The sequence below is a fragment of the Neopsephotus bourkii genome, unplaced genomic scaffold (genome assembly GCF_033783945.1).
Source record: "Neopsephotus bourkii isolate Nb327-2 ecotype Australia unplaced genomic scaffold, CSIRO-AGI_Nbou_v1 NB_567, whole genome shotgun sequence".
NCBI lineage: Eukaryota > Metazoa > Chordata > Aves > Psittaciformes > Psittacidae > Neopsephotus > Neopsephotus bourkii.
Genome location: NW_026901068.1, coordinates 1,802,922 through 1,919,163, shown reverse-complemented (window position 1 = coordinate 1,919,163; position 116,242 = coordinate 1,802,922). Strand labels below are relative to the sequence as shown.

The 116,242-nt window shown below is 40.7% G+C and overlaps 1 protein-coding gene and 1 long non-coding RNA gene across 6 annotated transcripts; both read right to left on the bottom strand.

The window, feature by feature from the left end:
• Positions 1 to 1,215: 1,215 nt before the first annotated feature.
• On the bottom strand, positions 1,216 to 76,445 carry EEA1 (early endosome antigen 1). Of its 4 annotated transcripts, XM_061351295.1 has the most exons (30): positions 76,261 to 76,445; positions 67,792 to 67,884; positions 64,773 to 64,895; positions 56,070 to 56,197; positions 51,417 to 51,471; positions 51,223 to 51,288; positions 50,344 to 50,383; positions 49,415 to 49,522; positions 49,207 to 49,328; positions 47,473 to 47,628; positions 42,172 to 42,288; positions 37,913 to 38,251; positions 33,934 to 34,083; positions 32,815 to 32,934; positions 32,381 to 32,584; positions 31,568 to 31,768; positions 30,016 to 30,129; positions 28,192 to 28,347; positions 26,061 to 26,200; positions 25,124 to 25,454; positions 23,556 to 23,657; positions 22,987 to 23,175; positions 21,394 to 21,576; positions 14,274 to 14,459; positions 13,704 to 13,835; positions 11,678 to 11,863; positions 11,135 to 11,373; positions 9,551 to 9,671; positions 9,113 to 9,211; positions 1,216 to 7,974 (listed from the first exon to the last, which is right to left on the bottom strand). In XM_061351295.1, the coding sequence occupies exons 1-30, from the start codon at positions 76,282 to 76,284 to the stop codon at positions 7,852 to 7,854; spliced, it is 4,347 nt and encodes a 1,448-aa protein (XP_061207279.1). In that variant the 5' UTR covers positions 76,285 to 76,445; the 3' UTR covers positions 1,216 to 7,851. The 4 variants fall into 4 exon arrangements, with proteins under 4 accessions (XP_061207279.1, XP_061207281.1, XP_061207283.1 ...); XM_061351297.1 differs by lacking the exon at positions 64,773 to 64,895; XM_061351299.1 differs by lacking the exons at positions 51,417 to 51,471; positions 64,773 to 64,895; positions 67,792 to 67,884; positions 76,261 to 76,445 and having other exon boundaries at positions 51,150 to 51,288; positions 56,070 to 56,199.
• A 20,184-nt stretch (positions 76,446 to 96,629) lies between these two features.
• LOC133211143 (uncharacterized) lies at positions 96,630 to 115,354 on the bottom strand. Of its 2 annotated transcripts, XR_009725133.1 has the most exons (4): positions 115,198 to 115,354; positions 112,993 to 113,069; positions 96,823 to 97,003; positions 96,640 to 96,720 (listed from the first exon to the last, which is right to left on the bottom strand). It is a non-coding gene; the product is annotated as an uncharacterized LOC133211143 (long non-coding RNA). The 2 variants fall into 2 exon arrangements; XR_009725132.1 differs by having other exon boundaries at positions 96,630 to 97,003.
• Positions 115,355 to 116,242: the final 888 nt, after the last annotated feature.

Here is a 116,242-nt window from a genome sequence, read left to right as displayed (position 1 = left end):
TCCCCACCAACACCCACGTGGATGTGGTTGTACATTTTACCCACTGGTTCACCAGTACATACAAGCTACTGTCTGGAAGCTGTATGTAGGTATGTACTCACCTGGCTGAGCACCTTCCAGATGCAGCCTAAGGCCACTGCGATACACATCCCTGTGCTCTTCCCTGTACCTGCGGTAGGCAAGTTCTTGTCACAGCTTCCTGGGAAAGGAACAGCCACTCAGGCTCAGTGCCAAGTGGTGAATGTGTAAGACAGGAGAGTAAAACACTGGAGACAGCAGATCTGCTGCAGGGCTCCACACAATCTGCAAACACTTAGCCACAACTTGGCCTACACAGCTGTGCTCAATCTTCCTGATCCCAAGCCGAGCTTCACACTGCATCACACCCTCCCCCTTCCACTACTAGTGCCTCACCAGAACCTCACAGTACCTCGAAACTCAGGCTGTCTCCAGGGAGATGCAAGCTAAACAGGCTGTTCTGTGGTCTGAAGACAAAGATACCTCAGGCAGAAATCAACTCAAATTTGGGAAGGAGACCTCTTTTCTCCATCTTTTTTCACTGTCTACACAGAGGCGCAAGGAAGATCTGCTTCAATAGCTAAACACAGGTTTTTGTGAATACCCCACGATTCAATAGTGGCTTTGTTACGGAACTGGTCTCACACACATCAATCACCTGGCTTCTATGCAATACAGTTCCACCCTGAAAGATGTTACCATCTTACAAACGAGCCCTTCATCAGCCTAAAAAAATAAAACAAGAGCTACTTCTGAGTCTTCCAGTTATGCCAATTGTCCAACTGCACTGAATGCAATGGCTGAACTCAGTGACTTGAATGCAGGATACTACGCAGCCTTTTGCAGTTACTGGGAATGGAAAATCTCTGAATTTAACCTCTGAGAAAACGGATTTGAAACACAGCCATTATCACTGCCTCCTCAGGAACGTGAAAACTTTTCTTGCATCTCCCCACAAGTCTAAGAAACTGAGCATTTAGCTTGTTCTTAGATGTGCAGCTTCCCAACAGGTCATTTGTAAAATGATATATCCTCCACTGCAAAGCAGCTTTGCTACCTTGAAATGGGGCAAGGTAGTTCTGAATGACAAAACTGGTCAATTAGAAAGGTCTAATTTTTCTTTTTTTTTTTTTTTTTTTTATTGTCATTAGTCATTCCTTTAACAGGTTAGAAAACAAAAAACCCAAACCATTTCAGTAACATTTCATCATAGTTTATACAGAACCGGTTGATGCATGGTGTCATCTCACCCAAATCCACAGCCGCTTTCTGTATCGCAGAGTTCAGGAACTACAGTGCACACTGGACTATATTCTTTCACAATGTAAGGCACAACTACATCATTGCAAGTAGTAAACACACACACTGAAAGTAGAACTTAAGAGAATGGAACTTCAAATAAAAAAAAAAACAAAACCAAAACACACTCATGCAAAAAGTCTGCATACACCTACCAAGATGGTATGATCCAGTTCAAAAGAAGTGCAGTACTCTGTAGGTAAAACTGCAACATAAGGCTATTATAATACATTTCGTCTAAATACTGGGTAAGAACTTAAAACTTTTCCCATTTATATTTTATGCAATCATACAGAAATCAAGCTGTATGAGCAATATTCACATCTGCAATAATAAACTGATCATTAAATCTGAGAAAAGAGGCAAACAAGACAATGCAATTTGTGGCACGCATCCATTACAGTACTGAAGAAAAAACAAGACTAAACTAATGGTACATTTGGTGAATGACAAAGCTGCATACAAAATTGCTTACACCCAGCAGATCATAATTATGACAGCTTGTGGTTACGATTTATTTCCTGTCCAGCAGCTGAAGTTTGCAAGATTGGAACTACAGAAGTTAAAAGAACACAGAGTTTACAGTAACTTGAAACAATGAAATACTTTCAAACACATTAAATGAAGAGACTTCTTTCCTTTTTGGTGATAAAGCTTTGCAATTTTGGCATCCACTACAACTTGTACATAACGTGACAGTGAAAAAACCTTATTAAACTTACCTAATGTTTGAATTTCACACTGAGAGGTAGTTTAAATGAAATCTGATGTAATGGCATCAAACGGCGGGGGTTTATGATTTATTTTTGTGTGTGTGTGTGACTTTTTCTTACAAAAGTGATAAATCCTATACAAGCAGCATTTTGGACACATTATTATAAAAAGTTCTGGTATTTGCTAACTCAGCAAGATGTTCTTTCAAACATCCCTTTGATGCCCGGAATGAAGCTATAGTGCGACACAGAGTACTTTGCCATAAAGCAACCAGCAGGAGCCTAGACTTGCCAGCACTGGCCTCTTGACATACAACGATGAACACTCTTTCCCAGCCCTCTTTACCCAAGAAAGGCAGGAAATACAGATGAATGTGGTTTTAGTTTAGGTCACAGGGGGAGGAAAAATTGGAAAACATGCCTACCAGGATTCTGCTTTCATAGTAACATTGGTCTAAAAGGGTTAGCAGGGCTTCAGTGATCTTCAGGTGAGCAGATGCTCCTGTATCTGTTGCACAGTGAGTGCACAGTGTGTGGTGAGCTACAGACAAAAGGCATAGTTTATTACCTTAACTAGTACCTATCCTCTTCATTACTGTGATCTTAAGTGGCATCTAATGTTCTCTCTGAAGATACAAACCTCTTTATTCAGTGCCCCCTTGAAAAAAAAAATGAAAAAATCCCAAACTGAGTTTCTGTGGGAAAGACTTCACTATCCAGTTATTGCTGGGTCTGAAAAGTACACCATTTGGTGCTTTTGGAAAGCCCGTGGTTGGACAACAATTCTAAACTTACCCTAGAAGGGATGCTGAGGTCAAGACTTCAAAAATTAAGAAGTGGACAACTGGCAAAACCCTTGAAAATACACAAGATTTGCATTTTCTCATTTAATAATCTTAAAATGAAGCTCTACAAAGACACTGTACGTGATTACACGGGTTTTGTTGTTACATGTGCTCTCAGATGATGATAATGATTTTCGTACAAAGAAATTACAAGTGCAATTCTCCTTACATAGCAAGGGGCCAAATGTAATACAGTGAGAAGTCCAGCTGAAGACAAACTTTCTGTTCATTGATTACAGCTAACACATGCAATGTAAAGTATGCCATTCCACTTACTGTAGACTATGTTCAGTTAGACAGCAAAAAGTGCATAGTGCAAATGACAGTGTTGTTTCCTAGTCCTCCAAGAATATGAGAGTGGGAGGGGTGGTACTTGGAGGAGTAATTTATCAGTTTCAACATACTCAAACCATTATACCATTCTTCTTGTCATAGTTTATATTCTATTTGAACTTAAGCTCCAGCAGTTTTCTATCTGCCACTACATACTGGTCATAATAAGTTATAAAGTTTTCCAACAAGCGTTTGTTTCCATTTGATGTTTAACTGACATTAAAAAATTCAGAAAAGTACCTGAGTTTTCCAGGTCCCTTCTTTAGGAATGTAACTTCTCTTACATCTAGCATGAAAGAATCAATTGTTCTTGCTCATGTATTACAAATACAGCAAGGTTACTTCATGCTTCTGCTCCCAAAACCATTCTTGCTTCACAAAGAAAGCTTTTCCAGTGAGGATTCACAAATAATCTTAATAGTCCCAAAACCAACAAAAATAGTTATTCATTATTCTTGTGTACCTCCTAGTGCTCCACACATTGGCAACTTGGTTACTTGACGCCTTCCAAATAAAGAGGGCTAAACCTGCACTGTACCCTAGAGCCTTGGACTCTTGTGCCAGAGAGTAAAACCAGCTGAAAAAGGAGATCCTGCTAAACCTCTTTCTTGCCTCTGCTGGAAACTGCAGCTGAAAATTCCTTTTGTCTCTTCATCTGCAGAGAGCGACTTTTCCTACTGTGACTCATTAATTTTATCCTTTCTGTTCTTCCTCTGCAGAAAGGGGAAGATTACTATAGGGAATACATGAGGAGAAGAAATAAATAACAGTAAAGCACATCCAGCTAAGATCAAAAGCCTGACGCTGACCTCTGCAAAGCTACCTGCCTGGAGAGGGGTTGCAGGGCATAAGTATGAATTGCTGACCTGCGGTGGGAACAGAATTGTGTGATTGGCATTCTGGAGGCAACAATGCAAGAGACTGTAGTTCTTTGACTAGGAAGACAGATGAAGTCTCCAGGAAGTTCAAGAGCGTTTCCCACCCTTAACAAGACCCTTTACACTTTTTGGATTGCCTCTGTAGCTTGTCTCAGCCCATGTAGCAGCTGGTCTCTCATATTCTGCTTCCCCAGCACTTATGAATGTGGATGGAGTGCCTTGCAGAGGGAAGGGTTTCAGGAACAAATCCCACACTTCACTGTCCCATTCCTGATGCCATGGTAGTGCCTAGAAATCAAAGGCAGCTTGATGATACCACACACCTACTGGTTTGAGCACTGGTTTTACTGTTATTTCCACCTCTTGCTCTATAATGGCCTCTCCTCAGTGAATGAGAGCTATCTGGTTCTTTCTAGAGGCTGTTGAAACACACCACTATGTGTCCTCCAGTTCCAAGACTAATCTCTTCTGACATTTTATTAGTTTTTCCCTCTGTTCCTGTGCCTGTGGTCTAAAAAAACCCAGTACATTAAACTATTTCATCTGGAATCCTTTAACGCAGCACGGTTAAAATTACTAGGCTTTTTACTAGGTTTTCCTATTATTCATATTTCAAAGCAGAGCAACAAAACACCTACGTTCCTACTGATACATGCCCATCAAATCAGTCAGACTCTGAAAGCAGATTTATAAATACAAAGCTTTTCACCTTCTAGTTTCCCTTATTTAGTATCTCATAGTCATTTTACAGAGCTTAAACACAATTTCCAACCTGACATCAAGGCCAAGAGCATTACAAGGTCTAGTACACCATCAACTTGGCAACAGATACAGACCAGCACTAAGAATCCTGATCACAAAAGAAGGAGCGTAACATTCAGCAATGGAATCATAAATTCACTCCATTTAAAAACTGCAGCAATCCTGACTTATTGCTGAAGAGTCAAAGCTCAAACATGAAAGCTCCTACCCCTGTTCTAGGTATTAGTTGCCCCTGTTTCTACCATTGTTCCTTGAGGTTTTAACAATCCCTCTTTCTACAAATGTGTATTTGGAAAGCATTTCCATTCCCTAAAAAAGTTGGTCATATAAACTGATCAGCAAAAAGGAATCTGCCGAAACCAAGCTGGTTTCACCCCTAAAGCTGAGGAGCTCCAGACCAAGGTCTGATTTGCAGTCAGCCAATCACACTGCTTCAGCAGCCAGCTGAGTGAGGTAACTCTGCTTGTCTTTATACAAAGGCATCTCAAAAGCTGAATTAAGAACAAGCCTACTAGAGCTTCTACCACTTCCTTTGTACTTCAGAGCTCTCTCTTAATCTCTCACATATTCTCATTCAAAAGCAAAATGCCTGAACATAAGTGAGCCTTTTAACCATTTTCCTAGCTCCCCACATAAGATTTCCATCTTCCTGTCTCATGTGTTTTGTCCCTGTGAAGTCACAGGAAGCTTCTCTCTTCCCTCTCCAAATCCCTTCTGCTCCACATGGTCATCCTTCACCCTGAAAGCAGCACAAGGCTCTCCGTGTTACCCAACAGGGCAGAGCACATCTACACTGGAGCACGACTGTCGCTTATTTTCCCTTGTTTCTGAAGTCACGTGTCAGACAAAGAAAGGCTTGAAGGCAAACTCTTCAGGTTCTCCCAATAAATAAATACATAGAAAAAACAATTCCCAGAGGCAGAGAATCTGTTCATATTTTCTATTCAAAAGATTCTTACAACAAACTGTTACACTGATGAGGAGGAACAGCGAGTCCAGGGGCTGTTCATATGGAATCGTTGCAGGAATTTTTTCTTTTTAGCAAGCAACTCTCAAGTTTGAACCAGAAAAGCAGATCAGTATTTCACATAAACCACAACAGTATTCCAAACTCTTCTGCAGTGAGGAGAACCAATTATGTAATCCAGATGGCTTTTGGGGAATAAGAATTTAATATTAAGAAAACTTCTTGAGGAAGATTCCTTTAGGCTGCAAATGTAGAACTAGACAGGTAAACTAAGAAGAGACATGAAACATGTAGATCACTACTTCTGGAGAAGAGGGATTAAGAAGTTTTTTCACTGAAGAGTTTATCAGGACTAGACTTTTTTCATCAGAGAGACTCTTCTTCATCCATATACAGAGCTGTCAATAGATAAAAGCACATGAACCTGCCTAATGATGGCTGAGCTTCCATTATCATGACAGAATGTGTTCCCTTACCTCAGGCAATAAGTACAGGAATCAGGATACAGTCTTTTTCTCTGAACAGCTGGCTACATTTTGTAGGAAGGCTGAGGTGTGGGGAACTTACTAGAGTGTTTAAGACAAACAGTCCCTAAATATTGTAAGGCATAACCCCTACTCAGAAGAAATGAGTTTAATGATTTTAAAATACCAGACACAAAGGGAAGAAAGTCAGAGACAGGCAGGCAAGAATGAACAGGTATAAATAAAAATCACAAAAAAGTTTGGAGCCTTCATGAACTGTATGAGGAACCTGTGTTGCAATTACAGTAAAGAAAGTATGAATAAATATCTAGAGACACATATACTGCCCTCTTATTTAGAGCTGTTCATCTATAACTAAGCTAGTAACGGGAGATTCACACCACCATTCTGAGCAGACTGTCATATAACTGATGTAACATTTAAAACCCACCGGTAATGGGATGAGATGTAGCATAAAACTGAGGTTTGTTAGGTGTAGCAGGAGTTCACTGTCTTCCACTAAAAGCTGAGGAAGGGACAGAAGAAAAGGTCAGACATCTGCAGCAGTCTCAAAGACTTTTTCTTAGTAGTATACCTAGCATGGAAGGTCTGGATGTCCTTTAGAACCTCAAGGACCACCCAGGGCTTCCACAGCACAGGGAGATATGTGCTACAGACTACTGCCAGCATTGTTTGTTTGCTTTTTAAAGCCCCTGTATAAGGGTTTCTGGAATATTAAAATCCATCAAACAAATATGTATAAGTGAAATCAATCAATACTGGATGGAATATTGTAATTTATCATTTAATATTCCTGCAATGCCCACTAAACTCTGTCTCATCATTAGTTCACACGTACTCTCTCTCAGACACACACACACAGACTATGCAATACAGTATGTGTAAAGATGTTCCAGTAACCAAGCACTGTAGTTGGATAAGGACTCAGGTACTGATACTACAACAAGTTCTAAGTGAGCAAATAAAACCGAGTTGGAGTCCAGCCCAGCCATTACCCTCACTGTGCAGTTCAAACTTTAGAGAGAAAAGTCTAAGAACCAAAGAGATAGAAAGAAAACAAAATCACAAGGGGTTATAAAGAACATCAGATATGCAATTAAATGCAACAATTAGTTATGCTTTTTTTACAGCAACATTTGATACATAAAATCCTCACAAGTTTTTGCATCTTCCTTTTTTTCTTTGAAGGAAACAAGAATAAACTACAATATCACATAAAAGCTGTTTCTCTTGAACAAAAAAATAAAAGATAAAAAAATACATTGTTACTCCTCTGTTTAAACTTTATTTACAAATAACTGGATATTTCTAATCTAGACATAGAAGCTCTTTTCAGGATAAATGGCAATAAGCTATGGATGATCTGAGCCCATGTCTCACAAAAAATACAATAGTTTTACTTGGTATCAATAAACATTTTAAAATATACTAAATTTTGCCAAGTGTTACAATCATTGTCCAAACTGAATAGTAGTCTGAGTGCCGAACGAAGTGCATTGACAGAAATTGTAATTTTTAGTGTAACATTTCTTTGTCACTCACGATAGCCAGTTATCCTTGCAAGTCATTAAAGCAAGTATCACAGACTCGGACAGGCTTCTTAGAAGAAGGAGTTAAGGCATTCTTTGCTGAGCACTCGGCACAAAAGATATTTCCACACTGTCTACAGTGATGCTGTGAAAGAAAAATCATACATGCCAAACATCAATGTATTGATCATCAATAGAGATCACTATCATGTCAAGTAAAGTCTCATGTTTTAGAAGTTAGTTTGACTATTTAAATAGTAGTTACATGGCACACGGAAGGGCACAAGAGTAAATTCTTACTACATGGTATTGGGCTAAAATATTCAGAAGCACTTCACTAAGTCAGGAGACTATACCAGTTTTGGAAATAAACTGGTTCAAGTTCATCCTCCTCTTAAATTTCTCCTCTTGGACTTGTTTTGGTCACATAAAACATGTTCTTACATGTAACTACCTGCTTTCACATTGAAAACTATCCTTGATTCAAAGGATCCAGCAGCCTTTGTTCAAAGACTACCCAAAGAGTATCACTGAAATAATGCAGGACAGGCAGAGGCACCTAAGACCAAGCCAGGAAGCACCACAAAAATGAACCTCACAGGTACACCTCATCTAGTTCATGGAGCACACCCTGACAGCAGCAAAATGCTGTCAAAGGTCTGACCTAAAACGTATCCAGTTGTTTCTTCTGTTCCATGTCTAGTTAGTATTTAGAAACATACACTCACAAAGGACCAACACATGTTGATGCCTCCTATTTTCACATATAAATGCTCTGTCCCTGGTGGTGTTCAAGGCCAGGCTGGACAGAGCCTTGGATGACGTGGTTTAACATGAGGTGTCCCTGTCCATGGCAGGGGGGTTGGAACTGGATGGTTGGTCCTTTCCAACCCTAACTGCCCTAACTATTCTACGATTCTATATCTAATTTCAACAAATACATATTCCTTTTATATCTGTAAATCCAGTTCAGACTGGTTATAAATAAGATCACTGTAAACACCCTGACAACAGTGTAATTTTGCCTGTTCACTTCGGGGATTGAACTATTTTAACACTGTTTATAAACTGATACTGTTAAAATGGCAAAAGAATTATGAATAAAGCAAGTTCCACACACTTTATTTTTAATATGTAAAGCAGTGCAAGCAATAACTGTATTCTGAGATGTCCTGAATTCCACAGCACTATTAAGGTAATTTCCTGAAGTTTGTATCCCATGTAAGAGTTTGAAAACAATAGGAAAAGAAAATCCCCACAGACACACGGTTAAATACACCTACCCTTCTCACTGTCACTGAAAAGCCTTTTCCACAGGCCATACAGTTCTGTACCTCATTGTCTTCTGCCCACTTCCTGTTGAGAGCTTGGGTGTGTTTGATCTATATAGAAGATACACAAAAAGGTTTGTTTTTTTAAATGCTTACCTAATTCCTACTAGATTTCTCTGTTTTCAGTGCACACACTACCCAGTGTGGTATGAAAGCACCATTTCTGCCATGATATTGAGAGCTGTATTTGTTCAGAGATAAAACCTTCCGACTTTCAGAACTATAAGCAGATTTAATAACCCACAGACAGTAATATGGCCCTCATATACAACAAGCATAACATCCTAATCACTCTGGAAAGTAACCCACCACCACTCTGACACAAACTCAAAATTCTCATAAGTTCCCACACTGAGTCAGCAGGTTTAATTGCTTCAAATCAAATTATACCTGTAATGACTGGTTTTCTCGGCCAAGTTCCTGCATTGCAGCAGTAGTGTTGTCCAGCTTTTTCTTCATTTCCACAAGTTTGGCTTGAAGCTTTTCAATTTCTCCCTCACTTTTTATACACCTGAGGAAAAAACAGTAAACAGTCAGCTCAAAGCATATACAGCAATACACACTGCCTCCTTTGGGCAGGCTGTCATGTCTAGGAAGCTTCCCTCATAACTCTCAGCCAAAAATATCCTTGCTGTGAAAAGTTCTTGGATGCCTTGACTGGAAAAATATTCTGTTGTAACAATCAATTTCAGATTATCCTGCACTGTTCCCAAGGATCTGTGTCTTATTAATACCTGGAATTACTCCTAAACCCAAGGACATTATTGAAGGAAGTCCATCAACAGCAAGCCCCAGTATGTACCCCTGTGCAACAGGACACTCTTGCAAACCAGCTGCAGCAGATTAGGTCAGACAACAGAGCAGAAAAGAACCCTTTTAGCAAAGCCACCTCCCATCAGCTGAAATTCTGTTAGCTGTTGAAAGCCAAATTTCAAAGGTTCGTTTCCTGCCAAGCTGCAAACAGCTACTGGATGAGTTCAGAACAGTATGGCGAGGGATTGCCAAAGAAAGAGGATCTCTTTTGCATTGATACCATGCTCTCCCAAGGTCTACTGTTCAAAAAACAACTCAGCAAGCTTGACAGTATTCAAAAGTGTTTTCCATTCTGCCTTCACCAAACATGTCAGGAAATAAGGACAAATAAAGTTTCCTGTCTCACAGGTGTTTCTTTTACCTTTGTAATCACTGCTTTCAGGTAACTTCTGCTGCCTTGCCAGCCTCCTGCTGCCTGAAGGAAAGGCACTCTGCTTACCTAACATTTAAATCTATTGTAGTGACAATAGCAGAATCGGAGAAAAGAGGACTGTAGGTTTTCAGGCAGGATAAAATGCCTCCTGTGTGAACCTTAGCCTATCTAATACAATTAGATATTTAATTTCCTAACATTGAGCAGTGGGCATACCTACTAGTGCCTAAACAAATTGTTACTGAAGGCACTTAGAAGTCTCTTCCAGGCTTCTGGAAGAATAGTACACCTACTCTGATTAAGTCAAGGCAGGGGAGCCTTGGAGTGGTGGAGAAGGATAGCTAATTCAGATATGAGAAGCTCTCTCTGCAAGGCCTTGTAAGGTTCATACAGCAGATCAGATGAGAAGCCACAACCTACATACTTCAAAGTTCAGAGGAGCCCAACAGATTTAGATGCTTTTATGGATGGGTGTAGATCTTTGAGCACAAGCACATAAGTGTGACTTTGGTGATAAATAAGGTCCTGATACGCCTGCCTCATTTTCTATAAGACCTTGCCAAAGCCCACAAAGAGCACAGTTTATTCCCAACACCCCTTGCTGTATTTTGGCAGGGACAATAGAATGTTGCACTCTGGAAACTGCACCCACAGCCCAAGCACTAGAAACAAAAGCAGATTAAAATAAAGCACACATAGGGAATCCTGAATCAACTGAAACAAGTTTGTAGTGTTAGGCTTTCCGTTTCCCAAACTATACTTCCACATGTGCCATGACCATAGCTTACCTCTCCAGTAACGCCCTTCTCTCATCCTGGTTATTTTGCACCGTTGCTTCCAAGACAGCAATATCCCCACGTAAATCATCTGTCTGTTTCTCCAGCTCGCTCACTCGCTTCTGACTGCTTTGCCACTCTTTCTTCATGGTAGCCAGGTTTTCATTCAGGGCTGTGACCTGCATGGTGAGTTTGGTCTCCTTTTCCTCATGTTTTCTATTTTCTTCTTCTTTCTCTTTTTGCTCTGCATGCTAAGAAAACAATGGAACAATGAAAAACAACCTTCCAAGTATTCTTTCCCTATTCCCTACATTTAATTAAGGCAAGGAAACTTACTGCACTAGAATCACTACTTTTAATCAACAAACTCTATTAGAGAAGGCTGTCACCCTATTGAATTCTCCCACATCCTTAAATGCCTCAAAGATTTTTGACTGTCATTTAAAAATTAATATAATGTGAAACTGAAGTCAACTCTTTGCTTATTCTCTGTCCCTGGAAGAATCCAAAGGCATGTGCACAAAACAACAGTCTTATACTCTCTAATATACTAACCAGTTTAGCTTCAATTTCCACACATTCTTTCTTCAGCTCCTCTTCTCTCTTTTTCAGCTGATCTTTGACAGCTTGATGGGTTTTTTTCTCCTGTTCCAGAGCTGAATTAGTATTATCTATTTTGCCCTGCAGCTCTAATTTCTGTTGAATCAGTAACTGGTTTGCATCCTTGAGATTTGCCACCTCCTGTTAGGATACAGAGCTCAAAGTTAAAGTAGCAACTTCGAAAGTGTACATAATTTTAAATTCAAAACTACTGTAAATTCTTTCCAAGGAGAAGACAGAAATAATTTTATTTTTATCATGGGAGGAAATGATAATTTTATAGCACAAAATTTTATATAATTTTTTTTTATTTTATAATTCTAAAGTATCAAAGATTTTCATGATCAAAGATTTAAAATTTTTACCTATATTATGAACAACATTCATTTATAAAATAAATTTACTGTATATTTCTACTAAGGCAGTTGAAGCTCTGTTGGATTATTTTATGTAATTCTTTGAAATTAGACATCCATGGTCATTTTCCAGAGTCTGTTTTAAAGTTTACTTCTCATTGTTCTCTAGCTGCAATAATGAGGTTAAAGGCATTGTAATGACAACTTATAAACATTGATGGTAGCTACTATTAGTCTTAAATGTATCAATAAATACCCTCTGTTTTAAGTAAGCAGGATGATACATTTCTTTTAAATATTAGTTTTACCTGTTCTTCTGAAATAAAATATAACAAAATCCTGAAGTAAAATAATCAATTTATAGGAATCATTTATCTTAAAATTACACAGCCAAGCATGGAGGTGCAAAGAGACTCATAGGGGCTGACAGTTTTCCATAAATCAAAATTAAAACAAAACCAAAGACAGGGAGACAACATATACCTGAGAATAGGAGGATGTCCTACAGAGGCATATCTATTTATTCCTTGGTAGATGTGAAACAGAATATGGGCCTTTAGGAGACTTTTTCTGGTTTAGTCTGATTGCTTGTATGTAGATCAACAGATGAATATTAAGCTGCCATTGGTGTGCATGCATTTTACATACATCTTTATAAATTTTCTTCTTTAGCATAAATATTTTAGGAGTGATGAGAATTATAGTAACCTTTCCCCCAAATCCAAGAATGTACTGGGCATAGATTGCTTGACATAAAGTACAGACTTCTATCTAAAAATAAGAGACCAGTTTCTAAACACTGGAGAACAAAGTAACGTCTGAAACTCATAAAGTATCATGTTACTTTCTTTTTATTAGCGTATAGGGACTGTACCTTCATTTATACTTATAAAGCAACTTAAACCCCATGTACTTAACAGATGCAAGTATAACTCTAATACTATAACATGGAAAACAAACTGCAGTCTTTTAGGAGCATTTGTTTCTGCAGAGACTAAAAAATACGTAATATGCGGTAAGAAATGGTTTGTTTTACAGCAGGATGAACATTATTTAATTAAAGCCTCCAAACTTTTACCCTTCAGAGAGCTCATTTGTTTGTTATGATTTTGGTAGAGAGTTAGTCTTTTATGAGGCTCCTGACATTGTTTCTTCCCTGACTGTGACTTTTACAGACATTTTAAGAAACCACAGCACATCAAGGGAGTTTCAACTCTGCCACGCATCCTTGATAAGTACCAGATGTGCCTGGAATATCTGGGAAACTTCACATTCGTGACATTTTTGGACATCTTTTCTGTTCTTCCGAATTGTCGAGCAAGGGTATGGACAGTGAATCTACAGTCGTGCAGAAGAAAAGCCAGGACATACAACACATCCCGAAGCTAAAACAAGATGTGTGGTTCACCTGGCCAAGAACACTGGGCACTGGTGCCCCAGGATTAACACTAATCAAGTCATCATTGCTCAGGAACCACGATGAAATTTAGGCTTTGGTTCCTTTACCTCTAATACTGACACTGACAGCAACCATCTTTGCAAAGCCATTACAAATAACTACCAAGTAGGCACATATTTCTTATCAGACAACCAACCACATAAAGACTCAGTTTGTCTGAATATACCTTCTCAAATTCGTGCTTGGAGGCTCTAAGCTCTTCACCCAGCTTGGCACTTTCTTTTTCAAGTCTACTCCTTATTTCTTGGAGCTCTGTTGTTTTACATTTCTCATTAGCCAAGTCTTTTTCTTTCAAAATCTTGAAGAGAAATAGAAAGTGTTAGAAAAGTTACTTCTTCCAAGTTCACAAAATAAATAAATGAACAAACAAAAACATCCAGGGCCCAAAACCTACTTGGAGGCTTTGTAATTAGCGGGAAACAACTGCCACATATCTCTATCCACAGTTCATAGTGCAAACAATTAGGAGCATGTTTGTAGTTCTACATTTAAAACTAATAAGATTTTTTCACCTGTCTAGCCACTTGGAACAAATTAACAGCCTATTTTGAACCAATTTTGCTTCAACTGCTGTTAAAAGTCTTTGCACCGAAGGTTCAGTGTAACTGCCACTGCCATACATTACAACAGTGCTATGCCCCCCATATACCCTTTGTTTAGAAATGTAACAGAATTTAACAAAGGGTGTCAGTGTGGGGTGTATGTGTCTGTGTGAAGATGTCAAAAAGACATTTACCCTGTCATTCTGAAGATCCTGTAACATTTTGGTCTTCTCACCCAGCTGCTGCTCTTTCTTTGATGCATCCTGCTCCAGCATAGACTTTGATTTCTTCAGTTCCTGAATCTGCTGATTATTGCTAGCAATTCGATTTCTGCTGGAAACCAATTCTTCTTGAGCTAGAGCAAGTTTTTCTTCTGTGGACTAATCACAAAGAGAGTTCTGCAAATCACCTATCAGCATAAGAACTTCAGGTACCCAAGTATCTGAAGTTTTCCCACGTGGAAAAACTGTTACCTAGTGTGCAACATTTAGCTTCAAATGTTGACAGAAACTTCTAGGTTACAAGGTTACCCTAAATAAAAGAAAATACCCCAGTACCACTTTCACCAGCAATACCTTACTTGCTTGAGTTAATGTTCTGTAGGTTATAGTTGTTTCAGCCTTAGGCTTAGGGAAGGACTAGCTCTGCTTAGAAGCATGTTCTTTCATAAGGAACCAATGAGAAAGAAAAATACCAAACTCATCCTCCACTCCTCCAAAATATTGGTGTTTTATGGAAATCTTGGATGCTACAATCACGCAGAATGTGAGGATATTTATTATTAGTAATAAGTTTATTACCTCCAGTGCACCAGTAAGGATTTAAATTCTTTCAAGATATACTAAATTCTCTCTTAACCTCTTACTTAAATCCTAATCAAACCTCTTGTTGAAGGTTAGTCTTTTTAAAATGAACAATAAGAACAACTTTGGCTTCACTTAATTATGCATATACTTTCGCCTCTCCTGTGTTGATTTAAAACCAAATTGATTTCTGATGCCTCCTAATCCTCCCTTGAAATGTCTAAAGTATTTTGCCTGTAGAGTCAGATGTAGTTTGAAACACTAGTGATGGAACACTGCTGACTCAATGGCATTTTCAACAATCCCAGTGGCACTTAAAAATCTCACACTGGCTTTTAAAATGAATTTGCAGAAAAATTACTCTATTTGCTTTCTGAGCTATTAGAGTTCACTACTTAACACTAAGCAAGGTGTTAACTCAGAAATTTTTTTAAACAAAATGGGAAGTGATTCTGCAATTTCCAGCTTTCAGCACAGGGTGGGGCTTTCAGAAAGCAAAATTAGCTCTCTCCCCTCCACTGTGGGCAGTGGAGTACCATATTTGCCCAACAGTGAGAAAGGATGGGAAGTGTACCATCATCATGTAGCATCTTCACAGGCAAACCCAACAGTATCTGCAGTTTTAGAAAGAAACATAATGAAGCCACAGCTTTCATTCAAATTTGTTTCCAGGAGTGAACGTGGTTACATCCAATTTGTTAGCACAGGATGATAAAATTTAATGAAGTGAATGGTGACACACAAATTAAAAGCCTTGCGTAGGGAATACTTCTCTCTCACTTCCCCTCTCTCCCCCAAAGTGTCTATGCTGTACAAGCTATCTCACTGTGCCTGTACCTACACTAAGATGATGTAAATCTTCTTATAAGGGGAACTAGTATTCAGCCTATTCTGCTCTGTATTATGCACAAACATTTCTGTAAGTCAGTAGTTTTTAATATGAGTGTTGAAACTTTGCATACAATTCAGCATGCTATAGCTTACATGTGTAAGTGCCTCAGCTGTGCTGTGATTAATAACAATACCACGTAGAAACCGTTCAATGCAATTTTAACAGTAAATCAACCTTCTATCTATCCATGCCTTTCTTTCTGCTTTGCTCAGAAGTCCTTCATAGCATCCTTTGGAAATGAACAGAAATTCTCTGGCACATGGTTAAACATTCCAGTTATTATCCTTGCTCCTGGCCCAGTCTTCACTATGGCAGCAATTCAGCCCAATTTTTTTGACTGCTGAGGAGATCACATCTTTAACATAAAACCACCTCTCAGAAAACCGATGCCATTTACCTTATTTAATTACCATTCAGTTTTGCCATTTCTCCCAGAATACGACAGGTGTTCTAGCAAGATACCCTTAGTCATGAGACTGCTCTTCAGGATGACAGACAAAACTGAATTCAAGGAAAAGGTACAGAACAGAAGATGCTAATCTGTACTTATTTTTGCAAATAAAACCAGATGCTTGGATGACTGGTACAGAGTTTAAACAAATAAATAAAAGATAAGAAGATATCAAAGCCTGATTCACTACAACTTGGTCTGTTGCAGTGTAAATTATAAACAGCAGAACTAGCCCAGGCTGGGTGGTAGGTCCTAGATCCTTAGGCACCTAAGCGTGATACACAAAAATGAGCATTTTAGTCTGTGTGCTTCCTGATCCCAGTCCACAAGGAGACACATGAAATTATTCACAGACGCTAACCTGATCTCTCTTCACCTCCTAAAAAGAAGGGTTAGACTGACAATAGGCAACTTAAGTTCCTGACTTACAGGCCTGAGGTTTGGCAGTATGAATATTGTCCCAGAACATCCACTGAAGATACGCTGACAGAGATGCCAATATTGGAAGCAAAGAAACATTCTTTAGAGAACACAGAGGAAACCAGGACTGACTACAAAGAGCACAAATGCCAAGAATGAAAGATACTTGGCAGATCTCAGGAGAGAAGGATTCAACAAAGTATGTTTGCACGAACTCAAAATCAAGGCAAAAATAGCAGTTCTGAATTTTTATTAACCCTTCTGTACAAAAAATACCTTTTCCACAAAAAAGAAGTTTACACGCGTGTGCATGCAAAAATACATGTATCTTATGTATATACACATGTATATATGTGTGTATATCTATATACAAAAATGATCTGTGGTGCTATTGTTTTTTATTGTATGCATCAAAAGCTATAGCATTTACAAGCACTCAAATCCTACCCAATTTCTTTTTCCAGTCACAAAAATGCATGAGTGTAGTTACTGCTATAGGCAGTAACTTATACCAAAGTAAATTTGCAACAAATAGCATCCATAAAATTGTAAACACATTCTCACTTCACATTTTGTTACAACACTCACTTTTTCTCTACACGATTTACAGCTTCAAAGCTTGCATCTTACCACAGCTCCACAGCAAGGATCTTCTGTTACTGAACCAGTAACTAGGACCCAGCTGTGCTGGTGCACTCCAGGGAGCAGCTGCCCACTCTGCATCTGTCTCTCATGCAATGCTGTAACTCCAACTGCAGAACTTCACTGGAACATTTGCTCACTTCTCAATCACACCTCACCTCAGTCTCCCAGCCCAAGACGAGCCAGCAATTTCAGCAGTGATATTACGAGCAGATGCCAGAAGATGGTGCTCTGTGTACAGCCCAACTCTTTCCATCCCGTCAGGATCTAGCTCTACCACCCCAGTTGTGCCGTCCACTCCTTGTACGGCCTTTTATGATCTATCCCCACACTGAAACCTTGCCCTCACCAACAGCACGGTGCTACACCACATGAGAATATTTAATTTTCCCCTTGTAGTATTTTTAACTAAAGAAAACCTACCATTGTTACAATCTCATAGTACAGCATGGTTGTGCCAGTCCTTGACATGGCTGGGCCTCAGACCCTGCTGACTCAGAACAGCTATGCAGGAGGATCGTATTTCTACTAAATATCACAGAATGGCTTGGGCGGAAAGGGACCTTAAAGCTCATCCAGTTCCAACCCCTGCCACAGGCAAGGACACCTTCCCCTCAACCAGGTTGCTCAAAACCCCATTCAAAAAACTCCTGCACTGAAGGACACCCAAGCTCACCTTACATACAAGGTTTAAAAACTTCTACTATTGCCTACTAATAAGATTCAGATCAATCTGAACCCCAGCCCATGCATCAACTTTGCTCCCAAGCTTTAACCAAAATCCATAGCTCTGGCTCAGATTATACAGAATCACAGAATAGTTAGGGTTGGAAAGGACCTTAATATCAAGTTCCAGCCCCCCTGCCATGGGCAGGGACACCTCGCTCTAAACCATATCACCCAAGGCCTCGTCCAGCCTGGCCTTGAACACTGCCAGGGATGGAGCATTCACAACCTCCCTGGGCAACCTATTCCAGTGCCTCACTACCCTCACAGGAAAGAATTTCCTCCTTATATCCAATCTTAACTTCCCCTGTTTAAGTCTTAACCCATTACCCCTTGTCCTATCACTACAGTCCCTAATGAGGAGTCCATCCCCAGCATCCCTATAGGCCCCCTTCAGATACTGGGAGGCTGCTATGAGGTCTCCACGCAGCCTTCTCTTCTCCAGGATGAACAGCCCCAACTTTCTCAGCCTATCTTCATATGGGAGGTGCTCCAGTCCCCTGATAATCCTCATGGCCCTCCTCTGGACTTGTTCCAACAGATCCATGTCCTTTTTATGTTGAGGACACCAGAACTGCACACAATACTCCAAGTGAGGTCTCATGAGAGCAGAGTAAACGTGCAGAACCACCTCCTTCGACCTGCTGGTCACGCTCCTTTTGATGCAGCCCAGGACACGGTTGGCTTTCTGGGCTGCAAGTGCTCACTGAAGCCGGCTCATGTTCATTTTCTCATGGACCAACACCCCCAAGTCCTTCTCCGCACGGCTGCTCTGAATCTCTTCTCTGCCCAGCCTGTAGCTGTGCCTTGGATTACTCCGACCCAGGTGTAGGACCTTGCACTTGGCATGGTTAAACTTCATGAGGTTCGCATCAGCCCACCTCACAAGCGTGTCAAGGTCTCTCTGGATGGCATTCCTTCCCTCCAGCGTATCAACCGAACCACACAGCTTGGTGTCATCGGCAGACTTGATGAGGGTGCACTCAATCCCACTGTCCATGTCAGCAACAAAGATGTTGAACAAGACCGGTCCCAATACCGATCAGTGAGTGACACCACTCGTCACTGGTCTCCAGCTGGACATTGAGCCATTGACCACAACTCTTTCTGTGCGGCCATCCAGCCAGGTCTTTATCCACCCAGTGGTCCATTCATCAAATTGGTGTCTCTCTAATCTAGAGACAAGGATGTTGTGTGGGACAGTGTGGAATGCTTTACACAAGTCCAGGTAGATGACATCAACTGCTCTACCCCTGTCCATCAGTTCTGTAGCCCCATCATAGAAGGCCACCAAATTGGTCAGGCAGGATTTCCCCTTAGTGAAGCCATGCTGGCTGTCACCAAGCACCTTGTTGTTTTTCATGTGCCTTAGCATGCCTTCCAGGAGAATCTGCTCCAAGATTTTGCCAGGCACAGAGGTGAGACTGACTGGTCTGTAATTCCCCGGGTCATCCATTTTCCTCTTCTGGAAAATGGGGGTTATATTTCCCTTTTTCCAGTTGTTGGGAACTTCACCTGACTGACATGATTTCTTACATATGATGGCCAGCGGCTTAGCAACTTCATTTGCCAGCTCCTTCAGGACCCGCGGATGGATTTCAAAAGGTCCCATGGACTTTTGCATATTCAGATTTTTAAGATGGTCTCGAACCAGACCCTCTCCTACAGTGGGCCCAAGGTTTTCATTCTCACAGTCCCTGTGTCTGCCTTCCAAGACTTGGGTGGTGCAGTCAGAGCACTTGTCAGTGAAGACCGAGGCAAAGAAGTCACTCAGAGCCTCAGTCTTCTCCAAATCCAGGGTAGCCAGTTCTCCTGATAGCTTCCTGAGGGGGCCCACGTTGTCCTTTGTCTGTTTTTTATTTGCTATGTACCTATAGAATCCCTTCCTGTTATCCTTAATATCCCTAGCCAAGTTTAATTCTAACTGGGCCTTAGCTTTCCTAACCTGGTCCCTAGCTTCCCGGACAACATCCCTGTACTCTTCCCAGGCCGCCTGTCCTTGCTTCCACTTTCTATAAAACTCTTTTTTCATTTGAATTTTCCTCAGCAGCTCCTTATCCATGCAGGGAGGTCTCCTGGTCCTGCTGCTGCACTTCCTTCTAGCTGGGATGCAACACTCCTGAGCTTGTAGCAGGTGATCCTTGAATATCACCCAACAGTCTTGGGCCCCCCTGCCCTCTAGGGCTATATCCCATGGAACCTTACTAAGCAGGTTCCTGAAGAGGCCGAAGTCTGCTCGCTTGCAGTCTAGGGCAGTGAGCTTGCTGCACGCTCTTCTCACTGTCCTGAGGATCTCAAATTCAACCATCTCATGATCGCTGTGTCCAAGGCTGGCCTGGAGCATCACATTTCCAACCAGGGCTCCGCAGATCACATGGGCCTATTTATCTGAAATGGCCAGGAGACCTTTAACAGTTTCAGTAGTGGAACTAAAAGGCCACTGGGACAGGTGAAAGGGAGTGATGAAATCTAAGCCATCAATGACTTATACATAATGAAGCCATCAAAAGCTGACATCTAAAACAGATCAGATGATCCAATCTCCCGATGTGCCTAGTTCTCTCCATAAACTTCAGAAAAGCCTAGAACGACAGTGTCACACGCAGACAGAGCTGCAGTGTGATTCATCTGAAATGAAAAGTGACGAAGCCACAGATCTTGCCAGTAGACAGCCAGTCTCTGCAGCACAGTATGTGCTGGGACTAACTGGAGCATTGGCTTAGCACTGACATGAAGAAAGGAGGCAGAAAAAAAGGACATTAAAAAAAAATCCTTTGCTGACTGACTCAACTGCCAGCAATACCTCTTTGAAGGCACTACACCCTAATATCAAATCAGATAAATTCAGTTTAGGAATATCAAAAACTTCAAAGACTAAGTTCATACACTTGTATTCCAGGCAGGTCCCTAAAACTACCATTTCTATTAGCTTGACATCTCTGAACATCTACAGTCAGCCAAGAAGGAAGGGGCAAGGGCATGGGAAAAGACTGACAACTAATATTCTAGTTAAATCACCTAGAAGATAGCTGTTACTTACATGCTGCCAGACTTTGCCCTAATTAGCTATGCTGTTTAAATTAGCTGAAAGCTGCAATACATAACAAGAAAGAGCAACTCGAAAACTTACCTAGTGAAAAGAATACAAAAATAAATCATCTTTCAGTCTGCTGCTGCATAAATGCAAGGGTATTTCAGGTAAACTGGCAAATATCCTTGGAAGGGTTTGAACAGCACTAAATTCTATATATAGCATATGTATAGAATATGAAGAAGAAGCATTTTTCTGCCTATACAGTTCTTGAAGTTTCTTGGACTTCAAAACGTATATAAAAAGATCTACTAAAAGTCACATATGAGATTAAAACGACTGTAAGTACCTTAAGGTCTTGCCTTGTTGCCAGCAGCTCAGACTCTTTCCCATAAAGATCCAACTGCAGCTTCTCCATGTTTTCCTTATTTTTTTCATGGCTCTTCTGTAAGTCTGCTAGCTTGACTTTCTCCGCTTTAAGCTCCTGTGCTGACAAAATAGACTGCTGTTGCAGTTTATTCTCCAGTTCTGCCTGAAACATAAGCATAGGAAGTTTCAATTAGAGTTACAGTCAGTAAAGCTTAATCACTTTAATAAATTGCATTTCTGTTGCAAGGCAAGATTTTTTCCCACTTACAAAACAGCACTTCAGTAATCTGGTATTTGTGATTTTACAGTAGTATTTTGTAAGCAATCTAACAGCAAAATTTAATTCACAACAAAAAACTTAGTGAAACACATTAAGACCGAACATTAAAAATCTTAATGTTTTCAAGTGTTTCAAGTTTCTGGCTGTGATAGAGATAATTTTCTTCACAATATCTAGTATGTTTTGGATTTGTACTGAAAACAGCGTTAATAATACAGATATGCTTTAGCTATTGCTGAGCAGCGCTCACACAGAGTCAAGGCCTTTTCTGCCTCTCACACCACCCCAGCAGCGAGTGGGCTGAGGATGCACAAGGAGTTGAGAGGGGCCACAGCTGACCCCAGCTGATCAAAGGGATATTCCAGACCACATGGCGTCATGCTCAGCAGATAAAGCTGGGGAAGAGAAAGGGGGTGATGTTCAAAGTTACAATGTTTGTCTTCCCACGTAACATTTATATGTAATGGAACCCAGCTTTCCTGGAGATGGCTGAACACCTGCCTGATGAGGGGAAGTGGTAAATTAATTCCTTGTCTTGTTTTGCTTGTGCATGTGGCTTCTACTTTACCTGTTAAACTATCTACATTCCAACCCATGATTTTTTGCATTTTTATCCCTTCCATTTCTCTCCCCCATCCCAACAGAGGGGAGTGAGCAAGCAGCTGTGTGGTGCGTAGTCATTGGCTGGGGTTAAACCACGATACCAAGTCCTAAATCCTAAAGTTTCCACAGACTGACTAAATACAATCATGTAGCATAGGGCAACCAAAACTGCAGCAACATTTAATAGTGGATGGCACAGAATGCAACATTTCCTAATGCTATAAGACATTTGAACTCTTTCCATTATGATTTATGAGTTTCATACTGTCAGTCAGATAAATTCTTCTCGTATAATAAAAGAAGACTTGATTTAAAACTGACACAGAAGCTCAAAAACACTGTACAGTCTGTCTAAACCACTCTCACAAAACTCTACTGCTTTACAGAAAATGTCAACTTTTGCTTCATAGCATGCTCATAAAGCAAAATAAACACATTCAGTCCAGTTATTTTTGTTGCTTTACTGAAACTCAATTCCTACCAAATTCATATATCAACACTGGTTTGTTTTATTATTGTTGTTAATGTTGTTTGTATCTCCAACAGCTCTGAAGACCTTGTTTCTACATCCTGACCTTATCTACTACAACAAACAGCTGTTTATCATACAGATGCTGAAATAAAAGTTGCAGCATTTATCTGAGAAATTTATATTCATTTTCTTACAGGAGTATGTGAGGCCAGTCTTACCTTTTCTAAAAGGGCAGTTTTTAATTCAGCTTGCAGTGTCTCACTATGTTTTTTCTTCTGCTCAAAAGATTCCTTTAACTCTCTCAGCCTTCCCTGCTGCTCACTTTTTTCTTTCTCCTTCAGAAGACCCTGAATTTCCAGTATTTGTGTTCTTGCTGCATCAAGTTCTATCGACAACTGCTTAGAAATCTATATTCAGAAATATTAAATAACTGTATATAATTTTAATCAATACTTTTATGAAAGTATTAAAAGAGTAGGACATGGTAATACCAAGTATTTAGTTTTTCATTAGTTTAACTAATGAAAAAACCTGAAGGGTCGTAAAATCCCCACAGCTAAGATTTGTGCGACACAGAAAGGTAGGAGTAAAACCTGTATGTTAAACCTTCATGTTATCATCTAGGAAATTTTAGCACCACCTTATTTCAGTGCCCCAGTTAGGTTACAATTTGAGAACTGCAACCTCTTTATCCCTCATCAGTCCCAGCATGTGATACTGAAAATTAATCTTTTAAATACTTATTATTACTGATTTCTGGATTTTCGAAACCCCACAGACAGCTTACCCCCTCCTTTTTTTCCAGTGAGTTTTTCAATTCATTCTTCTCTTTAGCTACAGACTCTGTTTGAACCTGGAGCTGGTGTTTTAACTCTTGGCAAGATTTTTCCTAAGAAAGGTAAGAAAATATTCATGTGAGCTTCTAAGATGGGGTGCCAGATATTTCTGCAGGATCTACAAAGCCTTGAAAAATCATGCTTTCCCTTCCAGTGAAACAGCTTTCCTTCTCAGCTGCAGACATATTTTCAGCACAAAACTCTTTAAACTTTCACAGTGGTAACTCTAAGCTGAACACAGCTGATACCCTGTATTAACAAATGCAGCCATGTGCCAAAGAGTTTTTCCGATTACGGATAGTCTCCCTCTTTGAAGCTGCTGTTGGCAGCCCTTCTCCTTCTTGTGGGAAGCAGTAGGCTCATCACTCTCCTCAGGATTCAGAATTTCTTGATGTTCTAAAACTCATGAGCAAAATACATTTGCGGGAGTTGCATTCAAATATAACTACATTTTAAGCCCAAATACCATGCACTTAAAAGACAGTGGCAAGCCTCCAAGTGACTACAGAATTAGAAGCAGAATCTGGACTCCTATCTTTAAGTCTAAACTGGGGAGCAAATCCTTCAAGTTTTTAGGAGAAACAAATATTTAAACAGCAGTAACTAAGTAAAGCAAATAAAAAGGCTTATCTGAAAAAAGTGAAGAGTAAAGGAAAAAGTTATTTTTAACTAGGAGGAAGATTTTTTTTAGTTTGGAATAAAAGCAGCTCTAAATAAGTTCTGGGAAATGGTGACATGTAAGATGAGAAGGGAATGAGAAAGACACCCCTACCATGTCTGAGGCAGGGGTGTCAGAACAACTGCATAAGAAAATCTATAAAATATGTACTCATACAGTGCCCACTCATAGTACCAACAAAGCAAGAGAGAGAAAGAAAGCATATTTTAAGGCTAGTGAGAGTTCAGTTCTTTACCATAGTAGGTTGCTCAGGTGATCAAGCACTTGTTATACCACCACTTGAGAGACCTTTACGAAACTTAAATAGTTCTAGCACTCTGATAACACCTTAAGGCCTCTCCACAAACAACAGATGATATTACTCTGCCTGCTGTACACAGCCTTCCAGCATGTCAAGTGCACAGGAAGGCTGTATATACAGACTCCAGAAATGAAGCTAATATGGCCTTAGCAAAATAAATTATTCTTCAATATGGTGACAGCTTAGCAAAGGGCTTATATCTTTGTGTTGTTATAATAAGGCTGACGTACTTTTTAAAAAAGGGACATTTCCCATCAAATTGTTTCACTGCTTGTCTCCATTTAGTTTCTTCACCACATTAAAGGCATGCAGCAAGAAAAAGGGATCACAGTGTGTGATGTTGACTACTCTGAAGATCCAGACAAAAATTTAAGGTAGGACACATATACAAACTAATAAAAATCACAATTTGTTTTCCTTAAGGCAATTAATTTCCATGCATTCTAATTGTATGTACACTCTTTTCAGACAGAAAGCAAAATCATTTTATCAGAATATAAATTCACCAAACTTAGTGTATAATGAAAGAAACTACTAACCATTTCTGCCATGGATGCTTTTGCTTTTTGTGCTTCTTTTTCTAACTCTTCCTTTCTTTTTTTGAAGGATTCAGAACTTTTTGAGAGCTTATCTTTGGTAGCTGTAAGATCCTTTATTAGAGCATCCTTCTCTGATTTCACTTGTTGCAGCTCTGATGCTGCTGCTTGCATTTTACAATCTAATTCTTTGAGTTGCTTACTAGTATCTTGGTTTGATTTTTCAAGGTTTTGTTTGAGGCTGGCCTTCTCCTCCTCCTGCTTTGAAATTTGCTTTTTTGCTTGTTCAAGGGCTTCAGACTTCTTCTGCAAATCCAATTTAGTATTAGACATCCTGCAAATACAAAGGGAAAAATAATATTTGTTTTTAAATTCTTCTCCACAGCTCCTTTGTACTATTAATGTCTCTATTATTTAATATGTTAGCTGTAGAACTACTTCAAAGCATACCTCCTTCATCCAGAGAATAAGCATTTTGTCCCCCTGAGGAAGACATTCCAGCAACTTTAAAAACTATTTTGAGATAGACTTTTCCTCCTCAACTATAACGAGCAGAAACTACCCCTTTACTGTTTATGCATAAATTGCAAACTAGTCTTTGCAAAAAGTTGCAGGGCTATGGATACTTGAAGATGGACCTCAGTGTTCAGATACCTAATGTTTAGATAGCTGACATTAAGCACAGTGAATGCTCTGAAGAAGTGAATTGAATCAAAGCAGTCAGTGATTCACAGGAGACAACATGGCAGATGGAGTCTGCATGGCATAGAGTGAAAGAAAACAGGTGGGATAAAATTCAGTTCTTGTAGCAAAGGGGACATACCAATTATCTATGATTTTCAGAAATCACAGCAGAGAAAAACAAAATTCCAACACTAGTCCAAACTACTCTAGCTCTATGTCTGACTTTGAAAAGCATAATAACACAGGAAATGCATACGCTTCTCTTGCTGCTTCAAGTTGTTTACTCAGTTCTGTTGTTCGAAGGTCTAATTCTGTGGATTGCTGCCGCTGCTGCTGTAACTCCTGAAGAGCTTGTTCTTTGCTTGCTTTAGCATCAAGAATGTCAGCTTCAAGTTTCTGACATATAAAAATGAAAAGTTAGAGCTATCAGAACACAACCGACAAAATCAAAATAGCAGTAAAAAAGCAGAAGTCATCTAGTCTGAGAGTAGCATTTATTGTAGCTAGTCTTCACTGCAGAAAGTGCTTGCACATTGTCTACCTATTTCATTAGTTTCTATTTGTCTTTCATTATTTAGCTCCTGCAAACCTCTTGCTCATCCAGAACTGAACTATTTTGGTAAAACATTTAAAATCATCTTTAAATTAAAAGCCAAGCAGTCATTTTACTGCAAAGTAACAGATAAAAAGCAGGTATCTTTAAAGAGCTTATCCAAGACACCTGTATAAAGAAAGGCCATACACAGTGCTCAACTTTGGGGCCATGTTCCCATCCACCGAGTAGTTTCAGCAGTTTCAAATGACTGCTCATTTACATATCCCAAGAACTCTGCTACTCTTTATAACAAAAGCAAAGACACAAATTACACTGGTGAAAAAATCCTGTGCTCATCTGGAGCTATGTTTGGGGTTTTGTTTTGGGCTCTAATTGTTTCTGGGGGAGAGCAGGAGAGTGGTTTTGTTGGGTTGTTTGGTGGTGGTTTTTTTTGAAGGTGCTTCTTCATTTACTTGGAGTATAAAAGAACGCAGGAGTCTTCAGTAAACGGGCACTGCTTAGACTCTTCAACGCACTGGCAGTTTTACAGGCACTTCTGCTTTCACACAGTGGCCATAAAATAAAATGGCCAAGTTTTTCCAAGAAAATTCCTGAGGGCTCTTTGTTTTCTATTTTTTTTTAAATACCATGCATTCAACTGGAATAATCCCAAAGAATGGCAATGACGCCAAGGTTTTACACAGAATTGCGTTCCTGTTGACAGCATCAACAACCCTGCACTGTTTCACACTTCAGCTGCCAGGAACCTCATAAAATCTTGTGCAAGCAAGCACTGTATTCCTCCCAAACATTTGTGTCTGTTGGTTACTTGTGACATTTTTGTAACAGGATGAGAAATAAAAACACAAATCAAAGGGAGTGGGGAAAAAAAACCCAATGTGCAAAAGAAGAGAGCAATGGAAGCACAAAATAACTATGCTGGTAATGCATTGTATGACAGCTTTATTTTTAATAGCATTGGATTAAAATTTCTTATGAGGAAAACAATCTTTATTTTCTATAGAGCACATGAGATTCAAAAAACTTTATGCTCAGTCTTGAGCATAGAGATTGCTAATCTCCCTCAAAACAGACAGGTAACACTGCAAAAGTAATTTTGCATTGCTCCCAAAGCCCTGTACCATATGCTTTTATGTATTGTGAATTTTGACTACTAAACTTTGTAACAAATATTGAACAAAGGTTAAAGCTCAAATTTAAAAGCTCTCAGGCACTAGGACTAATTCACATCCTTAACTGAACATACTAGTAACTCCAAATACCAAAAGGTTCTGCAAACCTCCTGCCAGAATTATTTAAAAGAGGAACTGATTCCAAAACTAGAATACAAAATTCAAGATCAAGTTAGAAGAAAAACACCAATAAATAAATCTTGATTAAAAGCCTCTGTAGAAGCTCACTGAAATGCTTTGGAAATGAAGAAACCAGAGAAGTAATGTTAACTTGGGCTAACCAATGTAACACATATTCCCTACTACCATTTGCAAAGTGTTAAAACTGTGAACTTGAAGACTCTAATTTTGGGATATATCCATATTCCCTCTCATAACACTTTCCAGGTAGCACAGAGGTTGGTAGAAGCACATGTACAGGAAAATGACAGTCCAGTGGCAATATCCTAATCCTATCTTCTTACTGTGATAAACTAGCACAGAAGAAGAAGAGAATAGGATTAAATGGTGGATCAGGAAACACAAGTGAAAAAGAAAACCTACAAAAGTGGTATTGATATAATCCTTCTCCCCTAAATTGAGCACAGCTTTTATCACATACTACCAAACAGTGGAGAACATCAGTTTTTGTAAACTCAGATACTGTGTTCAGTACAAACCTTAAGCTGTCCCTCTAGGTCTTCAGTTTTCTGTTCTAAATAAAGACTTTTCTCTTTGTACTCTTTGAGATTGGCTTCCAGCTGAGCACAGTACTCCTGCTTGTCATTCAGCTTAGCTGTAACTTGATCCAGCTGAATGCTGACCTTATTTAACTCCTGAGGTAAAATAAAAGTATGACAGTTTTAGTTTTTAAATAACTTCAAAAATAACTAATGTCATATATGATTTAAATGATGTAATGTGTTCCAATTAAAAAGGAAAATAATGTTTCTTTTTTTATTCTGAGGGGCAGGAAATTGAGAGGAGAAACACAATCATGCACAAATTCTGTTAAACTGACAAAGTTTCTTTTAAAGCCTCCATATTCCCCTCAAACTTTACAGGCTGTGGGCTAAAGCTTAACAAAGGTGTTTGAAGTTATAAATAGAAGAGGAATTGCAGGTAATAAATGCACTGGATCCTGCAGTTAATGGACCAGTAACTAGAAAGTAACACTATGAAACCCTAGAGAAATTTTTTGCTGTCTTCATGAAATCGAGCACCACCGAAGAGGAAAGCCAATACCATGTGGAGTCAATTCTCCAAATACCAGAGATGATTTTAAACCATTTGGTTCAACACAAACAACATGAGCACACTCACCTTGTAACCACTATAATGACAGCTACATCAAAGCTTGCTGCTTTCCAACCAACCTGATTTATTTATTAATTAATTATTTAGTAGTTGGGGAAGAAAAAAAAGTCCTCTGCTTACAGCAATTAATTGCATTCCCACACTAAAAAAATGGTGCTATGTTAGCATCTGCTGGATATTTCCATGAAGACTCCAGCAGCACTGATTCTAACAATGCAAATGTTAGATTCAGCGTCTGGTGGAATGCATTACTAGGATTAACACACATTAAAACATGCAATTTTAGCAACAGACTTTGTACTGAATTACACCCAATAGGACAGCTTTGATTCTGAACCATATTCCACAGCAAAGAGTAAATTATTTATACTACAAAATACAAGTAAATTATTTATACTATAAAATATACCTGGTCCAGATGACAGCAAAGAGAACTAAATATATATCATACGGTTAAAATATCCTGAATTATTATTTCCAAATCATAGAATCGTAAAATGGTTAATGTTGGAAAGGACCTTAATATCATCTAGTTCCAACCCCCTTGCCATGGGCAGCGACATCTCACACTAGACCATGCCACCCACGGCTCTGTCCAACCTGGCCTTGAACACCACCAGGGATGAAGCATTCACCACTTCTTGGGGCAAACTGTTCCAGTGCCTCGCCACCCTCACAGTAAAGAACTTCTGCCTTATATCTATCCTGATCTTCCCCTATTTAAGTTTAAATCCATTACCCCTTGTCCTACCACTACAGTCCCTGATGAAGAGTCCCTCTCTGGCATCCATGTAGGTGCCCTTCAGATACTGGAAGGCTGCTACGAGGTCTCCATGCAGCCTTCTCTTCTCCAGGCTGAACAGCCCCAACTTTCTCAGCCTGTAATCATAAGGGAGGTGCTCCAGCCCCTTGATCATCCTCCTTTGTATAGAGGCATACAAACCAAGCTCCGAATAAATCCAGCTCATTGGCTGGAGCAGATGGAGTAGCTCTGCATTGCTCTGAGCATTCACTACAGGTGCTGGCAACTGACTGGTAGCCCTGGGATGGATCGGTGCCCTCCTCCCCCACCAAATCTATATGCAACAAGTGCATATTCACATGTTTATTCAGTTTGTAAACAGACTATTCTGAGGTTTTTAAGTAGCTTTTTCAGTAACAGAGAAACTTCATATGTTGCTTATAACCTGTTGCTTATCTTGCAGTGCATGCTGGGCAGTGTCCAGGTGATTCTGAAGATCTGCTCTTTGAGCAGCTTTTGATGCTTCTGCTGAAAGTAGCAATTCAGTCTTTGCTTTTACCTGAAAGACAAGTTGTGTTTCAGTACAACATCTATTTTACCATGGCTCACTTTAATTTTCTTTATACTCGTCAGTAAGCTTAATAGTAAAATCAGTAGGTTTTATGTGCTAGTATAAAAAAAAAAAAGGAAAGAAACTCTGCTCAAGGTTTAGACCAATATTAGGATTTTAAGCCACAGAGTTCTTATCTTTACTTACTAACAAGAAATAATGGGATATCCTTATTGCATTCACACCTATGCATACCATGACAGCCTCAGACTACATGCACACTACAGGGCCTTCAAACCTTCAAAATTCTTAGACGCAAAAGAATAAGAAACAAAAAAAAAAAATGCAAATGTTTCCACATGTATGCTATCTCTGCTTCTACCTGACTGTTTGCGAGCAACCTCCCTTCCTTCCAAAACACTCAGCAAACCAAATTTTGAAGGTGGCTATGACTGCTGTTGGAGCAAAGTGGTAATATTCAGGGTCACCTGCTCTTGGGGTTTACTGTTTTTCTTCCTACAAGAAATGCAACTTCTCTGAAGGCTGTAAGGAAGCTCACATTGTCTTAAAAAGTAGCTGTAACAGCTCATAGAATATACGAAAACCAGCCCAGACAGAGCAGTGAAGCCTAGGAAAAATGGCAAAAAGCTACACTGGAAGAAGTTCCTAGACCTGTTTGGAAACTGCATAACACTAATACAAAATACATCAGAGTGCATTAATCCAATAACAACAGTACTAGCTGCTCCAAGTGTACCAAGGCAAGAATTTCTGGCTAAATGCTGTTTGTTCCTTGAGACAGCTGAACACAATTAGCAGCTTTTTAGCTTAAGCAGAACTTAACAGTAGGAGAGTCCACACTGAGTCTATGCTAGGGAATTTCCTTATTTAGTAAATTAAACTGACAACAAGGTGTCCTGCACTTTTTTTTTTGTTTTATTTTTGACAAAGACACCAGCATAGGAAACGTTCAGGCAACAAAAACATCCTAGTGACTCAATAGACTTTCACTCTGGTGCACAGAATTGAGGACTGATAATAGCAGGGGTTTGGATCCTGCTCTTTTTCTTTAATCATAACAAATATATAGAATTGATGCTAGAAGAGAGATTTTTCCCAGCTCAAGTACTAACGTTGGGGTTTTTTTTAATTTAAAAATACCAAAACCAACCAAACAAAAAACAAAACCAATACAGACCCCCAAAAAAACCCACCAAAACCAAACAAGCAAAAAGAAAAAACAAAACAAAGAAACACTTGCCACACTTGCCATCTATTCTATTCAGAATCCACCTTTCATTTTCCTCAATTTTATCTGCTTTATTCTACTTCATTTATCTGTTAGTAGAAACATGAATTTTTCCAAATGACTTTGTACATTCTCTGGAAAGAATACAGAAATCGCATGCAGAATTTATCATCACCAGGCACTCCACGGTTCCATTACCTGTACATCAAGTTGTGATACTTTCTCTTTACTTTCATTTAGCTGGCTGGTTAGTTCAGTGATGTTTGCTTCTAGGGAAAGCACACGGTCTTGAGCAGCTCTTAGATGTGCCTTTTGCTCCTGTACTTGCTCATGCAAATTCTCTTGGGCTTGTTTATGACTTTCTGATTGATTCTTCAGCTTCTCTGTCAGCTGAGTTACCTGCAGTGAAGAAAAAAAGTAAGTAGAAGAGAAAGCTGGAACAGCAAGTCCAAAGAGGTCATAAATCTGAATTTTAGCATGTCTCGTCATGGCTCTGGGGACTCAACGCTATCACATTTCTTTTTCTGAACTATTACAGTAAAGCTATATTGCAGACTATACCAGAGGTTAAACAGGTTACCAGCTGAAAACAGAAGCAAAAGGGTATCATCAGTTTGGCCTTACTGTAACAAAACTAAAACACTAAGGAGACAACAGATCCAGGCTAAACTGAGTTTTGGCTTTGGCGTTCAAAGCTGGAATTAAACAACTTTTTAAAATAAGAGAAATAAACATGTACATGTATCAAAAAATTATTTGCAAGCACATATTACTAGGGTATGTACATAGGAAAAATCTAGGAATTCCTTCCCCTATGCTGATAGCAAGGAAGTCACCAAAACACAAGTCCTGTGAAATTTACATTAAGATCTTTAAAGTAAGTGTCAAACAAGCAGCAAAATACAGGAAAGTTTAGCATTGTATGTTATGAGCTAGGAAAAAAAAGAAAACAGAATTCAGTAATGAGAATGAAACAAGTCTTCAAAAAGAAACAAGTCTTCGAGTTCTTACCTGTATTTGCAATGCATGGTTCTTCTCTTGTAGCTGGTTAAGAACTGCTGTTTCTCCTTCACCAGCTTGAATTTTTGCATATAAGTCCTCTCTTTCCTTTTCTAGCAGGGAGATGTTTTCCTTGCTTTTTTGAAGCAAAGCCTCAAGATTTTGAATTTTTTGGTCCTTATCTCCAATTTGCCGCAGTACTTGCTCCAAATCATTCTAGAAAATCGCATGATAGCTTCCTTAGTTATAACAACCTTAGAGGTTATTCCTAATGCATAAGATGTTGGACAAATTTATTAAAGACTTCTTGTATATCATCTTCTAGATCTGCAAATTAATTTACTGAAACTAATATAAGTCATGCAAGTCACTATTACAGAGAAAACATCTTTAAAATAATGAAATCCTGAAATACACTTTGACATGATGATACATAATTACGCTACCTGGGCTTCTCGTAGTTTTGCTGTAGTATTTTGCTGAAGCGTCTGCTGTTCCTGGTGCTGCTGTTTTGCCTTATCTAATTGATGTTGCAATTCTGTGGAATTTGCTGCTTTTTCCTTTAGCTGAAAAAAAAAAAACCCAACCAAAAAAACAGACAAACCAGACTGATGAGTGAACAAGCACCATGCAGTAAGCCAATAGTGCTCCATGTTCCTTCTAACGCTAAGATTTTAGTATAAACATGAATCTTTGAAACATGGTATAAAAATAGAACTGTGTAATGCTAGTTAAAGAATCAAAATCTAACCAAAGTATTTATTGCTATTAATAAATGAGATCCTATATCACACATATGTATTTTAGCTCTCAAAAATCTAAATCGTAAGAGATATTTAGTATGTTTTTTTTCCAACATTTGTTAAGCTGTAACAAGACTGATAATATAGGTATCTGTAAAATGACATTATTATTACTATCATTAGCAGTTTTAGTAGAAACTTCAGTTTAGCAGTCTCCCCACTTCTATACTGGTCAAGGCTTTGCAAATTAGCTACATATAAGCTTTAAAGCTTTGACAATGTACCACTCAGATATTTGGCCAATCCTCATACAGGCAGCAGAAAATCAGCAATATATATGACACCCATTAAAACAAACATTAATTAACCAAGTGCTTTGTGCCCATCCTTCCTACAAAGATTATTATCTACCAATGACCTGCTGCACCATGATCACTTTTTCTTTGTGTACGGCTTTATCTCACATGAATATTTACATACAAAACTTTACCCATACGGGCTTAGGTGCACCAAAGTTTTTTTTCTCATAAGATTTTTAGACAAAGTTCGTAAGTATAAAATGCATATCTTTTGCTCACCTGTAAAGCACCATGAACATACATGCACCTGATAAGCATTTAGACTTACAAAAGTCCATAATGCAATTGGCATTGCAGCAGATTTTGACAATTCTACCATCTACCATTTGACTAATGCCTTAACAGCATTAGTCAAACGAAATCCCAATGAGGGCAAACTTTCTAAGCTGCAACTTCACCACAAGTGTACATACAGGCTACTGTCAGAACAAGAACAAAGTAAAGTCTGCATAAAAGCCCCTACCTGCTCTTCAGCTCGAGAAAGTTTCAATTGCAGATCAGCCACATGCTGCTCTTTGTCCATCAGCTTCTCACTAGACAGCTGCCTCTGCTCTTTGAGCCGCCCATGCGCCTCCCCTAGCTGCCGCTCTGTTTCTAGAAGTTTACTGTGCAACTGCAAAAATAAAAGTCATCAATTTTGTAGTCATTTATTTAGCCAACAACACTGTATTTTAGACTCCCTTTAAACAATGTTAACCCTAAGTTTTCACAACCCAGAGTAAAACAACCACATGAGCTCCCAAAGCCATGATGTATCTCATAAAGCTCAGAATCACAAATCATGTTAAAGAGCAGCATCAGCTGCACAAGTTGGAAAAAATATTCAAAAAAGTAGGTTGGCAGGACCTAGAAGCATCATTTATCTACAGAAGACCTTCAATATGATTTATAGAGATTTAAGAATCCTGACAGAGAGAGCAATCCTTCAAAGATATAAGCACTATCATATAAAGCAATGATCCTTAGAGCAATTAAGGCTCATACAGCACACACCTTCGATCCTATAGATCCAGGGGCTGAAGCAGCATAACTTTACCTGCTTCTCTGGCTCCCACAATATATTGTTTCTGCACCGCTTAGAATAGTAAGAGTGTAATTTTGAGCTTGACCTGGCTACATCAATGGCATTCATTCTCTGCAGAAAGGAGATACTGAACCTTCAGTGTAGACTACACAGTAACTTCAGTGACTTTCAGTCCAGCCCTTTCCAGCAGCAGGGAGTAAGGTGCTGTGCTCTTCCAGCTAGGCATAAGCCTGCCTCATGATTTTTTTCAGTCATCAAAAGCAGTGCTGTACCATCTTCAAAGTGCAGGGATGGTCTTTTACAATTCATTGTTCTAAAGAGCTCTCTCCATAAAGTCAGTTTTTCTTCTACTTGAAGCTCTCATGATAGCTCCTGGGTTACCAGTCACCTATTTCTACGTGAACATATTCACAGATACACAAACAAACTTTCAACTCAATGCAAAAACAGAGAATGAATCAGACCTTGCAGCACAACAAGAACTTTCCCCAGGTATCAGGGTAAGTAAAGCTTGCTTCCCTATGAATTTATGTCCAAGACCCTTGAATCATTCACTTTTTAACTCCAGGTTTTCCTTTCAACAACCCTAAACCCTTCACACTTTCCTCAAATCCCTGCTAGTATCTAGGCAAAAGCCTGCACAATCTTACTGTTCACTCACTGCAAGCCACCACTTGTTGACCAGCTGGCTGCTTAGCAGGACAGAAAAAAGAACAGTGGTTTTGATAACAGTAAAACTTCCCCTCAGGCACTGAGGGGGTGAGGGATTAACATATGTCTTTCTCCTTTACTCAGCTACCTGTTTCCACAAGAATTTAACACTGAAGAACCTAACTCCGAAGACCTTTGGGCCATCTGTCAAAATCTGGCTGAAGTTAGCAAACAATGCAAAAGTTACAGGGGACAGGGAAACAAAATATGCCTTATTTTCTTCAGAAACCAAGCTAAATAATTTGTTTATATGTCCACAACCACAAAAACTGTGAATGAAAAGCTGTTTAGCATGTGGTCAAGATGCTGCCTGCTAACTGACTGCACAGTTAAGAGGGAAGTAGGAGAAGAGGGGGGACGGAGTGAGGAAAAAGACCATAATCTCTTCTCCAGTGATCCAGAATGTTTGTCTTTTTCCATAATAATCACTACATTATTAATACTTCTTCACTAAAAATATGAACAAGAGCTGGAGGAAAAAATCTAATGAAGAAAGAGTGCAGCAAGATAACTACTATAACTATTCATGGCTATGTTGACACTGGGAGAGAGTATCTGGAAAGGGGGAAACCAGCAAACAACATTGTACAAAAGTCCCTTTTATTATAGACACAGTTAAGTATTTCTGAAGGACCTTAAGACTGACCTTAGTAAACAGAATCATAAAATCCAGCATTAACCTATGTTGCAGAATATAATAATAAAAAAATACTGAAATTGTTCAAGTGAATTTTGAAAAGATGGCAAGGATTCTTTGAAAATGCAGTTTGACTAAAGAGCTACTTGTAAGCAGCATTCATTGTGTCAACATAAGCTATTGGACTACATGCATAAAACAGAAAATTCCATTAAAATATGAAGTGAACAAATATGACAAATTTAGTCTTTTCATGGCAATACTTGTGTGAAAGGAGGAGAAGGTTTCACTTTGCTTTTATTTTATGTATGATAAGGGGTTTTTCCTCCACTATTCCTTTACAGTTCTAAAACACATCCTGAGATCCAGCAGCTTATACAGGTTTTCTTGCTTAGATTGTCTTCTTTCCCAGTGGTATCACCAGAGAATATGTGATGCCTCCATCTCCTTTCTCTTTTGTTTTCTCACCCCAAATATCCTTTCTAAAAATGCCCTCTCAGGCTGAAGCCAGATTTCAGCTCAACCTCTTGGCTATGCTTCTGAAGCTTGCACGCACATTGCCTAGGCAGACTAAGGCGGTTTTACCAAGTGAGGATTCCTAAGCAGGTAACTAACATAATTATCTCCCCTCTCCCTGACAGAAGACTGACAGGAGAAAAGAGAGTCATTCTGGGGATGTAATACCTACATAAATGAAGTTTTGCCAAACCACAGCTCTTCCAGGATAACCTATAAGCTCACAGCTTACAACTTAATCTATTTCAGACTTTACAAAGGCTTGAATATTGAGAAACACTTCCTCTAAAACTATAAAGCTTTCATGAGAGATCAAAATGAAGTTATGATAACAAAAAAAAAGATCATTTTTTTAACATTTTAGGATTAGACATGATTCCCAATGCACAAATATTTTTCCAGACTAACACATTACTCCCCAAGACACTAGATAAAACAGAGTTCAACCAGCCACAAATTTCAGCATGCTCAATGTTATATGAAAATCCTGCTTCCATAACTCATTGGACTTAGCAGAACACATAAATGATGAGGGGATGTATACTCTGGGTGTTCTCATAGCTATCAGCAATGTAAAGAGAAGGTGTTTGTACAGAGACACAAAGGAAGAAATATTAAGATTTCGAATTTTCCCTGCTTTTCACACTAAGTATTCTCTAATGTGTTCACTATTCAATTTTAAAGCAAATAAAGCATTTTTCAGTTATAATGTCAAATGAAGACTTGCTTTTCTCAAACCTCCTATACAGCAGTAAAATTACTACTAAAAGTGAAACTACTTCTGATAATCTACCTGAATTTGTTTTTTTCATAAGTTGAATTCATTATGGCTTCAGCTGCCTTACTGAACAAGGATAAATAATCTTGCTGATATCTTAGGATTTGTCTATTACATGATTTATCATGCAAACTCAGTATTCTGGGTTGCCTTCTCATTTGACAATACTGCCCTTATTTCAGGCAATGCATCAACAAAAAAAGGGGAGGGGAAATGTTGTAGGATGAAAGAAGAGTTCTTTTAACACTTTAAAAGAAAAAGAATAGAGCAAAAAAACCTGTCTCAGATTAGCTAAAGCTTTTTTTTTTCACATACAAAAATAGTAAAATAAGAACATGAGAAATCAGCCACAAAGTTTACGTTCATTCAACCTTAACACTCAAAACTGAAATTTCAAAGATAGTTTTAAGAAGAGATCCAGAGTTTGGACCTACTAAAAAGATCCAGACATAATGATAAACAAATACCAAAGAATTTCTGCACTCTTATCACAGCCTCTCATTTTTTATTTTTTTTTTGCCAGTTCTTTTCTTTACTTCTGTAAGGAAAAGAGGCGATTGCCTTTCATTCTCTGCAGTGTTAGGAAGAATACGTTATTCAAATACCAGCTAGCTTTATCTTTATTCAAATACAGATACTGGTTAGTTACTCCCCTTCAAGAAGGAAATGCAAATGCATGAGCACAAAAAATATGCTTGCACAGTTTGAAAACCCCTAATGGGATGGTTTAAGGCACCATCCCAATAGCACAGTCTAGGAAGATTAAGGAACCTTACCTGACTGAGCTCAGTTTGGAGCTGCAGGCCATGCTGCTCTTTTTCTTCCCTCTGCTGTTGGAGCTGTTTACATTCTGCCTTAAGATGTTGGTACTTTGTCTCTACTTCAGACAACTCTTCTTTAAGTTTCTGGCTTGCTTCCCCCTTCTCACCTAGCTCTGTCTGTAATCTCTGTATCGAAGCTTCAGCTGCAGACAGCTTTGCCTGAAGCTGTTGGCAGTCCAGGTCTTTCTGGTGAAAGCTTGCCTGCACATTCTTTTTACTCACAGTTACTTCATTGTGTTTTTCTTCTAGCTGGGTGTAGTCCTGTTCTTTCTTCAGCAGTTTCTCAGTCAGACTCTATGAAGAGAGTTACACAGCTATTCAAATACAATTCTGCTCACAGCCATTCAATGCATTATTCAAATTTCTTCTCAAGTGTTGATGCTGAACAGCAAAGAACTTGCTTAAAAACATTATTAAAGGAAATATTGACCTCTATTATGTTAATTCTGGAGCCCATACACACACAGTTTCAACTGGAAATACCGTTCTTCATAATCTCACCTAAATCCACTTCTTACTGAGCACACCACAAAAACTCTATTTCTGTATCCTGAAGACCAATTTGCTTTCCCTGAACACTTAAATTCTAGGGTATTACAACTGCATGTGTTTGGACAGAAGTTGAAAAAGTAATCTGAGCTATTAGTATACACATAAAAAATAATCAAGTATTACTGTCCTTCACACAATTCCTTAAGCAACAACACTTGTGGTTTAATTCCTGTTTAATCCTGTGTAGTCATGATGCTGATCATTTTAAGAAGTATCCTATTTTTGCCCTGTCACTATACTTACAAGAATGATCTGCTATCCGAAGCATGGAAGAGAACCTGTGAAAACTAATGAAATTTGTGATGTTGATAAATCTCTGAATGAAAGACTCATGATTTAATATTCATTTCAGAAGATGATGTTTTTACATTTTAATTTATACTATTTAATTTCCTTACATACAAACCAACTCAAAGATGACGGTTGCTTTGAGTTTGAAAACACTAAAAAATTGGGATTCCCTAAAGGAAAGCCATGAACATTGCTGACTGTCAGATTTTCATTGCCACATTAACAACAGTAAATATTGCAGGGTCTAAACTCATACTATTAAATTTACACGCTGAGACAAATACTAGGAAAACAAATATTAACAGATCACTTTCTGCTATTACGTAATGATTTTTATCAAATTTCAGGAACTAACCAAAACTATATTCAGATAGAAATTAAATATCTTAATGGACAAGATATAATTCCAGAAAGTTTGGGTTTTCCCCCAAGCTTACCTGAGCCACTAACTAGAATTTGAGAACAAAGAAGTCATGAGAACCATTTTCATTTTCCAGTGGCACTTTTTAAAGCACAGAAACACAGCTGCAGGGAGGCCCTGGTCATCACCCAACCACTAGCAACTCATTCCATCTTCTTGAAATGTACCAGGAGGTTCCATTTATTGCAGCACCTTACTGACATCTACCTCAGCGGAGCATTACTACACAGACCATTATTTCCTGGCAGTTGCAGTGAATACTATATTCTCTGTTCTCTTTCAATTAAGATACAGAAAAATAAGGAACACCTGTAGCACATCAGCCTGAAAAAATGCCAACACCGAAGTCAGACTTATGTGTCAAAACTTCAGACAGTTCTGCGACTTTGGAATAACAGTTACAAAGGTAAGATAATGCTGCAACTCCAGCTATGCTGGCCATCTTACAAGTGCACTGCTGTGCAGTATCCAGGGATGAAACCTGTTTTGCCAGAAGAAAACAGCTGTAAAATCATTCAAATAAGTTGAACAGCTGAATAGTTTTGTTCTGCGGATTTTAGCAAATTATGACTACATTGGTTGCTATAAACCATATACAGACACTTCTATTTTACGATCATGATAAAATAAACAGAAGAATCCAGAAAGAGGCTAGAAAACAAGCAATCTTGCAAATAACTCCAACAGTTCAGCAACCCATGTGAGAACAAATATAATTATATAATTAATGCCTATGTGTCCTTTTACAAAAGTGTGTATTTTCTAAAGTATACAACTAAGTCAGAAATTCTGGCTTAACACTAAACTTTGGAAATTGAATTCTAGACCTGAAGTAGCATATTTTGAAATGTTTCTTGAAAAATAAAACAACTTCGTGCTGCTAAAGTTATGCGAAAGGTATGCACAGATTTATTTTTGCACACAGGAAATGCAGGAATGGACCACATGAAGAACATAACTGAGGCCAGGTGCCATCTTTACCCTCCTAAAGTCAGTGACAAGGCTCCCACTGTTTTTAGAATATATTCCACCTTCAAAATAGAAAATAATGTTGCAATTTCCTTTCCATTAAAGAGAAATTACCAGGCAGGAATCTTAATATTTGCACTGAGGAGTGTTCCTGAAATATCAACACACCACAGACTCCTTTTCACCTATATCTACTTGTCATTCACTTGGTACAGATTGCTTGCTTGAGGTTGTACATGAGCTTGAAAAAACTGCAACAATGCACAGAAATATCTTCCTGCATTGCAACGGAAATATAAATGGATGTACACATAAAAATGCAACACATTCTATCCTGTATTAATGGCTCCTCCCTCCTCCCTGACAGCTTCTTCAAGGATAGAAAACTGTTTGAAATGTGAGCAATTTCTGTTATTTGGGAAGCCAGTGTTACCTGTTCCAATTCTAGGTCCAGTTCCTCCAGGGCCAAGGTTCTTTGGCTAGCATACCAACCTTATGGATATCACCTTTCAAAAAGCTGCATAAAGAAATGGCTGTAAACTGGTTTAAGTCATTGAAACTGAAAGAGGAAATGTAGCTTGCTGCCACTTCTCTTCTTCCTATTCCTCAAGTGGTATATGGCATTAGCCTGACACAGCAGAGGACTGTTAGATTATGGTTATCTTATGCATCAATCTGTTTCACTTCACATTGTTAATGGAAGATCAATATATTCAGGCAAGGCCTCTGTATTGTACAGCAATACTTCTGTCAAAAGTTTGATGCAGTGTTGCTGGTCTGTGGAAAAGTACAGGTCAACAATTCTCACCATTTCAGTTCTGCACCTGATTTAATGAGCCAAACCAAGAGTCACCCTAATTCACCAAATTTTAATTGCACCTTATTATCTTCTTTGCAAAGGCTGTTTTAATATTAATTACAGTAAATACACACTGTTTGGTCTCTGTCTTTTCCCATTCTTCAAGATCAACAAGGTTGCTGGTGAATACATATACATAACGTGTATAGTTCATACACAGTGTTAGATAAACATATAACAACCAACAGCATGCACAGAATCAACTAGAGATTGGAAAAGACCTCCAAGATCATCAAGTCCAACCGTTACCCCAGGACTACCAAATCCACCACTAAACCATGTCATTAAAGGCCTCATCTACACGGTTTTTGAACGCTTCTAGGGATAATGATTCCACCATGTCCTGGGGAAGCCTGTTCTAATCCATGATCACCCTTCTGGTGAAGAAATTTTTCCTAATATCAAGCCTAAACCTCCCCTGGTGTAGCTTGAAGTTGTTTCTTCTTAACCTATCACTTGTTACTTGGGAGAGAAGACTGCCCACCTCCTCTCTGCATCCTCCTTTCAGACAGTTGTAGACAGCATCTTTCTCCCTGTCTCCTTTCCTCCCTTACCTACATTTCTTTCACAACAACACATACTTTTTTAATGCAAATACAAAAGATTCAGAAAGGTGAAAGGGCTTCAATAAAAGCTATCAAGGAATACTTAGAAGCTGAGAAGCTTCTGGAGTTTATTTCCATTTTCTACCATTCACTACTTTAATAAATGGCCAGAAAATATGACAGGAATACAATCTAAAAGCTAAGAAACTGCAAAACCAATGAAAATAGCTAAAAATGCTTTCTGAATTATGATTTTTAGTGAAACACTAACATTGATTTTTCTTTGCATGTGTGAGATGGCAATACTATTTAATGACTGGTAAGCATAAACTACAGCAATTAGAAATCTGCAATCGTATCAACCCTGAGGATTTCAGTTGTAACATACTGATGATCGTTAAAATATAGCGTTTGCTTGTACAACACCCCTCATATTAAGCAAAATGGCAAAGGAATTTTCAACTTCTGCAACCCCAAGAAGTTTTTTGCTACAGTCTTCAATGCTTCCCGAAGCAGAATGTGATATGTTTCCATTTTAATATGAGCTGAAAAGGATTAAAAATAATGCCATTCTCACCTGGTTTTTTTGTTCCAACTCTTTGACTGAACTTTGAAGTTTTTGCAGCTCCTGAACATACACAGCTACCTCCTGAGGTCCTTTGGCAAGCTCAGCTCTCAACTGGTTAATGGTAGCCTGATCAAACAAACAGAAAAATCCACATTTAAAATAATGCTCTGCATGCATATCCCAACAAAAACAAGATGTCTGGTAGCAAAACAAAAAAGTATCTTGTAATAAAAACAGCTTAATAAAAAAAATCACCTGCAAATTAATCTCAGAGCACCATTAGCTACAGAAGTACTACTTGAGCATAATTTCCCAGCTGAGATTCATTCATGTCCTACTTCCAAAGACAAAAATTGGTTCCAGTCCGATAGGAAATGCCAGGTTGAGCCCACAACCGATGAAAAGCACAACAGGTTATCTATTAATCATTACCATAGTTCTAGCTCAAGGTGAAACCCTCCCAAGTCATAGCAGTTACATGGCCAAAAGCCTTTGCCTCCCTCGTAAGGAAAATGTACTGGAAAAGGCACTAGAAGTGAGTCTGGCATCTGATGCAAACTCAGTTTGTGACTTTTGGACACATCAACCCTGCAGGTCAGCATAATCAGAGAACAAAACTACTCCATTTTAATGGATTAAACTACTCCATTTTAATGGATTGGTACAAACCAGAATATATCAATGACTGCAAAGTATTTGAGTACAATAATGGAAGCCAAAAAGAAAAGCACTTTAGATGGGTAACAATGGCTGCCCTAAAAGCATGCTGTGTATGAATGCACTCACTATGAATACACTATGTAATAATGACCTTTTAAAAGAAATTTTCCTTCTTATTGTTCTCTTAAATACAGATCTCAGCATAAATGTATAAATACTGAATTCAAGTATGAACTAAAGCAGAAGTAGTAGACAATAAAACATACTAGCTACAACCTTCATACAGAAAAAACAGACAAAGGATAACATATGAATATATTATATGACTACATACAGTTATTAACTGACTTTCTGTAATGCTGTACTTTACAAGACTGTTTTGTTACAGAGCTGTTAGGTAAAACACATCCTGGGATCTGTCTTTGGCAGGCAAATATTCCAGGATGTTCTCAGGAGACACAGTATGGGTTTTTCACTACTGAGAGAATATAATGCAGAAAACGTGCAGAAGATTGCTAAAGATGCCAATGCAGCCTTTCAAACTAGAACCATAACTTATATCCGTAAAGACCATTTCCCTCACAATTCAGTAAGCCCATCCTACATTTCATTCTTAACATGGGAATATATCATGAATGAATACTCATTCCTGATATTGTCTGCCTGATGTGTCTGTATGATTAACGAACCAATAAGCAAAAGGGAACGTATCTGTTTAACAACCTCTTGAAATTACCCTGATACAACAGAAATCTACTATAAGCATAAAAAGGTTTCAAAAATATTTATCTCAAATTTAAGGGTCTCTATTAGAAAGCAAAACAAATAAAATGGATGGATGAAAGATGGAAATAAGCAGTCACAAAAGGTATAAGTAGACACACTTCCTCAAATTTGTTTTCAAATATTCTGGTGTTTTTAATGCCTTTGCTTAGTGGAAGAAAAAAAAAAAACAGTCTTCACTTTATTAAATTTACCTATAATTTAACCTACTAATTTTGTTTAATTCTGTGAACACTCTAGTTAACAATAAAGTCTAGGCCCTGTATTCTATGAAAATTTATCAGATACTGAAACAAACCCCAATCTACAGAGGTTCATAGAAATGCTTAGTTCACAGCAATGCATATGTTTTCATCCTGTGTTTACTACAGAGAAGCCAATATAGTGAAAAACTAAACATGGGAATAATAGCTCAGAATGAACATTCATCTGAGATACACATACACCTGAAATAAGACACAAATACCCACCCATAATGCACACATTTAGGCGACAGCTGTAGAGCTGTACAATTCTTCACATTGCCCTCCTGCAGCATCTACAGATGCTCACATAAGATTATCTTGGTTCTTTTCTTCACCCATGCCATAAATTTTACATATTTTAAAAACATCTCACTTTGGAAACCAGAATTACTGTATTATCCTCAGCCAGCTTGGCAAAATAGTAAAGAATGGCATAAGAATCACTTTCAGTCGTTGAGGAGCTCTTAAAGAGCAAAGCTCTTAAAGAGCAAAACATGAAACATGGCCAAACTTTTATGACCAGAATTGTACCCATTCTGCCAATGAAGGACTTCCATTTCTTGTTTTCTTATGGCTAACACTTTCCACAGCTTCTTTTTTTTAAGAAAAGTAGAAAAGTTTTCACCACTATGACTTTGAGTAATTTTGATTTTTTAAAAGTGATCAGTCACTTTACACCGACAGGAAACCTTTTACTTTGAACACATCTCGGGCTATTGTTGCCACATGTTGGAATTAAGCAGAGAAGACAGTAGCACTTCTGAGAAGAACCAGATTACCACTGCTTACCACGTTCTGCCACACAGCAACTCAGTCTTCTCTCGTTCAGCCTACATACTGATGATACTACACAAACATCTGATATAATTGTTGCAATGTAGCTTATAATCCTTCTCAACATCTAAGAATTCCTATGTGAACACACAATAACAGCTAAGGGCATCGTGCAGCCTTCTCCCCGATCTGCTCTTACTACCAGAAGGGCTCAAAAAACCTTCTTCACTAGTCTTTATTCCTGTTAAAAGCTGCACTTTAAAGCTACATTTTAAAATGGCTAGTTATGTTAAAACTTAAACATACCTAATTTGAGGGAACAAGAACAGTTCGCACTCCTGTGAGAATGTTTTAAGATGAAAGATTTTTGTTACACCCCTGCTGCTATGTGATTTTATCTTCACATGAAAACCAAATACCCAAAACCACAAAAGACTACAGAGACAGTATTTTGAAATGAAATTTAAATTCCGCAGCATAGTTGTGGGATCTCACAGTTAAAACCAAACTGCAATTATGCAGCAACTTACATGGCCACATAACCACATTATATTCATAATACCAACTGTGATATTCCTTTTTTCCGATCTGATGAAGCTCTTGGCATAATTTTAACTTGAAAACAATGGTAGGTTCATGTTTAGTACAAAACTGTACCCTTGAACAATTCCTGGAGCTCAACATATCTGCTGGGAGGGGAGGCAGAAAGGAAAGCCCTAAGAAGTTCATAATAATGCCAGGCAGGCAGCACTTCTCTAAAGCTCTGCAGTGCAAACGAACAAAGTCAAAACTGCAGTTCTGAAATCTAGGCCACATGAAAGCCTAGAATAAAAATATACAGACATCCTTCACATCCACAAATCTCAACAGGACAGAAGATACTAGGAGTCCTACAGAAATCCTAGGCACTCCCTCATGTAAACTGGGGAGTGCTGCAATGACCCCACTTCACTGTGGACCACAGCTCTGCGTTGACAAGTTTTGCTAATATTGCTGTATTGGTGTGGGACAATAGAAAAGGGGGAGGACAAAATTAAAAGGTCTTAAACACAGCTGACAGTCTTCAGTGAAGACTTACCCTGTCAAGTCATCCATTTGTAAAACTACATCAACCAACCTGCCAGACAGGTGCAACATCACCCAGCAAAGAGAATTCTTTGGGAGGTATGGATTTACCAACTCATCAGTAAATAAATCATATGTCAGACAAAAGCCCTTTTGCTGATAACTGTAATTTTATCAAGATTTCTTGCCATTGTCTCTGTCAGAGATTTCCCTCGCTGTCATGGTAAACAACATCAAACAGCCCAGGAGTGATACAGAACCACCAAACCATAGAATGGTTTGGGTTGGAAAGGACCTTAAAGATCATACAGATCCAACCCCCCTGCCCATGGCAGGGATAGCTTCCACTAGACCAAGTTGCTCAAAGCTCTATCCAATCTGGCCTTGAACACTGCCAGAGATGGGACATTCACAGCTTCCTTGGGCAACCTGTTTCAGTGCCTCACCACCCTCACAGTAAAGAATTTATTTCTTATATCTAATCTAAATTTCCCCTGTTTAAGTTTGATAAAGTTTGATGAGTAAGATTCACTCTTACAGATCAAAGTCAGAGATGTTGCATTTTATGGAAGCAGAAGTGTTCACTGGTGGAAAAGCAGAGGAACCAAAACCAAGAACACTGTATATTTGCTATGGGAGAAGCAGTTAGCTTTGCTTCCTTTAACACAGTTATCATCAATTCTGTATGTAAGAACAATCAAATTGGACAAGTGCTTTCAAATCTCCCATAAGCAATTTAAAACTTCTTCCACTGACTCAGCCAAAGCAGGACAAGCCTTCACAAAGTACTTCCGAAGAAATCAGCATATTCTGCAGCTCAAGTAGACAGTTAAGATACTTCTTAAATGTGATAAATTTAAAAGTTCAAAACCAGCATAATACAGAGAAAAAAATATTAAAAGAATAAAACTAACATGAAAACAACAGATTTTATTTTATACTTTAGACCTTTAGTCTGCAGCAACAAAGGTAGGAAAGGTGGTATCACCTGGATACAGATTACAGGTGACATCCTGACATCTTGACCTTGAGACATGGTGAGGCCCAGCAGTCACTCACTTTCTGCTCTACTTGGTAATAGGCAACACTTGAAGCCAATTATGCAGTGGACTGACGGAGGGCAAGTGTGCGGAACAGATTTGTACCTCACATACAAAATATTCCTATAATAAGTAATAGCTGCAAAAAAGCCTCCCATGTGACATTAAAACTAGGAAAAAAAAAAGAAAACCAGTTTTTCTCAGTTCCACTGACATTTTTAAATCTTGTTTAAGTTCAAGAATTATGTATGTCTTATAAGAATATTGCAATTATTTTTTACCTTGTCTTAATAATTTCTCTTGTATGTATTTTAACACTAGCATCCATTTTCAGGCACATCAACTCAGACATTAACCAAAAACATCATTTTCAGTAACAACTGGTTTTGTCTGGATGTCACTTAGTAAGAGAAACAAGTCTTCAAATCACACAGGTATTGCTTTATTTCTCCCTCACAGTACAAACAGCACAGCCCCGCTAGAAGGTTTCCTCCTCTGCTATTGGGTCCTTGTAATAACTTTTTATGCCAAGAAAAGGTTTTGCAATGAAAAGTATGGAGGCTTTTGTGGAAAAGACAATTTTTTGACAGAATTATGCAATTTACTCTAATGAAGAAACATCACTATTAGATAAGTTAGAAGATTCGGTTAGGAGGCTTTCTTATTATGATGAATTAATATTTTCTATTTTTTATGAAAATTGTGGTAAAGCTAGCACACACATCTTTAGGTATGATTATTACCTCTGAATTAGTCTGCTTTGCCTGCAAGTGCTTGCACTCATCTTTCAGCTTTTCAGATTCTCTCTCACGTTCCAGTGTCATTTTGTCCATCAACGTCTGAACTTGGACCAACTCCTTTTTAAGGACAGCTACATCTTCCACACCAGGTCTCTGTAGCTGAAAAGTAGCAGAGTAGCAGTGAGCAACATGCTGTTGGCAGACATGCTTCCAGTGTCAATGTCATCTCTAAATATCTTTTAAATCACCAATCTATACACAAGGTGACATATACTGTATTACAGCCAAGAAAAAAGAACAAACTCCACACAAAAACAGAATCACGGAAAAGTACTTAGCATTTCCAAAGGAAAAAGGATTTAATGGCTGGTTGTCAGTTTTCACCTGCTGAACTTAGAACTTGTTGACTGGTTTCAATGAAATCTGACAAATGAGAAAAAGGTCTCAAGGATTATATTTCAGTAATTTTTATGTAGGTACAGGAGGGAGACATTCCCTGGAAAAAACCCTGAAATGACAGGGAATCCGTGCAAGAAATTTATCTGAAGTCACAATTCACTGATAAGTAGGCATACTGTATATACTTTGCTGCTCTAATACAAGCCCATCTCAGGACTGAGACACAACATAATCCAGTGCTACACAGACTTTTACAATAATGCTGCCTCTGTCTTCAAGAACTGTTTAGAAAAAAAAACCAAAAGAACAGACAAAAAAATGGAAAAGTCCTGAAAGTACTTAGATGTGCCTTATACCAGACCCATAGGTAAAATCTGTTGGTAATTATATCTAAAACACCACAATGACCCTCAAAATGAAGCTATGGAGGGAAAGGAGAGGGAAGTCTACAGTGGGCACCGAAGAAAACAGAGGAGTGCTGGCACCTAAAACAGCAAAGTTACAGGAAAAGGGTAAGAATGCAGAGGAGAAAGGAAGATGAGAAACAACTAAACAGAGAGGAATGGGTAGGTCCAGTGGCTGGGCAGGGCCAAGAGGAACTCATGAGCCCTTCCAGGCAACTAACTAGAGTCAAAAAGAGGGATAAATGAGTCCTACTTTCCTCCAGAGTCTAAGCAGTGGTTGAGTGGGGGAAACTAGGAAGTCCACTTCACTCCTGCTTTAGAAGTGGCACGAATGCTGAGTCACTGGGATTGCTCCCTGGAGTCATGGCTGTATGTAAAAGTCACCAGGAGACAAAATCCTGGAATACACCCACACTGGTATTATCAGCCAAGTGCAAGAGGACAGCATTAACATAGGCATGGTGATGACAGCTGCCAGCCTTTCAGCCATCATGTCACAAAACACCTTGCTTCTTACAACTGCAGCTGTCCAGGGACAGTCAGAGAGTAACACCTCATGGAAAAAGGGTGATCTAAAGCTGTGGAAGTCAGCCACAGCATGATCCAAACACAGGCCTCCACAGCACATCTATATGTGTAATACCCTGCAAAACTGAGGAAAGGTAGATCATCAAACAAGCAGACTATAATATAAGGTAGGGTAAATTTTAATACATGAGTCAGAAACAACATGTATTTCCTTACTGGAAAAACACTGAAAATGTAGGTCAGAGAAACAGATGAGAAACAATGGTGTTCTGAACTATTTCAGCCCACAAGCAGATGTCTCCAAGTTCAACAGAGTTCAACTGCTTTAAAACTGCATTTGCAAGCGTTTTAAGTATATCCCTCCCTGGACTTGAAAATAACAAATACATTAGTGTGATGTGAATACCAGCTCTGTCTTTAAATCTTCAACCGTACTTCTCTCCTTCTGCAGTTCTTGTGTCAGGTTTGTCACTTTCTGTTCTGCACCCTCCCGAAGGCTGATTTCTTCATCATACTTTGATTTAAGTTCTAGTAAGAAGGAAGTTAAATAAATGATCACTTGCCCAAGTTGCACAAGTAGAAAACAGAATAAGACCTCATGTTAATATACTTACCCACAATTTCAGTGGCTAGTTGTGCTGCTTTTTGCTCAAATAAGTCTTTCATTTGCTTAATGTTAAAATTTTCTACTTGGATCTCTTCTAGTTGCCGTTCTAATGATTCTATTTCCACAAAAAGAACAGTATTATTTTCAGAAGAGGTAGGACAATACAATTATGACCATAACAAACCACAGCAGGTAAATGAGTAATCCAAATTCACTTAACATCCAAATAACTTAGCAAAGTGAACAACTTTACTGAAGTTAAATATCTACAAGCATGATGCTGGAACCTGTCACTAGTTGAGTACTCTGCAGGATTAAGTACGTATTGGTTTTCACTGGCCACAAATAGCAACATGCTGCTGAATTGTGAGCCCCAAACTGTGATTAAAAGCTTTAATCATGATCAGTCAGACGCTTTACGCACACATAAGGAGTGCCTCATGGAGAAAAATACAGAGCAAAAAGTATTGGTCTACAAAACAAAAAGTAAACAAAAAAAAATCATTGTTTACTTGCTAGCAATGAGTACAGAAAAACACTAAATAAAACCAGCCCTCACAAGTGCTATAGTTTAAATATAAACAGTCACAGTCTTTCTCAGCAAGAGACTTGTACTGAATGCTTGAATATATGAAATTATGAAAAACATGCCCAAAACTATTTGTGAGCACCGCTTTCAGAGTCAGGAGAACTTCTGTCTCACTTCCAGAAATTACAAATCCCAAGCTTCTAGAACTATTTCCCCAGACCATGCCTATCAAAATCTACCTATCTCAAGCACTTACAATGACCTTGTTTTCCAGTAATTGTACCATTCCAGCTTTCTAGCTCTTCAATTTACGAAAAGTGCTTTTTCACAAACCTAAAAGCTACACTGAAAAAAAAAAACAGAAATTCCAGACAGTGCAGAAATTAATATAATAAAATGGTAGCCACCTGTAGATGTAGACGTTGTCAATCCATCAGACTTAGAATCCTTAAGAAAACAGAATAAATGCATCATTAGACAGAAGGAATAAAAACTACTACCACCAAAGTTAATCCCATTTTTGGAAAAGACAGAAATAAATAAAGACTTTCATGCCCAAATACTGCAAAGCAGATTAAAATACCCAATTTAAACAATTACATCTCAAAGACTGAAAAAGGCCAAGATAATTTTCCATTTCATATACCACTACACTATCAGGCTTCCAGACTTGCAAGACACCAGTAACAGTCCCTTTCCCCTCCCTCTCCTCAGTATTGAAATGTGCCCTAAAAAGAGAGGTTACAGATATCACTAAGTACATTCTTAGAAGGCATTCTGTCAGAAAGCAATTTCTGAGGTTTGTTACAATCCAGTATGTAAGTAGCTCACAGTAACAAAAGAAGCAAGAGCTTCCTTGGGGCATAACACACCAGCATTTCCCTTGTCTTGTTTGTTCAGTTCATCTGCATATCAGTGAAATCAAACTATTGTTCTCCAAAAGTTCTTACAATAAAGTCCTCATTGGTTTTCTCATAACAGAGAAATGCCACATTTGGTTTATTTGCTTTAATAAACTGAGTTCTGAACAAGCCCAACAGAAGGAAAAGTCTGAACTGGACTTGAAGTGAGTACTATGGAAGAATCATTATCTATTCTGACTTTGTTCTTCAGATTTATAAATACCTCTCCACAATGCAACTGTATAACTAGCTCTGTTTTCAAGAACATGTCAATATTCAAATTACAGAACTAACTAAATCAGGCCACGTGCCTTACAAAAAAGGTATTAATCTTCAATGTCAATGCTGATGATAAACCTGCTTCAAGTATTTTAAAGCAATTACTTGCTGCCGCTGCCCCTGTAATTTCTCTAGTTCTTTCTTCAGCTCTTCTGAATACCACCTCTCCTCCTAGGGGGGAAACATACAAAGGAAAAAAGGAGATGGAGAGAGAGAACAGTAAATTTGGTTGCTTAAGACAGTGGAACATTTTGCAATTTGAAACAAAGAACCAAGTGCAATTAAAATACATTTCCAACCTTCAGTGAAGCTTGCAAGTCTTGGACTTCTTGTCGGAGCAGTGATACTTCATCTCTGAATAAATACATCCACAGAGTGGAGAAAATGAATATGCAGTGGTTATATTTTGTCAGTTACATACAGGTTATAATGTGTATTAAATAACTGGAGTGATAGCCATGTACTACATAAACAAAACATAAAAATAAACATAATAAACATAAATACTTTTATTTTTTGAAACTTGGAATAAACCAGATTAATAGATACTTATTAATTCACTTTGCACATCACTTGAAAACTGCAAAACACATTAATTGGGAAAATAAAGAAATAGATATGCAAAAAGTCTCATTAAAACACAGTGTAAATCTAACTGAGTGCATCAGCTCAACCACATGAGTTCAGAATGGCAAAGCTGGGACATTTAACTCTTTTGCCTGCCTCTTTACGAAAATGACAGGCTTATTCTCCTTCACTTCCTGTATGATGGAAAGGAACACTGCTAAGCGACACTTACAATTTTTCACGTACACAGCAACTCTGTATGCCCCACAGACATATTCACTTAGTGGCCTGAAATTTTAAAGCCTTGGGATTTTAAATTCCCAAATTTCGTGCTCAAGCCTCCAACCACGCAAGAACAGAAGATCCAAGGCTATAACTGTTACTAATTGATTTAATCTCCTTACAGAATTGCACAGCTATACATGCAAGTATGATGTTGCATTACCGAGATTGAGCTACTTCAAATCTAGAAGACACAGGTCATTAAAATGACGCAAACATATCCTTTCTTACTGTTTGTACAGTGGCAAGACTGAGGAGTACACAGAACTCCTCAGAGTATATGTGTGTGGGTACCAATGCCAAAATATTCTCTCAGTTTTATATTTACCATACAATTTTATTGCTGCTGTGCTGCATTATCCCCTCCTCCACAGTAGTTATTTTAAATTATTTCATACTTAGGAAAAAAAAAAACAAACACAAAACAAAAAAACAACAAAGCAAGCTATTCCTTATCTGAACAGGGAAGGAATACATCCAGTCTACATTAGCGTATTAACATCAGGTCAGGGTCATCAAGAAGCAAGTGAAACACACACACTTGAACCAGTGAAACATGAACTCAAAGGTGGACGAATTTGAATGGCAAAACAAAGAGGATATTGAGAGGCTAATTTTATTCAGAGGAAGATTTTCTGCTATTTGCACACTGTTCTGCCTGAGACATTCACTGCAGGTTTGCAAATACAATTTTACTGAGGCAGGTATAGCTGTAATCCAAATCCTGTACATGGCTGTCGGTGGCAAAGAGGGAGCAGCTTTCTCACCAGTTTAAGTAAATCAGCTAATATGCTCACCTAAGATTATAAATGAAATCTCAGGCAGGTAAAACAGTTAACTGTATTGAAGCTGGGCTGAACATATACCAGATCTGCAATACTAAAGCATTTAAGATGCTCTGGTCTTTGTAGCAGATAAAAGGCTTTGAGCTGCATAAAAACAGTTTGTAGTAGATGGGAAGGAAGAGGGGAGGAAAAAGGGAAAAGTGCAGTTGGCTCCATATTCCCAACACAGTTTTGCTTGATGATTTTAAGATGAAACCTAAATTCAGTGTAATTGACCAGCGGAGAATGAGGGGAGGGGAGGAAGCGTAAGGGATCACTGTAGACACTGTAACTTTGTTTTTCTTACTGTCACACAAACCCTCACCAAATCTGTTTTTCTGCTAGGCCTGTTACAACCCCTTCCTCCTCTCAGCACATCTGAGCCTCACCGTCTGGCAAAACCTCACTACTTTTCCTTAAACTCCACTCCATTCATTACCTGCAATGCCAGTGCCCCCATCCTAGCATGCAGTACCAATGGCCTTGCTGAATTGCCTGGGGTAGAGTTACATAATTTACCCTTGGCACATAATCACGGCAGTTTACTGGCAGGTGGGAGGAAGAGGACACAATGTAACTCACAGTTCCTAACTCTATTGACTAAATAGGGAATTTTACCTCCCAGTCTTGGTACTATGAATTACATGCAAGCTTCACTCGTAGGTGGCTAACAAAGTGGCTCCCTGATGTATGTTGCAATACTTCTTTAATACAGTATTCCAAGTCTTGGAAAAACATATTTATGTTGAATGAGAGTTTTCTCAAGCAAGCATACAACAGAGAAGCATTAAAGAATACCACACTAATAGGAAGAAACAGTCATGTTACACAACAGCTCCCACCAGACTCCCTTCACTCCATCCAAACTCCTTGACCTTGTCTGCTTTTTTTCAATTATATTAGAGAAAACAAAACCACTTGTCCTTAAATTGCCAAGAGCTACGAAAAATATAAATAAATTTCACCAGCCAACATCTGGTTGACATTGGAAACTTGAAGGCATAAAAATAAACATTTCATAAACTATACAAACAATATAGTTATTACCAATAATTCCTTCATATGAAAGTTATTATTCTACTAAAAAGAATCATTTCAGGTCTAAGTTATATCACTCCAAAAAGCCTTAAGTTAGAGAAGAAATGCTCATTCTTGAATAAATGTGTACACAGGAAACCCAGTTTAACTCCACTAGTACCCTACCAGTGTCTCCTGTACTAACATTAATTTTTAGGACTAATTTTGATTTCTTTTGTTGCAGCAGCTGGGAGAGAAGACAGCTATCCACAGGCAAAGGCCCATTCACGCATGAAGACCAGATCTCTGCTAATGCTGGCTCTAACCAGCTTGCCAGCTCTGCACAATACTGGGAAGATACGGATCTTCACTAGGATAACAACAGAAATAGGTCACCCTCCACGTTTTTTTCTCAGCAAAGAACCACCCTCTCTTGAGTTAGTGGCGTAAATATCTCCATTTCTTTCAAAGCGATTATCATTTTGGGTCACATTTCTACTAGTGACAAAACATTTGAACCATTTACTTCCCAGCATCAACAGAAGCCAGCTCCATTTAGCAGGTGACCACCTGTGTTGTCGTGCAGTGTGTACCTCTGCTGCTGAATGATGCCACAGGTAGCTGTTCACTCAGACACTGCTGTGTACAAATCCAGAGAGTCTGGGAAGCTGCAACAATACAGGAGCATGGACTATCAATAACAGTAGTCCAAAGAAAGTCCAGAAAAAGAACTAGCAAGAAGCAAAAGGAAACCCATGTAAATTTTACCCCTAAGAAAAAGCTTCCCAAGCCAACACAGGCCAGCTGCTCAGTTAAACTTTTCTGGAGAATGTTTTGCATTATCTGCTCCTGCTATCTGATGTGTTTCCTAGGAATATACTTAACAACACAGTTCTGACCAAACAGTGAAATAAAATAAATTAGAGAAGATTTCTGAAGATCAGCATGGAGTTTCTGGAAGACAGAAGGAGAATTAGTGAGAGAAACAGAAACTTCTCAGATTTACAAATAACTAGGCAACACAAAAACTTATTTAGGCAAATACTGATGATGTAATTACCCGTAAGAAAGCTAAATACCCTGGGACAAAATCATGCTTCTTCTTTATTTTCAGGGTTATTCTCCCCACCCTCAAAAGATGAAATTTCAGCTCTATGCAAGAAATTAGGAGGAATCTCTATTTTTTTCTGCCATATTCCTAAAAATCACTCCAGTCTGCAACATCGCATTACTACCTGCATGATAAAGAGGTGACATAATTAACAATATAAACATCTGCATCTGCTTTTCATAGAATCATAGAATGGTTAGCGTCAGAAAGGACCTTAAGATTATCTAACTCCAACCCCCCTGCCAAGCGCAGGGATGACATACTAGAACATGTCACCCATGGCTCTGTCCAACCTGGCCTTGAACACTGTCACTGATTGAGCATTCACAACTTCCCTGGGCGACCCACTCCAGTGCCTCAACACCCTTACAGAAAAGAACTTCTTCCTTGTATCTAACCTGAATTTCCCCTATTTAAGTTTTAACCTGTTACCCCTTGTCCTGTCACTACAGTCCCCAATGAAGAGTCCCTCCCCAGCATGCCTATAGGCCCCCTTCAGGTACTGGAAGGCTGCTATGAGGTCTCCACGCAGCCTTCTCTTCTCCAGGATGAACAGCCCCAACTTTCTCAGCCTGTATTCATACAGGAGGTGCTCCAGTCCCCTGATCATCCTCATGGCCCTCCTCTGGACTTGTTCCAACAGATCCATGTCCTTTTTATGTTGAGGACACCAAAACTGTACACAGTACTCCAGGTGAGGTCTCACAAGAGCAGAGTAGAGGGGCAGGATCACATGCTTCGACCTGCTGGTCACACTCCTTTTGATGCAGCCCAGGATACAGTTGGCTTTCTGGGCTGCAAGCGCACACTGAAGCCAGCTCATGTTCATTTTCTCATCGACCAACACCCCCAAGTCCTTCTCTGCAGGGCTGCTCTGAATCCCCTCTCTGCCCAACCTGTAGCTGTGCCTGGGATTGGCCTGACTCAGGTGCAGGAGCTTGGTCTTGGCTTTGTTGAACTTCATTTATTTTCATTTATTGTCAGATTGATGTCATGCAATGTAAGTTCAAGCTGGTTTTTAATTGTAGCTGGATGGGGCATGAACATTTAAATACTTGACTATGTAATTACAAATTAATACAACATTCAGAGTAACCAGAAGCAGATCAACACTGACACAAAAACACATGCACAAATGAGTACTGCTTCACCTTTCCAGTGACAGATGACCTTCCCCTCCATGAGTTGAATCAATGCCAGAATTATGAACTGCTTCATAGTGCTTGAACAGCTCTTCAGCTGATCCATGAGATTTCATACAGAGAGGACAAATAAAGCCCTATTATAAAAAGGAAAACAAAAACAAAGAGAGGTGAGAAGCAAACTTTTATTTTTCCCCTCTTATTTTTACATAGAATTGTAAATTTTGTTTGTGTACCTAAAACATACCAGATACAATCATTAAATTCATACCAATTGTTTCATGCTCCGATAACAGTTTTGGCAATTAAAATGTTAGAAAATGCCTACAAAATTCATATTCCATTATTTAGTAGGTTTTTCCCCCAACAGCATTACATACTAGCAACAGAACCTTTATTTAGAAAAATTAAAAGTGATTTCAGAAAGACTGCACTACAATTTCTTCCTCCCCCCCATAAAAGAATTTTCAATACAATCCGATTCTTCTTTCAAAAAGGAGGTAGGATTTGGAGTTTGGTCTTAAAAAACAAGATACAAAAGTCCACTCTAAGAATTCAACAACCAAACACTTAAGTCATATACATGTGCATGTGCTAAAATGGCTACAGAAGATGTGTTAAACTACTAGGTTTCCAGTAATGTATATCTGATACGATTAGCATATGATGGCAGAGACAGTCATTCTGAGCACAAGAACCAGAGGGAGATCCCTGGCAAACCACAACAGCAATGAAGCACAGGAGGGGCCAAAAAGCAAGTGATTTATTTTTCCTAGCAGAAAGCAGTCAAATTCATACAATGACAGCACAACAGCATCCTTTTAGGATGAATCGCTATTAAGCAGTTCTCAGTGATATATTTAGTTTCCCAGTGGTGGGAAGGTCTCCTGTTCACAGTGAAAAACAAGTGCTTCTGATAGCACGAGTAAGTGCATGTAGAAAGAACAAGTGTAGAAAATTGCACTGGCCTCTCCTTCCTTCTGCCCTTTATTTCTTTCCATTTAAAGGGCAAAATCTGTTTCTTTCCTTGGGTTTGTTCTTCTGTTTGGGGTTGTTTTGGTTGGTTTTTTTTTTTTTTTTTTTTGTGGTGGGGTTTTATTCTGTGGAAAGAGGAGCTCTGGAGAAGAGGAAAGAATAGATCTTATGTGCAATTAGCCCAAAGCAACAGCAATCATTCATCTCAACTACTAGACAAAGCCAGCCCAAGATTTCCTAGGCAGGCAGATCTGAAGACAGTTGCTTCAAGGATAAGGAGCCAGAGGCAGAGCACAGCTGGCAAGCCAAGGGAAAGTGCTGCAGCTGAGAGGCCACAGGGTGGACTGGAGCTCTGGGGGCAGGGCAGACCTGCTATCAGCAGGAGAGGGGGGACACATGGACAAAACCTTCTCTTTATGGTAGAAGCCCTTTTCTTCTCACTCAGGCTGGGATAAAAACTGCATCACTCACCAGCCCAAACCACTCCACTGGCACTGCCATGATCAGGGCTGGCCTCGCTTTTGGGAGATGTGGCACTGTTGAAGTCAGCACTGGGTTACAGCTCTCACAGACACCCTTACTCTAGCTGAGCATTTCCTAGAGGTCTGATGCACAAGATTTAAGAGAGTAAGATGTCATCCTGCCACGATGGGGCATCATCACCATGGAAAATGTCACCCTTCCTGTGCAGAGCTGGGGTGGGCAGGAACACTGGGTCCTACAGCTGCAGGTACCACCACTTGCACATCAGAGCATTACATTGCATGGACACAGGACCCTACTGCGTCTCACAGGCTGTTAGTATTCAGATGTTAACTCTGATGTCAGCAGCACTCATTCAGTCCACTTTAGAGGAAAAAAAATAGAATCATCAGGATCTTCCTGGGCACCAGACAGTACCAGACACAAGTGTAAAGGTTTCCTGGGCTTGCAACTATTAGCCCCAAGTGACAATTCAGGAACTTGGGTTGATGGGTCTCTTGTTTTATCTCTTAAAAAAAAAAAAAAATCAAACACAGACATAAAAATATCTCTCAGCATCGTCTTGAGATGAATTTTGGAAAGATATGCAAAAAGTGCATTTTACTACTCTAAAGACAAATGTGTGAGTAGAAGGATGAGGGGAAGAAATGTGATAGTTCAAGATGCTTAAATCTTGTAAGCATTTCTGTTGGTTTGCAGGAATTTACATCAAGTGCAAGCTACTCCTCCTATATCAGGACCATGCCTGCCCTGGACAAAGAACAGATTTCACAGTTACATCCATGTATGTAACACTGGCCACCATAACATGAGGGAGGTGAGATGTCCCTTCCAGTAAGCCTATACTTGCCTCCCTTAACTAACGGACTCCTTTACAGAAGAAGCAATGACAGTAGGGTTCTCATATTCGAAGAAGGAAGTTAACACATAAAACATGCACAGTTATACTTTTCAAAAGGCTGTGTTTGCCAAGAGACACTCAGTAGGTTTCCTTTTACAGTGCATTTAGGAATTACTTTGCATAAAGCACAGCCACAGAGAAGTGAAAGACATTTCATATTCTCCGTTTAACAAAAGTAAAGGCATCACTTATAGCCCCCTGCAGTGCTGCACTGCACTTTTGATGCAGCATATAAGTCATAGCTTCCTAACTAATGTTCTACTTGGGCTTTATCTTTTGCTTTACACAGGTAGAAAAGAGCCTAAAAGAAATAAATAGTGATGATTAGCTGGGTTTTGCTTTTACAAATAGAGAACCTTTTCACCAGGAAATGACAATTTCTAGAACCCAAAGCTTTTTGCACATGCCTGTCAGTTAATGGAAAATAAAAATAAAACCACAACCACCACATGCAGAAGTTTTTATCACAAAAGAGTTCTTAAGATCACCGCAGAATTTCTGAAACAAGACAGAGCCAGAACAGTAAAACAGGAGTCCAAACCAAAACCCCCCATACATTCACAGACAAGCCACTAGGAGTCAGCACACAATTTCCAGCTCAAAATAGTCCCTGGTAGTCAAGGCATGCCAACGAGAACGAAAGGCACTCTGAACTTCAAATCCCAATGTTCTGACCCCAAAGGAAGTGGTTATCTTTCAGATGGATGCTTGTGAAGCATGCCTATTACCAAGCACCTTCACAGCACCATGCTGTCCATGGTGGGATAGGCCTTCCTCGGTGCAGACTCCGAAACACACCAGTTCTGCAGGCAAGTGTCTTGCCTCGGTTTGGAGTTATAATGACAAATCTCACCAAAGATCTTGGACTCTGTAAAAGCACTTGCCTTTCTCAAGACAAACTTATGAATAAGCCTCTAGAAGAATATCTGTAGCTACTTTTTCTGTCTAATAGTTAAGATTTGCTTTCAGGCCTGATAAAGATAAGCTTCTCAGTGTTCTCTCTCTTAAAAGGCATAAAAGGTAAATGATTCCTTTCAAGTAACATTAATATCTGTACAAATCATTAATACAGTATTCTTTGGGAAGTATGCCAGGATGCTAAAAGCAACGCTGGAAGGGAAGTCTTGCCAAAAGAACTACCATATTTATTTTTATTGTACCAATATAATTTACAGGGCTATTAACTGTTGGAAGAACTTTGGCCTCCCACATCAAAAAACAGCCCAGGGAGACCACAGGCACAGACCCACAGGCACACAGAACACAACCAGACCAACTGCAGGCTACCATAGAGCCATTCTAATCCTTAACTATTTATAAATGATTCAGAATTAGTTTACATAACAGAAAAATTAATGTATAGAACTGAATGGATTCTGTTTCTCTTGCTTCTTCTTGTATTACTCTGTAGAACTGAGGAGTGTTGGGCAGGGTGCAAAAATGTATTTCTGAAAATTTCAGCCTTCTCAGAATATTGTCTTATTTGCAATGTTTTTTCCCCTCACCATTCTAATCTAATGAAGTTGTGTAGTGTGATGACACTTTGAAAAGCAGTGTTTTCCTTACTCACTAGCAAAGACTGAAGGTTTTCAAAGATATTCCCTCAACAGGCCGAAGCCTCTCGCCTGAGGTTTAAAAAATAACCGTTTACACAAAGGTTTACACTCCCCAGTCACTACCAATGCAGAGCTACTTAACACAGTTAACAGAGCAAGAAGCTAACCAGCTGACCTAACAACTGTGTGTAATAGATACACGTCAGCATAGCAGCTCCCTGGGCTCCATCGTCGATAACTGGAGCTTGAGACACCTACGAATACATGCATTAAATTTGTCTTTATCTGCCAACTGCTCTTTTTTTCCCCCAGCTTTAATGAAATGGTCTTTGTAAAGTTAATATGAAGTCTAAGCAATTATGACTGAAAGCACAGCTTACTTTACTGGAAGCTCCCTCTTCACAAATTAAAACTTGAGTTATCTGGCAGAAAAATGACAACACTTCTTGTACGGCAGTCCCATGGGCAAAACAGTTCTTACAGGATGGAGTTCAGATTTACTCATGTAGTTGGAGTCCAAGAAAATAGGCATGCTATTTAAGTTTGAAAGTAACAGCCATAGCTACCCAGCTTCCTTAGCATTTTCTTGAAATATCTGATGACTATGTAGCTTATTCTCCAATCCCATTTTAATACTGCATAGAACTGAACAAGTGGTCCCACTTAGGCTGCTACGATTGCTGCTGATCTACAGCTGTATGTGGTAGAAAGCCATATAGCACAGATAGCACACACAGAGCTTGATTTGCTAATAAAAACAGCTTCTGCAACATCTTGAATTTTTATGCCAGCAATTATGTCACGAGTCAAGCTTAAGGAACCAAAGAACTTTGTTGCTTTCCACTGAGAAGTCAATTTTATTCCACAAATACTCTTACTGGAAAAATATTTAAGTACTGTGGTGAATAAAAAAATTTTTAAAAGCCCACAAAAAAAAAAACACAACCAAACCCCACAGAATTTTACTATAAATGATACTTCTACCATATGGAAAAAATCACTATTCTACTATACGGATGCGATAGGACAGCTTAGCCAAATCCCGTATGCACTTTAACATGCCTGACATTCACATGAACATGCTTCAAGTTTAAATAGAGTTTCTGGGCTTCATCTTTGACCTTTCAGAAATCCTGGACCAGCATTCAAGCCTAGAGCCTGCTTCCAGTGAGCCGCATGAACAAAATGCAAGCCTAGATTCAAGCAAAGGGCTGTAACACCTTCCAGCCATGACCTACGCTTGCCACACTTACATTAACAACTCTTTCACAGCTGTATTGGTACAATAAGCTATATGCTGCGAATAAGCTTTATGCTGTGTCCAGTGTGCTTAAAAACTGAAAGTAAGTTCAAGAGCTGTATGACATGTTCACATGCTCAGAGGCATAAACACCCTTCTGGAGTTAATTTTGGGTTTTGCGTGTCATGAATATTTGGAAAAATTCTAAATTTACCATTCATGTTTTTCCACTGTACGTGAACCTTCAAAACCTTCCCTCACACAAGACAGAATCATAGAATGGTTTGGGTTGGATGGGACCTTAAAGATCATCTTTGAACACCAAGTCTAAACTAAAACTCAGATACCCTCGTTACACAGTGATTTAAAGGCTGAAATACTTTACACAACAGAAGATTAGGAACTGTGCCTACTTAGGGTCAGAGGACTGAAACATAATAATGTTTCAGAGCCAAAAGATGTACCAAGTAGCTTCTAAGTTTTCTTTCTCAAATATATACCAAACCAATTAACTGAATCCTCAGGAAGTCCTCAGAGGCAAATTAAACTGCTTAGAGAGCAAGTGCAAGACCACATTTCATCATTTATTTCAGAAGTCTTATGCCAATTTAAAAAAAAAATGTATTTTAAGCTAAAGAATAAATAAATTAGGTCAGCCCCTTTATATGTTGTTAAAAGGAAAATGAAGTTGACATTTTTTCCATGCCTTCCACCAGAAAAAGCCCTTTCCTCTGTGTTTACATTAACAGTAAGATGACAGCAGCTTCCTCTGACATTATCTCTATTTAATCATTACAAAAGTAGTAATTTAATCATTAGAAAAGTAATCATTAGAAATAAAGGTCATGTTTTCTATAATTAAGACCTGCAGTCCATTTCAATTTTGCAAGTATTTAACTTCCCAGACAAAAAGATAAAAAAGGTGTTTTGCTACAGTTTATTTTACACCAAACTGCAGACTCAACATCTCCCCAGAAAATAACCTGGATTCTTCCTGAGAAGAATAGAACCAGCACAATTTCTAGTTCAGTCCTCTCCTGGTTTTATTGCTATTGATGAGTAAGACTGTAATTCTGTCACAACCTACATGACTACAACTTTGTCACGAATTAGGAATTCTAATCCAGTGGGCTCTCTACTTCTTAAAGGAAAGTCACAACACATGACCAAGTCAAATAAAAACAGCATCTCTGATTGCTGCATTCTCTTTATATCATTCAGATGTTGTAGCAAATTAATGTACTAATGTAGCTCAGTAATTTTTGCTCCTGTGCAAAGCAGGACAGTGCCACTTAGGTGAAAACAGCCAACAACATCTAATTTGAGAAGCAACTCAAAAAGAATAAAATACCAGCATTAAAGCACTGACATGATGTTCTGTGCAAAACCAGGCAGCCACATTTCAAGGGAATCCATAAAAACAGAAAATGCAATACGCCAATTGACATCTAAGCAATCTGGCTACAAAAAGCCTATTCAGAAAACATCAGGGTCTTATCTTGCTTGTATCGGCTAGGAAACACGTATTTACTAAACATATGGAAAAATATGAAGACTACCCAAAAGAACTGTGCAAAAAATTGCCTTACATTTAACCTTGCTATAGATAAGACAACAGATGATAACAGCTACTATATTCTAAACACTGCAGGAGTACCAAACAGTGGGGGTTTTTTGGATGCTTCAGGAGAAACCAGAAAGGGAAATCTGAAACTAAGACTAACTGACTCGCTGTTTAGATGTCCTGAATGTCCAGAGACAGTCAGGAAAAGCTGGACACAGTTTAGAAATGTGTGATTCCTTTAGGAAATGAAAATAAAACAGAAGATGACATACAATTTATGCTAGCGACACCACTGTATACATGAAAGCTGAGGAACAATATTGCTATTTGGGAATGTGGTGATGTGTGTAACTTCTATACAGCATTTGTTAGAACAAGTTGGCTATATATGCACAGAGACACTTGCCAACACTTTGGTGGTTGTTCCTGCAGCGGAATAAGCCTTTGTTTAAAGTTTCATCAGTGCTAGGTGTAAGCCCTAGTTTAAAAATGAGGGCTGCACAGAGAGCTGTTTAAGAGGAAGTCTATAAATAAGGCTGTAGACAGGGGTTAGGATCCTTTCCCACAACAGGACATCAGGCACCTTCGGAAACTGCAGGTGTGGACGTCCGTAACTGAAGAACAAGACCAAGTCTCACTGTACAGAGGACAGACAGGAGGGAAGAGCAAGGAGAACAGAGGGGTGAATGACCTGACTTACTAAAATTTTCATCAGCAGGGAGGAGTGGAAGACAGCTTAGTGAAGAAAACTACTATCAAAATGAACAGCAAGGTACTAATTAATGCTTTGACAACAAAGTAACAATTTTTCAGGTCTCACAAAGTGTGAGCAAACCCTGGCCTTGCAACATGCTCTATCTCCATGTCTCAGGAGAATGCAATGGCAAAAAAACCTGAATTCAGGAGCTTCTTGAGCACTGTTTCCAAGAAAATGTATTTGAACTTTTCACAGTAGTATCCACAAGCAATAGAAAGCAAAACACCAGTTTATGCAAGACAAACTCAGCCATGTTCCATATGTCTGCTACCTAAGATGACACTAATAACACTATATGGCTGTTATAATTCTGTCCCAGAAATGCCAAACACGGAATGAAGGGTGATGACCTCTGTGTTGCTGTTTCAGGATCACAGTGTGCTTAGTGCAAATGCATACTATCCTTTTCTAACAACAAATACAAACCATCAGCTTCTCAGTAGTAAGTATTTAAAACTTTACATACTAGCATTGATGATATAGATTAACAGATTTCCCCACTTTTTTAGTGTTTCTATGCATGCTGACACAATAAAAGACCAAAGTCTTTGTTTCTCACCTCTTCCAGATACTTACCAAATCACTGTACCAAGAAATGCAACTTGAGCAACAGGAAACAGCAACAGCTAGTAACAACTGAATTTGCATTTTATGTGCTACACTAAATCCACAAGTTTTATCAAGTTAAAAAGTTGCAATCAGCTATTTACAAGTAAAATGTACTGACAAGTAACTGATTATGGAAAAACAAAACCTCAAAATGGGCAAGAACCCACAGACAACTTAATGAAACTATGCTAAACACAACCCAGCTTAAATAAGAGTACCTTCTTCAGGTAACCAAACCACCTCTGATGGCTCATATCCCAAAATCTACCCTTACCATCTCATCAGGAATGCCACAGTGTGTCAGGGGTAAGTCACAGCTTATTCAAGTAAGGTGTTTGCGTTGTGACCAGATAATAAAGAATACATGTTCAAAAAGAATACACTGGTGATTGTGGTATTCCAATACCACAAATATTTCATGTGAGAGACAACTGCAAATCAGAAAGCTAGATATAGATTAATTCTTCTGATGAATGTATACTTTCGAATCATGCATAAGAGGTCAAATGATGTTTCAGCAAAGAATCAAGAAACAATTTAAAAAGCTGACACCCAAGCAAGGAGAAAAGATGTATGTTCATTTAAAGCAGCCCATTACCAAAGCTATTGAAACAAAACAAGACCCACAGTAACAGCTGGGAGGTCACGAGGCTCCTGTCTTCCTTCTGTCCCAGTGTGCTCATTCTGGTAATGTTCAGACAGATCAGTGGGAGTTACACACACTTTCATACATAGTGGACAGATGAAGCCCTGTGAAATGTATATTTGTTTTTAAGAAACTAATAAAGACAAAAAAGCAGATTTGGAATCAAACACTGTTCAAATTCTTACACTGAAAGCTCTCTACAATCACCAAAGTAAGGTCTGTTTCCCTTTTGAAAAGGTAGTTTTTTCAAAACACATCTGAATATAATGGAGAAGGCAAGAAGGAACAGTTATTAAGAACATGAAAATAAACAAATCTAAATCACACTGTAAAAGCTAGCACCGTGGCGCATATTATGTGTTTTCCAGGCACCCCTGGTACCCCTTTCATGTGACAGAGGAATAAGCTTCATAATGAGGTGTGAATGGACCACTACCAGGCATCAGGTCAGATCCCCCACAGAGTCTTCTGTAAGGGTGTCCAGATGTTTCACAGGGAGAGACAAGGGTGGTGTGGTGAGATTGAAGAAATACTCCTGTAAATTAATAAGCAAGGTTGCAGCAGCAGGATAGGTCCAAGTACCAGCACACCTGTATGCCTGGCCTGGCTGTCATGCTCATATAGGGAAAATTATGCACCTTCCTTGGTAGGATTTAAATAAAAAACAAACTCGGCATACTCACCCAAGATTTACCAAACCCACAATTTAAATCGGCAGACACATGCTACATGCTTAAACACCTAGAGAAAGTAGGCAGGAGAGTAAAGGGCTGTGATGCCTGCACCTCCATGGCAGAGCACTAGAGAGGAAGTTAGAACAGACTGAACACAACCCTCCATGGATGCATGGTGAAGCTAAGGCCCCTTACAAAAAAGGATGTCTGTGGCAAACCTGTCCAGCTCATGCAGCCACATTACACTCATGAAAGTGTAAGCATGCTGGTGAGCTCACTTTTAGCATGGAATATTTAGCAACCCTGTAATGCAGAGAGTGTTGCACTGTGACCTAAGCCACAAAAGGTGGGATAGGCTCAAACATTTCCTCCTTGGGCAGACTGCATGTCTCTAGGCTTGATTACAGGTCTATGTGTGATCTCAAACACTCACATGGCCACAGACTGGACTAAAATAGATTTTTATCTCTCCTTGAGCAAGGAACGGTTTGAATTCAGAATTCCCTACTCATACTATAATTCTCAAAAATCAGGAACCAGGCTTGAGGAGGTAGAAAACGTAAGAATCTGCATGGATTCAATAATTATTCTCCATTTGAATCTTGCAGCAATGCAAATTATGCAATCTAGCCAAGAAACCAGAGTGCAAACAAGTTAACTGGATTTCTGTCTACATAATACTGAAGAACCATGTGGCAACATAACAGTAAAACAGAGAGCAACCATTCTGCAGAGTCCCACTGTGGTGCTCCTGGAGAGAAGCTGTCAGAGAGGACACATCTTAGGCCAGCTGCACAGGAAAAGGAAGACCAACAGAAAGGCTCCAGTTGCACACTGCAACCCATGAACCTCAGGAGAGTAAAAACCCATCAACAGCTTCAGAGTTCAGCTTGAGACAGATTTTGAAATCATATGCTAAGCAGAACACCCCACTTGTAACTAATGTAACAGATGGTAGAATTATTGACAACTAACAGATAGTCTCACATTATACAGTATCAACCAAAAGTGACACAGCAGCCTTTGGTCTCACCAAGTTTTGACTCAGTAGCAAGAAAAGCCAATGGTGCAACAGTGCAGGAACACCACTGCTTTGAAAACGCACCCTATGCTAAGAAAATACTACTACATTAGTATTGAGGTACCTTGTGACACCCACCAGCTGCACAGTCAGTGATACTGCACTCATACTAACAGAACTATGCCATTTTAGACAAACTGTGGAAAGAAGCAATTACCTCATTGCACATTTTTATGCCTTAATTAACTACAGAAGTAATGAAATTTTAGCCTACAATTCAAGAATATTTATTTGCTTCAGGGACAGTGTAAATATGAATATGAGACAGAGCTGGACTCACAAATGCATGACTTGTGCAACATGCAACAAAATATTAAGGAATGTCTGATTATACTGACTGCAATAAAGCTTCAAGAAATCAGAAATAAGCAGATACACAGATGGAAGGCAATTATGATTCTAAAACAGCACAGTGCAAGTTTCTCCTATTTCTTATAATAGAAGACATTGGAGTATTTATATCATCATATACTTTATTCCATGTCAGAAAAGGCACTTTGCTCCCTTTAATGCTGTAATAGGAGTAATGAACCTTGCACTGCATTTGTATGCTAAGCTTGAAACATTTTCAAGATAGGTAATCAGGCTACATTAGCACAAACTCGCTTCAACAGCCAGTGAAGTCAGTTTGCATTTTTCAAAGTTAATATTTGACAACATTGTAAATCCAAAGACATTGTAATATGGGATGGAAGCAAGGACAACAACTTATTCTGCTGGTTAAGTATGGCAATCAGCACATAAAAATGGATAGGATTTACACGGGGTAGCTTTATACACCAACACCAAACAAAACCCAACACATTTGATGTTTCACAAGGAGGAGGAGATTTCCCATGCACATTATAGTGCAGCAGAAGCAAGGTGAAAAAGGAGTACAAGTATGATAAAATATTAAAGCTTGGGTTTTTTGTAACTCTCATAAAATATTTACTAATAAGGAGTCTTAAACTTATGTCTCGTTTCTCTGAATTTTAATAATTCATCTCTAGGATTACAGAAATTATTGCTTGTGACCATTTAGATAGATAAGTCTAATTGACATTTACATATAAATATGGTCTAGCCTTCCTTTTTTTTTTTTACTTAAATAACAACCAATTCTTATAAGGTAATACTTCTAAGTATTTATTTAGTACAGTTGTTATTTAGGTCAGGCATCAAAAGTTACTCCCAACAGCTTCATGGATCAGAGAAACAGCACCCCAGGTTTAAGACTCCACTCCCATGTATGGTGCACAGTACCTCGGAGGAGCCTTCACTGTTCACGTCCACGGCATTTCCTGGTGTGGCAGATGAATCCGAATCAGAGCTCTGAGATCCACCCCTACCTGGAGTCTGAAATAGAGGGAGGAGAAAAAAAATAAAACAATGAGTGTCTACAGACTACTTGATAAAGCATGGTACGCATGCAAAAGCTTCTCTTCTACTTGCTGGAATACACAAGTATTTCCCCTCCACAAGAGCAATGAAGGGAACAAGCTGACAAACAATTATATGATTTTCAGTGCAACACTTCAACAAAAGCTTTTATCCAAGAGTATTCACACATCAAAATACAAGCAGATACCACAAGCAAAGGCCAGGATTTTAAACCACTTCCTCCTCATGAACACTCAACAAAAAACATAGAAGTAGGCTGAATTCTTCCCTTGTATTACTGACCGGTGTTAAATTAGGTCTCTGTATCTAACAGGAAAACACTAGAAATTACAATCTAAACAGTTTCAGAAATAGTAAACTAGTATCATGCTACTTACTTGACAACTTGTTTACAATCTGAACACACCTTTAAGTATTCAAAAAACGGAAAACTGAAGAGTGAGGACTGTGCTGATACAATACGCATGCAAGAAGGTACACTGCCTTGATTTGGAAATATAAAAATACAAAGCCTGCTAGACAGAAAGACAACCTCTAAAAAAACCTCCTCTGAATATGCTGAAAATGAAAACAACAGTATTTGAAACTACAGGGAAAATAAGCAAATCAATTTGAAATACTATATAATTCAAAATCTGTATAGATATATCGCAGTTTAATGATTATTTAACTATAACTTTGATTTAAACTTGATTTAACTTCTCTTAATCTCCAGAACACTACTGATTGACCAATGGCAGAAAACCTAGTAGTCTCAAAGGAAACACAAATAAAGAAATTAACTTAATACTGATATGCAGTCCTAGCTTCAACAAAAGTTTATTATCCAATTCCATTATGACAATTGCAAATGGGATGAAGTAATGCTACTGCTGTAGCTTAGCACACCTGGAAACACTTGTAAAGCTATAAAGAATTTTCTAACTTAATATAGGGGTATCAAAAATACAGAATTTTAATTATATAGGTTGAAATCTACAGAAAAGGACAGAAGTACATACTTTTCATTTCTAGATTGTGGTGTCTCCAAAACAGTATTTGGTTTTGAATTTTCATGCTCAAATATATCCTTTTTTTTCCCCTACACAAATCAACTATATAACCTTTTATAAGATAGCTGCAGCATGCGTGCTTTTCCGTTCCTTGAAGATTAAGTACATTTTCCTGCTTTGTTGTGTAAAGAAAGTTATATTTCCAACTTTCATAAAGATAACTTTTTATTACTAATTAAATAAAAATGTGTAACAAAAGGGCAAAGTTTACTGATTAAGGGACTTAATTCCCATAGAGATGCATTCAATTTTAGAAATGCTCCAAAGACTGGCCAAAGGGAAGTGAGGAGGAGTGAAGCAGCAAGCTATTGGAGCTGACAACAGCAAGAGGACTATCTCTCCTCATTCCAGCCTTCTCTGGGGTTATCAGTTAAGTGATAAACATATGCTGGTTCTCCTACTCCCATGCCTTTTTTTATTGTAGCTGGTTTATGTTTCTAAAGAAAGTAGGAACACCATAGTTTCCTTCTAGTACAGCATATCAAAGCAGTAGGCAAGGTGATGAAAGGTTACCAAGTTAATAATAGGAGAGGCAAAAAAGGTGTAAGCAAAGAACACAATGCACATGCAAAGTACATAAAAATGAAGGCATCAATCAGTATTTCTCCTCCAGGTCACTGATACAGACAGTAAACAAGGAACATCCTAGCATGGACCATGGGTGCATGCTCATCAAGTTTTCATGACATCAAACTGGGAGGACCAGTTGACACATTCACGGATAGGGCTGCCATTCAGGGGATCCAGACAGACTGGGGGAATGTGCCAACAGGAACCTCATGCAATTGAAAAGGGACAAATGAGGAGTCCTGTGCCTGGGAGGAAAACCCCTGGCTGAAACACAAGCCTCTGCTGAAAAACACCCAGGGCTCATATCAGTTAGGAAGCAGAGTGCTGAGGCAGCAGAGAGGACCACCAGCACCCTGGGTTGCAGTCACAGGAGCCCAGCCAACTGATCAAGAGAAGCAATCACTCCACCACTGGCCAGCACCCATAGGACAACACCAAGATACTGCACTCCAGTCTTGGCCCTCCTAGTCCAGGGCGGACATTGACAAAACAGAGTAAGTTCAGCAGAAGGGAGCTGGAGGACCTGCCCTGTGGGAAAGGCTGAGGGAACAGGGCTGGCTCAGTCTGTTGCTCTGGGAGGGCTCAACAGCAGCCCCACCACCATCTATGAGGAGGTCATCAAAGGGAGAAAACCAGGCTGCTCCCAGAAACACACAGTGGGAGGACACTAGACAAAAACTGAAACAAGACTGGTTCCCACTGGACGTAAGGAAAAGCTATTCCAGGATGAAGCCAGGCCTGAACAGTCTGCTCCTGACCTCTTGAGCTGGTCCAGCTCACAGCAGGAGCTCAAGCTAGAAAGTTCCTGAGTTCCCTTTCTGCCCAGATTGTTCTGCGATCTCTTAAGTGCTGCCCTGAGGAAACACACGTCCCACAAGAGAGCTCTGAAACACAAATTTAGTAACTCCATAAATGAAGTTATGGATTGTATGCATTGACAGTCGGAAGAGTAATACATAAAGCAATTGGTAAGGTATAGCCAAGTTTCTCAGTAAGACAGGGAAGTTTACTTATTGCATCTAATGTTATAAACAGTTTTCTTTGGTTTATATAGTTCAGAAGTTCCTTCCCGTGCAACCCATAAACCACAATCATGCAACCCAGATTTAAGTCTCACTTGTGAATCCATTTTGTGCAAAAACAAAGAATCCAAGGAAGATGTACTGTCTATATGAGGGACGATGGCCAGGTGTCAAAGCTTTCTTCCATAAAGGAGATGAACTTTACAATATAGGAATCAGTTTCTCATTGGGATGAAATTTTTTAAAGGCTTTAGAAAACTGAACATAATAAAATGGAAATTAACTGTGGTAGCTGTTTTATTGTAGAAAGCCTGAGAACTTGGACCCCTCTCTGTCCCAGCATCTATACCTGCAAGTAGAAATGTCACGTTATAAATGGAGGAAGTGTCAGCATTAATGGATACGAACTTCTTTACCAATGCTTTACAAGAAAATAAAGCCTTTTATTCCACTTTTCAGCTTCAAAAACTTAAGAATGCGTCTTTATGTAGCCTCGGACAGAAGTGTAGAAAAGCAGAGGGAGAACCTTAACAAAACTCAATAGCCTGGCCAATGGCAGTAAGAGACAGTCCAATCACCTCTTTAGACAGGCAGCATATACCTCCACTTTTGCAGTACTTGAGTGGATACATAACTAATGGATCAATTCATCCAAAACCTAAGAATCTTCTGCAACAATTAACAAAATATTTTCTTCACCTTATAACTTCTTATACTCTACTATGCATTGTTAATCACCCATCACATTCCACCCCAGAGTTGACTGTATTTCACAATGAGATTTGCATATTAAGTCCTGCTAGTTCCAGCACCATAAATTGGATATTATTACAACCTCCAGGATGAAAGCTCTTATATTAGAAGTACAGTATTATTAGTATGTAGTTGATTAAAGTATTTCCATTATGAAACACGGCAGACATGCTATAATCATGCTAAAAGGCACCACACAGCATATCCTACAACACAGAATATATATAACAGAAATTATTATACAGTACCTGCTAAAACCCTTTTAACTTTAAAAAAAGCAATGCACTCTCTTTGAAAGAAAAATCATAGTTCCAGTGCTGGTGGCATTTCCTGGGGAGTGGCATGCACAAGGAAGAAGGGTGGGAAGGAAAGGGGTCATTAAGTAACTTTCAGGATCAGGAGAATCACCCCATAGCATCCATTTGCAAAGTAATACAGACTAGCAAGAAAAATTTATTACAAATTTGAAAGAATGCTATGGAAACCAAGACCATAAATGCAATTAACTTATCTTTCAGAGCTGTAACATAGCGTAAAAACTTACTCCAACAGCCAGATGATTGGGGGATTGGGAATATTCTTAATTGATCATTCAAATAGGTTCACAAACATGTTGAAGCTTGGCTCCCAGACCACTGTTATATCACGTTCCATTTAAAAAGAAAATAATTTTAAAAATCACACCACATTAAACAACTCAGGCTTCATGAACTAAGGAAAGGCTCAGAATGATGCTCTGTTTTCAGTTGGACTATGCGGGGGAGCAAAAGAATGCATTATGAATCCCACAGGAAAAGTAAGTTTTCACACAGGTTTCTGTATATGTATCTTTACAAAATTAACATTTAACACTTAAAGGCATAACTGGAGTTTAAAGACTGATGCAAAATTAGTCTTTCACTCCGTATTTCTTTTCTAGTTATCAGTTCTGTTTGCTTACTCTGCAGAGAGGCATGTTTCTACTCCTAGCACTACAGTTGTAGAAGTAATATGCTAAACTTCATGATGTTCTGTGTTTTCTCAAATCTGCAAGCTAATAAAAGGAAACATCATTAACAACTAAAAGGATGACAATGATTGCAGCTTATTTTCTGAAAATTTTATAATGAATGAGTTGAGCTAATGCATTAAAATTAGTATAAATATGGATCGCTACCGTGTCATTTTGCATCATCATTTATCTGTCTACTGCTATGCTCCATTCAGTTATGATACTCTATTCAGCAGTTTTAAATTCAGAATAATTTAAACCTTTGAAAAATATGTTAAGTCTTGAGAAAGTCTAAACAAATACAGATTTATACAGTTTTTCTAACAGATTTAAATACTACAGGCGGGTCCAAACATACTAAGGTCTTGAAGCAACAGACAAGATGCAAGAATGGGAAGATAAGAAGGCCAAAGCCCTTGTTATCAAACAACTCTCAGTGCTAGAAACAGAGCACAGTGAAACAGTACTATTACTTAATTCTAAAGAAGTACAACACTGTTTTATGACTCCATAAAATGAAACGACTCCTGACTTCATAACGCATAAAACCTTTCTTTCCCGTCGCACCATCAGTTACAGGCAAGCAGGCCTTGTACCTGGAAGAGGTACCCATGCTCCCTTCAACCCCACAGGAAGGTCATGAGCACAGTTGCAGTTTGGTATCCACCCAAGCAAATAAGCTCTCTAGCAAGTCCTGCAATTATGAGCATAAAATTATAGGTAAGGCATGAGATGTAATGCATCCTGGGCAAGTAAATATCTACACTCCTGAGTCTGGAGTCAGAGAAAAGGTGACTCTACTACCTAAGCTACAGAGTTGACTCCAAAGCCCTATTCTCCACCTAGACCCCAAGATCTCATGACCAAGTACTCAAACATTGCTAGAAACAGGGGAATGGGACCTTACCACCCAAACACAGCAGTCACTAACAGTTGCAGACAGCCAGTTTAATACAAAGACTAAAGACAAAAACTGGCGTAAACAGTAGTCAAACTGGCCCAACAGATGTATCCTTCACTACAAAACACCAGCCATGGGAACAAGGCTCAGAAGGTCCAAGTAATCCTTCTTCCGCCAGCTGAAAATAAATGCCTCCTTATTACAAAAAGTCGGATTTTTCTCTTTTTTTCCTTTTTTTTTTTTTTTTTAAGTTTTGGTATCTTGCAGATGTAAGAAGTGAACTCTCCTTTAACAGATCAGAGGCAACAGCCACCGCCATGCCAGCAGATGAACAAAGGAGAGGTGACACAATGGCCACAAAGGGCCTTCAGAGTTGAACACAATAAAGAATAGGCAGCTCTCTAAAGAATACACTGACAAATATCATAATATTTTGGCAGTAAAGTTTGTGTCTCAGACATTCCACAGAGGTGTCTTTTGAGAAAGACAACCTTTTTCTAGATCAGCATGACGAACCATGCACAGAACTGAGAAGTGGCAAGAATGAATGAACGGGGGTTTACAGTGCAAACGTACAGAACAGATGGATCCCCAGGATGTCACACAGAAAACACACATAACATTTAGAAACAGCTTGCAGGAAAAGGACCTAAACTGAGGACCTAGCTGAAGACAGCATGGAGATACTAAATTCAAATACTAAATGAGCAATGTTCAGTAGCGACAAGTATATAATACTTTCTATTTTGAAAATATGCCATTCAAAGTGACCACGAAGGTGCTTTTAAAAACACAAATTAACAGGTGGAAGAAATAAAAATCAAGGCACAGAAGTAGTATAAAAAAGAAATATCCGATGTTTTAAAAATTCAGGATTCAGAATTTCAAATAAGAGACAAGAACTATAAACAGTATATTTGTAGCCTAATGGCCAGCTGAGTTATAAATAAAAAAGAACTGTAACAATTAGGGTTTTTTAACCATAACTCAAGTTATATCACCAATAATGACTAGCCATCCACCTAGAAAGGACAGCACCACCTATAGTTAAATAATAAACCCAATACGCATACAAAAAATTATGTTTTGGTGACTGGAAGGTGGGTTTCTTTTGCCATTTACGTTAATGAAACCCAAGAAAAGGGTCAAGAGGTGGTTCCCTGGCCTCCAAGCTATTGCCTCGGAGACATGAAAGATTTTAGTACATAATTTTTAACTTGCTCTTTATGAACAAATTTGACAGCAAGCTAAGGTTCACTGTTAACACCAAAGTACATCAGAAGTCTTTTTCATACTTTGCCAACCACAGACTGTAAGTCAGAAAGGTATGTAGGAGGTTGTACATTTCCAAAAGCCCTTTTAGCAAGAGGTATTTTCTTTAAAGCATAGTTATTTACACCAATTAAACGACTGACACCTTTAAAAATGTTGGCATTTCTCTGTTTTGGGGCAGGAAGAAGTCTGATTTGCCTTTCTTGGCAATTAGTTCTGCTGTAATCCTGTAATTTTTGGGAGCCACTAGGGAAGTTTTTTTCTTTAAACTTTTCAGAGAAGACGCCTATTTCTAACACGTGAAAACTTTCACACTGACTTTAATTTTTTATAGGAAGTGTTTAGCTGAAATTATATTTAGAGGCAAATTTCCTCTGGCACTGTATCGAGCTTCCTCCTCTATCAAAGAAGCTTTCTTTGATGGCCTGTTATTCCTCAGAATCAATAAACAGCCAGTTAAAAGCTGCCAATATTTAATTAGGTCCATACTAAGTTTCCCAGCCTGTTAGCAGGGCTTCCCATCAAACTTCAGGAAGGAAGTTCTTCCTGTAAACACAAAGCTCCAAATAGACCAAAAGCGCTCTTCACCTGCTTAGGGTCTATGACCAAAAAACAACGCGAGGCACACTTTACCCTGAGAAAGTTGGCGGTATGCATACTGATGTACTTTCTTCCCCTCTGTTAACTCCTACTCTTGCTGCAACGCTTCCTTGCATGGCAGGTGAAGAAAGCACGCCACGATTTCCGATAAAACACCCTTCCACAGATGTGCTACACGGACAGCATGCTTTGAAAGAAACACTTGAAAGACACGTCAGATAAAACACGCTGGTTTCCCCTTCCCGTGAGCGCCTTCTGCATGGCACGGTGCGGAACCGAAGCGCTGCCTTTCCACCGCCGCCGTGACTCAACCCTTTTGGGTGCATCCTTCAGTCGAGAGTCAGAGACGGACTCCCCGAGCCCTAAGCCATGATGACTGACATCTGCCCTTCCCTTTACCAGCACCTCTCCGACGTCTTCCATCCGAGCCACCAGCGAACTTCAAGGCGGCTAGTACCGCCGCAGCGATACGCGAGGATTTGGGATAGAAGGGTTTCATAAACGAGTGTCACAAGTTGGCTTTACACAGCAGGCAGAGCTGCCGGAAAAGCCGGTTCCTAAGATAAGGCACACCGCTGGCCGGTGGCTGCCTGAATGGCTTTCGGCATTGGAAGCTTGTTTGCCTCCTGGTCCTGGGGCAATCACCCCAGGTCCCCGCGGCGGATCTCCCCAGGCGGGGCTTCACTGAACATGCCCGAAGCGCGGCCAGCCCGGAGCCGCCGCGACGAGCGAAGGTGGCGGGAGAGACGCTGCCGTGCTGCAAAAAGGAGCCACGGCGGGGCAGGGCGGCTCCTCGCCCCACCGGTAGGCCCCTCGCCCGACCCCGGGGACCCACCCGCTGCCGCCACCCCCGCCCAGCCGGGGGGACGCGCACAGCGTGCCCGGCCCACCCCGTCGGGGCTCGGGCCGTCCCCGCGTCGCGGCGAGGAGGAGGCGGCGGACAAGCCCACGGCCCTGCAGCCACTACGGGCCTATCCCCTCGGCAGCGCCGCAGGACGGGCCGGGACGGAACGGGCCGAACCGGGCCGAACCGGTGACTCCGGCCCCGCCGCGGGAAGCCCAGCCCCGAGCGCTGCCGGCACCAGGAAGCGGCACCTCCCCGCCACGCCACGGCAGGGCAGGGCACGCCGCCCTTACCGCCGCCAACCGGGTAAGGTCTCGCCGCCTTACCCGCTGCAGAATTCGCCTTAACATGGTGGCGGAGCCTGGATGTCGCCGGGTGGCCGCGGCCAGGCCGAGGGGGAAGCTGCAGGGCTCCGCACAGCACCGCCCTCGGCCCGCAGGATCCCGCCGCGGCCCGCTCGCCCCGTGACAGCCGCCGCGGCCGCGGAGGCGGGGCAGCCTCCTCACCGCCCCGCCCCGGGGATGGACGCGCGGGGCACCGGAGTTGTCACCGCCCACCCGCGGGGAGCGGAACGGGAGAAGGGAAAACGGTGAAAAGGGGCCGGAGCGGCCGGGCGGAGGATTCCAGAGCAGCGGGGCTGATCTTAGGGATGGTGGTGGCTGTGGCGGCGCAGGGTCTGCTCCCCGATCTACTCCGCGGGGCCCGGGCCAGACTCCTTCCCTGAGCGCCGGGCCCAGCGCCTCGGCTGTCGGTGCGCCTCCTGTTTTCCGCCGGTGTCTGTGCCACCCGGCACGCGGCCCGGTTGCGAAAGGAGAAGCGGAGACGGCGGTGTCTCACCCCAGCCCTCGCCCGCTGCCCGCTGGGCCTACAGAGCCCGCGGAGGCCGCTGGTGGGGGAGCAGGCGCGTTCACGGTTCTCCGCAGCACGGCCGCTCGCCCTCAGGGGGTGCCGCGGCAGCTGCAGGGCCCCTCGCAGCAGTCGTTGCTTCGGAATTGGGTTCTGAGCAGGGGAAGGAAACGAGCTGTAGATTAAACCTGCAAGTGAGGGCCCCGGCATGAGGCAGAGCGTAAACGCAGCTCTGTGTTACTTTGCTGGTCGTGAGGTATTGAAAGCGCTCAGGGATGCATGTTAGAGTATGGCTGAAACATACTCATTTGCATAGTGAACTGGAAATTTAATTCTGAAGGAGCAAGCTACTTCCTGCGAGCCCTGAGCTGAAAAGGCGACCTTGTGGCATAGAACCATAAAATAGTTAGGGTTGGAAAGGACCTCAAGATCAAGTTCCACGCCCCCTGCCATGGGCAGGGACACCTCGCTCTAAACCATATCACCCAAGGCCTCGTCCAGCCTGGCCTTGAACACTGCCAGGGATGGAGCATTCGCAACCTCCCTGGGCAACCTATTCCAGTGCCTCACCACCCTCACAGGAAAGAATTTCCTCCTTATATCCAATCTTAACTTCCCCTGTTTAAGTCTTAACCCATTACCCCTTGTCCTATCACTACAGTCCCTAATGAAGAGTCCCTCCCCAGCATCCTTATAGGCCCCCCTTCAGATACTGGAAGGCTGCTATGAGGTCTCCACACAGCCTTCTCCAGGATGAACAGCCCCAACTTTCTCAGCCTATCTTCATACAGGAGGTGCTCCAGTCCCCTGATCATCCTCGTGGCCCTCCTCTGCACTTGTTCCAACAGATCCATGTCCTTTTTATGTTGAGGACACCAGAACTGCACACAATACTCCAGGTGAGGTCTCACGAGAGCAGAGTAGAGGGGCAGGATCACCTCCTTCGACCTGCTGGTCACACTCCTTTTGATGCAGCCCAGGATACGGTTGGCTTTCTGAGCTGCGAGTGCACACTGAAGCTGGCTCATGTTCAGTTTCCCATTGACCAGCAATCCCTAGTCCTCTGCAGGGCTGTTCTGAATGTCTAACCTGTAGCTGTTACCTGTAGCATGACCCATTAGGTGTTCTTTAAATGTCAGAGAAGAACATTTGCTCACAAAAACACACAGCTACCTTCAAAAAAATAACCAACCAAACCAACACACACACACACACACACCCCAAAAAAAATAAAAATAAAAAGAAGTGCTGCTCAAAAACGTCAGTTTATCCAAGAAAGAACCTGTCCGGTGAAGCCCCACCAGATGTACAGTATTCAGCTCTGGACCCGCAACACAAGAGGGATGTGGACCTGTTGGAGTGAGTCCACAGGAAGCCACAAAGATAATCTGAGGCCTGGAGCACCTCTCCTATGGAGACATGCTGGGAGAGTTGGGCTTGTTCAGCCTGGAGAAGAGAAGGCTGTGGGGAGACCTTAGAGCAGTCTTTCAGTACCTAAACGGGACCTAGAAGAAATCTCTGAGAGTGATTTTTTACAAGGGCATGTAGTGACAGAGCAAGGGGGAAGGACTTTAAACTGAAAGAGGGCAAATTTAGATTAGATATTAGGAAGAAATTCTTCACTTTAGGGTGGTGAGACACTGGCATAGTTTGCCCAGAGAAGCTGTGGCTGCCCCATCCCTGGCAGTGTTCAAGGCCAGGTTGGATGGAGCTTTGAGCAACCTGGTCTAGTGGAAGGTGTCCCTGCCTGTGGTAGGGGTGTTGGAACTAGATGATATTTAAGGTCTCTTCCAACCCAAACTGTTCTATGATTCTACGTAGGTCCTGAGGCAAAAACCCACATGAGACATGGCAAGAGAGTTGTTAGAATACCAGTAGCTTCTGGAATACATAATTCAGTACACTGCAGTTCTCTGTTCTATTCTAAAGCTGTAACTTTTACATATTAGATGCAAGACAAAGTGTTATGAGTAAATAATAAACCTGTTCAATGACTAATTGTGCTGAGTAGAACAAATACCATAGGAGAGCACCAGCTGTGCTGTAAAGATAGAAGACATTTTTCTACTTAAAGGCTGACATTTCTGAGTACCCTGAAATCCTCAGACTTAGCATGAGTTACAAGCACATGACGAGAAGGATTTGGCTGCAGCAGCTTAAGGCTTGAGGCACAGCAGCATTATGTGATTGAGCTTGGTTTGCTCCAGCTACAGGCTCCAGTGTGCTTCATGCCATGTCATTTAGTCCACAACTGGGGTGGGTCAGGAGTCCACACACAGTTGGTGATTGCTTCAGCTGATGAGCACTGACGTCTTTGGCCACATCCATTAAACCATTTTCATTTATGTATGTGTCTAGAGTATGAAATGGTGTTGAAATTTGGCAGTTAGGTTTGTTTCAGAACTTTGCACATGTGATTAATAAGAATTGATTGGGACTGTATGGCTGTACAGTTAAATATCCAGGCAGGCTGTACATTTACTCTATAGACGTGCATGATCCTTTATTTGTGTGGATTTGTGTGTGAGCATATGCATCTGTCTCCCTGTCCACCCATCATTCCCTTGGTAACTTATGAATCCATCAGCCAATTTCAATGAAGTACAACAGAGACAGATAAGGCTTAAAGATATCAAGTTCCTACAAATTTAAACAGGCACGCAGAGAGAGGAGAGAGACCCTATTGATTCCTGTCTCTAAAGGAAAGACTGCAGTGTGACTGCCTTTACTCAGTGCCACAGAATGCACATAAAAGTTCACCCTGGGGAAGAAATCTAGGGTGAAGGAGGAGTTTAAATCAGTCCCATTTGCAGTGGAAGTCCTTGGTTTTAATTATTGTTTGTATGGTAATGCCTATGAATTCATAACATGCTACTCTAATACTGAAATCTCAGGCTGATAGAGTATTGGGTTATGCTCAGGCATGGAAGTTATAAATTTTCATTGCATCCAACTTCATAAACTCTGTGAGAGGTTTGGTGATGGAGATTAAAAGGTGCCTTTCTGTAGAGTCCACTGGTAGCCATAAGTTTCAGACCACAATCTCAGCAGAGACTTTCCCAAATCCAGCTGGAAGCAGGCACTTCATCCTCTGAACAGAAGCCAAAGGCTGAAAGTCTGAACTACAGCAACTTCTTGCATACCTGCATAGGACAGCATGCCTTTATTTAAGTAGAGAACTGAAATCAATCTTTTCACTGTACCAGCAGTATTGAGGATGGCCCAGCACCTCTCAGACCTCCTGACAGATAACTGCTTTTCTTTTCTCTTTTTTTTTTTTTTAATGGTTATGCATATAGCTAAATAAAAGCAACAATTCCTGGACCATGGCTCACAGGATTCAGTGCCCTTGCAATCTTATGCCATAATTGAAGGCCACAAGGAACCCCCATCACTTGGTACAACATGGCAGGGAAAATAACATGAGGTATGTCCACAGCACATATGCTCACTTAGACTTGTGGCCTATACACTTGGTAAAGATTCTTGGCTACATGGTCCTACATGTTTCCAGTGTTTATATGGATGGTTATTTTCAGTCATGACTGAAATTCCTAACCCCAAATCTCTTGGTCACAAGCTCCTTGGGTTCATGATGTGCTGCACTGGAAAAGTATCCCATTTTTTCAAGTTGTTGCTTTTAAGAATCCTATTTATAAGAGGCATGAGCCTCTTATTGGTTTTGATTTTTGTTTGATTTGGTTTTGTTTTTTTCCTAGCTCTTTAGCTGTACATTTTTGACTGTCACTATACGCTGCTCATATACTTTCAGCAAGTAGTTTTCAAATTTACCCATGTCTTTTTCCAAGGCTCTCTCCTGTCAAGTTAATCTCTATGTAAAACAGTTGAACACACTTTGTTTTACACTATTTGTATGTTAAAAACCATAATAACTAGCAGGTAAAAGTAATATGTTAAAAATCCACATTACAAACCATGGAACAGACAAAGAGAAATAATAAAAAGCATTAAGAAGGTGCCAACCATCTGTCTTCAAAGATTAAAATTTTCTATAAACTCCCTTTATCTCCTCAGCCAAGCTCTTCCAACAAACTTGTGTTCGAGGTGTTGGAGAAAACTGGCTTCTTACACACAGTTTAATTATGAACACACGCACTCCCTGCCCCAAACCCCAAGGAATGATGTGTATGGAAATTACTGATCAAAAGAAGTATTTTACCTTAAAACACTTCACACAAGCACAGGAAATGTGTTACCTCTTGGAAATAGTTTATAATATTTGTACAACAACTACTGTGCATATTTATGAAATGGCAGCCAACGAGTCACCACAGAGATTAAGATTTGGCCGTCATCTACTGTTCAGTACTCAATGATTTAGAAAACCTGCCTCCTGGAGCCTGGATTCTAAAATGATGGTAAAGTAGGTGACATTTCATGAACTGTTAGTAAATTTATCACTAGAAAAAAAGAACAAAGCTATTATAAGAGCAAATTCTTAAGTAGTACAGCCTAAATTATAACATTGCTGAAAACATACATGTGGGATTTTTAAATTCCTCTAAGTAAGTGGCTTATTAGCATGTCTTGATGGAACATCATGGATTTGGGTATTCCTAATTCAAAGCAGCATTTCATCAACTGCTTACTTGGAGTTATCACTTAAGAAGAACATGGCTGGACAAATTAAAATCTGTGAAGGAAAAACTACCTTGAAGAAGAATGTTCCAGCTATTGATGCTGTCGTCCCTCAAAAATGTTTCAAACAAAACAAGCAGAGTGCAGTTCAGATTCATGGAGAGTTCTTTTCTCAGTCATTTTGCTGAGAAACTACAATTGAAACTCATCATTCTTGCAGGCAGCACCAAAAAGCATGATGAGACCAATGGCTGAAAACACTTGATAAAAGAGAAGTTCTTGGCGAAACTAGTGATACAGAGAAGTGTTTCATGGTTGGGATGACACATCAGTGAGACTCACAGTACATCAAGAAAAAATCATTTAAAAACTGACACATAAATGTTAATAGCCCAAAAGGTAGAAAAGATTGGAAACCAACATTTTGTTTAAATCTCTGTAGACTTATGAAGACACAAAGTAACAGAAGCATATGACAAAATTTGGAAGCTGTACAAAGTATAGATTTGGGAACAACTGCATCTTCAAATGAAGGCAGGGCTGCTTAGCAGCCTATAGTGGGGGTACATGGACCTTGACAGACACTGCTGAGGCAGGCTGCTACCAGTCCTTCCCTGCCTGCCACCTGCATATATATAGGGCACATTTGCTCCACAACAGCCAAAGGAGAACTAAGATAGCCAATGAATAACAGCTAAAAGGCTTTTCAGACTTCTCAAAATACGAAAATCTGTTACTGATTTTTCTATTTATGTAGGAATATACTTTAAAATTCGCGATGACTAAGTATTAAAATGACAGCACCTATCTTGCCTCCAAAAGAGCTTGACAGTTCAGATTGAACTCTTGGTATTTCATTATTTACAGTTTGGCTCCCCCTCAACTTTATCAAGGGAAACAAATGTGTTTAGCCTTACAAATATTTAGGGTGGTTTTAAACTAGTGTTAGCAAATCAAGATTATCCAGTAGTTTGGGTACTAGTCTAAGGCTTGAGAGACTGCATATAGTTTTGCACACCACCCGAAACATCTTCTGAGTAACACAACACCTATAAAAAAGGAAATACTGGTACCTCTCAATTGTAAAGAGAAATTGGAATCTTGTGATGAAAAGCATTAAATAGTCAAATATTACTACTAATGTAAATTTATTGGCAATTAATTAGGTTGTAATAACCACATGATTTATAAGCAGAGAAAGAAATGTAGTTTCCCACAAAGAACATATCCTACGGCTTCACCTTTATAGAAACTCCATCTTCTGTCTCTTCAAGGCCAGTCAAGGCCTCCATCATGCAGGAAACAGGATGTCCTGTGCTCGGTCCAGAGCTGCACAGGAGCTCCTGTACATCATCTTGGTTCACTGAATTTTCAGTAGCATAAATGTGGATCTTTTGCCTCTACCCAGTCATCAGTTTTGTCAGAAACCTAAGAAATGTAACTACCTTTAAGACATCTATGCCCCTTTCAGTTCAGACTTAAACTGCCTCATGGTTTTGAAAGACACAGGAGGTCACCTGCTTCCCTCAGAAGCTAGGCAAAACCTGTGGGTGGTTTTAGTCTATATTTGAACTAGTTATCGATTATTCCTGACCCATTCCCTTCTCACTACAGAGAAAAATAGCAGCTTTTCAGTTCTTCACTCAAGGCACTAAAGAGGTTGGCTAGAACATCAGTACTTCACCCTGTGTGTGTTAGGGTGTGTTTGCTCAGCTACTTTAGAACCAGGCTGACTCTGTGATGACGTCTGTAACGAAGAGCTAACAACAGGAGGCCAGCTCCTGGGCTACAGAAAGCCTCTTTCAAGTCAGTGCACTTACTTGCATGAGTAACGAGTGTGTGTACTAATAAAGGTTGCATGGCTAGCATTAATACCAAGTAGAAGAGCTCCAAGTCATGGCTTCTATCTAGTGTTATAGAACCTGAATGTTGTAAGAGTTGCATAGCTTCACCCAGATAACCCCGATTAAAGACAGAAATAATAGAATTATCTCTATTAATAACAAAGAATTGCTCCAGTGACTGAATCACTGTGTAGAGTACGCTGTGTAGGTTTGCTGGAGTAGCTGTAGAGAGAGGTGCTGGAATTAGAGAAAGCCCAGCAACATGCAAGAGAACGTAAGTCATAAATATGTATGAGTTTGTGTAAAAAATAAACCTGGCATTAATATAACCAGACTCTGAGATGAAGATCTGCCACTGAGTCATGCAGAGTACTCTTTGCCAAATGCCTCAGCTAAGAAATTATTCTGCGTAAAGTTGAAAGCCTGCCACAAAACAAACACTTTCCCATTCCACCCTAAAAAGCTGTGGTGTTATCATGGCCATTCTGGTCCTGTTACTTCAGAGACCTTAGCTCTTGCTGGCAAGTTTTGTAGGCACTTTCCAGTAAATGGCACAGAAAATGCGTAAAAAGCAACAAGAAAAAAGGGGATTGGTGGAATTCCACCGGCGGGTAAAATTCAGATATTTCCAGGAACACATTCTTTGAGGTTACTTATGTGCTCACATTGATACATGCTAATATACATATGTAACTTCTCTTTCTCTGGATCTTAGACACGAGCTTATTCATCTCCATCAGTCTAGGCATGTTTGAGACTACCACAAAGGTTTTTCAGCAAAATACTCACAATGCCAAACAAAGTAAGCAGGAGAACGCTTAGTTATGCAGGTTGTAGGGGATGTCAGTAGTACTGATTATTTAAATTAATCTTTTTAGGAATCTCTTTGTTACAGCAGAAATGTAAGATAGATTTTTCCGTGTCATGTATGAAGATTTAGTGATAATAGAGTTATGGATGTTGTCTTAATCCCCCTTATGCATAATTTAAAAAAAGGCTGAAGGCCTCTGAGTTTTTTCCTCCAACACAAATCTAACAAAATAAAATAACAAGCTTTTTTTTTTTTTTTTGTCTTGTTTTATAACATATGAAGGTTCATACAGCACCGATTCAAACACTGCCCTCTCTCTGAGAATTAATGTGCTGTTTGCTCATGGCTTTGTATAAAAGCAGATGTAAAAAATGTTGACTTTGTTGGGAGTCACTGTGCACAAGCATTGCATTAGCAGTTCTGTTAGCTGCTCTCAGATGGTCAGAACAGTGACTGCTAAATAATAGCATCTGTTATTATAAACGTAACCTCTCAAAAGTCTTCCAGATTTGTATTTTAATGGTAGAAGTTTCCTGAATTTATGATCCAAAATGCTATTTTTAAGGTGTACAGTATTGTACTGCTAAATTCCCAGCTGGCCAGCCCTTGATTTTCTTGCAGGTCTAGCCAAACCTCTCTATGTAGCAACTGTAGTAATGATTTAGACACAAAGAAGAATCTTAGGTATAAGCAAAAGAGGATTAAAAATATCCCTCTGTTAAGCTTTTTTTTTTTTTAATATGTTAAAATGTTCACACTAAAAAAATAATGAGGGGGATCTTTCATTCATCCTCTTCCTTTCCTGGTATAGAGCAGGTATGATTTGTAATTTCATATAATACCAGATAAAGTTTGCAAACAAAAAATAATGCTGATAGATGAATAGAAAATAAAATGTGTATACAAAAGCGTAGGGCAAACAGTCACTGGGAATCAATGAAGGAAAAGTAACAACTGTGTTTCTTGTGAGATGATGAAATGCTTCATGGTAACACAGTTCTCAAGAATCAACCCTTCAGGAGCTGAGGCTTCCCTTTCATTAATGCCAGCTTCATGCATTACTGGGTCAACTGACAATACAGTTTTAATCTGGATCAAATGCACATGCACTATATTTCTGCATCTTCTGAACTAACAAGTGTGTGGAATATATTGTTAAAGTAGTTTTATACTTTCCGTTGACTATAAGTTGACTGCCATCAAAAAGAAAAACCCAAAACCATCAAACTCACTATAAAGCTAGGCAGAAAAAGTTACTGGTTTAAAACAATGCTAACACATTTTGTTAGGTAGGATAAGTTTGCACCAGAACCGCAATTTTACTGTTTCTGCTGGTAAATTTTCTGATTCGCCATTGAGTACTGAAAAGCCAGATTTGCCAACCACAGCCTGGCCTCTGTATCTGTCTTTTCTTAGATGGCTGGTAACTGTAATGGTAAAAGCAATGCCAGTGATGCACATGCTCAGAAAATAAGTGTTCACTCCTTATTTCCAGCCTGGCATTATAGTGATAGCGAAATGGCTCCTCCAAAACTGGATGCTACATATTGTAGAAGGCCATAGCACAGGCCATCTCTGCCTCCAAAAGTTTTTGAACCAAATAAGCAAGAACAAGCATCTTCTAAAGAAAAGATCTTTTTAAGATTAATTACAAAAACGATTAAAAACATCCAACCTGCAAAACATCTCAGTGGTAATTTAACTATTTGGCTAAACTATGTGTTTAGTACACCAGAATCTTTTGATGAGTTTGCAAGGTGATTTGTATAAGCAATAAATGGAAAATCAGGTGTACTCTTTGAAGCTGGGATATTTCATTTATATTAGATATTTCTGATCAAATACAGGGATTTCCCGTGGTGCATAATAGAGCCTTTTTTTTGGTACGCAATTGGACAATTCTGATTTTTATAAAAATCCTTCCTTTTTAAGCCCATGTAGTGTAATCACAGCCCCTGACAATGTAATTGCAAAATATACAAGGTTAAAATTGTCATTTTTCTTTAGGAAGGAAGCAAGGGTCATCTATATGTACTGCTACATCATTTCCCAGCTGCCCAGCAACATGATTGCCACAGCCAATTTCTATAGGACGTTCATTTTATAGCCTGGCCCAAGGCAGAGAAACAAATGAGTAGACATTCAGTGTTTCATTTCAAGTCATTCAAAGAAACCTCCCAGCCGGTGTCAGATATTGAAGGCTCAACTCCTGGATTTCTTGCAGACAGTGGGAATTTTACTGCTGTACCTCAGTGAGGCACTGAAATCAGTATTTTAGTCTACAGTAAGGAAAGAGAAGAACCATTACATATGGTTCATGATTGGGCAGGGCTTTTCTGGTTATCCTGACTTTTGATTCCCATTAAGGACTCAGGTCCATGTTATATAGAAACACAGCTTGGGACTATTTTGACATGAAAGACAGATAACATGTACATGTACGTGTCAGAGAGGTGTTTGAAGCCACAGCAACAGACCTGGTTGAGTGAATCCCCAGATGCACAATGCAAGGGTCCTGCTCTGAGGTCTCACAAGGACATCTGTACCTGCCTATAGACACACAGGGGATCTAGAGTTAAAACAAAATGCACTGAGAGTCACAATCTTACAGTTTAGATACTGGGATACTAGATATGGAGCTATCCCAGTCTCACTGGATGTTTGCAAGGAAGGACCCTGAAACAGAAAGGGGTTTTGTGAAGTGATGGGCAGGTAGTTGTAGTAAGTAATTTGCTGAAGTATCCAAGATTCTTATGTTTATAAAGGACCCACTGATGTTTAAGTACTATTTTTATGAATGTAACAAGAAGCAAATATTAAAAGGTATTCTCAGATCTGAGCAGAAATTGATGCTGAATGAGTTTACTAACTGAAGTGATTTTAAGAGTATTAAAGCTATTTTAAACTAAACTTGCAGTCAGGATTTCAAATTGCAGCTTGTTACTAAAGATGTTGGTTTCCTGACAACTGCTACCCTACTTACAAAGAACAAGCGCTGGCTCCTCTAACTATCTCTGCATGACAGAAATATTTACAGATGATTATAACAGACCTGTCCATTTTTAGTTGTCAAGGGCCAAGTTATTTCCTACCTAGACTAAACTATGTAAAAGCTAGAACTTTGTAAAGTTATTATTTGGTGTTTCTCACTGACCCTTTAGTACAGAGGATAGCTGGGATTTGTGGCCCTACGAGTTACAATCCTCTGCACCTGTAGGGTCATGACATAAAACCTGAACCCTCCTGACAGCCTGCTGGGGATGGGGAGACTTCTGGGGCTTCTATGCTTTGCTTTAGAGCTATCCTCTAACAAGGCTCCCTCTTCCTCTCTGCTCTTGCCAAGTCCTCCCTGGAATCACAGACTCATAGAATCAGCTAGGTTGAAAAACTCCTTTAAAGTCATGAAGTCCAACCTCCACTCCAGCACTGCCACAGCCACCACTAAACCATGTCACTAAGGGCCTCAGCTACATGTTTTTGGAACACTTGCAGGGACAGTGATTCCGCCACTGCCCTGAGCACCCTGTTCCAATACCTGATCTCCCTCTCAGTGAAGAAATTGTTCCTAATATCCAAACTAAACCTCCCCTGGTGCAGTTTGAGGCTGTACCCTCTTGTCCTATCACTTGTTACTTGGGAGAAGAGACCAATCCCCACTTCACTACAACCTCCTGTCAGGAACCCATCCAATGCGAATTTGCTAGGATCTTTAGCATAGAATCACAGAATAGTTAGGGTTCAAAAGGACCTTAAAATCATCAAGTTCCAACCCCCCTGCCATGGGCAGGGACACCTCACTCTAAATCATGTCACCCAAGGCTTCATCCAACCTGGTCTTGAACACTGCCAGGGATGGAGCATTCACAGCCTTGCTGGGCAACCTATCCCAGTGCCTCACCACGCTAACAGGGAAGAACTTCATATCCAGTCTAAACTTCCCCTGTTTAAGTTTTAACCTATTACCCCTTGTCCTATCACTACAGTCCCTAATGAAGAGTCCATCCCCAGCATCCCTATAGACCCCCTTCAGATACTGGAAGGCTGCTTTGAGGTCTCCATGCAGCCTTCTCTTCTCCAGGATGAACAGCCCCAACTTTCTCAGACTATCTTCATACAGGAGGTGCTCCAGTCCCCTGATCATCCTCGTGGCCCTCCTCTGGACTTGTTCCAACGGATCCATGTCCTTTTTATGTTGAGGACACCAGAACTGCACACAATACTCCAGGTGAGGTCTCACAAGAGCAGAATAAAGGGGCAGGATCACCTCCTTTGACCTGCTGGTCACGCTCCTTTTGATGCAGCCCAGGATACGGTTGGCTTTCTGGGCTGCAAGTGCACACTGCCGGCTCATGCTCATTTTCTCATCGACCAGCACCCCCAAGTCCTTCTCTGCAGGGCTGCTCTGAATCTCTTCTCTGCCCAGCCTGTAGCTGTGCCTGGGATTGCTCCAACCCAGGTGTAGGACCTTGCACTTGACATGGTTAAACTTCATGAGGTTGGCATCAGCCCACCTCACAAGCGTGTGAAGGGCCCTCAGGATGGCATTCCTTCCCTCCAGCGTATCAACCAAACCACACAGCTTGGTGTCATCGGCAAACTTGCTGAGGGCGCACTCAATCCCACTGTCCATGTCAGCGACAAAGATGTTGAAAAAGACGGGTCCCAACACCGATCCGTGAAGGACACCACTTGTTACTGGTCTCCAGCCAGACATTGAGCCATTGACCACAACTCTTTGTCTGTGGCCATCCAGCCAGTTCTTTATCTACCGAGTAGTCCATCCATCAAATTGATGTCTCTCCAATTTAGAGACAAGGATGTCATGTGGGACAGTGGGGAATGCTTTGCACAAGTCCAGGTAGATGACATCAGCTGCTCTACCCCTGTCCATAGGTTCTGTAGCCCCATCATAGAAGGCCACCAAATTGGTCAGGCAGGATTTCCCCTTAGGGAAGCCATGCTGGCTGTCACCAAGCACCTTGTTGATTTTCATGTGCCTTAGCATGCCTTCCAGGAGAATCTGCTCCAAGATTTTGCCAGGCACAGAGGTGAGACTGACTGGTCTGTAATTCCCCGGGTCATCCATTTTCCCCTTCTTGAAAATGGGGGTTATATTTCCCTTTTTCCAGTCGTCGGGAACTTCACCTGACTGCCATGATTTTTCAAATATGATGGCCAGCGGCTTAGCAACTTCATTCGCCAGCTCCTTCAGGACCCGCGGATGGATTTCATCAGGACCCATGGACTTGTGCACGTTCAGATTTTTAAGATGGTCTCGAACCAATTCCTCTCCTACAGTGGGCCCAAGGTCTTCATTCTCACAGTCCCTGCGTCTGCCTTCCAAGACTTGGGTGGTGCGGTCAGAGCCTTTGCTAGAGAAGACCGAGGCAAAGAAGTCATTCAGAACCTCAGCCTTCTCCAAATCCTGTGTAGCTAGTTCACCTGAGAGCTTCCTGAGGGGGCCTACGTTCTCCCTAATCTGTTTTTTATTTGCTATGTACCTGTAGAATCCCTTCCTGTTATCCTTAACATCCCTAGCCAAGTTTAATTCTAACTGGGCCTTAGCTTTCCTAACCTGGTCCCTAGCTTCCCGGACAACATCCCTGTACTCTTCCCAGGCCGCCTGTCCTTGCTTCCACTTTCTATAAAACTCTTTTTTCATTTGAATTTTCCTCAGCAGCTCCTTATCCATCCAAGGAGGTCTCCTGGCCCTCCTGCTGCACTTCCTTCTAGTTGGGATGCAACACTCCTGAGCTTGTAGCAGGTGATCCTTGAATATCACCCAACAGTCTTGGGCCCCCCTGTCCTCTAGGGCTATATCCCATGGAACCTTACTAAGCAGGTTCCTGAAGTGGCCAATGTCTGCTCTCTTGAAGTCCAGGGCAGTGAGCTTGCTGCACGCTCTTCTCACTGTCCTGAGGATCTCAAATTCAACCATCTCATGATCGCTGCACCTAAGGCTGCCCTGGAGAGTCACATTTCCAACCAGCCCTTCCCTGTTGGTGAGCATGAGGTCAAGCATGGCACCTCTCCTTGTCGGCTCCCCTCCCCCAACACCTCTAGTTTAAAACCTCCTTGACCAGTCTGGCAAGCCTCCTACCAAAACTGCTCTTTCCCTTCTTTATCATCAGACCAGCTCCACCAGCCCCTTCCCAGCATGACCTTCCCAAATATGTGCTCCTGTCTGTTCTTTCTTTGTGATACCACTGGGAACACCAGCTTCCTTCAGAGCAGTTTATGTCTTTCTCTGAGGTAACTCAGGGGCAGACACCAGAGGTTGTCCCCCCATAGCAGCATGCCTCCATCAAGTGACCACATCCATCAAGCAACCTGTCAGGAGAGGTTGTCACTAAATAAATCCCATTTCCTTTCCATACACGAAAAGATATTTCTAAGACCTACAGCAGACAGCAATACTTTTTGCAGCAATGGCAGCCCAAGAAACAAAAAGCCAGTCATTCAATGCCAGGCAATGATGCTGAAAGAAAACTATTATTGTCTAATGAAGCAAATCTGTGCCAGCAGTCCCTGCTAAAGCAGAGGATCTCTGTGCCATTCTACCCTTCTGCCTCTACCAGCACAGCCCAAAGGGCAATCATGCCTTTCGGAAGCATGTTTGAGTATACCATTTCTCTGGAGATTATTTTTTTCTTGCTTATCCCCACTGCCCTTAGCAATTTGCATTTAATAAGCAGAATACATATAATTTTATGGCTGATGCTTCTCAGCAGCAAATAAAACTTAACTGCATCTGGGAAGCATGTGAATGGATCCTAATCCTATGTTGAACCATTCCTGTTTTCTGTCCCTTCGCCCCCAGAATGGAACTTGAGGTGCCAGGAAGGCCTGATGAGGAAAAAAAAATCATTAGCCACCATGTATGAACTCCATCTCTTTGAAGAGACCTGCTTGCTGCAGACTTCAGGAGACTGAGGATATTATATCTTCTGTTAGAAAAAGCTGTGATGGCTGAACAGCACCCAACTAATCACCAAGATGTCACCACCCTCAACTTAGCAGACAGTGTAGGTGAGGACGCATCACATCCCACATTCAGGCATCTCCTGAGTTTTCCTCTCTCCACCCTAATGACTCAGCATGCCAGCATTTTACATCACCTTTGCTCCCAGCTACATTCAAACATGATGAAGTCTTGTAACACATGTTTTTAGCATCGTTGCACAATCAATACATGAGCAAAAGCTAGTTCATTGGGTGCCTTTTTTCCACTCTCCCCACTTCCTCCTGAGCATCTGCTCACAGGAGAAGCAGCAACTGAGGAAGGTTGTGGTGGGACAGCAGAGGACCTGCTGACTGCCAAAATGCCATGTAGTGTCAGAACTGGAGGAGCACATGGGGAAGGTCTCTGCAGAGTGAACGAGAAGGGCTGCTTAGGGGTAATAACAGTAAGTACTGAAAACAACAAACATGCTTCAGTTGCTTACTAACAGAACTGTCCTTTAGCATTGTCCTCCATGAAGGCCCTGTAGCTTCTTCTGCATTTGTGGAGAAACTAACAAGAGCCTGATGCGATTAAATAAGTCAGATGTAATAACAAAATGTAGCCATATTATACTTTTATAACATACATATATACACAGAAGGACTGATTTAAGGCGGTGTAGGCTGTCTTAGCTTTGGCATTCTCCACCACTTGAAAACTTAACTATTGGCATTAGTAACAATCTTTCAGTGTAGTATTGTTCATGCAGTTAATACAAGTTAGTCTATCAGTACAACTGTCTGCATTTGAAACAATTACAAATACATTTTTTCCCATGTTATGTTGAAAACTTTTTATCTATTAATTTCGCTCTGTCTTTGGCAATTCCTAGCCAGCAATACAGTTCATTTCTCACCTTAGACCCACCCACCCTCTTTCCAGGAAGCTGTCAAAACCAGTCAGATTTACTCTTATTACTTCTTTTTCCTTATGCCACTGTCCTGTTGACACACAGTCCTATGCTCATAAACAAGGGTGAGCTGCTGTATGTGTGGCTTGTTCAACACTGCTACATTGCTAAAGGCAAAATGGAGGGTGGGTTTCTTCCAGCCCAGGAGTTGTTTAGCCCTATCACCTACTAGAAGTCAGTTGCCCCCCAGAAACGCTTCTCTTCTTTGAAAAGACATGGCCAAATCCATCTGCAGAACAGTAATTCCTAGAAAGGTACGAAATGAAGAAATCTATTCTTTTTCCTAATCATATCCATACTAGGAAGATGCAACGAATAACATGCAGAGGGCTCCTATAACAAGCTAAAAATCTACTTTCTGAGTAGTCTTTCTGAGCAGCATGCAGGCTGTGAGTCACAACTCCTGAGGCTTCCAGTTAGCAACTAAAAAGGAGAAATGATCAATATAATTTTTCTCAGTGAGTGATTAAGACCGATTTTCAACAATGCATTCATGCATGCTATGTACTAAAAGGGGTGATTCATTAGTTACTTGGAAGAGGAGCATCTTCTTTTCTCAGTTCAGAAGCCAGAGGGATTAGCCAGTGCCCCATGAGCAGGGCTGATTTGCATGTAGAAAGAGAGGAGAGGAAATACTGGCTACTTTTGTCCCTGTCCCCACATCTGCAGTGCTCTTCTCATCAAAGCAAGAAAGAAATGGGGAAATTTTGTATTCAGCAGTGACATTGTTTTAGTCATACTTTGCATAAGTCTGACACCAGAGGTGGTTTCTGGCAGCTACTGGCAGCTCCCTCCTCTGCCTTGCACTTCTGGGTGCCTGCATCCAGCCCAGAGCATGGCTTTCATGGCCCTGCAGAGCAGCCCAAATAGCAATGCCAGCTGCTCTGCACACCACTTTCTGATGTAGTCCTGGCACATAGGTAGGAAATTTGTTCATGATGATTTTTGTGGTGCTTGCCTCTTCTGAAATAAAAAAAGAACAGATACAGGTAGAACTGGCAAAGAGGATGATGATAATAATGTATTTTTTCTTATTTGAACCATGTTGCTGCTGAGATTACGTTTAGAACAACTCTCAACTTTCCATCAGCTGAAGTTTGCTAACAATAATCTTCCTTTTAAGATGAGGTCATGCATACAGTAAAGAATATGCCACTCCCAAGCCTTTTTAAGTAGCTCTGCATTTTAAGGCATTCTTTGCAACGCCCTGGTGGCGCAATACAGTAATGAGATGGCATAGCAATATGAAAAGTAACTCTGGGATTTCTTACAGTCTTCTTCCTGTGAGGAGGGATGATGTTGCCAAAGCCTGCATGCAAAACATTTCTAACAAGTGGAAATTGATGTTTCTGTCATCATGACACAAGATTAATTTATGGGCAAATACAAAGCTTTTTTTCTGAAGAGACTGATGAAAACTGTCACATGCAAGACCTACATCTCTTTTTTTCTTTTCTTAGAGCCTAAATAATAGATATAACTCACGTGCAACTCATTTGGCATGCTTCTAACTGCAGTCTCATGTAATAATCATTTGGACACACTGTACTCAGAAAACTGGCAGTGATTCCAAGACTGATGTATGTGACAGACCTCTGGCACCAGCTTAAAGTTGTTCAGTATCTGCAATGTTAGTATATACAATGCCCTTGCATCCAAACATAACCACCACACTATTCCTAAGCACACTTATATCCTGGCTACCACCAATTTCACAGAAACTTTACATCACTCATCCCTGGGCTAGGCCTTTGTCTCAGTGTTTCTCTCTCTGCATTTGCTTATTCTGTCTTTTGGCCTAATCCTGGCTAGCCCTTTTTGCCTTTCACCTCTCTTCTTCTCTGTCACAGATTGCCTCTTTGGCAGCCCCACCACCAGCTATTTAAACAAAATGATTCATCCTTTCCTCCCTTACTCATATCTCTCTTCTCTTGAAGAGGCCCGGGTGGGATGAAAGGAGATACAGCCACCACATCCCAGGCCATCCCTGACCCAAGTGAAGCAATAGCAGCTCTAAGGGATGGGTAAGCAACCCCTGTCAGTCCTTCCCTCCCCAAACACATTTGACCAATATCCTACCCTGAACATGCATGAGGTCTCCACACAGCCTTCTCTCCTGTGCTGGCTGATATTTATCACCAGCCTTTCATTACCTGAATCCCTTCTTATTTCACTTCCTTGAGTGCAGAGTATGCTTCCCATCATGACGGAGTGAAAAAGAGTCTCTAAAGGTGTCTGTATAGTTGGGTTCCTGACAGAAAGACCACAGGGATTTTGATTTATATTATTAATTACGTAAAGGTGCTTAAAATCTTGGCTACATAAATTCCATGCAATAAAATCCCAGTAAGCAGTGCTTGAGGGGGGAGAATAAAAAAATTAAAAATACAATATTTAGGTCTAAAACAAGGATATTTTTTGATGGCTTTGAAGGTCAAAAAATGTCTCTTGAAAACCAAACAACAATTGAATTGTAACATGGCCAGGGTTTCTTTTCATTAAATAGTGGAATACATTGACCAGAAGAAGGATTCTTCTGTGAAATTGTCACTTTTGGTCAAAAAGTTTAAATCTTCTGAATCTCCTGAATATATGCACAGCACACATTGGACACCAAATGAGATCATCCTCATTATATTTCTGTATATAACCATGGAAGAACAATTTATTCCTTATAAAACCAGAGCATTATCAATTCCATATGTGTGGTGTTATGTAACTTACATTATTTTTTCTTTCACCATTATGCTTCAGCTTTCACCAGAAGCTTCAAAGACAAGTAAAACATTAGTCATTTAACTGGTGAAATACAGTACTCAGATTTGTCATCTCTGGCAGGTTTTTGCTTTTAAGCATAAGTTAAAGCAATTCATTTGTGTCCTAAGTGACATAAGTACACAAACTTCATTGCAGCAGATCTCTGGTAATGCTGAACACAGAACAAGGTCAGGCCTTGGGAAGGAAAAGTGAGTACATTGCTGAATGACTGCTAAGATTGCTTCTGTAACCCAAGCAAACTTGCATGTTGCTCTTCTGACACTTCCTTGGAAATGGCTGCATCATTTTAGCTAAAACGTTTCCTGCCTTCTCCCCTCAGCTCCCCACAAGAAACAAAAAGAGGCATTTATTTAGCATTGAAAACATCTGAACGATTTATTCACATTTAAGAAAGTATGGAAGAACTGAAAATGGTATCATTTAGTGGGAAGAGCTGCACAGTCTTTTCCTGGGAATTAATACCCGTGCTCTGCAAAATAGAAAAATCGCCATTTCCTTTATCAGCGAGATTGTTACTCTGTCGCTCTCTGAAAGGTCATTTATAGTGGTTAATATATAACTCACCCATGTGTCAGTTCTTCCCCAATGTGTTACTTCATACACTGCAGGAGAATTCCCTCTGACCTATGCCACAGCAAAGGTACACTGGCAGCTGCACTTTCAAAAGGGGGACTTCCTCTGCAAGGCCAGCTTGGGAACATCTGCCTCCCATCCCTGCCTTGCCTCTGGCTGCTTCTTCACCCTCCTGCTGCTCTGCAACTGTTGGTAGTGCTGTGCTGTAAATCAGGTCACTGAGCTGTTATAAACAATCTTTTTTATTTACAGGGTTGTTCTTAATACAGGTTGCTTTTCTTACCGGAATGATGCCATAAACTGCAATGCTGGTGCAATTGTGGCAGCAGGGCCCTGGAACAGAGAGGAGGGAAAAGCAGTTGGGATAGCAGGCACTGGGGAGGAAGCCTGCCTAAGTTCATGGAACTGCTGGCTCAGGTGGTGTCTCTTCCACTAAGAAGGGTAGAATGCAGTCAGGAAAGCGTTGTAATAAACCGTTAACAAACAGGAAGTTTATAAACAAAAGGATCATGCATTGGCTTAAAAAATTTCTCCATATCCTGGGCTGCATGAAAAGGAGTGTGACCAGCAGGTCGAAGGAGGTGATCCTGCCCCTCTACTCTGCTCTCGTGAGACCTCACCTGGAGTATTGTGTGCAGTTCTGGTGTCCTCAACATAAAAAGGACACGGAACTGTTGGAACAAGTCCAGAAGAGGGCCACGAGGATGACCAGGGGCTGGAGCACCTCCCATATGAAGACAGGCTGAGAAAGTTGAGGCTGTTCAACCTGGAGAAGAGAAGGCTGCGTGGAGACCTCATAGCAGCCTTCCAGTATCTGAAGGGTGCCTACAGGGATGCCGGGGAGGGACTCTTCATGAGGGACTAGCAACAGGATAGGGGATGATGAGTTCAAACTTAAACGGGAAATTCAGGTTAGATATAAGGAAGAAGTTTTTCACTATGATGGTGCTGAGGCACTGGAACAGGCTGCCCTAGAAAGCTGGGGCTGCCCCATCCCTGACTGTTCAAGGGCAGGTTGGACGGGGCTTTGAGCAACCTGGTCTAGTGCAAGGCTTCCCTGCCCACGGCAGGGGAATTGGAACTGAATAATCTTAAAGTCTTTTCCAACCTAACCCATTCTATGGTTCTGTATCTGACTTCTGCAGAAAAAGAAGCTACATATATAGGTGTTAGAGAATGTGTGTGGATATGCATGCACATATACATATTCCCACACACATAAACACACAAAAATAATATCTAAATTTTAAAGAAATGCAAAACACGCCTTACTTCAGAGTTCTTCCCAGCCTCCAGTGCTTGCATGCAGCTCTGATCCCCTGGATGGCCGGTTCATGAAAGCAACAACGGGGAAAGCCTATAGAGGGGGTAGTTCGCCTTCTTTTCCTGAGCGACAGGCGTTTTCCACCTTAAATGACGACCCTGAAGGAAAGGAGAGATAGAAGTAGAGGATGAAAATGTCTTAAGGAGCAGTCCCAAGAGCCAGAGCAGTTACCCTGTAAACAGGCGGAACGGCAGCAGCACCTGCCTCTCAGGGCATAGCAAGAGTATTGCAGATCCACATCTATCGCCTTTTCCTTCTTCTTCATGTTCTCACTTTGAGCTCTATGCAGAATCAAGTTTCCCAGCTTTCTCTCCCTTCTGCAGCCACTGGGGTGTCCCAGTACTCTGGCCTCTTCTCTGCACATTGCAGGATGGAGATTTGCTTGATTGGAAACTGAACAGAATTTTTAGTTCCAACACCTGTGGCCAATGTAATAGAGTACTACCCAGAAGTTAAGGGCAGAATGAGGTGAGAAAACCCTGGTGTTTCCTGTTGAACGAAAAGAGCAACTAGAAAATCCATAACTGTACATCACATAAGAGGAGGAGTATTAAGAAGAACCAGTACAAAAAGTGTATTCAGAAGACAATATGCAGAACTATCAAAGAGTTATTGTCAGTAGAGGCTATGTGCTGAATTGAACATTATGATTATGTGCATAAACAAACATTTCCAACAATCTTTAACCCATGCATACCTGTACTGGACATATTTGTACGACTGTAAAGCCCAGAAGGCCTGGCCTACAGGGAGCCATGACCAAAAACATTCAACAGAAACTGGATCCTATCAAACAAAGCCAGATTCAGCCTTTGAGATCAGAAGACTAGTAACTTAAAAATACCTGTTTGGGAGCAATTACTCTTGTAAGATGCTTGATTGAGTAGAATATGTGCTTTTAGCTTAAAAATAACAAAAAATAAAAAATGGTGTGCAATACCTGGCAAACACATTTCTTATTTATCATGATGTACCCAGGAGTTCTCTCTGTAGAAAGACTGGCCACCAGAGTGTGCACCAGCCAACTTACACTTCTGTAAAACTCTAAGAACGGGCATAAAGCATACAATATTTATGCATTAAAATTATACTAAGAACTCTTCCCCCCACGCACTAAGGTCTAATAATACTTCAGCGTTTGTCTCCTGGGGAGCGAGAACAGGTCTCAGGATTGCAACATAAATAGTTAAGCACAAGTCATGCGGCAGTAAAAGAGAAAAGGAACACTTTATGCCCTTCAGTTCCCAGACACTGCAGCATGAGGCATTAAAAAAAGATAATATTACTTTTCCTCAGCTAACCCATATAACACATTTCATCTTTTGATACAGGTTTTTTTGTTTTTCCTTGCATCATTACAGAGAGGCCATTTGAGGAGTATATTCTGCACAGTGATGTGATTCAGCAACTTTCTGGAAAACAAAAATGCAGCCCTTTTTTTGGTGTGCTAATGAAACACAACTGGCAATAATTTTCTTCAAATTGAGCCTAAAAGAAAGCAGGCAGTGTACCATGTAAGTTGAGGCTGAGTGGTCTTGGATCACAATGTCATTTTTCATGGGTTTTTATGCGATTCAATATGAGCTGAGCATACCCTGCTGCTGAAACCAGGCCAGTGACAACAAATACATTGTTATATTGGCTGTTGCTTTACCAAGAATGGCTCAGCAAACACATTTTCATTTTTATCCAAATTCTAGGTAGCTTTTGTCCATACGAACACGTGACACAATCATTTCTGAGTATCTCCCAAGGGCATATCCAAAGAAAGTTTATCCTGCAGTTCTGTGAGGGCAAAGCCCTGTCATGACTTTGCATGCCATGACCTTTTTGCATAAGGGCATTGAATGGTATTTAGTAACACACTATATAATTTTGCATATTTGGTATTCTTTCCCCAAGTCTGGGAAATAAGTTCAGGATCAAAAAGCACTTGCCTTAAAAGGAACAAAATCTCCCACAGCGATACATGGGGTAGTCAAGAGTTTAGGAAGCCATAGTGCCGATGCTTCACGGGCATGTTTTCCATCACGAATATCCCAGTAAAGAGATCCTTGCCTATTTAGCCTGATAGAGGAGTCCTATCTGGAGGCACACACAATGTGGTAGCCCTGGCAAGCGATGAGCACCTGAGCTGGGATGCACTGCGTGTCCTGGCTTAGGGCACATACTGCTTTTCCTCCCATCTACATGTGGCAGTAGCAAGCACCATGAGTCCCACATACTGCCGCGACCTTTACTGCCCCAAGCCACAGGAGAGCTGCTGTAGCAGCTCTGCAGCTAGCAGCAACCGCAGCTTGTGAGGAGCGGGTCCCACCACTCTGGGAACCAGCCTGAAGATGAAAAGTGCTGCATAAGCACCAGCCGTTATTGTTACTGGCAGAGCTGTGTGGGGACATTTGCTCACAGTGCCTGTGGGCTTGGCTAACCACTAACCAGCATGGAGTCTTTGCTCTCAGAAGCACCAAGCAACATTCCCCAAACATATTGCCATTTGCAAAAGAAAGAGTCATTGTGACAACAAAGTCTTCCAGTGACTAAGTGGCCAGTGTGTTGCTGGCATTAAATAGCTAGCGGAATTTCTAACATAAACATTGCTATCAGGCCATTGTATCTCAGCTGTAAAAACCTGCTCCAGGCTGATATTTGGCAAACAAGACCCAGCAAGATAATCCTTTTTAAAACATGTTTTCCTATGCAAGTAATTTGCAGACATGTAAATCAAGAAGTCTGCAGGTGTGTGCCCCACTGGCACCTTTGCTTATTTCTTCTCTACTGATGCTGTGGCCATCATGGGAAGTGAGCACCCAGCCACTCCAAAGCCCTTCTTCCAGGGCTTTCCTTTTGCATTCAGATGCCCTGAATGGTTCAGATAAAAATTCTGGGGAGGCACAGGGTAGAGCAGAAAGCTGCAGACAGAGGAAACCCATAGGTGTTTCCCCAGGAGAAAAGCTCATCTTCTGAGAATGCACACATAGCAAATACCGATCACTTTTGTACCTGTCTGAAGAACAGCAGCCATCCAGAGTCCTACCTAGCCATATACATCCCTCCTTCCAGATCCAGAGCAGCTAACTTGCCCATGTAAGTGAAAGAAAAATTGCAACTATTTCTATCTCAGAGGAAATGTCTGCTGTTGTTTAAAAATTAAAACAGCTTCTTAGTCATAATGCCATAACACTGCACTACCTACACAGTCCTCTTGTGTTTCAAAAGGTTTCCTGCGGACTCTACCACATCTGACAAATGCTATGGTGGAAAACATGTCAACCACCAGCCCTTCTGAATGGAGATTTCCAGATTTGTGCAGAATATCCCCAGGACAAATAAGTGGTAAAATGAGACAGGGCTGGAAAACTCAGCACTCAACAAACAGTAGCAACTCTTCATGTATCCATGTCAAAGCATTCAGGATTTATAGTCAGAAATACTCTTTTCATTTATTTCATTATTAAAAGTCAGTTACAGCTAAGGGGTTTTTAAAATGCTGAATCTAATTTCCAAATGCCCTGAGGGAGCAACGGCCACAACAATAAAATTAGGAACCCATTACTGAAGATAAAATTAGAATAACTAAGCTAGACGCTATACAGGGAAAATGCAGTGTTAAAATGTATGAGGTAAAACGTTTTCTAACTATTCCAGTGTTAAACTTCATTTTGTCCTTGGAATGAGCAAGGGCAGAAATCTGTGGGAAGCTACCACATTATTAACACAACTGTGTCTTGTACAAATCACATGCTGAATCAGTTTATTTTCTCAGTGTAGTTAAGGCTGAAGAGGCTTGATAAGATATTTTAAATTAATTTTTAATTCAAAACTGCTTTTAACCCTCCTTTCCTTCAGGACTGTGATTCAGGGAAGCACTGAGGAAACAGATGGCTTACTTTTCAGTCGTGCTCACATAAGAAACCTGCAGGGGTACCTCAAGTGAAAGAAATTCTTCAGCAAGCATGGAGAAGCCACTGCTATCGCACGTACCACCTCCTTGGCAAAAGCAGCAGAAGGTGACAGGTATTCACCTTTCTGTACTAGAGCAACCACTCAGATACTTGGTAGTGAAATTTCCTAAGGAAGTTAGGATTGTGGTTTCAGACCATACAAACTACCACTAGAATTAGGCTTTAAGATTACAGTTAGGCTCCCCTTATCACTCCTGAACAAGTATTTTCTTGAGATGGACATTCACACGCTGACTGTACACAGTGCATGCACAGGTTGTGCAGGCTGGACAATGGCAGTTCCTTCACAACCACGTCGAAAAAAATCATTCCTTATTTTTCCTTCTTTCAGGACCAAAAAAAGAAATTGTGTATTTCCAAACCCAGAACTGTGTCATAAAATCCAAAATGGGATAAAAGTGGCAGGGGGTTGTTGCAGTCTGCTCTTTCTTCTTACATTAGGTAACTCCCCCCTTTCCTTCTTCTCCTGTTCCAGCCTCAAACATGTGGCTGTCATAAATTCTTTAAGAGAATATTATCAAATACATTCATCAAACATTCTGACACTGATGAAAAAGAATCATTCAAATGAAAAGCCACTGTAATGAAAATACTCCATTTAGAGCCTTGCTTCACATTAGTGAACAGCTCACTTGCTATTCCTGGGTATTAGCATTCAGCTCAGTGCTTTTGCAATAGGTATTTTTAAATAAAGGTTAAAGAACATGTTTGTCTTATGTTACGTACTCGAAATGTCTGTGGAAACAAACAAGAATCCTCTTCTTACAGTAGCGTCACTAGATCTTGAAACCAGCAGACACACCAAATACACGTGGGTTTCACAAACTGTTCTCCAGCAGAAGTCTACATATATGAGCTGACACCTTATCTCTAATTCAATCAAATGAGCTTATTGTTAAAGTTTTACAAAGCAACCCAGCAGCAAGGTGAAAGATGAAGAGATTATTGAATAATAGATAAGAATATTTTTAGTCAGTCTAGATGTATTCACGTATCTGAGAAAGCACCAGGAACAAGCCCTCAGAAAGGTGCTGGCTGAATTCCAGCAAAGCAACCCAACTGTCAGCACCCCATGACGGCCGGAGGCTCCCTGGGGCCAGGCTTCCCATGGGAGGTGGCAGGACAGAGCCCAGAACAGGGCTACTGGTGGGGACACCAGGGCACAGGTAATCCCAGCCCCAGGCACTGGGCATCTCCCTCAAGATAGGGACATGGACCCATGAGGGGGCCCAGCTTGGAAGGCCCATGGTTGGGCAGGGCTGTGGAGAGATGGACACCAGCACTGCTGTATTATCACTGGGGCAGGGACCAACAGTCTCAGGGGGCTAAAATGGGGTCCTGGACTGTAGGCAGGGTGGGGGGAGCACCTGGAGATCAGGCAAGGGCAGTCAGGGCTGGGGATGCCCTCTGGGCCCTGACACTGTCATGCAAAGGTGCAAGATTACTAAGAAGAAAGTTCCAGTCTTTCTGTTCCTGGAACTGATGAAGATAATATCTTTGCTTCCTTTTCACTCATAGCTTTATAAGCCCAGCAATCATGTCCTTAAATTTGCAGCAGCCTGAACTGTAAACCCATTCCCAAGGTCATTCCTTCTCATCAATGTCCTACAGTGTCCTACAATGTTGTCAAATGCAGAGGCAACACAGAATTTGTAATGCTCTGGGAAGGGTCTTCCTCACACACAAAACAAGGAAAATACTAAATTGTCTGATTCCAGAGCTGTTCTCTTTCCTACCCTGCATCTTTTAACCAAGCAAGAATCAGTGCTCCATTACTATGGTCTGAAGAGACAAAGATTTTAAAAAGCCAACCCTTTCCCTGTGTCTTCCCCTTTTAGTGAAGATCACAGGGTGGTTGACATCTCTGATCTCACTACAGATCCTGACTGCCTCTGAATAAGTGGAGGTATAATAACATCATTCACTTAAAAGCTAGGGAGATACTGACTAAAACTGCCTCTACTGAAATAAAGTACCAGTGAAAAAAAGGACCTGGACATTAAGAACTTCATTCATTAAAAACATTTCTGAAAGGAACTGGTTCATGCAGGAATGCTGACACAACTGCCACGCTAAATCAGAATTGGCATTTAGTCTAGAATCGAAGTACTTGCACATAGTCCATCCTCCTACAACACTGACTACAAAGCAGAAAAGCCCTTACCTTACCATGTACAGCTATGAGAGTATATCCAATATATTCTTTTAAAAGGCAGGTGCAAAGAGGGGATACTTATCCCAGTGTGACGCAAGCACAGTCCAACAACATTATTCCGTTTCTCTCCACCTGGAGGTATTGTAACACGAGGGTGTTTTGGCATAAACCCCAGACATATGTATATGCAAATGCAAGGGGCCATCAAAGGGCCAGCAGTCAGTTTTGGGGCTATAGGCGGGTACAGACAGGACCCTTGTCCTAGGATCAGGCAAGCCCAAGTAACAAGTGACAGAACACTGGCAACATGGGACATGCAGCCCTACATCATCTTTCTGTGAGGACTTGCCCAGGCTATTGTGCCATTACCACACACAGGGCCCAGAAGACTGCTGCAAATAGCACAGCTTAGTAAGAAAATGGTGATAAATAAGTCTATGCATTATATTCTCCTTCTGGTGACAACCCTTTTCAAAAGAAACCCACAACAAGCACCTTCAAGAGAAGAACACCATGTAAGAAGCCCTCACAGAATCTCAGCCTGTACCCACACACATACACAAACACACAGGGATCAGTGTAGTTATTCAAAATCATCTCACATAAGATCTCACTTCAGCCCTTGAAGATCACATGGAAGTGGAGAGTCATCCACATGCAGATCCACTGCTTTCGCAGCTGTCTGGATCCACCATCTGCATCTTCCACTTCCCAGCTCTCTCAAAGTGAAGTTTCAGAGTGACTGAAATACTGAACATTTCCCTGCCTGCAAAGTGCATCATTTGGAAATGCTGTGTTAGCTGATCTTCACTCCCTGTAATTGCACTGTTTGACTTTTGAAGCTGTGTTTTCATTTCTGGGGAATAATGCACATACCTCAGCTCCCTTCTTAGATGTGCCTTCCAACTGCTATTCCTTGCTACAGTTTGGTATTCTCTTAAGCGAACACAATTGCCAAGAAAGAAGTCCTCACTTTCACCCACTCCTACATCTTCTCCTAGATCATCTGTTGTACTGTGCCATCATAAATATTTGTGTGGCTACATAGTGAACCAGACCAGGGAACTGATCCAGCTTAAAAACAGCCCCTGGGGGAAAAATATGCAGTTTTTCCAATATAGTTCTGCACAAGGTCATACAAATGCTTGTACTGCAATTTTAAGTAGGTTTCTGTAAAAACAGGAATGAATGAGAGAATGAAGGGGGAACAGTGCTTTTTTAAGCAGCTCTTCTGGCCTTAACTGTGGTGGCATGGTTTGGCATTTGCTTTTACCAGCATTTGTCCACAGAACACATAGAAACCCCTGTTTTGGGGAGGAAAAAGGCACATAGCTACCAGAGGTTCCTCCTGAATGGAAAAAGTTTTTTGCACAGTGATATCTAATTCTTGCCTTCATTTGAGGCCAAGTCTATAATCTCCAAGACAGCATCCTTACACCTGAAGAAGAGCTTTCTTCTATCAATCAATGACAAGCTCATTGGAGTCAACTGCTATCAATTTAGAGGCAAACAGCCTATATATTCTCCCACTTCCCTGAGATTTTAGGACTGATAAGATGGAATACTCCCTGCTTACCTATTCCACAGCCCTATAGTGTAAATAGGAGAAAAAAGTCTGGAAGAATTACCATTTGATTGCATTTTATCAAAAAGTCTTTTGAAAACATCTCACCTCCCCATTTAACAGTTTCTAATAAACTAAGCCAAAAACTAAAGCCAGAAAGTCCTGACACTAATTCCCTCAATTTCTCCCTTTCTGTCTTATTTTCTTTTCTCACAACAAAGTGGTAGTTCTGCTGCTGATACATCTCAGCATATGTGTGATAATCTTCTGTAAGACACTTGTGAATTGCAGTTATATGCAAGCTTGCTGCTGAATAAAGCCACACAGGATCCAAAAATGTCCTTCCCTTGCTTCTTCCGCTTCAAAAAGAGTCAAGAATTACCATTTTCTGCCTGCTGGTTTGTGGTGTGAGATAGTGAGGATCCGGAACTAGCTGATCCCATGAGTGGGAGGACTGACTACAAAGAGAACTCTTCTTTTATTATTTCCAGCAACTGTACTATTAACTTAAATTGTGGCTATCTTTTTGCCAGTGGGCTTAATGTATTCAGACTAAGGATAGTGTCTAAGTGAACATTACAATTTTCTGAAGAGACTGCAAATCAGCAGTCTTCCCTGAAATCCTATACCATTGCTTACCCTTCACTGAACTAGAAACACAATGGCTGTGTGGTATCATATGCTAGGGAACTTCCTTCACGCAGTGTCTGTGCCATGGCAAGGCTGGGAATAGAGCTCTGATACATAAGTCGATGGACATGTTTAGCTTGAGTCAATTTATCCAGTAAAATGAGGGATAACTGTGCACAAAGATAACAGAAAGAGACTGATCCTGGTCCTCTCTACTCTTTGGGTAGCTCTGCTAGTTTTAGAGAAAGCTGAGTGGGACTTGTCTATGTAACAAAACAGGTGAGCATTTTTAGGCATTAAATGGGTTTGAACTCTAGGGACCCTAGAGAATGTGAAATCTACGGCTGAGCAGAGACTGTGTAAGGAAGTTCGAGGCCTGTTTTTAACATATCCTTGGGAAAGACAGCAAGAAAAACTGTCTGTTAATTTTAATTCCAGTTCAAATGCCAGTTCCCCAAACTTCCTTCTGTCTGTACTTTTGGCTGTAATAGTGTGGCTGTTGCAGCTGTGATGGTCTCAGGACATAATCAAGGCAATATTTGTAAGGACAAGTCCCATTTTTTATTAAATTGTGCATTTGGGGGAAAAAGAACAGGCAGATTTTCAGACACACAAGCTCATCTCCATGTCACTGAAAAGTCAGCATGCTTAGAAATGTGTCTGAGCTTTTTCTAGCTATATCTGTCTAGTAAGAGATATGACACCTCCCTTCAACACCCCTGTCCTCAATTTGATGCTCAACTCACTATTGCCTCAGTAAAGACTCTTCTAAACCCATCTCCATTTTGACAGCACTCCCACTCTTGTCTAGACCTACTGAGTTTTCATATATTCATTTCCACCTTTCTTCCTATTCTTCTCACTCTGCCCCACCATCTCCTTCATGTCCCACTGAGCAGATCCTCTGGATCCGTCACTCTCATTACATTGTACCCCCTTTGACACACCTCTGTTAGGCAGGAACAGTTCCACAACACAAGGCAAAGCCACCAGAGTGATTTCTGTCCAGCCAGAGCCGCTTTCTCTGCCAGGCACTGCCTGATGACTGCATGATGGGACTGTGCTGGTAACTGTGTCACTGCAGTATCAGGAGTAAAAACAACCCTCAAAAATAAAGTTCCTTGAAATGACATGGTTCAACCAGCTTCCTGGCATGCAGTCACAGAGGCAGAGCCAGGGGGATAAAACAGGGATGGGAATAAAGGCTGAGTGTAGGGTGAAGAAGGAAGGCAGTGGGTTGAGGCTAAGAATCGCTTTGGGTATTTGCACCCTATGGAGAACACCAGTGGGTCAGAAGGCAGCTTTCTCAGTAGCAAGAAAGCAGCCAGCATACAACAGGCAATATTTTTCCTGCAGTTCATAGTAATGGTATTTTGTAAGCTTTGTCTACAGCTGCTGTGTAGAAAATGCAGGAACATTTTGCAATACTGTTAACATTGTGGTGTCATAGCCTCTTCAGTTCTGCATGAGTGGCTGAAAGAGACAAGAACAGGTTAGGACCAAAGGGAAAAGAAAAGCAAGGGAAAGAAAATTCTCAAGTGTTTGCCTCAATGGGCCGTCAAGAACTGAAGAGGGCAGCACCCTGCTGATATGACAGGTTGGCAGCACAGCAAGGACCCATTAGACTCTATTTCTGCAACTGAAGACTGAAGAAAGCCCCTTGAAAGAAGGGTACTGGGGAAAAATGAAGAATATCTAGCAATGCTCTGCAGAACACCAAATCTTCCCGTATTCAAGATTGGCTTAGGGCTAAGCCTTCACTTAGTAGAGTAGGAATGACTTAGGTAGGACACAAGGAGAAAAATAATGCCCCAGCCTTCTACCTAGCAGAGACTGTATGGATATTTGAGCTGCCGATGAATCAACATGAATCAGCCCTATTATACAGACCATAATAATGATGTAAACAGGTGATGCAGCAGCTGACTCAGAGGCACCTTGCACGTCCAGGGTGAGGCACAGAGCTGGGGAGCCTGGGCAACAGGCCCAAGGGATTTTGCCCTATCTATCTGGTTCAAATAAGCACTATGTATCATACCAACCTGTGATGTGAAAGGCTCGCTGACTTCCTTTAAAAGAGCGAGTCCTCCTTCAGGATTTGTCTTGCCAGTGAGGTCACTGACAACAAGTAAAGGTGCTGTGACTACAGCCTGGCTCACCACACTCAAATGAGACGGGATGATCATTACGTAGGACCTTCTCTGAGGACCAGCTGAAGGGTAGCCAGGGACATGTGTAAAGACGTGTCACTAGCAAGAGTTACTTAACAGGACAAACTGAAATCTAGGAGACTATGACACAGACTATGCTGAGCCTTTAAAAAGCAGCTCTGAGCAAGGGCTGCTGTGTGAACCTCACCATGGACATCTGGCAGCAGGACCACATAAGGCAGCAAACTACACAGCAAAATCATAAAGAACACATTGTATTTCAGTAGCATCAGTTTCTCAGTGCAGTCTCCCACATGGTGATATGAGCAGCTCTGTTGGCATGGAGAAAAAGGTCATCTGGCTTGAGATCTCAGCTGGGATCAGATCTGCCACCAGGGAATACCCATTGAGAATACATCCTTGCACAAGAAGTCTTGGCCCTCAACTCTACTTCTCTGAAGCACAGTTTCTCTAAAATACCTTCACATGCTGAAGATAATAATTTGCTGTCAGCTTGTAAGGAATGCAACTTGCAGGCCTCTCCCTGTGTCATGAGCAATGCTTCCTGGCATGCAAGAAATGCAGGCAGAGCTGCCACAAGATTTGGGAGCATCACACTATGATGCTTCTTACTGCTTTTTACACTCCTACTAGCTGCCACAAGGGACATGCAGGCCCTCTGTCTGGGCAGCAACATATATTGGCGTGCCCTTACACATCACCCCGCTTCCCAAGTTGTGACATCCTTCACAAAGACCCTGCATGGCTGATGTTCCACTTAGCCTGGCTCTGGCCATGGCTCTGCATGTTGGTATGCCTCTGTCCTTCCTCACCACAAGCCTCTCTCTTCAGTATGGATCAGATCCAGACAGAGCTAAACATGTTCACATTAGTAATAGGGTGAGGCTCTCAGATCCCCAAGTTAAACCTGGACACAAGTGAGACCTGTAGTAAATCAGGGATGATATTCATCTCACCAAATCTTTTGATGCAATCAATATAAACATGTAAAACTGAGCTAGTTGTCTAGACAACCTTTTTTACTGTAGTGAAGAAGCATTTCTGGAGTACAGCTCATCTGAATTAATTTATGTACCTACCTCAGAATGGCAGAACTCATGTATAGCGAAGTATTTCTTCTTCACCATTGAATCCATCAACAAATCCCATTTTAGATGTCAAATGAGTGGAGTTGTATTTGCTGGCACCATTTCCTATGAATACCTACTTGGAAACATTTATATCAGCTTGGAACTGATGTATTCCAATTTCATTTGAATAGCTGGAGTGGATTCTCATTTAAACATAGCAAAACTTTAAAATCAGGTCTCCCACCTATACTAAATGCATACTAAAAACTCTATTTTTTTAATTGAAATTGTGCAGGCTGCTGTAAAAGTGAGCTGCATCACTGAGCACTAGACACAGTGCTCCTCTTTGGCCTTGGATCTCTTTATGCATTATGTTGTGGTCTTTTTGAATATCCCATTGGAAAATAGCAGGGGCTGACAGAGCTGGAATACCAGAGAAAACACCTCAGATGGGTGGGAACTGCAGACTTAGCACTTCATTCAATATCTGCCTTACAGCAGGTAAGAGTGGAGAGTACCTTGTCTTTCACCCTCTGCAGTTAGTGCATGAGGCTGGGCATCTGGAAACAAACATTGCTCTCAATACCAGCATCACAGCAGGGAAAAGGGAAACAGAGGTATGTATTCAATATAGCTGTGCAACCTACTACCAACACACAGTGGCCCTGATCCTGAAAGGTGATAGATGGCTTTCAGGGATAGTCCTGCACCACAGAAGGCATTGCCTGCTTGGTCTTGGCTGTGGAAGAATAGGCTCAGTAGCATGGGTATCAAAGAGATCTTGAGAGTGGTGCAGGTGTGGGATTGTCTAGCGTTTCTACCTAGACATCATTCATTTAGCTTTCATTTACATCATTTACAATTAAGCTGTAACAAATCAAAATACAACAGTCTTTATGTAGTGCCACATTTGCAATCCTTTAGGACAAAGCCAAAAAGAATAAAGGACAGTTGCAATAGTGGTTTTCTTACTAATAAAGATTGGGTAGATGTGATCTGGCTTTTATTACGTTAAGCATACCAGATGGTAAGAGGACATCTATCTGTGTTGGACGGAACTGATCTTAGCTTTGTGCTCTTGAAGAAATACGTGTAACAGCGTGACAGAGTCAAAGGATGCCTGAAACAGGATTTAAGTTTGAATTATTGAACCACAGATTAATTGAGGATGGAAGAGACCTCTGGAACTCACCTACTCCAATACCCTGTTAAAGCAGGTCCATTTCCAACACTGTATCAGGTCACTTGATCACTGCCCCTTGCTCTCAGGGCACCTTCCTAGGACTAAGGCTTTGGCAACCATGATGCTTTTGCCAACTGAAGCCATTCCTACATCACCTCCAATCTTGGTTCTCACAGTGCCATCCCAGCACAAACACTTACATAGTTTCCTAAGGAAGTGATTCAGCTGAAGTATAGAATCATAGAATAGTTAGGGTTGGAGAGGACCTTAAGATCATCAACTTCCAAACCCCCTGCCGTTTGTTGGTTGTGGGGATGGAGCATTCACAACTCCCTGGGCAACCTATTCCAGTGCCTCACCACCTTATGGTAAAGAACTTCTCCTTATATCCAACTAAACTTCCCCTGTTTAAGTTTTAACCATTACCCCTTGTCCTATCACTACAGTCCTATGAAGAGTCACCTGTAGGCCCCCTTCGATACTGGAAGGTGCTATGAGGTCTCCACCAGCCTTCTCTTCTCCAGGTGAACAGCCCCTACTTTCTCAGCCTATCTTCATATGGGAGGTGCTCCAGTCCCCTGATAATCCTCATGGCCCTCCTCTGGACTTGTTCCAACAGTTCCATGTCCTTTTTACGTTGGGGACACCAGAACTGCACCCAATACTCCAGATGAGGTCTCATTAGAGCAGAGCAGAGGGGCAGGATCACCTCCTTCGACCTGCTGGTCACGCTCCTTTTGATGCAGCCCAGGACACGGTTGGCTTTCTGGGCTGCAAGTGCTCACTGAAGCTGGCTCATGTTCATTTTCTTATCGACCAGCACCCCGAAGTCCTTCTCGGCAGGGCTGCTCTGAATCTCTTCTCTGCCCAGCCTGTAGCTGTGCCTGGGATTGCTCCAACCCAGGTGTAGGACCTTGCACTTGACATGGTTAAACTTCATAAGGTTGGCATCAGCCCACCTCACAAGCGTGTCAAGGTCCCTCTGGATGGCATTCCTTCCCTCTAGCGTATCAACCGAACCACACAGCTTGGTGTCATCGGCAAACTTGCTGAGGGCGCACTCAATCCCACTGTCCATGTCAGCAGCAAAGATGTTAAACAAGACTGGTCCTAACACCGATCCCTGAGGGACACCACTCGTTACTGGTCTCCAGGTGGACATTGATCCATTGACCACAACTCTTTGTGTGCGACTGTCATGGTTTAACCCCAGCCAGACAGCTTGTGCACTCATTCCTTCCCCTTCTTGCCCTCCCCCTACTCCTGGAGGGATGGAGAGGAGAATCGAAAAGAATGCAACTCCCATGGGTTGAGGTAAGAACAGTTTAGTAGCTAAGGTATAACACAAATCACTACTGCTACCACCAATAATAATAATGATAAGGGAAATAACAAGGGAAGAGAATACAACACCTCACCATCAGCCGATCGATAACTCGCCCCCCCTCACCAGCCCGACCAAGCACCGAACGATACCTCCTCCAACCCTGCAGTCCCCTAGCCCTTCAGGGTAACTCCCAGTTACATCCTGGGCATGACGTGCTGTGGTATGGAATACCTCTTTGGTCAGTTTGGGTCAGGTGTCCTGCCTCTGCTTCCTTCTGGCTTCCCCTCCTCCCTGGCAGAGCATGAGGCTCACAAAGCCCTTGGCCAAACCAAAACATTGTTATCAGCTCTGTTCCCAGCCTGAAAGTCAAAACACAGCACTGCACCAGTTACTAAGAAGGAGAAAAATGACTGCTACTGCTAAACCCAGGACAGTGGCCATCCAGCCAGTTCTTTATCCACCCAGTGGTCCATCCATCAAATTGATGTCAAACGCTTTGTGCAAGTCCAAGTAGATGACATCAACTGCTCTACCCCTGTCCATCAGTTCTGTAGCCCCATCATAGAAGGCCACCAGATTGGTCAGGCAGGATTTCCCCTTAGTGAAGCCATGCTGGCTGTCACCAAGCACCTTGTTGTTTTTCATGTGCCTTAGCATGCCTTCCAGGAGAATCTGCTCCAAGATTTTGCCAGGCACAGAGGTGAGACTGACTGGTCTGTAATTCCCCGGGTCATCCATTTTCCCCTTCTTGAAAATGGGGGTTATATTTCCCTTTTTCCAGTTGTTGGGAACTTCACCTGACTGCCATGATTTCTTACATATGATGGCCAGCGGCTTAGCAACTTCATTCGCCAGCTCCTTCAGGACCCACGGATGGTTTTCAAAAGGTCCCATGGACTTTTGCATATTCAGATTTTTAAGATGGTCTCGAACCAGACACTCTCCTACAGTGGGCCCAAGGTTTTCATTCTCACAGTCCCTGTGTCTGCCTTCCAAGACTTGGGTGGTGCGGTCAGAGCACTTGTCAGTGAAGACCGAGGCAAAGAAGTCATTCAGAGCCTCAGTCTTCTCCAAATCCAGGGTAGCCAGTTCTCCTGATAGCTTCCTGAGGGGGCCCACGTTGTCCTTTGTCTGTTTTTTATTTGCTATGTACCTATAGAATCCCTTCCTGTTATCCTTAATATCCCTAGCCAAGTTTAATTCTAACTGGGCCTTAGCTTTCCTAACCTGGTCCCTAGCTTCCCGGACAACATCCCTGTACTCTTCCCAGGCCGCCTGTCCTTGCTTCCACTTTCTATAAAACTCTTTTTTCATTTGAATTTTCCTCAGCAGCTCCTTATCCATCCAAGGAGGTCTCCTGGCCCTCCTGCTGCACTTCCTTCTAGTTGGGATGCAACACTCCTGAGCTTGTAGCAGGTGATCCTTGAATATCACCCAACAGTCTTGGGCCCCCCTGTCCTCTAGGGCCATATCCCATGGAACCTTACTAAGCAGGTTCCTGAAGAGGCCAAAGTCTGCTCTCTTGCAGTCCAGGGCAGTGAGCTTGCTGCACACTTTTCACACTGTCCTGAGGATTTCAAACTCAACCACCTCATGATCGCTGCAACCGAAGCTGCCCTGGAGCATCACATTTCCAACCAGCCCTTCCCTGTTGGTGAGCACAAGGTCAAGCATGGCATCTCTCCTTGTTGGCACCTCTATTACTTGCAGAAGGAATATAATCTGTACCTCCAATATAATAATAATTTTTTATCTGGAATGGTTCCTAAGCCCAACTTATTCTGTGCTCCTACTCACAACTGTGCTAGCGCGATGGAGGAAGAACCAGACAAGGACAAGCAGCCAAGAGGAGGAAGGGAAAGGAGGATGAAAGAGCAAGGAAAATGCCTGCCTGAGCCAGAGCTTGCAGATTAATGATTTCTGAGCCAAGCCTAACCCTCAGAGAAGCAAGATCCAGTTCCTTCATAACTGTACTTTCCTCTTCTGTATAAGGGGGAGGTGGCTGACTTCAGAGAGTTTGTAGAGGAAAGGCATGATAGGCATTGCTTATTGACTATTATCACACTCACTGAACTTACTGGGAAAACTCTACCAAATGTATAGGAACCTGATGAATATGTACATGTCTTAGAAAGAAAAAGCAAGAATAAAGTTGTCTTGAATAGAAGTATAAAAGAAATAAAATTTTCCAACCAAAATAGCCAGACTGGCTGAACTACAGAACCTGGGGTGTCTCCCCCCAGCATCTTGTGGAAAGGCACTTCCCTCAGAATTAGATCAAGCCTGAACAAAGCTGGAATGAACTCACCTGCATTAGCTCCAGCTTTCCCATTCTCACAGTATTTCCATATTTGTCAAAAGGATTCAAAATGTTGCTCAAAATAACTAACAAAGAAAGAGAGCAACCGGTGATCAAAATAATCTGAGTAAATTCCACAATAGTACCAGATTGCTACCACTGTGCTGAAAATTCAGGCAATTGATCCTCATCAATGTTACTGTCAACATGCAAAAAAAGATCTGATTCATCCCATCTAGCAGTAGGTATCTAATGCAGCCATCTGAATTGGAAGCCAGACCACACTAGCCTCTCTGTGTAACAAGTACTCCCTGCAGATAATTCATCTCAACATCTTACTTACCATTTCTGTATAAGCCCATCAGAGGTGAAGACTGGCCCTTGACTGACCAGCAAGAGGCTAGATGCCCTGTCACTTTTGAGTCCAATCTCAGTACCTCATTTCTACTGCCCAAAGTTCAAAATACAATTTGAAAGCCAAATACAGATTTATCTGGCAACAAGAGTTGCCAGAGACTATACTTACTGAAATCAACCCAACAATGAAGCCTGAGCTTACTTTTAAACTGCATGATTGACACTGATTTGCCCAGATTTAAGGATAGTACTCCTAACCAGAGTATAATATTCCCATATAGATTCAGCAGAAGTTGGGGCTTTAACTAGTCCTGACTTGCAACATTACCCTGACTTTAACATTAAATGTTAAATATGAAGACTTACAGTCCTACCAAATGTGGAAGTAGGAATAAGCTTCTGGCTCTTAACTATCAAAATTCCCAATTCATTTCAGCACATGTACCTACCACATAAGTAGAACAGGAAAGCTGCCTTAACGGCAAAGAGTGGCTTTAACTAGGACGCTGTACCAAACCTTTAGCCTTTACCTACAGCTATATCACTGATTACAGGTTCAAACTGAAGGGTGACTAGGGTAGCCACAGCCCACAGATCAAAGACATCTAAGTACGTAATAGACACAAAACACATATTGTAAATAGACCGACATAAACCAAACTGTAGCTCTCATAGTTGTTATTAAGAACACAGTTGTGTTCCTTTTTAAATAGAATACAGTGTTTAAAAATAATATACTCCCTTCCTAAAGTATTAGGCGTAACTTAATTTTCTAGGATTGATTCTATGGACATTACCTGTATGATTAAGAAAAGGGAAAATCTCTTAATTTTACTTCTCTGTTAAATCACATTCCGCAAATTAATGCCTTATTCAGAAAGCCAAACTCATGCTGCTAATTATAAATTCTTCTCCCCTAATTAGGTAATGGAAATAATAACAAATGACTTAAGTAACTAATCACAGCTAAATAGCACAGCTTCTATTGTGGATACCAAGTATTCCATACTGCAAACATGCTCATGGAATATGAACAAGGAAAGTGCAGTCTGTCCTCGCAGACTGCACAAGCGGAAGAGTTTACGTTCACTGAGTAAAATGCAGCCAATAAAAAAATATTTGGGACTAATATAAAGCATATTTAATATGTCACCATTCAGAAGCTTTCAGGTCCAGTGCGTTACTTTATTTTCAAGGTGATGAACTGGTTTCTGCCTTTGTAGCATGCTACTAAAAGACTTTACAAAGGGGTAGTTAAAGAGATATCAGCAAGACCTGGAAGTAGAATATATCTCTCTGGCTTAATCTAAATGCATGCAAAGTGAAAGATCAGACTGAAAGCTGATTACACTGCTTTTAAACATATTCCTGAGTCTGCATATACAGTCTGCACAGTGACTTTAAAGTGTCATGTGATTATCACATAGAAACAAGCTAATCTTTGGTGCACGCGAGCTTGAGGCTTTCAAAGGGCATAATGTATTTTCATGTTAGCAACCCTGACTACAAAGAAAAATTTAATAAAAACTCCAATCAGAAGCAGTCCTGGATATGAATGTGCTAAACATAGATTTGCACTTTGAAATTCAAGTGCTAGCACATTTATCTTGGAAATTAGAAGATTCTGGCAGCTAACTAGTCAGACTACAGCAGGGCAGCAACAAATGGAAGGCAATTTCCGTTTTACTCCCTAGTTAGCAGCTTGCTTACAACAGTTCATGGATTAAAAGACAGAAGAAGGATACCAAACCTCTGCATTTGAAATGCAATGTCAAAAGCCCCTGTATGCTCATAAGCAGCAGTACAGTTACCATATAGAGGTAGGAATAAAGAGGGAGTAAGAAAGATTACTTGCACCTTCTGGTAAGGAGGAATGGCCAGCGATCCGGACACCTCTGGTTTGTGACACCTCTGTTCCTTGCCATGTTGCATCTCATCTGCATAGCACCACGAGACACACTGAATTATCTCTGCAGCTTCTCCTGTAACATGGCAATAGCAGACCACTGTTACTGCAAACACATAGCATAAAGAAGCCTGGTGAGTGAGAAAGAGACATGCTGAGATGCTTTGAGTATAACCAGATGTGTAGCAGAGGACATTTAACAGCTGGTTGCCTTAGGATGCAATGGTCATTCTCCCTCTTCCTTGCCTATATCTCCATTCCCAACCACACTGCTTCTGCTTGTCTCTTGTGTAACTTCTGATGTTGTCTGTACAATAAAGCCAATTCAACTTACTAAGTGGCAATAATACATACTTTTGTTTGGGTTTATTTTAGTGCTGTCAAGTTGAGTCAGGTCAGTGTACAGTTAGATGTGTCTTAAAGATAGTGGACAGGACAGCCAGAACTATGCAGGCTGATGAGAGAGGAACAGAACAGGGGACAGCAGAAGGATCTCCCCTGTTTAAGCATCAGTAACTCACTAGACTGGGAGTTATAGCATATAACTGCCCGTGACTATCGCATCTTAGGTAGTGGTACACAGGTTCAGAGAAAAGCAGGAACAGCTTATTGCAAGGATTGGTTGCCAAGGCCTGATCCAGCACAGACACCAGAACATCAAGAGCCCAAAAATATAGGCAGGGAAGTTTACTGTCAGCCAAGGATACTATACTCTCTCTCTCCCTTAACATAGAAGTTATTAAGTTGTGGTTTCAATTGACTGCACAGTGCTACCCCACCAGATTTGATACTGTTATTTAGTTTGCTTGAAAATAATACCATTTTCCTAATGTATTTTGCTTTCATAACGTGCTTTCAGGACACCCTGTGCATTTAAACAGGGAGGTACCAGGAGGCCATCTTCAGCAAGACAAAGATTTGGGTCTGTTTGGACCACTGTGTTATAATAAATGTGTAAATAATGTATTTATGGTGTACTTGTCTCCCTTCCAGAGT

What these genes read in the sequence shown, in the direction of transcription:
- EEA1 (XM_061351295.1), bottom strand. Translation starts at nt 76,284, where the DNA reads ATGTTAAGGCGAATTCTGCAGCGG. An exon ending in ACTTGCAAGCTTCACTGAAG is followed by an intron (nt 51,289 to 51,416) that starts GTTGGAAATGTA and finishes TTTCCCCCCTAG; the next exon opens with GAGGAGAGGTGGTATTCAGA. An exon ending in ACTAGCCACTGAAATTGTGG is followed by an intron (nt 49,329 to 49,414) that starts GTAAGTATATTA and finishes CCTTCTTACTAG; the next exon opens with AACTTAAATCAAAGTATGAT.